Source organism: Microtus oregoni, unplaced genomic scaffold (genome assembly GCF_018167655.1).
Source record: "Microtus oregoni isolate MIOR12 unplaced genomic scaffold, Mior012 000043F_ref0000047, whole genome shotgun sequence".
NCBI classification, from domain to species: Eukaryota; Metazoa; Chordata; class Mammalia; order Rodentia; family Cricetidae; genus Microtus; species Microtus oregoni.
Genome location: NW_024543210.1, coordinates 7,301,926 through 7,445,517, shown reverse-complemented (window position 1 = coordinate 7,445,517; position 143,592 = coordinate 7,301,926). Strand labels below are relative to the sequence as shown.

The 143,592-nt window shown below is 44.6% G+C and overlaps 2 protein-coding genes across 5 annotated transcripts; one reads left to right on the top strand and one right to left on the bottom strand.

The window, feature by feature from the left end:
* Positions 1-14,358: 14,358 nt before the first annotated feature.
* Positions 14,359-14,655, bottom strand: LOC121434475 (60S ribosomal protein L37-like). The gene has a single exon (XM_041633477.1). It carries the CDS (start codon positions 14,653-14,655, stop codon positions 14,359-14,361), a length of 297 nt encoding a protein of 98 aa, XP_041489411.1.
* A 23,872-nt stretch (positions 14,656-38,527) lies between these two features.
* Positions 38,528-110,357, top strand: Vrk1 (VRK serine/threonine kinase 1). Of its 4 annotated transcripts, XM_041633262.1 has the most exons (14): positions 38,568-38,639; positions 52,636-52,761; positions 69,209-69,373; positions 76,220-76,275; positions 82,999-83,068; positions 83,871-83,958; positions 86,768-86,876; positions 86,992-87,084; positions 89,401-89,533; positions 90,228-90,348; positions 90,713-90,771; positions 94,289-94,467; positions 104,778-104,868; positions 109,549-110,357. In XM_041633262.1, exons 3-14 carry the CDS (start codon positions 69,214-69,216, stop codon positions 109,578-109,580), a joined length of 1,191 nt encoding a protein of 396 aa, XP_041489196.1. In that variant the 5' UTR covers positions 38,568-38,639; positions 52,636-52,761; positions 69,209-69,213; the 3' UTR covers positions 109,581-110,357. The 4 variants fall into 4 exon arrangements, with proteins under 4 accessions (XP_041489198.1, XP_041489193.1, XP_041489196.1 ...); XM_041633264.1 differs by lacking the exon at positions 52,636-52,761 and having other exon boundaries at positions 38,528-38,639; positions 104,781-104,868; XM_041633259.1 differs by lacking the exon at positions 52,636-52,761 and having other exon boundaries at positions 38,528-38,639.
* Positions 110,358-143,592: the final 33,235 nt, after the last annotated feature.

The window sequence follows — 143,592 nt, the reverse complement described above, 5'->3', positions numbered from 1 at the left end:
AGGATGAGCTCTTTGTCTCAGCAGCTTGGTCACATACTCTTTCTGGGACGTTTCCTGATCGGCAGTTGTCATCTACAAAGCTCATGCAAAATCAAGTTTCTCTCTCTCTCTCTCTTTCTCTCTCTTTCTCTCTCTCTCTCTCTCTCTCTCTCTCTCTCTCTCTGACACACACACACACACACACACTGTCTCTCTCTCTCTCTCTCTCTCTCTCTCACACACACACACACACAATAATCTTATAATGTTTTAAGGAAACAGACAATTTTGCAATGAACCATGTTCATAGCTATCATGGATTTGTATGCAGTCCATGAGGCATGGATTGGGCATGCCAGCCACAGTATGACCTAAAGTCAGTTGATACACTTGGACAAGAACCCGCACAAGTCATGTCTTCAGCTTTGAAGCAACCCCTTCAGAAATGATGTCTAAAGGGGCCGTGCATTACCAAAGTGCTGACATGAATCCCGAGTAGGCATAAACATATGTCCATTTCTGTGACCCTCGAGACAAAACGGTACTTTCCTCTATCTTTGTTTCCTCTTAATTTAGAAAAATTCAGGAAATAATTCTTGACAATCAACTTTGAGACAAGCTCATGATGACAGGGGTGACTTCGGCCCTTGGTGGCTCTCTCGAGATGGCTTCAAAGCAGAGCAGTGTAGGACGGGTGTGAATCTTCCAAGCCCAAGCCTTCTCCATTGTGTGGGGAGGAGCCACCTACGGTTCCCCAGGGGAAGGCAGAAGGGGGCAAGCTCCAAACAGGTGCATCTCCCCTGGGTTCTCAAACCACATGCTCCTGCACTAGTCAAGTTTGGGATCCTGACTAGAAAGAACTGGGAAGAGTCCCGGGGAGACAAAGGCCAGGTGGAGAAGTAGTCCCTCCCGAACCCACAGTGGATCGGAGACACTGCCCTGATGGCCTAGCCTGATTAGTACACCAAAATCAGTGTCTTGATTTTCTATATTGATTATCCTCAAAGGCCCTGAGCATATGTCAAGCCAAGGAAATTTTACTTTGATCAGGGACACATGGTAAAAGTTCAAAACAATATTAAAAATAAGAGAAACTCGGGCTGGGGACATAACTCAGGTGGTCGAGTACTTGCCTAGCATGCACAAAGCTGAGTTTTGTTTGATCCCCAGCACCACATAAAACCAGACACAGTGGCATGTGCCTATAATCTCAGCAGCTGGAATGTGAAGGCAGGAGGATCAGGAATTCAGGCTCATTCTTGGCTACATACATAGTTCTAGGTTGCACTACATGGGACACTGTCACAAAAACAAAGCAAAAATTAAAAATTTTCAAGAGAAACTGAGTACTGGAAGTAAGAAGACCAGATCTCTTTCCATGATAAAAGCTATTTGAATTCTTAAGCTGGATTCTTAATTCTTCAGAATTGGAGTACAGTAATTGGTATCTCATTCACATGAGGATGAATCTTTCCATTAACCAACCCATTCACCCATCCACCCATCTATCCATCCATATATATATATATATATATATGGATGGATATATATATATATATACATACATACATCTATCAACTATCCATCCACCCATCCATCCATCCATCCACCCATCTATTTATCCATCCATCCATCCATCTAACCATACATGCATACATACATACATACATACATATATACATACATACATCTATCCACCATCCATCCATCTTTAACCCACCCATCCATGTATCCATCATCCATCCATCCATCCACTATCAATCCACCCATCAATCCACCATCCATTCATCCACCCATCCACCTATTCATCCATCCTTCCACTGAGCCATCTACCCACTGCTCCATTCACTTAATGAACTACTCAGCAGGTCCTATCCATAACATCAGTGAGAGAAAAATCCCAATGCCTGGGAAAGGCCTAGAGGAAAATCCTCGGAGCAAGGAAAAGGTTAAAATAAATCAAAATAAAATTGGAGCTGGCTGTGGGGCTTATTCTTAATGACACATGGAAGCAATAAAGCAGCTATGCTATGTAATGGACCACTGAGAATTTTTCGCTCTCAGTCAGTCCGAGATGTACCGAATCCAATATTCTATCAGTGATTTGATTTGTTAATAATCAAATTGCAAATACCTTTTCATTTGGCTTCAAAAAGCAAACAGCCATTCGGAATAATTTTTATGGGTCTTGGAATGCAAAATAAACTTAAAATATTGTGTTTGCAAGTCCTACTGGCATGACCGTATTATAATTTATATTGGCCTATTTTGATGTACAGTGGCGTAATGAAACTTTAAAAAATATATTCTGCAAAGCTGCATCTAAGCCCAAGCCGGCAGCACAGATTAATGTAAGAACATCATGGGGATTCTTTGCATATTTTGTACAGAAATTTCTAGAGAATGACTGTTCACCAAAACTTCAACATTGTGGGATCTGCAGAGTCTTGTCAGCTTGCCTGGCCCTCGGTCTGAGTCCTTCTCTAGCTCTGATCTTCTACCCCCAGCCCTCCAACCCCTAAACTCCACCGTCCCATGCTCTGGACAGGCTGTGGTATATACATGTCTGTATTCAGTGCTTTATTTCCTCTGGCCTTGATAACCTTCCATTCCTCTCTGCTTGGGCGGAATCTTTCAGGCACTTTCCAGCTTCCAGCTCAAATGCCATCCCTTTTGGAACTGAACTCTGACCCTCCTGGATGTCATCACATCCTCTCTTCCACAGAAATTTGAAAGGAACTCTGTGGTAGCTCTTGGTAACAGTGTGCTAGCATTTGTTTAAGCTCACAAGACTGACTTCCTTGACAACCCAACCAAGACGTGCTCAGTTCCAAAGCCTCAGCACTGTGCTCCGGCACAGTTGTTCCCCTGTAGTTATTAGTGTCACAGTGCTGTGGGTAGGTGGGAAAGTGGGTGAGGGATGGACGGGTGGACTTAGGTAATGAAGAAACATACGGATGGAAAGAGGATGAGTATATGGGATACGCTGGATGGATAAATGAAAGGATGAGTGGGTTGCCAGTGGGTGGGTGGGCAGATGGATGGATGAGTGAATGGAGGGTGGGCTGGGGAAAGATCAAAAGAACAGATCCTTCTAGAACATGACAACGTCTCTGAAGCTGGAAGCATTCAAACACAAGCAATAGAGAGGCCTTGGAACATGGATGGTGGTTGGATAAGCTGATCTGATAGCTTTTCCCTCCTGCTCCATTCCTGTAGGGCATGCCTCAGCACACATGTTGTGTTACAGAGGCTGACTGCCTTCTGGGCTTTTCTACAAGGGCCAGAAAGAGCCTCGCCAATAAGAGAACATTGAACAGAATCTTACGGGAAGAACTTAATAGACATGGGGAAATGGCGGAAGGCGGAGTGGGGGAACTACAATATACCTGAGGTGAAGGCATGCTTAGACTGTCCAGAAACAGCTAAGGGACCTGTGTGGCTGAAGCCGAGGAGTGGCTGAAACTGTCCACCTCATGGCTTCCGAGTTTTATGTCTCTCTTGGAAGGGTTTGCAGACTCGGCACTTACTTAGAACTTTGCTCTTAGATCTTAGGTTTAATTAGAATCCATTGCACTTGCATGATGGTGGACCATGGTTTCCAGCCTGGTTGGCTTGAAAACCACCTAGCAGGTTAGGAAGTCCATGTCTGGGTGGATCTTGAGGATGTTTCTATTGGATCAACTGATCCTCTGGTGAGGTCACAATCTGAGGCAGTACTGTGAGAGGCAGAGTCTAGATGGAGGAATTGGTGGCTTTGGGTGTGTATTTAGGAACTATATCTTGCCCTACCCCTTTTTGTCACGGTCCATTCTACTTTTTCTACCATGTTCTCACTCCAGGGTCATTTCCTCCTCACCACGCACAGGTCCAGAATCTATGGAGCAAGGATTGTGGATCAAAATCTCTGAAACCATGAACGGAAATAAACAATTCTTCTCTTTAACTTGTGTATCTCAGGTATTTGCCTTAGGTATGAAAATAACAAACAAGATATGTCATAAGACTTGAAAATTATTTCTAATGGAAAAGTTGTCCCAAAGATATTTACAGAGTAGAGCGTGCCACCATCTCAACAAGTGTCACCAGGTCCACTGCAAACTCGCCATTTGTCCAGTTGTTACCTGTGTCTCCGTGTCTGTTGATCTACGTTACTTGAACCACTGAATAGAAGCACAGGACTTTCTGTAGCAGAGCACGGCTTCAACAAGCAGTTTAGTATTCTTCAGCACGACACACACATTTCTCATGGTATCTATTTCTACATGTTTGTCCATTTGTTTGTTACAGTTGTTTGGCTTTGAGTGAAAATAACATCTTTTCCATTGTGTTGCTTAATTGGTCATTGTATGTATAGGAAAGCTGTGTGTGTATTTGCATGTGTGTATGTGAGAGTGTATATATATATATATATGTTGTGTTTATGTGTGTATATATTTGTGGTGTATGTATATGTATGTGCTTGTGAATGTATGTGTGTGTGAATGTATGAATATTCCAACCACTTCATTGATACCTTTGTTTCAGTAGGAAATCAAAGGATCACATTGCTTATATATAATGGAATTTATTTAATTATTTGCATTGGTGTTTTGCCATGGTGTCAGGTCTCCTGGAACTGGAATTATAGACTGTGAGCTGTCCTGTGCTGCAAATTAAACCCATGTCCTCTGTAAGAGCAGTCACTGCTCTTAACTACCGAGTCATCCCTCTAGCCCCCATAATGGAATTTTAGTTAACTTCTTTCTTATACTGGTTATTTTTGTTCCTCTTCTGGCCTTATATCTTGGCTAGGACTTGCAGTGCTACAGTTTGAATCTGAGCTGTGCCCTACAGGCTCATATATCAGTGACTCTGATGCCAGCTAATCGGGCTGTTGGAAGGGATTAGATAGCGAGAGGTCAGATTCCTCAATGGGTCAGCTCATTGACAGAGTCATAATGGGAGGGTGTTATTGAGAGGTGCTGCAAGGCTGAGTTGAGGGAGCTGGGTCTCTAGGGGTGCCTTTGAAGGACATGGCTTGTTCCTGGCCCCTTTAGCCTGTGCGAGTCCTGGTCACCTTGAGGGGAGAGCTTTGCTTTTGTATGAGCTGTAGTGGCTACAATGTTCTTTCCCGTGGAGACAGCCAACCAATGAGCAGCAATCTATCTGTTTCCCCTTTTGTTTTTCTCTGGTGCTGGCCACGGGGATGGAACACTTCCATCATGGCCAGTCACATCTGACCAATGAAGAGGAAAGCAGGTGCTCCTGTAGCCCCTGCCTTCGCTGCTCCGTTCATGACTTGCTATAGGAACCGATGTCAAAGGCCACTTCTGGTGACAACTGTGTTAGCATAGAGTTAGGATATAGACAACACAGTATGATTAGAGACTCCAAATCATCCTGGCCTGGATGAACGCTAAGTTCTCTCTGTGTGTAAGAGTTCACACTGACAGCTTCCTATACAGCAGGGCTGGCTTTGCCACTGGACGGCTACAGCCAACAGCTTCCCCTGGAAACAATATCAAGACTACTTGTGGTAGGTGGTAGCAATGTAGGTGTTGCTTCTGCTCACAGCCCATTGGCTGGAACTTACTCACCTGATTGCTTCCACGGTCAAGGAAAGCTTGGAGAAATCGTTTCTAACCCAGTGGCCAGAGACCCAGCGAACACTGGCGGGGGAGGTGAGGGGTGGGAGTGGGCAGTGGATGAAAAGGGAGTGGGTGGGAGGAAAGGTTCAGTTATAAAAGGAACAAAGTAAAAAAAAAAAACTAGAGCAAGCTGTCACACATAATAACATCAACTTAATTTCCTTCCATTTTTGAGTAACAGGTAGTATCACTCCTGGGACCGTTAGGAACTAGACTCTAGCTGGAGGAAGTGGGTGCCTGGGGGTGGTCCTGAAGGCTTTAGTCCTCCCCACTTCTCCTCTGTGCTTCCTGATCCAACCAGATGCCAGCAAGCTCAGGTGGGTAAGCCCCCCATGCCTCCACCACATCTTCCCAGTCAGGATGGACTCGGACCGTGCACCCTTAAACCGCAAGTCAAAAGAAATCTTCCCTCCCTTCAATGGCTTCTTGACAGGGATTTGTCCAAAACAATAAGAGAAATAAACAACAGATGAAATTTGGTTTGTTTTGAGCCTGGGACTGGGGACTCCATCTTCCCAGATGTCTTTAGAGGTAACCACATGGTTCCTCTCCACTCTGTGGATGAAGTGGACACCTCAGTAGCTGAACAACATCCTGTAGAATCTGCTCCATGCTGCTGGGTTCCCTTAGCAGACCATGGGACATAGTTTATTTAGGGTGTGCATCTATGTGTATAAGTGCTGTCCACCTGCAGGTTTTTCTCTGTTAACCTTCTACATCAGGGTTGCGCTAACCTAAAAGAGTGAGCTGGGGACTCTGTGTCTCCCCCAAGTTCTTTCCCTGCTCTTGTATCTGCAACTCTTTTTTGAGAGTTTGGTTGGGAGGATTTGTTCTCGAAGCCATCTGGCATGGTGACTGTTTCTAAGGCTATAGCTTTGGCTAGTGTGGCAGAGACTGCTAATTGTACACAAACAGGTTGTCTTTCTGTGATCAGAGAGCCCTGGGCTTGTAGGTGGACTCACATGGTTGGAATGAGACATTTGTCCTCACTCGCTTCTCTGATGGCGACATGTGGCTGAGTTTTCAAATTCAGACTGTGAGAGATTCCAGGATGTGGATCACAGAGACCAGTGTTGTGTGGGCCTGGAAATGTGGGCACTTTTTTCTCCCCTCAGTCTGCTGCCTGGAAGGGGGCCTGGTGAAGAGGTAGCTGGCAGCAGGTCGGCCTGGCAGATCCAGACAGCAGAAGGAACCTGAGTCTGGGGTGCAGAGTGGGCATGTGCCGGCTCTGGACAGTGACCTGACTGGGAAGCTTTCTTTGGTTTGAGCCACTCCTGTGGTTCGTTATGACCTTTGAGTCTATGCATAACGATGGAAACTACCCTTTCTTAGAGCCCATAACTACCAGCTCCAGGTTAGGTGCCTCTTTTTAGATGATGTGTTTTTGTAGAAAATTCCCATTTCATCTAGATTTTAAATGTATCATGGTATAACTATAGTGTTTCTTTAGCCCAAAAATCAACTCTGTCTCTAGTTCCATCACATTCTCTCTCTCTCCCTTTCCTTCTTTCTCAATAGGATCTCTACCGCCAAGGCTGGTCTACACAGACAAGAATGACCTTGCACTTCAATCCTCCTGCCTCTCTCTCCTAAGTGTTAGGATTACAGGCAAACGCCCTATTCCAGTTTATGTGGTGACGGGGACAACCCAGGCTTCCCGGATGCTAAGCAGGCCCTCTACAATCTGAGCTACCTGCCCAGCCTTTTTTCTTCATTTCTGTCATGTCTTTTTCCTCACCATTTCCCCTCACCCCTCTCTCCCCCTGGTCCTCCCTGATCAGTACCTAGATTTCTCACCTCTTTTTAAAATAAATTTGTTTTTATTTTCTGTACATGTCTTGCCTACATGTAGGTCTGTGCAGAACCTAAAGAAGCCAGGAGAGGGCATCCGATGCCCTGGAACAGGAGCTACAGATGGTTGTAAACAGTTATGTGGGTGCCAGGGATTGAACCCAGATCTTCGGCAAGAGCAGCCGGTCCTCCTAACCACTGAGCCGTCTCTCTAGCCTTCTCTTATCGCTTCGGCAAATGAACATTCACACTTCCTGGTTCCTCTACTTGGGATGTTCTTCTCAGGTAGCCGCACGGTTCTGTCTTCCGTGGGAAAGGCCAGATATTTTTTCCTCAGGATGGCGAACTAACCTAGCCTGGGGCTCTGTGTGTACTTTGTATAACACACACACACACACACACACACACACACACACACACACACACCCCGCTCACTGTCATCAGAGATGTGTGTAGATTTTACTTGCCTTTTTTTGTTTGTTTGTTTGTTTTTTTAATGTCTCCTCTCCGCTTCCTCCTTGGATCCCTGTGAGGGCAGAACCACACCTGGGATAGCTAGAGGGTGTTCTGAATTTTTCCATGAATTGATGAAGCATGCACGCGCTCCAAAAGGGTGGCTGCTTTCTGAGGCCCAGGCTTCCCTTTTTACTAACTGCCACTCATTAGTTTCCTGTCTTATCAACTCTGCTTTTCTTTATTAATCTCCGCTGTCTTTAGGCTCACTCTTCCTCCCACCTCTCCACTCCCCAGAGTTAAATGCTCGGTTTTGTTTCAATCTTTCTTATTTCAACTAGAGGGTTTATGACTACCGGTTTTCCTCGGGGTCTTATTTTGCCTGTAAAACGCTGCTCATTATGCAATACTCTCTTTATTGTTCACGTCTAAATAGTTTTTAATTTCAGTTTGTTTTTCTCTGTGAGTATTTAGAAGGCATCTGACTATTTCAAGACAGGTAGACTTTATTTCACCGTCTTTAATGCTGTTATCATTTCCTACTTTTAATGAATTGTAGTCAGAAAAGCAGCTTGCATTGTTTTTCCCATTTTTTTAAAAAAATATTTCATAGTATATTCCGTGATCAGATCTTGCGAGCAATCTGTGACAAACATAAATAATCCTCGGAAAAGACAATCTCGAAATTCGAACTTCTGTGCACCTGTTTCCATCGCACATGTAAAGGCATGTCATGGAAGTCTCCCTCTGCTTTTCCCTGTCCTCTATCCATTCATTTGAAAAAAAAAAAGAAATATTAAAAAAGGCTACATTTCTAAAGATACATGAAATTTCCTGCTTACTCCCATTGGCATTAACGTTTTCAAATGATTTCTTTTGCATATACGACAATCTCCCGGTGGTCACATCTTAATAGACGTCTATCTGCTTGAGATGCTTCTCACTTCCTATCTGGGTTTAAAGCGGTCACGCAGCTCCTTCTGCTAATGAGTCCCCCATCTTTCTCATGCCTCAGTGTCCGGGCTCCTCACCCTGCCTTCCAGCTCCTCCACCACGAAAGAGCAGACATCTGGGTGTCTGAAGACACACTCTCAGGCCCTGAGTGGCAATAACGGAACTTAATGGGCTCACATATCGTTCTCCCCCAATCTTGTTAGGAGCTGCCCAGCTGCCCTACTTTGTGGGGCCCCCTCTGCCTTTTGTGACGGAAGTTCCAATTCTCTCTCAGAGGAATGAGCATTTTCCTCTCCTGGAGCATCATTTAAGCCTATCTTCCCATTGCTATCTAGGAAGAATAGTCCTGTTCTGCACCGACAAGAGCTGTTTCCAATTTGTGAGTCCCCAGAGCCTCCCTGATATAGATATCCTGCCATTTGCAGTTGATGAAGTTCCAAGACTGATCTGTAGACTTGATGGCCTGTCTCTTCTTAGTTATGAGCCTCATATGGTAGGAGGGAGACCATTAAGGGAGGAGAGCCAGTGTCCTATGAGGACCCACTTTCTGGTTCTTGGATGAATGTCCTGCTCTTACAGGGTAGAGGGACAAAGAGGTCCTCTGTTAATCTTTTTATAAGTGCATTAATCCCATTCACAAGGACTCTGTCCTCCTGGTCTAATCCCCTCCCAAGGCTCTACATCCAATTCTATTATATTGGGAGTTTCAGTATAGGAACTGGGATCACAGCACAGCACAGCCAGACCATAGCAAGGGCCTTTCTTTCTCTTTCTCATCCTTTGAGCCCACATTGGGCTCAAACTACCTACGTGACCAAGGATGACCTTGAACTCCTGGTCCTTCCCATTTCTCACAGGAGAAATTGTATGACAAGTGCAGAAAACAATGGGTTAAATTATAGTGCAGGGTTTTGCAGGCTTCCTCCTGTGATCTGACACCTTGGTTTTGTTAATACATTTTTACTGAGCCCAGCCATGGACAGTCTTCGGCCTCTTGGCTCTGGCCCTGTCTCAGTCTAAGAGCTGAGTGGAGTAAGGGCAACACTGTATCCTTGAGTGTCGCCTCTGTGGATGGGAATATACTTGAAAATGATACAATTGTGTCTTTATTGAGCAAGTATAGGCTTTTAAATTTTGGTTATGAGTCCAAACAACAACATAGTGTACTAATTACCACCACGGCTTTGACATTGGTGAAGTGTGTGAGTGAGCAGTGGGTGGAGAACGTGAGTGGGTGCCACGCCTCTTTAAATGAGGGCTACCAATACCCAGAGATTCTGGAAAATGGTCCCACAAGGTTGCTCAGGGGCAACTGGTTTGTACTGGATACTGTCTGGGCCCAAAAGCCCAAGAAGCTTACTCCTTGTCTGTCACTCACAAATCATAAAGAATGTAATTAAGAAAGAAAAACTGAGAGATGGCTTGGCAGTTATGAGCATGTAGTACTCTTACAAAAGACCTAAGTGCAGCTCCCAGCACCCACATCAGGTAGTTCACAACCACCTGTCACTCCAGCTCCAGGGATCAACACCCTCTTCTGGCCTCCATGGGGGTCTGTATGCATGTGGTGCATATATCCACACGTAGACACATACATGTGCACATAATTTTAAATACAAAATACACCTCCTTTTTTTTAAAGAAAAAAAAATAAAGATGCTGATCCTGACATGGTTGGGGGTTTAGCCAAAGAGAGGACAGAGCCATGGCTATGTAGATGAGAAGTTGAAAGGGACAGAGGAAGTGGAAAGCTAGGAACTTATGTTTTGGGGTCTAGGATTTACACGTGGCTCTAAAGAGGCCTTCTAGAAGGATTCCAAACAGGAAGGCAGCTGCAGACCTCTAAGAGTAAGTGAGACAGCGAGAGTGTGGTTGAATATGATCTGAGAGGAGAGCCCACGAGATGGCCTGGAGGTGAGACCTTCTCCTGTCTCCTCTTCCTCCCCTGCTCCTCATCCCTACTCTGTAGCCACAGTGCGGGAAGTACACAGGAGACCCAGGTGGTACGTCTCATGGTCACAGCTAGGAAAGGAGACCTGGAAGGCACCCTTGGATGCCTGTGTTGACTGCTCAGTAGCCTCTCTTTCAGTGTGTCTGTGTGTGTGTGCTGGGGGGAGTTTTAGCAGATGTGATAAATTCTCTTAAAATAGGAAGCTTATTTACTTTGGATTGCTCAGTGGGCCCTGACAGGCAGGGGATATTCTACATACATTAAAAGGGAAAGCAGCCCAGCGGTGGTGGCACACGCGTTTAATCCCAGCACTCGGGAGGCAGAGGCAGGCTGATCTCTGTGAGTTCGAGGCCAGCCTGGTCTACAAGGGCTAGTTCCAGGACAGGCTCCAAAGCTACAGAGAAACCCTGTCTCAAAAATAAAAAAAGAAAGAAAGAAAGAAAGAAAGAATAAAAAGACAGGGTCTCTCCCAGACCTGGAGCTCTCTGATAGGCTATGCTGATTTAGTGAGTTCCACCACCTGCCTGCCCCCTTCTCTCCTGCTGGGATTGCGAGTGTGCACCCCCACACCTAACTTCTTATGTAGGTCCTGGGGATCTGAACTCTGATCCTCATGTTTGTACAGCAAACTTTTACAACCAAACTCTCTCCCCAAGCCACTTGATACTCTCAAGTGTCAGACAATTCTCCCGACTGGCTGTTTTAGTAAAAAGACATCCGTTCACATTGTGTCTAAAATGACTTTCGGCAAACATTTCTGTGGGCTGGCTCTATGCTGCCCATGGGCCAGCAGAGTTTCCAGTGACCTTTGTGAGGAAGGGAGCAGCGCTCTGCACTGGGCGGCCTCCTTTCAGGTCCTGCTAATCCTCACAGCCCATCCCCTCTCTCCTCCATCCTACACCCTCCGCTTGGGGGTTTTGGTTTTGAGCCGAGCCCCTCCATAGCCAATCTCCACTAGATTCTCAAGGGAGGATGGGGGAAGACATCTCCCAGCTTCTTGCCTTTCCGTGTTAAACACCTACTAAGTAAGGGAGGGAAGGCTCACAAAAAGGACTCTACCCACAAAAAGGATAACCTGTTTGAGGATTTGTCTGAGGCTCCCAGCTCCTTCTACCTAGAAAGAAAGAGAGAAAAGGTGAGGTTTGGGGGTAGGAGTGGGGATGGGGTTAGCGGAAGAGGTTGGGGGTGGGGTCACGGATGCGCCACCTGGAGAAGTTGAAAGTCAAAAGTGTACAGTTTCTCGTTGGCGTGTTTCCTTGTGAGACTAGTGCGTGTGGGGATAAAATGGATCTACAGCAAGGCGCTAACAAGTAAAATGAGGTAAATTAGCATAAAAAGAGCCCTTCACAAAAGGCGCCCTTCCCACAGTACCACAGAACACAAAGGCCCTGGGTTATGGTTTTCTTTCTGGGTTTGTGGCACCCTAAGAATAACCTGAGACTTACATGATTGAAAATGCCTCATTATGGTTTCACATGGGGTTGGTCCCCTGCCTCCCATGAGCACCATTCCAGACAGTCTCTCTCCCCATCTCCAAGCGTGGGGGACACCCTGCCCCTCCCGTCTGTCTGCGTGAACAAAAGCTATGGTGGATCTGTCGGGTCCCATTTGGAAACACAGTATCAATCTTGCCTTATCCTAGTATTGATGGGTTATGGGTATTCTACTGTAATTATGTCAAAAATGAAATATTTCAATGTGATTGGCAGGCCGATTACAATAATGCATGTCATTAGACCCAGAGCTTGCTTGTGTAACTAGAGAGAATGCCAGTGGCAATTAGCTGTGTTTCCTTTAAAATTTGCCAAGATTTCACTTGGTTTCCATTGTGTCGATGTAAAGCACCCCACAGAGGCACCTGGTGGTAGGCATCTCCAGGATTCTCTGTGGAGGAGTGTGAATGTGTGGGGGTCCCACATATACAGGTGTGTGTGTGTGTGTGTGTGTGTGTGTGTACCTGCATGTGTATGTGAATGGGTGTGGGGACCCCACGTATACAGGTGTGTGTGTGTGTGTGTGTGCATCTGCATGTGTGTGTGAATGGGTGTGGGGATCCCATGTACACAGTTGTGTGTGTGTGTGTGTGTGTGTGAATGGGTGTGGGGATCCCACGTATACAGGTGTGTGTGTGTGTGTGTGTGTGTACCTGTATGTGTGTGTGAATGGGTTTGGGGATCCACGTACACAGCTCTGTGTGTCTCTGTGTGTGTGTCTAACAGGGGTGGGTCTCACTCCATCTCAGCTATCTTTTCCATGATCTCTTTTTTCTGTGTCTTCATTAAAAATATTTAAGTAAAGAGATTTATTGGGTCTACTTGGGTCAAACACCCAAGTGGCTGCCATTGCACAAGTTGGAACCCTTGGCATTGCTTGCAGATGTTCAGACTTGTTGAGTAAGTTATACCCAAATGCAAGGAGGCAGGTGTGTGTGTGTGTGTGTGTGTGTGTGTGTGTGTATGTGTGTGTGTGTAGGGGTCATAGATGTCTACAAAAAAATTGTGTATGTGCTGAAACCCACCTTTGGGACGCATGATACCAGGAATGAACTGGGCCCGGTCTGGTACTATTCACATTTCAGTTTCATGAGCAAAGTATTCTGTTGCAGAACAAGAAAGTTAACTGATATGTCAGTAAGCACAGCCACTTTCCGAAGCACTGGTGCTAAGGACTTCAGTATATGGGTGGGGAATGGGGGTGGGCGTTTCTCCCGCAGGAAGCCCCAGGCACAGGAGAAACTGTCTGGCTTGGCCCTGAGTAGGTGTCTTGGATACAAGAGGAGCATGACCTGATAGTTTCTGCCTAAGCTTCCTGGAATAGATTCTCTGGAGGGGCAAGCATACGTTGATGCCTGGGCCTGGGATGCTGCAGCAAGGGACATGTGCACTCTCATGGGTCTGGAGGCTCGAGGTCTGAGATCAAGGTGTATGTCAGGCCAAGCTCTCTCTGACGGTTAGGGAAGGATGTCTACCTGGCCTCTCTTCAGGCTTCTGGTAACATCCTGGCTTGTTGCAACAGAACTAATGTGAATGTGGCGGTCTTCCCGTCACATCCAGATGCCCGCTTTTGAGAAGAACATCAGTAACACTGGATCAAGGATCCACCCAACTCCTCCCCTAAACTAATACAATGACCCAAACTGCACATAAGCCATGGGGGTTAGGATTGCTGCATAAACCCTGGAGACACTGTACAATCCAGAAGAAAATTTAGATGAGGATCAAAGCTCCTTCTAGACTTGATGGACAGTTCGAAGGTTACCTCCCTCGGCCTTGTAGTGCCCCGTTACAGAGACTGAATGACTCAGAGCCAGGGTCTGGAAACAGGTGCGAACACAGAACAAAGCTCAGGAGGATACAGTGGCCCAATAAGGATGCTCACTCCTTCTCTCCCCTCCTGAGCTCCCATCTTCCAGCAGAAGAAAGACCCCTTTCCCAAGGCCTCTCTGGATTCTAAGTTATGTCTGGTGCAGAAGGTAAATCCCAGGCTGTGCTTTGCCTGAGAGGAATACTTCTCCAGAAAGGAGGCTTTGCTTGTTTTGTTTTTGTTTTTTTTTTTTAATTTTGGAAACCAGAACATTTATTTTATGACAGATTGAACTCCTCAAGATGAACTGGATGCTGCAACAGCTGCCCTCTTGGGTTTAGGTGTTGACCCTTCACGGAATCCATGTCTGAATCTTCGGTAGACAATTTTTAGGTGACTCATCTGCCCAGTCCTGGTAAGGCTAAGTAGTCTCTTAGCCTTGGCACTCCAGTTATACTTTCTCTTGCGCTTGGCAGGGTAGCTGCATTTGCCACAGGTAGACTTCTGAAGGTGGTAGGCCTTAGAGCCACAGCGGCGGCACAACGTGTGCATCTTGTTGCAACACTTTCCGAAGGATGACGTTCCTTTCGTCATCTTGCTTCTGTCACCGAGGCCAAAGAGCCTTTGCTTGGTTTTACAGCAGAGGTTTGAATCTAACCCTGGCCGATACAGGCCTGCGTTGGGAACGAAGCGTCTGGTTCACCATGACTGAGCCTCAAGGAGGACCATTTGAGTGACTAGAGCTGCCTGGCCATCTCTGCAGGGGTTGGACTGGCAGGGTCCTGGTGGTCAGCTGACTCCTTGATTTTTCCCATTCCGTGTTCATTAGGACAGAGTTAGCCAAGAAGGAACCTGCTCTGTGGCTGAGGATTGGACTGGAACAGCCGGGGCAGCAGGCTTGCTGGCCAGCTCTTCCCATACACACTTCTCCATGTGACTAGAGGGAGCTTCCTTACAGCCCTGTAGATTTCCTCTTTCTGGTTGCTTCTTAGAATCCTTTCACAGGAGGCTTCCCTGTATGCCACCCCACAAAGCCCACAGAGTGCTCTTTGCCTCACAGACATTGTTTTACTCTTGTATGTTCAGATGTCTGACTTCTTTTCAGGTAATCAAGTCTTTTCATCCAGGAGCTATGCATTTGTAGGGCTCTTCTTGTCTGGAACAGTGTGGGGAAGTGGGGTACCTTTGGTCAACAGGTGTTCCATGCTTGCATGTGTGATTGTCCTGAGAACAGTAGGTGGTGTGGCCTTAAAAATGGCTTCGCGTTAGAATACCCATACGTAAGTTTAAGAAGCACCTCTGCGCATAGCCAAGGTAAGAAATACTTCAGAATTTCTGTTTGAGCTTCTGGAATCTTCTAGTCCTATTCCCTCATGTGCTCTGCGTTTCCTTGGGGTTGCGAAATGGTAATGAATGCTGCCAGAGGGAAGGATGTTCTCTGGTGAAATATGCTAAGGAAGTCTGAGGTTTAGTCAAAAATTGTGTTTCCTCTTTTTGGAGGTGGACATTTAAAATCTTTGCCAAAAGCACCAATGCGATGTGTCCAGTGCTTGCTGGCAAGACCACTGGTGCCTAGAACATTCTCTAGGGAATGCTGGCTCATCACTCTTGATTTTGTTGCTATGTCAGACTCTTTTTTAAAAAGATTTATTTACTTGTTAGGTAGGTATACGATGTTCTGCCTGCATGGATGTCGTAGACCAGAAGAGGGCACCAGATCTCACTACAGATGGTTGTGAGCCACCATGTGGTTGCCGGGAATGGCACTCAGGACCTTTGGAAGAGCAGACATTGCTCTTAACTGCTGAGCCATCAATCCGGCCCCCTCATAGACTCTTACATAAGATATCCCTTCTGTGTGTCTTGCTGACCAGGCAGTACACCACACACCCCTCGGCCACTAGCAAAGGGGATCACGGCATCCTCTCTTCCATGGCAAGCAGCTGTGCTGAAATGGCATGTGGAATTGAAGCTGCAGCCAGGTATCTCAGCCCGTGTATAGCACAAGTGTGAGTGTCAGTTCCATGGTGAATTCCAATGTTCCTCTGGAAAGAGGAAGCAGAGGCCAGAGAATAGAATGACCTCCCCAGAGCAGCCTGGGGAACCATGGTCACCTGACTCAGTGTGGGTCTTTGTATTATGTCAGTGTTCTCAGTGGGGCCTGAACCCCTTTAGTCACGAAGGAGAACGTCAACCAGAAACAAGGAATTGCAGATATTCACTGAGCACTAAGGACCCACAAGTCTCAGGTCAGTTACCCACTATTAATTGACTTATGCCTCCCGGGGACACTAGAAGCTGGTGTGTTTTGAGCAAACTTATAGATGAGGTGATCAGTCCGAGGCTTTGCATTGAGAGTAGTGGGGGAAGTTCAGACCAAGCTCCGCGAGCTTTGCCGAGAGAGCCATGCTATAAGACACTGTTAAGGCGCTGCTCAGAATGTTTCGTATCTGCAAATGGGCCTCCAGAAAGCACAGCTCGCTGACATGTCTCTCACTCACCCCACTGGAGATCTAGTCCTGCCATGGGATTTGCTGCTGCGTGGCTGCCTTCCAGAGCAGCCTTCTGGGAAAGGGGGATCGATGGCAGAAGGGGTAGATCCAGCAAGGCTTTCTCAGTAAAAGCCTTTAATGCCTCTTGTTCAAAGCGTTTAAGTGCCTTTTAGATCACAGATTGAACCATCGACATTGTAAAGTGGAGCCTTTTAATACCAAAATACACTGTCAGAGTAAGATTCCATTATGGGAAAATGCATTTCCCCGCGCCAGCCTAGAGAATAATTCTCTCCGTGTAAATAGTGCGTGTGAAATGTTTGATGACAAACGCTTTCTCCGTATTATAATAAGGGACTCATAGGCCGTGTGTGTGTGTGTGTGTGTGTGTGTGTGTGCGCGCGCGTGTGTGCGTGTGTGAGGTGTCTGTTGATTACACATAACAAGTTGTTTCTCATCTATGGACACCAGTTTCTTCATGAGGGTTGGACTCAAAGGACTTCAGGTGTTTACATGATAAAGTTTTGTTTCTACTCTAGGTATCCATATTGTCATCCTAAAATGGGGGCTTTGGGATTAAGAAACTTTTGAGTTGAACCCTTAACTTCAAGCAGCTGAAGTGAAGAGGGAATAGAGTATAGGGGCTCTTGCTGTGTAAGGAAATGGCCTCCGGAAAGGCTGGTGTTCCAGAAACCCAGCATTAACAGAGTTTGGTTTCCTCTGCTCTGAGGTTCGCCATCCAGGTCATCTTCCCTGGTACCCTCTCCCACCTCTGTCCTCACTGCCCTGGGCACTGGCAAAAGAGAACCTATTTCTCCCAATAGTTTCAAAAGCTTCCGGGTCAAATCTTATTAGTTTAGATGGGGTCGTGTATGCCACTTGTCCCTGAACAAATCACCGTCTTTAGGGTGCCAACTCTATTGCTTGGCTGACCCTTGGTCACACGATCACTCCAGAGCGGAAGTGGTCAGTTCCTTTTATCTGCAAGGTCAAAGTGATTGTGCTGGCTAGTTCTAAGTCAGCTTGACACAAGCTATAATCATCTATGATGCTGGAAACTCAATTGAGAAAATATCTCTATAAGATCAGGCCTTTAGACAGGCAAGCCTGTGGGGCATTTTCTTAATTAGAAACAGATGAGGAGTGCCCAAGCCAACTGGGGGCTGGGACACCCTGAGGCTGGTGGTCTTGGGGTATATAAGAAATCAGACGGGGGCTGGATAGATGGCTCAGAGGGTAAGGGCACTAGCTGCTCTTCCAGAGGTCCCGAGTTCGATTCCCAGCAACCACATGGTGGCTCACAACCATCTGTAATGTAATGAGACCTGGTGCCTTCCTTGCCAGCAGTACATTGTATGCTAAATAAATAAATCTTTAAAAAAAAAAAAAAAGAGGCCGGGCGGTGGTGGCGCACGCCTTTAATCCCAGCACTCGGGAGGCAGAGGCAGGCGGATCTCTGTGAGTTCGAGACCAGCCTGGTCTACAAGAGCTAGTTCCAGGACAGGCTCCAAAACCACAGAGAAACCCTGTCTCGAAAAACCAAAAAAAAAAAAAAAAAAAAAAAAAAAAAAAAAAAAAAAAGAAATCAGACTGAGCAACCTGGGGGAGGGGGGCGGGGAGCCTGTAAGCAGCAGTGCTTCTCCACGGCCTCTGTGTCAGCGCCTGCCTCTAGGTCCCTGCTCAGTTTGAGTTCCTTCTCTGATTGCCTTTGAAAATGAATGGAACTGTGATATGAGAATATAAACAAAACAAACCCTTTCCTTCCCGTGTTGTTTTTGATGTTTCACCACAGAAATATAATTTGTAACTGAGATGACCACAGATGGTAGTGTGTTCCTGTCCCTGCCCTGTCCCCAATGCTAGATTAAAGAGAAAGGAAGGAAAGATGGGGGCAGTGGAATCAGGGCCTTCTACTTGGTCTTTGGGCTACTTCAGTCTTTCTGAGTGTTTTAGGGTTTCTGTTACTGTGAAGTGACAACATGACCATGGTAACTCTGATAAAGAAAACCATTTTCATTGAAGTGGAAGCTTACAGTTTCAGAGGTTTAGTCCATATGATCTGGGGGTGGGGGAAGCATGGCAGCTGGGAGCATGGCAGCGGCATGTAGGCAGACATGGTGCTAGAGAATTCTACATCTTGATCCACAGGCAACAGGAAGTGAATTATCTCACTGGGCATGACTTGAGTATATATGAGCCCTCAAAGTCCGCCTCCACAGTGACACACTTCCTCCAACAAGACCATGCCTACTCCAACAAGGCCACACCTCCTAATAGTGCCCCTCCCTTTAGGGGCCATTTGCTTTCAAACCACCATACTGAGCAAGTGAGGCTTGAGAAAGTCATAGTGTGTGTGTATGTGTGAGTTTGGGTGAGTGTGTGTGTATGCGTGTGTGTGTGTGTATGTGTGAGTTTGTGTGTGTGTGTGTGTGTGTGTGTGTGTGGTTAGTGCTGGTACCTTTGAGCTGTTTCAATCCCATATGTATGCTCTTTATTTCTTCTCTGGACTATTCATCTTGGAAGGCCTTTCTGGGAGGGTGGAGCCAGGGATTCTCCGGACAAATCCTGGCCAAGTCTTTGCTCTTTGAACCTGCTTTACTGATAGGGGTCCTGGCCGTGCAGCATCTCTTCGGTTGGCTGATGCTTTCCCAAGTATCCTTCTGCAGAGCCAGGTCTCCAGGCTGATTTCTGATCCCAGCATGGATTTTCTGTGTACACATGGCCAAGCCTTTTCACCCCTCTGAATGCTACCTTCCTGATTTGTAAATTTACCTTTGTATAAAAGCTCCCTGGGGGCTGGGAAGGTGACTCATTGGTGGTACTTGCCAGGCCTGGGAAGGTACTTGAAGAACCTCCCAAAATCCATGTGGGAGGAAAAAAGAGGAACCAGGTGGGAGTAGGACACATTTGCAATCCTAGCACTAGGGAGGCAAAGACAGGAGAATCCCTGGGGCTCACTGGACAGTCAGCATAGCCTATTTGATGAGCTCCAAAGTAGGTAGACGTGGTCTCGGAACAAAGATGGGCAGTTCTTGAGTTATGACACCCATGGTAGTCCTCTGGCCTCTACATAGACATGTACTAATACACATACACTAACATGCATGCACACGCACACACCGCACACACACACACACACACACACACACACACACACACACACACACTTACTTCCTTTTTGCCCCTCCCCGCACATTTTCCTTAGGCTCTCTCTGGGTCTGGAAGCTGCTCTAGTACTCTCCCACAGCCTGGGTTTCTGAAAAGGCTGAGACAGCCTGTGTTAGAGTAGTACCTGCATTTTTACAGATGCGTCTAGAGTACCCGTGGGCTCTACCACAGCAGGCTGAGTCAGGTGGTGAGGGACGGTCACATGCCTGGCTTTGCAGAGGACACGCCTGGATTCAAACCTGGATTGTTCTGTGGCCAGGACTTTGTACAGATGACTCAACCTTCTGGGCCTGTGCTGCCTGTTTAGAGACTGGGGGCTGTTGCAGAATGGTCTTGAGGACATTCACTGCTGAAATGAGGCCAGAGCAGATAGCTGCAGGAGGGGTGTGCAGCGACACCTCAGAACCTGGAAAGCAGACTGTTATGCTATTGCCTTCTTTCAATCCCGCTAGAGGGGATCACGGCGCTGACACCATCTGTCCCTGCCACGAGAAACCAAACAGTTCTCACTCCAGAGGGAATAGGAGATGGTTTATTCTAGAGCCACCTATGAGTGACCATGGCCTGGGAGCACATATCAGGTCACTCTGAATGCTATATTCCAATGGGAATGAAAAAATGAGGACACCATGCCTCTAGGCGTGGTTGAGGAGGCTTGTTGTAGTTATGAGGTAGAACTGCCAGAGGCATTGGGAGAGTCCAGATTGAATCTGACTAGCAGACTGAACTGGGCCGTGGGTGCCCTGTGTGTGTGTGTGTGTGTGTGTGTGTGTGTGTGTGTAGCGGGAGAGAGGAAGAAGAAGGTTGGGAGTAGGGACTGGTGGCCTGAGTCCTCTTTGATACATTAAACAGGCACCTCAGTTTAGCCAGGGTTTCCTTGAGACCTAACACAATGTGGTGAGAGATTCGTGAAGTTTTTACAGTAACAAAACAAGGGAACGTCAAGACACTTTTCAGATATACTGGTGGGAACATCAAGTAGGTAGCTCTCAGCGAAGTGAGTTCCAGCTATAGGCCTCAGCTGCTGTCTGATGTCTGTGCTGTTAGGATGATGGGTTCTAGGGGGTCTGTGTGTACATTCTAAAGAGTTCACCTCATGGTCACAAGGCTGCCTGTCAGGCCACACACAGAGCCGAGCAACAAATGCCCAAGATGGTTGGGATAGGAATCGGCATTATTCCAATGCTCTACAGTGATTGGTGTTTTAATCAGCCAATGAACCTCGAGAATATTAATGCGTAGGTAGTTCTTACCCTGGGAACTTCAGCTCCCGTGGCTTTAATGGAAAGGTAAGATTGTTGCTGGGTTCTTGCTGTGACGGCACCCAGGATTTACGGTGTACTCTTATAGATCTGAGATGAAAAACGAAAGGAGTTCTAAGACACACAAGGAACATTGATGTGTGAAGACAGGCAGAAACTGGAGTGACCCCTAACCAAGGGATGTCAGGAGATGCCAGCAGCGGGGGGGAGGCGGGAGGGAAGGCTCTTCCCCTTGAGCCATCCCAGGGAGCAGTGCTATGCTGCCACCTTGTTTCCAGAACTGCGGCAGGATTTCCAGGAGAGTTCATGGAGTCCAAGGTAACGGTCGAAACACCTCTTGGAAACGACCAGAAGGGCTGCCTAACTTCAGAGCAAAGGGATGGCTCCATGGGTCCTGCAGCAGGCCCAGGCTGGCTTTCCGTTTCCAGAGGGTTTCTTATCTCTCTTTCTCTTTTCTCTCTTTCTCCCCTCCTTCCGTTCACTCCCAGCATGCACCCCATCTTGATGTTCAGTCTGATTACCCATGGAAATTTCCCCTACTGAGCTGATTAATCAAAATACCAAGTCATTCATATCACACTTCCTCCTGATTGGGCTTAAAAATCGTCAGTAACAGATATGTACAAATAGACCGGGCGACACATGGAGTGATTATCGGCGATTCAATTCACTCTGGGATCATGAGGAGGGTGAAATCGTTCGGCAGGAATGGGTTTTTAATGATATGTTTCTAGCTAATAGGGAAGATAACACACATTATACACGCTTGGGCTTGAGTAAGTGAGCCATACCAAACGATGCCTTCCTTCATTCAACAGACACTTGGTATGGACGGCGTGCCAGACGTCATGCAAGAGCTCTGCCCTGGGGTCCTCAGGCTAGCACAGAGGACGGGCAACTGCGCATGCCACGTTCGTCTGGAGTTTGGAGACAGTGACAAGTTGTTGAAGAAGGGTGCAGATGGCTGAGAGCAGCCATGGCTTATGGATTTGGAGGGCGTGGGCTTTGGGGCTAGACCTGGAGGTTCCAAATCCTAATCCCACCTTAGAAGAGCTGCTGAACACCACTGAGTTCTGTCTCCTCCTCTTCTTTCTCCTGAATTTCAGCCTGAAATGTGTGTGTGTGTGTGTATATATATATATATATTTTCAGTCCCAGGCACGGAACCTAGGGCAGCTAGGTGTGGTTTTTGTCTGTTTTTCCAAATGCAATTATCTGGGAAGAGGAACCTTAATTACCTCTTTTTTACTTTTTAAAAACATTTATTTATGCATATGAGTGTTCTATTTGCATGTGTGACTGCATGACAGAAGAGGGAATTGGATAGTGGCTGGGAATTGAACTCAGGTCCTCTGGAAGAACAGCCTGTGCTCTTAACCACTGAGCCATCTCTCCAGCCCCTTAACTGTCTCTTGAACGAAGGATTGCCTTCTTGAGATTGGTCTACAGGCAGTTCTGTAGGGCATTTTCTTGGTTAATGATTGAGGTGTGAGGGCCTAGCCCATTTTGGGTGGTGCCATCCCTGGGCAGGTGGTCCTGGGTTGTATAAGAAAGCAGACTGAGTCACGAAGAACAAGCCAGTCAGCCTTGTTCCTCCACGGATTCTCCTTCGCTTCCTGCCTCGGGTTCCTTCCCTGCTCCGCCTCATGATAGATGGGACTGTGACACAGAAACCAAGCAAACCTTTTCTTCCACAATGCTCTTGGCCATAGCATTCTATCACGGTCATAGAAAGCAAAACAGGACACTGAGCTAGCTCTCCACCACCGAGCTATACCTCAAATGTTTCTTAATGGCTCTAACACAAACTGATATCAGTGTCCCCTGCAGGGGGCAGTTGTTGATACCCGGGTTGGTTCACTAGCCTTCCAACTGCTGTTTCCCTGTGCAGACTCTGAAGACCTTGTTCCAGCCTGTATGATTCATCAATCAGCCAGCATTTCAGGGCCGCTGTGTGGAGGATTTAGGGCCACTCCTCATGAGTCCCTCCATTCTGTCATATGCTCTTTCCCCCCTTTTCCAGCTGTGCTGGAGTCCCATCCTCCGACTCCTCAGAAGAGACAATGGTGACTTTCCTGTCTGGGTCCAGCACCCTGCGGCAGGCACACTGGGTGCTGTTGGCGTGAATGCCTTACATCAGGGGTCTCCTTAGGCAGTGCTCCCCTTCAAGCGCAGGCCTTTTGGTTTTTGTCTGCTTTGACACAGTAGCAGGAGATGTTATGACCTGAGCTACTCCACCAGCGCCAACAGAGCTCTTCCCTTCCTCACCCCTTCTCTCCCCTCCCTCCCCTCTTCTCCTCACTCCCAACATTTAAATTTGACCCTTCTGTCTTCCTTCCCTAACACCCTTGCTTCCTGTATGTTTGAATTTCTGACCCAAACTACTTTTCTTCATTCTGAAGGACTGACTATTGTTTGAAAGACAGTACAAAGAGCAACTTGTGTTTCCTTCTGCCCCAGAAAGGGCTCACTTCCCTTTTACTTTTGGAGGATGATTTCACAGGATACAAAATCTAGATTTCTGTTCTCTCTCTCTCTCTCTCTCTCTCTCTCTCTCTCTCTCGTTTTTTGTTTGTTTGTTTGTTTTTTGAGACAGGGTTTCTCTGTATAGCTTTGGAGCCTGTCCTGGAACTCACTCTATAGACCAAGCTGGCCTTGAACTCACAGAATATCTGCCTCTGCCTCCCGAATGCTGGGATTAAAGACATGTGCCACCACTGCCCAGTGTGTGTGTGTGTGTGTGTGTGTGTGTGTGTGTGTGTGTGTGCGTGTGTGTTTGATACGTATTTCACCCTATTCCCTTTCTTGCGAGGTCTCGAGCCATCAAACATCATTCTTGTGTTTGCATCTGTCCAGGTTCAGCTTGTCCTCGGCTGTGCTGTCTCTGAGGGTTATTGTCTACCATTGGTCTTCAGCTGGTCTATTTCATGCTTGGCAGGCCAACTGCTGCTTTCAACATCCTGTTTGTGTTCTCTACAATGTCTTCTCCCACCATTCTCATCAGCTCACCCAACCTCAGTGAACCATCCCCACCCAGCCCATCATAACGAAGATGGAGTCCCCTGTAGCTCCATCTCCAGTTCATAAATTTGAGTCACGCGTGTTTTGTGTACTGCAGCACAGTCTCTAGTTGTCCTGTTCCATCCCACTCAGGTCATGAAGCATCCTTTCATCAACATTTCCAGACTCTACATGCTACCTTCTTGATACTATTGACAACCCAGGATCACCTGAAGATGAGCTTCCTGTTTTGTCTGATTGACAAAATTATTGATTATTTGGGAATTTCACATTATACACCCCGGTTACACAAGTCCTCCAAGGTCTAACCCCCTACCTTGTAAACCTCCCCAAAAGAAAAGAAGAAAAAGACAAGTCAAATTTGTGCTGTCCATATACTCACTGGAGCAAGGTCAAACTCCCAGTGGCCAGTCCATTAAAGAAATCTAAGTCCGCCAGGCGGGGGTGGCGCACGCCTTTAATCCCAGCACTCAAGGGACAGAGGCAGGTGGATCTCTGTGAGTTCAAGGCCATCCTGGTCTACAAAGAGCTAGTTTCGTTGCCAGCCGCCATCTTTGTGGATAGCTACAGTTTAGCATCCTTGTCACAGTTTTTAAGGGTTCTCTGTTTTTCGCTTTCTGTGTAGGCTTTTTCTTTCTGTACGTTACTTTTCTTTGTCAGGGATAGGGGTTGTCACAGAAGCCTTCAGTGGTGACATAGGTCATGGACATCAACATGTCCCCCACCTGCTGCAGGACCACAGACACCCACAAGAATCTTAGGCTTCAACAGGCCTGGAGCAGTGGGTCATGGATACCAGCATGACTTCCAAGGGCACCGAGGACAACAGAAGTCTTTGGAGGAGGGCCAAGCTAGAAAAGGAACCATCTTTATCTCATCCCGTTGTTACCCACAACCAGGGCAGTTGATGCTACAGCTGGGCAGCATGTTCAGAACCTGAGTCTACGCAAGCTCCAGGCTGCTGCATACCGCCCTGTCAGCCCTACTCAGCAAGGACGCTTCCCTCTCCTCGGCAGCCTTCTCATACAGCTGTCATCGCAGTCATGTCTCTGGTTCTGCCTCTCTGCTTTGCTCACTCATTGTGCTCTGTCCCTCTGTCTTTCCCACCTCTCCATGACATATTTGCTAGTCATAGTAGCCTTGGAAGCTGCAGTGGTGCAGTGGTGTCACACAGTATATATATATATATATATATATATATATGTATATGTGTGTGTGTGTGTGTGTGTGTGTGTGTGTGTGTGTGTGTGCGCTTTGTGTGCGTGTGTGTGCGTGTGTGTGTGTGTATGTATGTATATAATACACACACAGAGACACATATATATTTCCCTTTCTTCCAAACATATATACATACAAATTTTCATTGCAATGAATCATTGATCTGGTTTAAGGTTTCTGGTTTCTTTCTTTCTTTCTTTCTTTCTTTCTTTCTTTCTTTCTTTTCCATTTTTCGAGACAGGGTTTCTCTGCAGCTTTGGAGCCTGCCCTGGAACTAGCTCTTGTAGACCAGGTTGGCCTCAAACTCATAGAGATCCGCCTGCCTCTGCCTCCCGAGTGCTGGGATTAAAGGTGTGGGTCACCACTGCCTGGTGGTTTCTGATTTCTGAAGCACCACAAATACTGGACCATTGCTGAGGCTTGTCTCAGAGGTCCTGCTGCTACCCAGGTCAGGCTGATATTTGGGACAGGCAGGATGTTAAGGGTGTTCTGTGAGATCTCCTGACTGTGGCACACCTCTTCACCCTCAGTGACTGCTGCCCAGAGGCTCCTGGGCTCTCCCTTTGTGCTTTTAGCCTTTAGGTGGTATGTTGCCCTGCACTCTCTGTCTCCCAGCAGGACAAACAGCACAGGCTGCAGCTGTGGTGGCTCCATGCTGGGGGCCATGTGGCCTGTGGACCCAGGACCAGCCCTATTCAGTAATGACGTGTTTCCTTGGGAGCTCCACGCTGTTGCTCACCACCCTGTCCTTGTTGCTGGCATGGGACATGGCTGTCGTGCTTGTCAGCTGTGGGCATTGCTGCTGCTCCACACTCTCCAGTTCCCAGGAGAGCAAGTAGCAAAAGCGGCAGAGCTGGCCTGTGGGTCTAGGGCTAACCCTATTTGATACTGACCCGTTTCTGCGGGAGCTCCAGGGAGCAGCCGCACATCTCCTTGTCCTTGGTGCCAGTAGCCCCACAGCCCATTGGGCGCCGCCTCTGTTCTTGCTGCCTGCTGGCTGAGGTACTGCAAAGGGTATAGATGAGTCATTCTCTGCTGCACATGGCTCTGTTCCACCACCTTGCTTCCAATTCCATGAGTCCACTTTTAAACAACATCTTCCCCTAAGTCTTGCCTTTTTCTTTCTTTTAGTTGCTCTGGAGCTACTCCAGGCCCTTCAGACTCCTCTTCTGCCATGTCACCTCTCCGAGCCTCCATGGGTCTCTCAGGCTTCTCAGAACCCCGAGGTGAGTTCTGGTGGCTACCATCATCTTTATTTTCACTCGAGATTTTTAAATTTTAATTAGTTAGTGAGTTTTTATGGGTGTTGTATGTGTGTGTAGAGACAAAGACAGTTTTCAGTTTTATCTTCAGAATGCTGTCCACTTCCTTTACCTCCTTTGATAAGGTTCTCTTACTGGCCTAAAGTGCCAATTAGGCACTGCCTGTTGGCCGGTCACCCCCAGAAGCTGACCTGTCTCAGCCTCTTCAGTGTGGTATTGCCAGCTCATCCTGCCATGCCCAGCATTTTCATGCGGGGTCTCAGGACTGAACCCAGGTCTCACGCTTCTGCAGCATCTGCTTCACCAACTAAGCTGTCTCCTCAGCTCTCTGTCTTTCTGGTGCATTGTCAGACAGTCCATAGAAGCCTGATGCTGTCTCGTAAGGCCTGGCCTCACCTCATCTCCCCTCCCCTCCCCTCCCCTCCCTTCCCTATCTCCCCTTATCTCTCATCTCCCCTCCTCCTCCCTCCCCTCCCCCATCTCCCCTTTTCTCTCATCTCCCCTCCCCTCCTATCACCTTCCCTCTCCTCCCCTCCCTTCACCCCCCTCCCCTCCCCTCTCTTCATCTCCCCTCATGTCTCCTCATCTCCCCTCATTTCCCCTCCCCTCATCTCTCCTCCCCTCCCCTCATTTCTTCTCATCTCACCTCACCTACTACATATGGAAGAGTATAATATGATGAGAGGGGGAGATGGGAGGAGAAAGGGAGAGAGAGAGAACCCATTGTTGGGTTCTTTCTCAGAGAGGTTTGTGGAAAAGGAGCTGGACTTTCTTTCCAATAGCTTCCCCTGTTGGCTCATGAAAACTGGAAGGTGGGAGCATCAATCCCTTCATGATGAGGCCATGCCCTACTCTATAACTGTCCGTCAAGCTATGTCCATCACCCCTCAGGCATCAGTCTTGTCTCGTTCATCCCTATCCTGAGAGCCTGACAGTAAGGCCACATTGATGCTCAGCCAGCGTTTGTTTAATGGTGAAAGGATGAACTTCAGGAACCAAAGGGTTCTGCAATAGGAACACGACCTTCCTAGGCAGCTTAATGCTTTTCAAGACCTTTGGGGCTTAGCTTAGTGGTAAGTTGGGGCCAACGGTGATTATGGGATACAATGATCAAGTTCACAAATTATCCTTGGGTTTGTATTTAAATTCCCGCTGAAAAAAAATGTTACCTTCCTTAAATCAGGCTTTATGCCTCTGATGCAGGTGTTAGAGTGTGAAAATACTGGCTGAGCTCAGCTCCCTGGCGTGAAATGCAAAGTCTCGGGGAATTCAAACCTACTTGTCAATGGCAGCCCAGGTTTCTTTTATTAATGGTCACTAATGGTCTGCAATCAAGCCACACCTGTGAGAGGCAAAATACCAATTGCCTTGTTTGTGGGAAGTGAGTATGCTTTATCAACTTGCTGATTATTCCTTCTCTCCCAAGGTATCGGGCGAGGGACGTTTGCACAGAGCGAGGGGGAAAACGGCCACTTAGCTGTCTAAGGAGGCGGTGTGGAGCTACCACCGCGTTAGAGGCACACAGCTGAGACTCGAAAAACCCTATTCTGTCACTAACTAGCTGTATCTGCCCCTTTTTCTGTTCTTTTAATGGACTGCCAACAGCTGGGTAACTTGAACAGGAATGAGGCATATTTAGCTCTCTATCCAGGAGGCAGACAGGGTGAGCTGTGTGATACTAGCAAGGACGCCAAGGCCATCTCAGCTCGTGACTGACAATGGCGTGATGGTAGGAACATGTGGGGAGAATGAAAGCTTCGCCAGTCACTTCTGAGGACAGGTGACCTAATGGTCCCAGGGCCTACCACTACACCTGCTTAAAGTGTCCTCTCCACTGTCTCACTGTTGCCCAGGCTGGTCTTAAACTCGAGATCCTACTGCGTCAGCTCCCCAGATGCTGGAATTCCGTGCCTGGCTTTCACCATCTTTCAACACTGCTACACTGAACCTCGGAGCAGTGACCCATACCAAGCCTTTACCAGAACCTCAGGCCAAGGCCACCTTTCTTCCCTGTGAGACTCTGTTAATCATACTGTCTTCTGAGTTGATCATGAGGATTAAGTAGGTCAATATCTTCCACCAGCCTCGTGCGCTTCCTAAGTTCAACACTTTCATTCCCGTCCTTTTGGATGGTTTCCTAGGAATTCTGTCAATGGGTTTAACTGTCTGAAGTCGAGGTATGCCCACATTCTGGTTTTCTGAATGCTCCTTCCATCACAAGTGAAGAAGAAAGGATTCCTGACCTGGGTCACAAATGAGTTGCTAGGAGACATTGATGAGAGGGAGAGACGGACTGCTGACCTGAGAACGGTTTGGGGCAACAGACACAGCCTCCTTGGCAGGCCCAAGCAGCTCTGTGACTCTGAATTTGGGTCCTATGTCCATTAGTTTGACAGGACGGTCATTTTAAAATATCCCAGACCTCGTGGTTTAAACGGTGGGGACCCATTTCCTCATGGGACTGGAAGCAGAAGTTCAAGACCAGGTTGCAGGTAGGAGGGCTGCTCTCTCTCTGACTTACCAGTGCTGTCTTCTCCATGGCTTTAGCACGGTCTTCCATGTGGGTCTCTGTTCGGCTCTCCCCTTCATATAAAGACACCAGCCCTCATTGTTAACTTAGTCACCTCTTCAAAAGCTCTGCCTCTAAACACAGATCCATTCTGAGGTTTTAGTGCCCAGGACCTCAGCACATGACTTGGGAGAGAAAGGACATAATTCGGTCTAAGAACCCACAGATTTGGTGCTAGAAGAGCAGGAGGTAGCCCACAGTCCAGGAGACAAGTTGACACCTCATTCTCTGAGCCACCTCGTTATGTTCCGTCTCTACTGCTGGGACTTGCTCTTGGTGTGGGAGAAGGGGGAGCACACACACCTGACCCTTTCTGGGGACTCCACAACCCTGTCGCACTGTATTTTCCCTCTTCCTCAGTCTGTCCTTGTTTTCAAGGAAATACAGTGTTGCAGCTGACAGTTGGAACTGAGAGTCCTGCTACACTCTAGCCTGTCTTCCAGGGCCTGGGCCTTTAGCCCTTGTCCTAGCTAGTTTTCTGTCTGCTTGACACAAACTAGTCATTCCTGGAAGAGAGAGAGCATCATCTGGGAAATGCCCCCACCAGATTGGCCTGTAGGCAAGTCTGTGGGACGTTTTCTGGATTGAAGAAAGATGTGGGAGGAACCGGCTCACAGTGGGTGATGCCATCTTTGGGCATCCCAGGTGGTCCTGGGGTTTGTAAGAAAGTAGGGTGAGCGAGGCGGTAGACAGCATTTCTCCACAGTCTCTGCTTCAGTTCCTGTCTCCTGGGTCCTGCAATGAAGAACATGGAAGTGTTAGCCAAATAAACCCTTTCCTCCCTGGACTGCTTTTGGTCACTGTCTTTATCACAATAGAAAGTTAACTAAAATAGACTTTTTTTTTCTAAAGACAGGATTTCTCTGTGTAGTTTTGGTGCCTGTCTTGGAACTAGGTCTGCCTCGAACCCACAGAGATCCGCCTGCCTCTACCTCCCGTTTGCTGGGATTAGAGGTATGCGCCATCGTCGACTGGCAAAATAATCTTTTAACACATAAGCTTAAAAAAGTCTCTGGATTCTATCACTTCTGCTGAGAGTTTCAAAAGTATGAAATCTTCAAAGAGTAATTAAAAAAAAAAAGATAGCCTGTCCCCAAATTTCAAAGCTGGGAAGTGCTATCTCTGTCTTTTTTGTTATCGGATTCTTTCCCTGGGGCTTCCAACTGGGATGCCTTTTTTACTGGACTTCGAGGAGGAAGCCACAGGGTCTGAGGGTCCTTAGGGAAATGAGGAGGGGCACTCAGTGGTTCATATGAGCCAGGTAGAGCCCTGAGTCTTGACTCTTGGTGAACCCTGGCCAGCCAAGATGTTCCCACCCGGAACCACTGAAAGAGCCACTTACTTGGCGCTTGCCTTGGGAACCAGGTGACTGCTACCTGAAGATCAGGGAGCATTCTCCCTGATTTTTGGTGCTACTCTTTGTTTCCTTTGCCACAAAGGAAGACAGCCGTTATTGATATTATATAGATGAATATTATAAATCCTGCTCTGTGGCTTTGGACAAGTGGCCAGAAACCTCCAAGACTTAGTTTCCATAATGGTAAGATGGGCTAGCCATGGTGCCTTACCCCAAAGAGCTGCAAAGACCGAATGAGGTACTTAAGACCACATCCTATGCCTATTGGCAACAAAATCCTATAGAAACATTCTGAACAGATTACTAATAGAGTCTAGGTGGTGGTAATAGTGGGTAAAAAAAAAAAAAAAGAAAAAAATTCTATGGAGTAACTATATTTAGCAACAAATCTCTCCAATTCTCTGGTAATAAAAGGACTTTGTTTTGCTCAGAGTCCCCTTGAGTCCCACAATCGTGCTTATATATAGTGTCTTTTGTCCCAGAATCTTGGAGAAGCTCTGAAATCAAAACATGACAAGAATTGGATGGTTGCAAAAAGAAAAGTGACAATTGGCTTTTGTTTTTGAACAAGCTCGCCTTCCCTTCCCAGTGTGCAACTTGGCAGCTGGGTATGAGCATGCGTCTGTATATGACCCCAGCCTAGCCATGAAGGACACAATGACAGCTGCTTATAGCTGGGTTCTGGAGATGGAGTGATGAGAGAAGGAACCCCACAATGCTCAGAAGGTGGAATTAAGAGGGCTGAGCAGAAGGGGTGTCTAGGGGTGTCTGCCTTTCCTATCCATCAGGTCAAGCATTTTACATATGTACTCTCATCAGCTGATGTGATGAATAAAGATGGTGTGTGTGTGTGTGTGTGTGTGTGTGTGTGTGTGAAAGTGGCAGGTGTGGTGAAGTTAGTCATTTATACAAGTGACAGAGGAGGGGCCCATCCTGGGCCTGTCCTTCCTTCCTTCCTTCCTCCCTCCCTCCCTCCCTCCCTCTCTCTCCCTTCCTTCCTTCTTTCTTTTTTCTTCTTTCTTCCTTCCCTTTTTTTTTTGTTTGTTTAGTTTTGTTTTTCGACACAGGGTTTCTCTGTAGCTTTGGAGCCTGTTCTAGAACCAGCTCTTGTAGATCAGCCTCTGCCTCCTGAGTGCTGGGATTAAAGGCATGCGCCACCACAGCCCGGCCCTGGGCCCTTTCTTATTCACAAACCCACACTGGCTCCCATCAGCATTTGGTTTCTCTCTCTCCAGAGAGGTTTGTCTTTGCTTTCACAAAAGCATGAAGCAGGAAGGAAGGTCTACCTGCGAAGACTCGGGGCATGTAAGATCTGTGGCATAGTATGGTGAAGAGAATGAAGAGTAGAAATGCCCTGGAGGGGATTTCCTGGGAGGATGACAAAGTCGCGGGCACCTGAGCATCTCATTAGATCTATGTCTTCATCCTGTGTAATATCCAACTTTATTATGTGCTCCTTAATAGAGAAATAAGACCATTGTTGACTCCGACAGGCACCGATATCAGAGGTTATGTGATGAGCATGCATCTCAGAACTGATGAGAGAGGGCAGGTAGTGTGGCTCAGTGAATAAGGGCTCTTGTTGCCAAGTCTGAGAATTTGAGTTTTAGCCCAGAGCCCCCATGATGGAAGGAGAGAACTGGCTCCTGCGAACTGTCCTCTGACCCCCACATGTGCCCCGTGGCATGCACTCAAACTCACACAATAAATAAACCAAAGTTATTAATTAAACTTTAGTTAATTAAATAACATAACTAAACTAAATTAAATAACATAACTAAAATTGAAAAAGTAATTGGCGAGAGATTGCATTTGTGGGGCCAGTTTCTCTCCTGTAACAAAGTTGACCGTGGGAGGTAGAAAACATGGTAGATATTTTAGGGACAAAGGAACTTAACATGAGAAGTTAAGTAACTTGGACATCATTGACAGGCTGAGCTAGCAGGTATTGGCTGGTGCTGCGGATGCCCGCTGGATCCATAGCAGCTCTGACTTCCTTACATTTTCCCATATCAGAAGGTGTAAACCACATCTGTAAGGACTTTGAACAGTCAACTCTGCAGGGTGGTGTTAATCTTACCGGGCAAGAATAAGAACATAACCACAACTTTTAATCCAAATTTGAAGCAAGCTTTATTAATATGATAGTTTGAATGTAATTGACCCCCATTGACTCATGGGGAGTGGCACTATTGGGAGGTGTGGCCTTGTTGGAGTGGGTGTGGCCTTGTTAAAGGTGTGTCACTATGTGGGCAAGCTTGAAGTCTCTTTTGATTAAGCGTCACTCAGTGTCACAGACACTTCCTGTTGCCTTTTGATCAAGATGTAGCCAGCACTACGTCTGCCTCCATGCTGCCATTCCCCCGCCATGATAATTATGGACCGAACCCCTGAAACTGTAAGCGAGTCACCCCAATTAAATGTTTTCCTTTATAAGACTTGCTGTGGTCATGGTGTTTCTTCACAGCAATAGAAACCCTAAGATGATTAAATACTAGTTGGGGGGCTGGAGAGATGGCTCAGAGGTTAAGAGCATTGTCTGCTCTTCCAAAGGTCCTGAGTTCAATTCCCAGCAACCACATGGTGGCTCACAACCATCTGTAATGGGGTCTGGTGCCCTCTTCTGGTCTGCAGGCATACACACAAACAGAATATTGTATACATAATAAATAAATAAATAAATATTTAAAAAAATACTAGTTGGGATGATGGACACTGGCCAGGTTCGTATCTGAGATTGCCAGGGTATGGCACCAAAGTACATTAGTTAGAGGCTTATAAGGCATAACCCACAAGGGTAGTACTTTCTGTCTTCATCCAATCAGGGACAAGTATACATCCTGATGTACTTCCTGCCTACGTACCTCTCTGATGTAGGATGTCCTCTGTATGCTGTGACTATGTGTTTCTCTTATTGGTTGATGAAGAAAGCTTATTCAGCCAATGGCCAGGCAGAATATACCTCGGCAGGAAATCAAAACAAAGATAGGGAGAGAGAGAAGATGGAGTCAGAGAGATGCCATGTAGCCTCTGGGGAAGCAAGATATGAGGTAACAAGCCATGAGCCTCATGGTAAAATATAACCTAATAGAAATGGGTTAATTTATAGTTAGAGCTAGCCAGTAAGAAGCCTGAGCCACTGGCCGAACAGTTGTAGCTGAAATAAAGCCTAAGACTGGTTGGTTATTTCATAAGTGGCTGCAGGGACCAGGTGGGCAGATAGATCCAGTCCAGCAGGATCATGGGATGGAGAAAAAGCACCATCTACATCTCCTGCGACTATGGTGAAGCACATCCTGTTAGCTGGGACCACCAAGCTTGTTTACAGAAGCGAAAGCATGTGGTTTGTTACTCTTTGGGAACAAGAGCCCCCAGCATTCCTGGAAGTCGTCAAAGGGCAAGTGGGGTTTACAGGTTAGAGGCATTTTTTAAAAATATTTATTTATTTATTATGTATACAATATTCTGTCTGTGTCTATGCCTGCAGGCCAGAAGAGGGCACCGGACCTCATTACAGATGGTTGTAAGCCACCATGTGGTTGCTGGGAATTGAACTCAGGACCTTCGGAAGAGCAGGCAATGCTCTTAACCTCTGAGCCATCTCTCCAGCCCCGGCATTTTTGTTTTATAGATCTCTTGTGTGTGGTGATTTAAACGTAAAACATAGTTTTAGCCCTCACAGTAGTAGCCTTTAATGGACCAAGGCCAGTTCATGATCATCTTAGTTACTTCTTCTGTTCCTGGGATAAAATACCCTGACTAAAGAAATTTGACATAGGAAAGGTGTTACTCTGGCTCATAGTTCACAGTGAGGTCCCTCGGGGTGGGGCAGGAGCCTTAATGCTTAAAGCAGCTCTTCACACCAAATTTGCAATCAGGAAGCAGAGAGCAATGCCTGCACCAGTCCTTTCGCCATTTACAGTTGGGGATCCCAGCCAGGGGCCAGTGCCTCCCACAGTGGACGGGTCTTCCCATCCCAGTTAAGATAATAGGGGAGATCCTTGCCATGAGCCCCCCCTCCCTGGAAATTCCAGATCTTATCAAGTAGACAATTGAGATTAATTATCTTGGTGACTTTGGAGCTTGGTTTATTTATCTAGACACTGAGGTCCTATATAATTTGCCTTGCAGAATTATAAGAGATCATTTTCTCAGAAAGTAATTGTTGGGGACTGTGGATCCTCAGACCCTGAATTTCTTGTAAACGACTTGTTATGTTTGCAGCTGCTCTGAGCAAAACAACTTGTCTTCCTGAGCCTGCAGCTGCTCTGAGCAGGAGACCCTTAAATGTTCCTGATGGCAGGGGAGTGGTTTCTGGTAGGTTTTGGCTGGGGCGTGGCTATCAGTTAAGGATCCCTATATAAGCTGCCCTGGAACACAGTAAAGGGGGCATTCTTGGGGAATTCAAGGATGACCCATGTCTCTGTATGTGTCTCTGGGTGTGTATGTTTCAATCTCCGGGCCCCTTGCCTGGCAAACCTGGTACTCTACAAGCATAGTACTGTAGTACACATAGTACAGGTACTACAGGACCGTAGTATACGTAGTAGCTCGGATGTTACAAGTAATAGATTTTCATAACATACTGTTTATTGGAATTTGTGCATGTACCTAGCTCTCCCACTAGATCTTAAATGTATTGGGACACTGTGCCTGACAAATAGGAGATGCTCAAAAGGCCTGGATGAGTACCAACGGAGGCTGGAGACTCCTACGTGTTTTGCTCCTCGCCCTCCTCATTTTCCTCCTTACCAGGGTCAGTATTTCCCTGCGTTACTGTAATTAGTAAGGACACTCAGTGGCTTTGTTCCAGAGGGATCAAAGCCTTTCTCAAGCTTAACCTCATTTTCTCCCATTGGTCTGGGAGAGGCAAATTGTTAGTTAGCCAAAGATGACTGTTCCCACTCCCCAGATGAAAACAAGGACCAGGACTAACTCTTAGGTGGAGCCAGCACCTGGTGGCAGCCTGCCAGGGCAGTATTTCTTCCTAATGGCTCTCTTGGTTGCTTGGTTTTCCACCAAGAGGGAAAACAGCACCGACCTCCACTCTTTTCCCCAAAGTGTCTCCTGCTGTTGACATCTACCTGTCTCTGAATAGGGTTATCAGGAACATAGGGGCTCTCAGAACTAAAAGAGGGTAGCCTGGGGCCTGGCTCTGTGGCAAGCCAATGCAGACTTTACACACCAAATTGTAGTTAGTCTTCCTCCCGGAAAACTTGTTTACACCTCCTAATCTCCATATGAGTCACCTACTTGATCCTCAATGGCCCTGATCTAGGAGTCCCACGATTTAGCTGTGACCCTGTTTTCTTCACATCTCTATTGCTAGAAGGATTTTTTTTTTTTTTTTGAGACCGGGTTTCTCTGTATTGCTTTGGAGCTTGTCCTGGAACTAGCTCTTGTAGACCAGGCTGGCCTCGAACTCACAGAGATCCACCTGCCTCTGCCTCTGAGTGCTGGAATTAGAGGTGTGCACCATCACCACCACCCGACTAGGAAGGATTTCTTTACAGGAACTGCCTGAGGCTGTGTATAAAATGGCCAAGAGAAGAATGTCCAAAAGCAGATTCAGGAAACATGAACCCTTAAATCAAAATGTACAGAAAAATATAATTCCTGTCTATCAGATAGTAGGGTGTCCTGAAGTATTAATTACATGAGCATCTTTTGTGGATACTCTAACCCCCGGTTCACAGAAAACGTTGGAAAATATTTGTTAGGATTATAGTTTTTAGTTTTGATTTGATTTTTTGAGACAAGGTTTCACTATGTGGCTCTGGCTGTCCAGGAATTCACTGTCTAGACCAGTCTGGCCTCGAACTCACAGAGATTTATCTCTTTCTGTCTCAGGAGTGCTGGGGTTAAAGGCGTGTGCTTTTATATGGCAGGGTTATGCTCTCAAACCTTTCCCCCGGAGCTCAACTCTTAATTTCGAAAGCTCAGTAGGTTGCCTGGCCTTCACACCAATCTATCAACTCATAGAATGTGCTGAAGGTCTCCTGTGTCCCAGGAGCCACATCCTGACTGGTGGTATTTCAGACATGCTGTCACCATGGCGGCAGCTTGGACTGGTCTCCTGCCATGCTCGGCACTGGTAGGACTTCTCAGCACGTGTGGGTGGTGTTGGAGGTGTTGGCAACGGCCTTGGAACATAGCCGCAGCAAAGCAGCGTTTAACCGAGAGCCATCGGACTGAGGGTGCCAGAGCCACGAGCTCTGGGATACGTTCTGTTCCCACAGACAATGCACTGTCGTTGACTTAACTGTGCTTTGAGGTCAGCCAATCGTCAAGTCAGTGTGGAAACAGGGACCTTTTTCTCTGCATGTCTGTGGTGAGGTCAGGGAAACACGGTCACACTGTAACAAGCGAATTGCATTCCGAGCTCAGATGTGTGTATGTGTTTGTACGTGCAGAATGTCTTTCACTCAAAGCATTCCGACCACAGAGCCTTGCTGTGGGACTTCACACTCGTGAGATGTGTGAATCTTGAGACCTCTTTACTGACGGATATTCATCAAGAGCTCACCTTGTGCCTGCATTTCCGACAGGGTGTATACAGCAAGCAGATGCCACGAGAGGATCGTGGAGGAGAGCTTCTATTCGATGAGGCTGTTGAGAAAGGTGTGGGGTTGGAGCCACACAGGACGGAGCAGTAACTTGTGGCTCAGAGGCAGCCATTGTGTTTTCAGCTTTAGCCCCGCCCCCCCCATCACAGGGGCCTCATTGCATACTTGTGGGAGGCCCAGAGAGCATGACCTTTTCAGCTAAGAGACTTCTTTGATTGTGTCCTTGTTGGGAAGAAATCAGAAGACACATCACTTTTTTTTTTTTTTTTTTTTTTTTTTTGGTTTTTCGAGACAGGGTTTCTCTGTAGCTTTTAGAGCCTGTCCTGGAACTAGCTCTTGGAGACCGGGCTGGCCTCGAACTCACAGAGATCCGCCTGCCTCTGCCTCCCAAGTGCTGGGATTAAAGGCATGAGCCACCACCGCCTGGCTTGAAACATCACTTTTTTTAGCTGACCTTTCTTTTCTCGGGGTCCCCCATGAGTTAAATTCAACAGGAGCCCAGGAGCAGTGGGACACACAGTGCAATTCTTTTATGGGTCAGCTGCACCGGCAGAACCTAAGACGCAGAAGAAGCTGGAGTAGGTGGAGCTACCGAGGGCAGTGGATTCAAGATATGAAGATCAAGCCGGGCGGTGGTGGCGCACGCCTTTAATCCCAGCACTCGGGAGGCAGAGGCAGGCTGATCTCTGTGAGTTCGAGACCAGCCTGGTTTACAAGAGCTAGTTCCAGGACAGGCTCCAAAACCACAGAGAAACCCTGTCTCGAAAAACCAAAAAAAAAAAAAAAAAAAAAAAAATGAAGATCAATGTTACACTGCACACTGGCAAGCGACTTAGATTTTGTGGGAGCTATTTTTTTTCTTATTTTTATTTTTTTAGAATCCGCTTTAAGAAAACAACACAGGCCAGGTGTGGTGGCACGCACTTTTAACTCAGCACCTGTGAGACTGAGGCAGATGGATCTCTCTGAGTTTCAGGTCAGATTATTCTACAAAGTAAATTCCAGGATAGCTAGAGTTAGTGAGACCCTGTCTCAAAGAAAAGGAACAAACAACCTCACCCCAAATCTTAAATTGGTAAAACAATAGTAGAAACAATAACGCCACCCAAACCCAAAGCCTTTCCCAGGGTTTCAGGAGACTCAGATCCAAATTGCGGCTTAGCCGGTTCTTTCCACTCCTAGGAAGATGGAGACAGGTGAAACAGAGCAAACTGACACCAAGACGGGCTTCAAAATCTGAAATAAGTCTCTTTGCCTATATGTTTAATAAATCAAGCTTCACTTAGCTCTGGTAATATTTATTTAGGTTCGTACGGCTTCGAGAGCCACACTATCTGTTTAAGACTGTCATTGGGCTGTAAACCACATTTCCCAGAAGTCCTCGGGTTCAGAGCCCCCCGCCCCCCGCCCCCGACTATCTTCGCTGCTCAAAGACTACAATTCCCAGCATGGAGCGAGAGTAAGGACCACAACTCCCGGCATGCTCTCAGAGGCGGCCGGGAAGCGCGGCTTTTCTCTCGCCCCGCCTTTCCCGCCGCTCGCAGCCAATGGGAAGGCTCAGTACTGCACGGTGTGGCGGGGACAGCTCCGTAGACAAGTTGCGCGTCGAGGGAAGCGGCGGGAAGTTCGTACTACGCTGAGGACGACTGATTGGCAACTCTGGGTAGGGAGCTGGGGGGTGGCGGCGGGACGATGGGTACAGCGTCAATTCAGAGCGGCGCCTGCTCGTTCAGGCCTCAGGCGGCACCGCGGCTGAGTCGGGCCTGCCCGGGAACCCTCGCTTCTTAGCCTGCTCACGGAGCTGCGGGAAGCCAGGTTCTTGAAGGATGCCCGAAACGGGGCGCGGGCCGGGGTGGCGGACAAGGGATGACAGGGGCCTGGACCCGGATTGAGCTCGTCCCTCCTCTAGTAGCGGTGCGGCGAGGCCCTGAGGCGCACCCCACGGGCGCCAGTTTCTCGCCTCCTTCCTGGTTTTGCTCCTCTGGTCTCTATCGCAAGTGCTCTGTTTCCCTGTCTTCAAAGGCAGAAGTTAGGTTTCCTCCAGCGTCAAAGTTTATATTAGACCGTTTCCAGCCCGAATAGCCTTAGGTGTAAAACTGCGTCAGTGTCTTTCGAGAGATGAGGAGAATGACACGCTCTAGTCCTGTTGAGGTTACCCGTTTTTTATTTTGTTGTCTTATCTTTAAAGTCAGCCATTCTTTCTGTATGAATTCATCCTTTCCCTCCCCTGCTGCTCTTGGAACAATTTGGTTTTTTTTTTTTTTTTTCGAGACAGGGTTTCTCTGTGGTTTTGGAGCCTATCCTGGAACTAGCTCTTGTAGACCAGGCTGGTCTCGACCTCACAGAGATCCGCCTGCCTAAGACTATTTTGCTGTTGGAAAGGTGGTGATTAAACTTAGGGGATCTTTGAAGAGCTTCATTAATTAATCTCTCTCTCTCAAACTGGAATTGCCCATCTGTTGAGTCTGGATTCAAAATAGTAAAAAAACCACAATGTGGAACAGCACTTATTTTTAAGAGTTCAGGAAGAAGGCATCTCACTTTTTTTTGTGATATGCTAATCATATTGTTGGAGGAGATTGAACTTACAATTATGACAGGCATTACATTGCTGACCAGTTAAGATAATGCTCATCTACCTGTAGAAAGGAATGCAAGTTGACATCACTTAATAATGGCTTTCCTTGTGGCGCCACAGATGGCAGCCACCGCGACTCAGCCTCGCTCATGGTGTCTGTGCTAACCCAGGAACTCGGGTTGAGTTGGATAACAAATATGTGTTAGGCATTAGTGATTCGGTGCAGCGCTAGTATCCAGTACAGATATCACTTTGATAGCTGTAATGGCTGCTGCTTATGCTTGGCATTGCAGGAATGATGAGAGTCTTATTTGTTAAACAAATGAGATGATGGAGTTGATGTGTTAAGCAGGGAGCCTGGCATCTAATAAGTTATCGAGTGCCCAGGGAATGGTTATATGGAAAGCTTATGCCGAGTCTCATTCAAGTGTGCCTGTGTATATTTTAAAAATAACAGCAGTGCGTTTAAAATGTTGACAGGCCCTAAAATTAAACTTCTTACAGGAAATAGGCCAGCTTCTCTTAACTCTGAGAACTAACGTGAAGTAATAATAAATGACTGTGCCAGATGTCTAGAGAAGACAAAGATTTAAATTTTGACTTTTTCCCCCCTTAAAGACCTCTCTAATAGATGTGCCATGAATAGGATTTGATCTGAAAAATAAAAACCTTAAAGGAATTTTTGATTTGAAAGATAAACAGATTTGGAAGTCGAATTTACCTTGCATCAAATGCAGAGGGGTGACTCCTGAGTTCATGCAAACGAGCAAAGGCTCTCAGGCTCTCTCTCGCTCTCTCTCTCGCTCTCTCTATCTCTCTCTCTGCATCAGGCTGTGAGCCAGCTGGGAATGTGAGGGTGAACCGGGGCTGTCGGGGAAGCTGGTCCTGATGGGTCCCCCGTGGACTGGTAACTGGGTGGACTGAGAGCCTGTATATTAGGCCAGTAGGGTATTTTTCATGCTTGTCAAGATTCTGTTTGAGAGGGAGAGGACACAGACTGATTCCCTCACCTGAGACCAGACCACATGGCTACTGCTAAGCACAGACCTGTTCTCTCCTACTGTTTTGTTAGAGCGGTGAGGAGGTGAGATGAGTTTAGAAGGGCGGTGTCTTCAGCAGCCAAGCCCTGAGCTCAGTGGGGAAACTTTTGGCCCACGTTTCCTTGACTGTGTTTGCAGTTGTCATTGTAAAGCCGTAAGGATGGCCAGTATCATTTATTCTCTCTGAGAATGGTGTCCAAGCCCCGTGTTGCCGAGGTTGCTGCCTTGAAGTGACTTGGTGCACTTTCCTGATAGTCTTACTGTATTTCTAAATGTTGCCTGGGATTTTTGTGCTCAAACTCAAGCGCATCATTCTTTTGGGTAGTGTATATGTAGTGCTTGATGGATTTTTATTAACTTAATTTCAGTATTTATTTATTTATTTATTTATTTTTTGGTTTTTCGAGACAGGGTTTCTCTGTAGCTTTGGTGCCTGTCCTGGAACTAGTTCTTGTAGACCAGGCAGGCCTTGAACTCCCAGAGATCCGCCTGCCTCTGCCTCCCGAGTGCTGGGATTAAAGGCATGCGCCACCACCGCCCGGCTAATTTCAGTTTTTTTGAGAAGGATCTTACTGTGTAGTCTAGGCTGCCCAAGAACTCACTGCGTATTTCAACTTGGCTGGAGCTCACAGCAATCTTCCTGGTTTACCGAAGTGTCTAGTTATGTGTAGTGGTGGTGCTGGTGGTGGTGGAGGGTAGTATGCATGCTTCACCTGGTTAGGCAATGCTTTAAAAGAAACTCTTCAGAGCCTAGGGTGGTATGAGGTGTGTCCTGACCCCAGAGTAGATATTAAATTTACCAACGAGTACTAACTAATGACAAGGACACTTTATTGCCATTCTTTAATAAACTTAAGAATTTTTTTTAGGTGTAATATGTATGTCAACTTGGGAAAACTGATGTTAGGCCTCAGGTGAGGTAGTTTTGTGTTATTAAATGACAGATGTTTGAACATACCATATTATCAGACGGACTGTGTGGCTATCTCAGTATGCTTATACAGAAGAACTTTGTGGAAGGAACTGTAACAGTGCATAGACGCCTTTAGTCCCAGCTCCTGGGGAGGCAGAGGCAGGAAGATCACTGTGAGTTCAAGGCCAGCACGGTCTACATAGTTCCAGACCAGCTTGAGCTACAATAGTGAGACCCTGCCTTGAAATCAACAACATCACAAAGGTGAGCTTGTACAGGCTGACTGTGGTCATCACAGAGTATGCTTATACTAATTAACTGCAGACATCACAGTATACTTGTACAATTGACTGCCTCCAGTGTCCCTGGGGGACACCATTTTATGGGACTCCTCTGCGCTCAGTCATTGTCTGACAGGCTATTAGGTGACTGGTGACTGCATTTTGATGAGTCTGCATCAACTCCTGACTTTGGGTGTCTGGTCCAAAGGATGGGAATCTGTGCTCTAGGATTCAAAAATTGAGATGGATATATTTTTAGAGTAGTACTATATGAAATCAATTATGTATCAGTAAGTCACGTGCATTAAGTAGGAAGAGAGACTGAATGGAAGTCAGTAATCAAATGGCAAAGTAATTAGTTGGAAATTTTCGAATGTTCTGCCATGTACTTTTAAAGCATCCATCGCACTGACACTGGAAGGAAGTGCACCTCAGATAGCTCAGTATCAGGAGTGGTTGCATGGACTAAAAACGAGGGCCTTCTAACTGCTGTCTGCGTCAGAGTTCTCTGAATCAGCGGCTGATGGCTGTGGATCGGTGAGCAGCTTCATCTCTAGACTTAGCTTCTTGTTTTAAGAACCTCAGAGAGACCGCATTATTTAATTGTCCATTTTTACATAAGATTAAAAAACAATTGAGTTTGGAGTCTTATAACCAGAATAATGACAGCTTTTCTTGAGGTTGCATTTCTCAAGTTACTTTCCCAAGCATGTGTTGAACAGGCCCCACCTTTTGGCCTTCCTCTGCCTTGCTGCACTGTGGCCTTGTCTCAGAATACTGAGTACTTAGAAAGTGTGACTGACCCTTCAGTCTTCATAGACTGAACTTACTGTTTTACTGTAGATATCAGTGCTCCCCAAACCCCCACGATTTAGTGTTCTGTATGACAGTGGCCATCAGTGTGCAGATTCTGTATAGTTACAAGTTCTCTGCTGGAGGTAATGAAAAAAATTTTCTTAGACATCAGAAAAGTTTTTAAATTGTGTTTTGTAAAAGCTGAATTCGGGTTATAATGCTTAAAAGATTTAGCCTTGTTTTTGTTTTGTTTTTTTCCCAGGCTTGTAGAATATATTCACAAGATTTAGCCCCCCCCCCTTTCTTAGGCTTGTAGAATATATTTCAGAAGTAATGACTTAGAAATTTATCTTCTTCGAACTTGCTAGTGGGTCTGTAAAATGTATAGATACAGACACTCTGAAATTAATTTGGCAGTTTCTCAAATATCTATCTATCTATCTATCTATCTATCTATCTATCTATCTATCTATTTTGGTTTTTCAAGACAGGGTTTCTCTGTAGCTTTGGAGCCTGTCCTGGACCTAGCTCTTGTAGACCAGGCTGGTCTCGAACCCACAGAGATCTGCCTGTCTCTGCCTCCCGAGTGCTGGGATTAAAGGCGTGCGCCACCACTCCCCAGCTTCTCAAAAATTTAAACATAAGGTTTAACATAAGATCCCACAGTTGCACTTGTGGACATTTATCCTAGATAAATAAAAGCTTGCATTTGTACAAAAACTTTTTCATTAATACTTGTAGACACTTTATAATAGCCCCAAACAGAAAGAGCTCCCCATCATCCAGTGGAACACCAGGTCCTGACAAAAGGAGTGGCTCTTGGTGCACATAGAGTTAGCAGGGAGCTCACAGGGGGCTCAGTGCCGAGCGCTAACTGAAGGCTGGGGACAGCCAGGAGATTCTAAAAGGCTAGACAGAGGCTTTCGTGCAAGGAGCAGAGCTCTGCAGGTAGTTTGCAGAGCCCTGTTCTCCACCAAACAAGCAAGGGGCTTCTCTGGGAGGGAAGCTTGCACATCATCATGGGGAAGATGCCATGTATGGAGGCGCTACATTCATGACCATGCTCAGTGTGAGATTGTGATTACATTTGAACATTCAGCCACGAACAGCTCTTAGCAGACATTAGGGTGATAATGAGGACAGCTATCCTGGTTCACCTGAAAGAGACAGAGGTTTTGGTTTCTTAGAAGTTTTTCTTAAGCACCTTAGATGAAACCTTGAGTTTTTTTTTATGTTGATTTATTTATTATGTGAGTATGGGTCTACATGTTGAGGTTAGGGTACAGCTTGTGGGAGCTGGTTCTTTCCCTGTACCATGTGGGTGTAGGAGCTCGGACTTAGAAAGTGGCCAGCCAAGCTGTTTTTTGTAGCATTCTCAATGACAACAGTGTAGAAATGGAAGGCAGGCTAGTTTGTTAGGTTGGGGCTGTTTCTTTGGGTGAAAGACAGTCTCATGTTCTGATTGTGGTGGTGGTTACGTGGATGTGTGAACTCGATGAAGTGTAGAAACACAATCTGAAAGCCGGAATTTGAATAAGGAGTTAGTTACTAGTGCTGAGTTGTCAGTTGGCTAGTTTTTAATGATTGCTTATCCATTGTATGACTGTCTCTCATCTTATGTAGCCATTGAAGGGTGTGAGTGTTCATTTTCAGGTTCTGTGTGAGCGTAAAGCTTCCGTTTTTCCTAGGATCAATGCCCACGAGTAACTGTTGGGTTGTGTGGTGTGTGCTCAGCTTAAGGAACTGCCAAACTTTGCTTGTGTAGCCACACTCATAGTCCCGCCATCGCTGAGAGATCCAGCTCTCACTTTGATTTGCACTTCCCTAGGGCTAATCTTCTCTGCTTATTTGCCTCTCACATCTTCTTTGATGACTTGAATCTTAAAGTCTTTTGCCCACTTTATAATTGGATTGTTTGTTTTCTTAGAGCTTTTAAAATATGTTCTAGATCCATCTTTGCCAAACGCAGGCCTCGTGAGTATATTCTTTCAGTCCCTGGCTTGTCTTTGCATTCTCCTGCAATGTCTTTTGCAGCACACACATCCTTTGTGGATTGTGCCCTTGGCATCAGAATTCTGTGCTTAGCCCTTGGTCAGGAGGATGTTTGTAGATTTTCTTATAGGTGTTCCACAATTTTATGTTCCTGTTTCTCATGTCTGCTATCTATTTTGGGCTAATGTTTTGTACATGATGTGAGTTTAGATCCTGGTTCATTTTGTTTCATCTATGAATGTCCACTTACTCCCATACCATCTGTTGAAGACTCCTCTTTCTCCATAGAATGATTTTTTAAAATCTTCGCAAAACAATCAGTTGGCCATAGATCATAAATTGAATATCAAAATGAAGATGGGAGGAAATGAATGAGCAGTTAAGTAAATATGACTACAGATATATGTAGGTAGACAATGACCTGAGTCTTGACAAAAATGGGATATGTGTAGAGCAAAGTCATGTCACAGGTAGGAGCTGGGTATTTTGGAGTGAGGAGTGAAGGAGGTGCAGTTTAAGACTGGATGGTTATTGATGAGTAGAAACAGCTGACCAGGTGGACGTTTGAGCAGGAAATGGTATTAAGAGAAGACTTTGAGGGCCATGTGAAGGAGGACCAGAGATAACCATGACTCTTGATTTACCACTATGTGTGACAGAGTTCTGTTGGAAAACTACGAGAGTGATATTTTGTAGTGTTATTTATCTCTAGTACTTCCTAGGAGCACATGTTAGCTTTCTGTCACCGGAACAAAATAACCCAGGGAGAGGTTACTTTGGCTCAAGGAGATGCTTGCTCATTGTTGGTTGGCCCTGTTACTGTGGGGTCATGGCAGGGAAGACGATTGTGGCAAGAGTGTGTGATGGGGGAAGCTGCTTTCCTGCTAGTGTCCAGGGACCAGAGGAAAACAGGAAGGGGGCAATGTCACTTTTAAGGGCACATCTTCAGTGACCTTTCTCCAACCTCCTAATGGTTTCACTGCCTCTCAGTTTTACCATGGATTGGTGCCCAAGCCGGTACCACAAGGACTTTTGAAAGGCAGTTATTCAGAATATAACAAAGGCTAATGGTACATTTTAGACTCTTGTTGTTGTGTTCAGTGATGGATATTGACAAGTCCGGACTTTAAGACTCCTTAGTGCTACCTGTAGCAAATTGCACTTGGAAAGAAGAATGGAGTCCATTGGCTTGTTGTTGTAGATGACTTTTGGACTAAATGTGAAAAGGGTCTGAGAGTTGAATCACTGAGGTGATAAAAGAGTTGATAAGTAAATCCGTTGAGAAAAGTTGGTGGGACCAGATTTATTTGCGATGACAGAGAAGGGCTGTCAGGTGTTCCGTAAGTATGTCCTGACCTGTTTGGTGGGTGGTGATGCTCAGCTGCTCTTCCAGATCGCAAATGAAGAACTAATGTTGTGATGTGGTTTAGTCTTAGGAAGATACTGTCATCCAAAAGTTCTTTACCGGTAGGATGGTAACTGGGTTAGAGTAGCTCCTGGTTGGGTGTGATGGGGAGTAGTCCTAAGCTTTTAATTCCTGACTTAAACTACTTGGCTTCTGTTTATTACCTACTAAAGTTCTTGATTTCTTTTCTCATACAAATTAAACCTTGTCCCTTTGTGCTCACCAGTGGGAATCTCATTTGTTTCTTGCATTTAAAAGATCATGTTGAAAAGGAAGATTGGATAGGGGAGCACGGAAGCGCAATTCTTAGTTAAGGGAGCCACCTTAGGGTTGGCAAGAGACTTGAACCTAGAGTGGCTCCCAGGAGCCCAAGGCGATGTCCCCAGTTAGTTCCTTGGGCAGCTGAGGATAGGGAACCTGAAATGACCCTATCCTATAGTAATACTGGCGAATATCTTGCATATCACCATAGAACCTTCATCTGGTGATGGATGGAGATAGAGACAGAGACCCACACTGGAGCACTGGACTGAGCTCCCAAGGTCCCAATGAGGAGCGGAAGGAGGGAGAAGATGAGCAAGGAAGTCAGGACCACGAGGGGTGCACTCACCCACTGAGACAGTGGGGCTGATCTATTTGGAGCTCACCAAGGCCAGTTGGACTGTGACTGAAAAAGCATGGGATAAAACCGGACTCTCTGAACATGGCGAACAATGAGGGCTGATGAGAAGCCAAGTACAATGGCACTGGGTTTTGATCCTACTTCATGTTCTGGCTTTGTGGGAGCCTAGCCAGTTTGGATGTTCACCTTCCTGGACATGGACGGAGGGGGGAGGACCTTGGACTTTCCACAGGGCAGGGAACCCTGACTGCTCTTTGGACTGGAGAGGGAAGGGGAGAAGGGTGGGAGGAGGGGGAAGGAAATGGGAGGCTGGGAGGAGGCGGAAACTTTTTTTTTCCTTTTCTCAATAAAAATAAAAGATCATGTTGAATAGAAACATCAGACTTTGTCACTTTAAAAGTGACCAGCTAGCAAACAGAACTCACATAGTGTTAGACTACTAGAAAATAGTGTAGTTTTTGCTTAGTTAGACTGGAAAACAGAGCGTTCCATTGCTTAAAAGTGATGACTTGTTGAGTAAAGGCTTTTGCTGCATAAGAGACAGGATGGTGTGTATGGATGCAAGGTGGGCACGGCAGAGCTCTGTGTCCACTCACCTGTGCTCACAGTACCTTTCTGCTGACTGACTTGGTCCGGTTCCCTTCTATAGTCCAGATCCTGACTGCTTGTATGTCGAGACTGATCAGAGTGTTACACTCCTGATTGCGACTCTTCCATAGTACTGTCACAGAATTTCCCCCCTCCAGAAGAGCAGGCTCTTACAGTGCTGTGCAAGCTGCCCATTTAAAACTATCATTGCTTGGCACCTATGCCCTAGTGACAGTTTGACCAACATGTGAGCAGGCACACTGCCATCCTGACAGATGGGTATGAGTACAGGCAGCCAAGAAACCATGTATCTGCATCTAGTGTATTTGTTAAGGGCAGGATTCCCAGTTGGGATGTTCAAACGTCTGTCCATCCTGAGCTTTCACGCCTGTGGATAAAGGGATGTCATCATTAATCCCAGCTCTGACTGAGATTGCATGGATTTGTAAGAGCTCCTTGGCTCTTACAGAAGTCAGGATAACTGTGTCTCCTTCATCACAGGAATATTTCAAATAATCCTTTCCCCTTTCTCCTGGCCAGAGAGGTTTGTAATGAGGGTAAACCTGCTTAGAAATTGTTCTGGTACCTCTGGAATGAACATGACTTGGTTTTCTGGAGCACGAAAGCTTCCAGGGTAGTTTGTTCATGCTCTGTGCAGCGATATATGTATGTACAAACCTATGTCTTTGAAATTGGAGTCAGATCCGAGATCAAGTATTGACTTCGATTATGACATTAGGGCAAGCTAATACAACATCATATCAAGATAAAATAGTTCTGAGTTTGCAGTTGGTTGTGAGAATTACCTATGAAATGTGCACATAAGTCTGATTCTATCATTATTTGAGTATAATGGAAGGGAGTTAGGGTTTTTGTTTTTTAGTTACAGAAACAGTATATATAAATATTTTTTCAACTCAGTTCTTTCTGTCTTTGGCCTTACCTAGACATTTCCTCGTGTACATGGTGGGGAACTCCAGTGACAGCAAACTCATTACATCCAGTGCAGCACTTCTCAGCCCTGGGTTGTTGACTGTTGAGATGGTTCATCCTTTGGTTGGGGGCTCCCTATGCTGTGGGATGTGTGGCAGCTGAAAGGGACAAATTCATTCTCAGTTGAGAGCCCTCACTCTAGAGATAGCCTACAATACTTTAAATTAGAACTGTAATTTCTTATCCTCTCTGGAAACCTACAGTGTTCTGTCTTGGAGTCATGTAGTACTAGCAGAATGCCCCTTCAAACAGGATCAGGTATTCTCAGTCATTCTGAATGGAAACACTTACAGTTTGTAAGCTCTTTGTTTGTTTTTCTTGCTTCTTCTTCTTCTTCTTCTTCTTCTTCTTCTTCTTCTTCCTCTTCCTCTTCCTCTTCCTCTTCCTCTTCCTCCTCCTCCTCTTCTTCTTTTTTTGGTTTTGGTTTTTTGAGACGGTTTTTCTGTAGCTTTGGAACCTGTCCTGGAACTAGCTCTTGTAGACCAGGGTGGTCTTGAATTCACAGAAATCCACCTGCCTCTGCCTCCTGAGTGCTGGGATAAAAGGTATGTGCCACCACTTCCCTGCTGTAAGCTCTTAGTTATATGACCTGGCTCCATGTCTGTTCACCAATGATTTTCCTTTTTCTAAATTCTATCTTTAAGTTGTAGTGTCTAAAATACAATCAACTCCCCATGCATGGTTTATGCAAAGACCTGGAGTTGCATGTCTTATAGATGTAGCTCCTTAATTGTGTTAGGAGTGGGTGTTGACTTTCCACACACACCACATTATGTTAATATTTGCTTCCTCTTCACCACAGTGTGCACACAGCCTAGTGCTGAGTAAGTCTTCTCTGTACCAAAAAGGCTCTTCATTGTGGTTCTGAATTAGTTTTGGACTGCAACTGTGGGAGATTATGTTTTATTCTGTTAAATTCACTTTTATTGAATTTAGCTAACTTTGACATTCTTTTTTTTTTTTTTTTTTTGGGTTTTCGAGACAGGATTTCTCCATAGCTTTTGGTTCCTGTCCTGGAACTAGCTCTTGTAGACCAGTCTGGCCTCGAACTCACAGAGATCCGCCTGTCTCTGCCTCCTGAGTGCTGGGATTAAAGGCGTGCGCCACCACCGCCCGGCTGACTTTGACATTCTTAGATATTTTAGAATCCCAACTTTTGGTCAGATTGGATGTTTCATTCTTAAGTATGTGATAATGCTGTCAGCTGAGACTGGAAATGTAGGAAAAAAGCATATACACATGTCTGCAGATTGAGAGGAAGACTGGTGTGAACAGGGAGCTGGACAGAGAGGCAGCCCAGGAGACCTGGAAGTACAGTGATGGAAGGAGGAGCAGATGTAAATATTTCGTAAGCTGCCAGACTGCTCAGTGCTGTAGTGGGTTCTTGAGTTTACAACAGAGGGCATGGTTGCTGTGTTCTGCTCCTGTTTCTTCTGGCTTTCTGCTTTAACTATAACATTGGCACATAGAATGCATGACTGTAGTAAAGTGGCTTTGTAATAGTTTCTATATAGAGACAAACAGGCCATTAAGGCCTAATAAACCTGGGAAGTATGGACTTCTCCAAGATTGTAAGTTGTTCTGGAAGTAGATGGAGGTATCTAGTTGTTAAAGGGGAAAGCCCTCGTAAGTCAGGGGTTTTTCTTGGCTGGGTGTAAGAGAGCTGGTTAAGAGAACTCAAAAGCTGCAGTTGTTAGAAGTGTGGTGTATGGTTTTCTCAGACTTCTTCCAGTGATTTGCCATCTGACCTATAACCATTCTTAAGCAGAAAGGGGTTCATTATGATTACATTTGTTGCAAAATGACAATCTGCTTAAGTATTGACTCCCTTTCCCCTTTGGTGCTGGGGATAGATTCTAACATGGGGCTTGTGCATGGGAGGCAAATCCTCTACTACAGAGCTACATTCCCTGCCCTACTGTGATAATCTAACAGTTCTTTGGACCAGAAGGCGCTCTTTAGAACCAAAGAAAAGAGTCTTTAAAGAAACCATGAGCTCTAAGTCAGATTTTCTTTTTTCTTTTTTTTTTTCAGGGAAGAAAGGGTTTATTTGTCTTATAGGTAACAGTCCATCATCATGGGAAGCCAAGACTAGAACTCAAGGCAAGCATCTGGGACAGGAAATGAAGCAAAGACCACAGAGGAATGATTGTTACTGGCTTGCTTCCTCTGGCTTAGTTACTTCTCTTATATAGCTAAGGCCTGCCTGCCAAGCGAGACCCAAAAAGAGGAACATGGGATGTACTCACTCATATTTGGTTTCTAGTCATAAATAAAGGACATTGAGCCTATTATTCGCCATCCTAGAGAAGCTAAATAAGAAGGTGAACCCAAAGAAAAACATATAGGCATCCTCCTGAATATTAACCTTCATCAGGCGATGAAAGGAGACAGAGACAGAGACCCACACTGGAGCATCAGATTTTCTTAAAAGATCCTAGAACAACAAGAATCCTTGGCAGTGTACAGTTTTCTTTTACAGTAGTTTTTGCATGAGTGATAATCTTGTCTCACAAAACAAATCTTAATCCCACATCCAAACTAGCTGAGCTTCCAACAGCAAAGGCAAAGCCAGTTCATTTGTACATCTTTCTTAGCTCGGTGATTGCCTTTTACACTATAACAGCCATTTATAACTGGGCTGGGGAGAAGGCTCAGAGATTAAGAGCATTGCCTGTTCTTCCAAAGGTCCTGAGTTCAATTCCCAGCGACCACGTGGTGGCTCACAACCATCTGTAATGGGGTCTGGTGCCCTCTTCTGGCCTGCAGGCATACACAGAGACAGAATATTATATACATAATAAGTAAATAAATATTAAAAAACCAACCATTTATAACAATAAATCCATTTGCTTTTATGTTTTGGCACATAATTTTTTTTAATTTGGGTATTTATCTAGAATAGCTGATTATAATGTGTGATATACCTTTAGAAGATCCTAGCATACTGTCAGTTTTCCAAAGTGGTTGACCAGCTGACATTCCTATTAGCATATGAGAGTTCCACTCACCAATCATTCCTGCCTCCAAATGCTGTAGTTTAGCTAAGTATTTTCTTGATTGTTTGAACAAGCTGGCCTGAAACTTGCAGCAACCCTCCTGCCTTTAGCTAAATGCTAAACAAATGAATAAAGAAATGCTCTTTCTCCTATTTTAATCAGTTGTCTCGTCTGTGTCTCACTGAAATGCTGGAATTTTATACATTCTGAGTGTGACTTGCCTCTTCAGTCTTGGAGCACTTTTGGGTGACTGAAACTCTATAGTCACACCCTGTCTTCCAGTCAGTGCTGTGTCCTCTTTTGTTGCTACCTTGTGGTCCCAAAGATACTCTGGAATCAACTCTCCTATGTCTAGATAGGAAGCCTCCCTGATTTCTTTCACACTTAGGCCCAGGTGCCTCAGAAGTATTTTTGTGTGTTATGTAATAGGAGTGGAGCCTGCCAATGTGGATGCAAAACCACCAGAGGTTCTCAGTCTCTGAAGGGTAGTAGCCTAGTGAGAGTGAAGTAAGTTGTGACCTTTGTTTTCATTCCCTGATGATCTGCTACATACTTTTTTGTGCTTGGTAGGCCACCTGCATGTCTGTGATCAATTGTTTATTCAATTCTTTGCCCACTTTTAATTTTTTTTTTGAGTTGATTAATGTGTCATTGATCATACTCTCATTTTTTTGAGACAGGTTTCTCTGTGTAACAGGGATTCACCTGCCTCTTCCTCCCAAGTGCTGGGATTAAAGGAGTGCACCACCACCACCACCTGGCATATTCGTTTTGCTTCCATTCTATTCAGGGAGTGTTCATTCTGTAGTAGCAGGTGGTCAAGAGAATTCTTAGGCTGTGTACATGCTTTTGGTGACCTCTCATGGCAGCACACAACCCTGGGTCCCTCAGCTTAGACCAACAGTCCACTGGGACCAACCCTGGGTATCTCAGATTAGAGATGCGCACCTCAGTGGTTCACACATGCTTCTAGAACAAACTGCCATTCTTTCTTCTTCAGACAGGAGGTAGAATGCCTGACTTAGAGTTTATTCCAAGTTTTTCATTTTATAGTAGAGAAAAAAGAGCTGGAGAAATGGACTGTTGACTGAACTCATGGGGTGGTGGTGGTGGAGGACCTGGGATGCATCAGCACGTTCTTAGGACAGTCTGCTGGTTTCTTGTCAATAGGTCCGTCCATTTACTAAATGAACTCAAGGGGTTCCTCAGTAAGATGGGGTTCACATGCTTGTGAGCTTTCTTGTTCTTTCTCTCTCTTTTCTTTTTTTGTTTCTTGTTTTTCGAGACAAGGTTACTTTTGTCTTAGAACCTGTCCTGGAACTAGCTCCTGTAGACCAGGCTGACCTTGAACTCACAGAGACCCACCTGCCTCTGCCTCCTGAGTGCTGGGATTAAAGACGTGCACCACCACGTCTTTCTTTTGTTCTCATTCTTTCTCTCTTTCTCGGTTCAGACAGGGTCTCACTGTATAGCTCTAGCTGGCCTAGAGCTTGCTACCTAGACCACAGTGACCTTGAACTCTGCCCCTGGAGTGCTGAGTTGAAAGACAGCACCGAGCCTGGTGACACTGCTTTCTTCAGTAAGTAAGCTAATGTGACTTTTGAGTAGTCAGTTTTGTTAGGGCTTTTTAGATGTTAAAACAAAAATGATGTTGTTTCCATGGTGGACTGCTGAGGAATCTGACTCTTGGAATACAGTCTTAGGACACTGTTGACTGATGAATTGTTTTCTTTATATCCTCTAGTAGTTTTATTTTGCCAGCAAAATTTCTGTCAGTATATTCACACACACAGGCAACAGACATGGACACATGGGCACACACACTAACACATAAAAATTTGTTGTTACTGAGGCTGACCTCACACTTCCTGGCCCATGTGAGTCCTCTGTTTTAGCTTTCCAAGTAGCTGGTGCCACAGGCACAAGCTCTGTCTGTGCCTGGTAAGCATGTGATTTTAAAGTAGGGTCTTTCTGAAGCCCCTGAGCAGCGATTTTGTCATCCCCCAGGTCATTACCATTCACTCTTGCAGCAGCGTGGTGTCTGCTCTTGTTTTCCCAAGTAGTTTTATGGGTATATTGTTAGTCATTAAAGGGAATATTTTACCAACTTTGGATGAATTTTTTTGCAAAGGACTTGTTCTGCAATATACTCTTTAAGGGGCAGGAAAGTAGCTTTTTGCAACAGTTAACACTTTGTATAGGTGGTTTGCTTTGCTACTTAGTTGTAAGGGCATGAGGAAATTATTTACTTTCACTTAAACAGTTTCCTTGTATGCACACTTACTGCAGTACTTACATTTTGTGGCTATTATAAAATCAGAGATAATGTGTGTAAGTCGGTCAACATACAGCCTGCTGTGTAGTCACTTAACAGTGATGGGTTTAGTTACATTCATTTGTATGTAAGAGCTGTGTGTTGTACTAATGGTTAATTGAATCTTCCCACTGTAGATTCAATTATTCATATTTTTACTCATTTAGGGTTAATTGAGCAAAAATAACTGATAATACTAATGTAGAAATGTTATGTCAATATTCAGTTTCAGTTACTAGTCTTCAAGATGTATTACTGTTTTCAAGGTAGAGTCAGTATTCTGTAAAAGAGTGGCTTAGACTTTATTATCAAAGCAGGAAGGTATGATTGTGTTTGGGAGGGAGGTGGTAAGAGTTGTATTCTACAGTTGATGCGTTGGTTGTGTGACCTGAGTCTGTGTGCAGGACTGATTCATCTGGTTCTGCTCTGCAGAAGCATCAGCAAGTTCTAGATTAGGAGCACTGAAAAGCTACGATTGATATTAATAAGCTTTACTTTTTATGAAGAATTCTTTAAAATTAGCTTACTTCAAAAATTAATGCAGGTACACAATAAAGTCAGTTATAAATGTTTAAAGAATGAAGACTAAACTTCCTCCCTCTAAGGCATTCTGTTATTAAATCATTATATGTGCTCACATTGACACAGTGATTCAAAGCTCCTGGAATTGCCAGTCACACACACCCCAGTATCTACAGTGCTCGCCGGTTGGCTGTCTGCATTATGTGAATAGGATGCTCAAAGACACATGTGTACTTTTCACTTACAGCTTCTCTTTAGGTCACTTTATATCTGTTTAAGTAGAGCGACCTCACTTCCAAAGTTGTTTTCTGGGCAGGAGTGGCGGTTGGTACACGCCTTTAATCCCAGCACTGGAAGTAGAGGCAGGCAGGCCTCTGTGAGTTTTGAGGCTACATAGTGAGATCTTATCTCAAAAAATTAAAAAAAAAATTGTGTTCCATTGCTAAGTTCCCTGTGATATAAGCTGATGGTGTTTCTGGTCATTTGTTATGCCACAGGATGCTGCAGTTGTACAGACAGGATGATTGCTAGCAGTGAACTGAGGTACCAAAGATGTTATCATTTACAGATTTGATAGATAGTGCCAAATTGGTGTACCTTTTTTCTTCATTCTCTTAGCAACCCAGTGTATTTTCTGACTTGGAATTTGAGTAATCTGTAGCTGAAACCATCAACTTGACAATAATTTTAATTTGTATTTGTATTGAGCCTGTTTGCTGCAAGCATTCAGGATGTATTGGTAATGAAAGAAGTCAGGTGAAGCACACATAGGTAATATACTCGGCCTGTTACCTAGCAGCAACGCTGAGAAATGTCTATTTTGTGAGGAAAGAAAACGAGAGTAATAATGTCCTCCTGAATCCACTTTACCTTGCTCAGCCTATGTCCTTGGCCTCATAAATGTTGTGTAGAATTTTGAAAATTCAAAGAGAAAAGCATACCCATTACAGTTAGGTAAAAATATTTAGGAAGCAAGATTATAATGGAAGAGAAAAGTAAGGCTCATGTGCTGTCTGAGGAGCCGGGAACACTGATTTAAATGTGAACAAGAAATGCCATTGTGAACGTGGGATACACTTTTCCTTTAAAATTAGCTTGTAGCTCCCTGTTCAAAAGACCTGGAAGTGATCATATCATATAGTGTTATGACAGTAGAGTAGCATTATTATGATGACATACTGTCTAGCATCAAGGGCAGTGACAGCCAGGAAGTTTGGACCTCCAAATAGTCATGTTCAGCTAAAAAGAAACAAGGTTTCCTGTAGAAGTGTGACTGAGGTTTGGAATAGGAATGGGGAAGGGGACCTGGAACATCTTGTCCAAGGCTTCTGGACCTTGTCTCAAAAGGGCATGTTGGCAACTTGAAGGACTTTTATAGTTTGGCAGATGTGATACACTTTGTATTGAGACACTGTTGTTATCTACAGAGTTTATGCTGGAGAACCACTCAGTTGAGTTACAAAGAAATCTTACGTTTTAAGGAAGTTTGTGGTTTTGTTTTGGGTCACATTTATAGCTACCTTAGGTGCATGTGTGTTGCATGCTCCAGATTGTCGTGTTCAAAAATGAAAGAGCATTCCTGAGCTTCTGGAGCTGGCCTTTGCTCACAGGAACACTAAGGGAATGGAGTTAAAGCAGAGACAAAACCAGGGTTGCTGCTGCTGGCTAAATCCCAGCCAAGGGCATGGCTGCTGCTTTACACATGGTAGATAGTGGTGGAGCTGATCCACTGGAGAGACTCTTCTGTCCCCAGTTACCGAACCAGTGCCAAGTCCTGAGACTCCAGTAACTTTTGTCGTACTTACTGTGCCCCTCCTGCAAGGGGTGGTAACTTACTTTAGCTGCTGTGTGTTCATGGCAGCCTTTGGCAGTGAATGGCAGCACCCGAGAAAGCACAATTTAAGTACAGCATCCAAAACAAAAAAACTACAGGAACATTATAGGGTCACCTTTAACAAATTCAAATATACAGGACAGACAGCAGAGGGTGAGGGAAGGCATAGGGAGGTGGCACTCAGATCAGGATTTGCTTTTGGGTCCTGAATAGCAGAGTCCTCATGTAAAATGAATCCTTTGGAGACTGGGGAGACTGGAATTCTTACTTGATGTTGTTGAGAAATGATTAATTTTGTTAGGTAATGATAGATGGTGGATGTTTCATATGAAGTTCTATGATATCTTCTGTAAGATGGTTTTAGGAGGGGCTGGTGGAGTAGACCCTGTGTTGACAGCTGTTGCAGGGGTGAGTATCATGTGGCTCCGAACTGTGTCACTGTGCCGTTCATCAGTTCTGAAATTCCTGTAGGAAGCTGCTGTTAAAGCCAGGTGTGCTGCTTCTGTGAATCCGCCCGTCCTTGTCACTTCTTTTCTCTTTGTTGGCTTTTGTCTACTTTTCCTTATAATTTAAAGGGTTCTTTCAGTAATGCGAAACAAACCTTTTGTCATGTTTTGCAGATAGTTTTCATTTGTCTTTTGAGTTCATGGTGATTTTCCTTTTGTTTTTTATAACCTGTGGTTGAATTTCCATTTTTATTTTGTCAATTTATTATTTTTCTTTATGGCTTAAGTGTTTTTGTGTGTTTCTTATGCAAAGCTTTTTTTCAAAGACTGAAAAGTTCTTTCATGTTTTCATGATGTTTTAAAAACGACTCCAGCACATTTTCATTGTATAGACGTTTTCATTTTCCTAGCATATTTGAGGATATCCTCTTTAGAGCTGGGCTTCCAGCCTGTATCAGGACGAATGCTCAGTAGCTCTTCTGGGAAGATATTGATAGATTTAACCAGAATTCCCCAGAGGAATAGCTGTGGACAGAGTTTATAGGAAGGTTCAGGAAAGGTGTAACACATCTGAGTTCTTTTTTAAAAGCTAAATACTTTGTAACGTATTAGTAATATTTTTTTTCTGCTGTAGACCCATATTAGTAATATCGAGTAGCTAACTAATTGTCAAGAAGGTTTAGCATTTACTTTCCCCAAACAAACATTTTAACATTTTCCCTTGTGTTAAGATAAGGAGTAAGGCTCCTCCCTGAAGGCAGCATCTCAAGCTTGCCCTTTCCCACCCTGCCCCTGTGAAGAATGGAGCATTGGACAGTTGTGCTTCTGCAGTGGCCTCCTCACTGGGGGGTTGTTCTGGGAAACCTGTAGGCATCTCTGGGTAGATTATCTACTGCATGCATCAACTTAGAAGGAGAAGTGCATGTACAGGCCTGGCAGAAGTCTTCCCTCTGAGGGGAAAGTGGTTGCAAGGAGGTGGCTTATATGGTGTGTGTTCCCAATTAAATATGAGTTCTGTTAATTTTTAGAAATAGGTTAAGTTGAAATATATATATACTACATTTTAAATATTTTTTTACAAAATTTTTATAGTCTAATGTTAATTTTCTAATACAAGTGAAAAATAGGACTAGAAAACCCTTTTTTCTTCTGCCGATACCCACTTCCCTTTCCCAGGATTTCAGTGTGAGTGTCACCTAGCTCTTCCCAGCTTAGGTGTGAAGCACAGTAGGTGTGACAGTCGTTGAAGACCCATCACAGTTTGCTCAGCTTAGTGCTTTCAGGAAGAAATCTATGACGTTCCGGGGTTGTCAGCTCCAGAGCTTCCTTCTGTAGTCGCAGTTTGATACTCACTTGGTTTATGTTACAAAAGATACCATCTAGCCATGGATATTTGCTGTCCTTTGATTGATATGAGTGAGTCTCCTCTAAAACTAAAACACTGTCTTGTGCCCCAATGGGATCCTAGTGCTTTCCTGTTCTGTGGGTTTTTATGTCAGATAGTATTGGTAATCAGTGCTTTTCTTTTCTTTTCTTTTCTTCTCTTCTCTTCTCTTTTCCTTTCCTTTCTTTCTCTCTTCCTTCCCCTCCCTCCCTCCCTTTCTTTTTTTAATCATTACTGAGAATTTCTTTTTTGTGGGGGTGATGGGGAGTTTTGAGACAGGGTTTTTCTGTGTAGTTCTGGCTGTTCTGGAACTTGCTCTCTAGACCAAGCTGGCCTTGAACTCTCAGCCTGTCCCAGCCTCCCAAGTGCTGGGATTAAAGGTGTAGCCACCTTGCCTGGCTTTACTGACGATTCTTACAGGTTTGTCTCAGTTGTACATTTGTGAGAACAAACCCTGTTGGTGGCTTGTGGCTCTGTGAACTCAGTCTCTGTGTGTGACTTTTACATGTCTCTGAGCACTGCTCAGAGGCATCTGCCGGCTTCTGATTAGCTTGCTTCCTTGTGAGAGAATTGTGTCTAGATATGTTGCTTTCAGATTGTTCCTGATAGAGTTTAGCAAAAGGAGTGAGGGAGTTCTTTGCTGACTTAACTATGCCATTTCTTCTGAAACAAGTAATTAAATTACTTAATCCCCAAGAAGTTTAAAGTACATATGAGCCAGTGGGGCTGTGGATATGATGAGGTGGGGAAAAACATGGTTTTGGTTTTACCTGAATCATTCACTCAGTAATTTATATGTATTTTAAACCCAATTTTTAAGATGCCACAGAGGGAGTCTTTATTACTCTTTAAAAAATATTTTATTTTTAAATTCTTTAAAAAATTATTTATTTTTCTCTTCTATGCATTGGTGTTTTGCCTACATGTGCATCTGTGTGAGGGTGTCAGATCCCTTGGAGCTGGAGTTACACACAATGGTGAGTTGGGAATTGAACCCAGGTACTCTTACCACTGAGCCATCTCTCCAGCCTCAAGGGGTCTTTTATTGAAGCCTTCTGGTGCAGTCATTTGTGGGTACCAGAGCAGTGCACTGAAAATGAACAAAGTGAGGCACAGCAGAAAGTCTCACAAATGCAGCCTCTGAGAACTTGCATCATGGGAAAGATGTACCACTCTTCTCCATGCCCTGGGCAAGATTTGATCTCATGGCTGTCTGCAGCTGCCCATTGTCTTTAAAAAACAGTTCTGTCAAAGGTTTAGAAATGTCTCTTACCTGGAAGATTGTTGGCTCTTCCCTGAAGCTGGTGGAATGGCGCTGAATTCTAACTGATGTCTGCATGAAGCCAGCCATAGCTTACTGAGGCCAGAGGTTGTGTTCTATTTGGTTTTGGTTTTCTGGCCCTTCAGTTTCCCATGCTTTGGAATCCTTGGGCTTATTTGGTGTTTCTTGGTCAGCTGATTTGCTTTCCTTATAGAATTTAGATACCCAGACTAAGAGGTGACGAGCATGCCTTAGGCTGCCTGTTACTGATATCAACTGCTCCTGCTTGGCACTGCAGACTTGTTTTTTAAGGGGAGGGTAGCTTATATAGAGTTAAAACAAAAACAAACAACAACAAAAAAACCAAGTTATTCAGTTAAAAAAGTAAAATTATTCTGCCTAAAAGTCAAGTTTAGTTGGGATCGGGGCTTATATCCACTCCCCCTTATCAGCACTGGGACCCGTTTGGCTTAGACCTGTGCAGGCCCAGTGCATGTTACCACAGCCTCTGCATTTGTATGTGTGTCAGTCCTGTTGTGTGGATGTTTTTGTTTCCTTAGTGTCCTCCATCCCTGCTCTTACAGACTTTCTCTTTCATCTTCCACAAAGTAACCTGACCCTGAGAGGAGGGATTTGATGAAAGTATTTAGAACTGACTGTTTTGAGGTCTTTCATTCTCTGACCATTTTCCAGTTGCAGGTCTCTGTATTTGTTCCCATCTGCTGCAGGAGGAAGCTTCTCTGATAATGGCTGAGCAAGGCACTGATCTGAGTATAGAAGAATGGTGTTAAAAGTAATGTTACTGTTACGTTCCTTTAGCATAGTAGTAGATTTGGTTTTCCCCTAGGTCCAAGGTTTATCTAGTTTCAGGTTCTTCTTGGTCACCTGAGCAGTGTCAAACATAGGTTTCTTTTTGTGGAGTGGGCCTTAAATCCAGTAAGATAGTGGTTGGTTACTCCCACAACGCTGTACCACCCTTACACCAGCGTATGATGCAGGTGGGTCTCCATTGTAGATCAGAGGGTTTGTAGCAGGGTTGGTGTTTTCCCTTTCTCCTCCACTGTCTTGCAGAGTACCTTCCATTAGGGGCAATGGCTCTAGGTAGGTATCACTTGATTTCTCCATGTTTGATGAGTTATACAGGTTTTGTCTTCAACAATAGGGTCTGACCATCAGTTTGTGGAGAGCAACCAATTGCTTTGGCAATAGCTTGAGTTGTTTGGTGGTTTCCATGAACCACTTTGGCCAGCAACTCAATTAGATGTAACGCATTCCTATCACTGGAGGTTTCACTTGGTGGCGAGAGACGTCTGACTGGGACTTTCTCTCCCTGGTTATGTGGTTATTCCATTTCTGTTTCTTTCATGTATGTATGTACTTTCAGAAGCTTCTACTGTAGTGAGTTTCCCTATGACTTCTCATACAGCCTTTAGTGTTAGCTGTCCCTCCTCATATTTCCACCCCCCCCTTCTCTCGTTTCTTTCCTTTTCTGCTTAATCTTCCTGTTCCAGTCCCTCCTTACCCATCCATTCATCCATAATCTGCTTCTTTTTCCTTGGGAGACCTCTGCCCCTCAGTCTCATATACTATAACTTCTGTGGTTATTTGGTTATGGGACCCTTAAAAGCTAACATTCACATATAAGCTAGTGCATACCGTGTTTGCCCTTGGGGTGTGGTTTACCTCACTCAAGATGATTTTTTTCTAGCTATGGAGCTATTTACCTGTGAATGTCATGATTTTTTTTTTTAACAGCTGAGTAAGATTCCATTGTGCAAGTGTACCTACCACCTTTTCTTTATCCATTTACCCACCGATACATCTAGAATGTTTCCACTTTTTGGCTTTCATGAACAGAACAGCACTGAATGTAGATTAGCAAGCCTAGCACTTAATATTCATTCTCTCTCTCTCTCTCTCTCTCTCTCTCTCTCTCTCTCTCTCTCTCTCGGTTTTTCAAGATAGTGTTTCTCTGTAGCTTTGGAGCCTGTCCTGGAACTAGCTCTTGTAGACCAGGCTGGCCTTGAACTCACAGAGATCTGCCTGCTTCTGCCTCCCGAGTGCTAGGATTAAAGGTGTGTGCCACAGCTGCCCGGCTCTAGCCCTTAATTCTTAAAAAAATTGTGGTTTGTTTTCTGGCACAGTGTGCTGTCAGTGCTGCAGCAAGGACAACGGTCACTTAAGACTGCACAGACAAAGAATAGAACAGCAGCAATAATCTTCATTTTAACTTCAGGTGGGCGTATGCTGTAAAGGTCATCATTGTGGTAATACTGTCCAGTTAAAACTGGTGACTTTGTTAAAGGAGATAGGGCCTAGTCCTGTCTTCTGCTTTTTATGAGTGGAAGTTGATCCCTTATAAACTCATTCCCACCTCAGTGTGACTTGTGACAGTGACACTATGAAACATTTATGACTTTGGGTTCAAGATTGTTTATATTTATTTTATAGATGGTGTAATGGTCTGCTCTGTCTCTTTAAGAGACAAGCCACTCTTCCCAACTTCCCCCCAGACAAACTGATCTTCAGCTTCCAGCCTGAGTCCCTGCCCCCCCAGGCAGCTTCTGTCTCTCCCTTCTCCCCACTTTTCCCCTTCCTCTCCTTTCTGTCTGTCTGTCTGTCTGTCTGTCTGTCTCTCTCTCTCTCTCTGCCTTTCTGATCTTGATCTTCTTCCCTTCTCCCTTCTCCCCTCTCCACTGCACAACCCACTAAATAAATATCCAACCTTACTCTGCATGGTATGCCTATCCATGTCTCTGTCTCTTGTCTACCGTGTGGCTCCTTGCCTGGGACTCGTGGTCCACTGCAGCCACTTGGGGAACTGCACCATCCCTGTCTGGGATTGGCTGTTCTTGGGACCTGCTGCCCTCCACTACTATGGAGATCTGTGGCATGGTCTCATGGTCCACTGCCTGCTGCAGCCAGTTCGGGGACCTGCAGCATTTTATTTAAACCATAACAGATGGACTATATGTTGAAAATGAATTCATACATATTACCAAAAAGGCAGCACAACATTGAAAAATGTGTTAAGAACTAGGCCAGTGGGAAGTTCTTTCTGACCTAGGTATTCAGAGAACTGTTCTACTCTTGCTAAGTTTGTCAGTAACCTTCACATCCAAGATCCACATACATCTATCTTTCCATCATCTCTCATGATGATGGAAAGCACACAGCACTGTTTCCAGGCACCCTTCGAACATAGCCAGCCTTCTACCCACTGCTCTCTCTGACTCTGGTCGTCTCACAACACAGGGTTCCAATAAAACCACATATGGAAGACTTACTTATTGAAGGTTCCAGGCTGAAGGTGAGCTGGAGGGAATGGAAGGACTTCATCTGTTGTGACAGGAGAGGCTAGATCTGGACAGCAAGTTGGACGTGGTCTAAGTGGTTTATGTACTTGTGTCTTAGAAAGAAAGGGGTTTTCTTTCTGAAACTTGTGTTCTCTTATACTAGGCTGTTGCATCATTTGCTGAGAATTACTGTTTAGAAAGGGCAATTGGGATTTCGGAGGAAAAACAAAGGATTTGACATTAGTCATTTTAGAGAGCAGTGGCTGAGCCTTTGAAAGGATTGCTGCCACCCACTGCAGTCTGCTGTGTGCAGTGAGCTGGGCTTAGGAACTTGCATAGGAAAAGCAACCAGAACATTTTACTGTTTGTAGAAATTTGTTTAGTTCTTGCAGAGTACAATAGAGAATACAATACAATAGGTATTGTAGAGAAGATTGTTTCTGCATCTGGGGAGCTTATATACACAGGGAGGATTTGCTGTACGCTGCAAGAGGCACAGAGTCTACTTCACTAGCCGCTTTGAGAAAGGGAACAATTTCAATAAGGATGTACAGGAAGCATGTGGGAGGAAGACTAGTGCAGAGGTGTTGGTACCGTGGTAATAGAAAGGCTTTAAGTTCTGGACGGAATGTGCTTCTGTACAGTATGAAATGGGTCAGAGAACTTTATGGCTTTAAAGAAAATTTCATGAAAATATATAACTCCCTAAAGGAGCTTATGTATACCTATTTTCGGGAAGATTTACGAGTTCATACAGTGTAGTGAACATCACACTGTGCTATGATTTCCCAGTGTGGCTGTGAATTGAATGACTTAGTGAGTGTAAGTGTCAATGTGTTCCATTCAAGCTTTTTTTTACCCACTTTTCAGCTTAAAACACACACACACACACCCCAAATTTGAATCCAGGGCTTGAAAAAAATGCCAGTTATCTAAATACAGTATCATATTGTGATAAATATAGCCATTGAGATTTTAGATCTATTCACAAAACTTTATTTTAATATTCATAGGGAACTTTTTTGGACTGTTATCTGAAAAACTGAGGACCCATTTTATCATCAGAACTGACTATTAATTAGGATATTGTTTCAGAAAGAAAAGTTGATCTGCCGCTGAAACTCTCTTTGAATATGTATGGTTCCAAGCTTGCTTTTGTGTATTTAATAACTTTAGTACTATAATCACTCTGTTTACAATTAAATTTGGTGAATATGCTAATATAGAATGTAACAGTGGGTGATTTCAGCAAAGGGCAGTGTGGATTTGCATCTTGATGTGCTTTTCAGTTACATCTGCATTTCATTTAGAATCAAAGGGAAAAGAAACGGTTAGATTATGTAACAGTCATGTGATGATGAAACAGCTTTCTTCCTTCTGTTGCATAGGCTGTTATTGCTGTAGGTTTGAGTGGAGTGTACTGAAATTACATAGATTCAAACTTTCTTACAAGTTGGCTATTCTGTGTATTCCTTAGTAGAAACCTTCATGCTGGGATTGGCTTCATTATTAGAAGAGGCCTCTAACGTACTTATGTAGTTGTTTAATTGAAATGAATGTCTGCAGTTCCTCAGAGCACTCACTAACACGTCAAGACAAGTATTTGTAGCTTTCTTATTTTTGTGAACATGGGTTCCTGGCTTAAGAAATGTCCTTTTCAGAAATTGTGTGCAAAGCAACAGTAGATTGACACACCCTGTTTCCCTGTTCTCAGATACCAGGAGACTTCCTGTTATTCTTAACTAGAAAATAAGAGGGGTTTCAAATGCTGTGATGGTCAAACAGGGCCAGGAAGTGTGGTAAAGGGTCTAGATCTCAGAAAGAGCTGGCACAATAGTGCTCACCAAAGGTGTGCCTCCTGAAGTACATGCCAGGAAAGGGACATTAATGATGACAGAAAGAGGCTCTGTGGGCTCGTGTGCGAGGTCAGAGGTCCGTGTCGGGTGTTAGTCCTCAGGAGCCATGCACCTTCTTCTTTGAAACAGGGTCTCTCACTAGAATTAGGCTAGGTTGGTTGCCTAGGGAGCTCCAGGGATCCACTTATGTCTGTCTCCTCTGTGCTGGGATGACCAGACATGCCACAGCAGCCAGCCTTTTCACCTGCATCCTAGGGGTTAAACGTAGGGCTTCATGCTTTCATGGCAAGTTTGTTACTGGCTGAGCTCTCAGCCTTAGGCTGGTTTCTTTTAATGGAAATAGTATTTCAAGAATATAATTCAGGGGAGGGGAGAGGATGGGAGGGGAGCGGAGAAAAATATGTAACTCAATAAAAACAATTTAAAAAAATATCAAACCATAAAAAAGAATATAGTTTATATGCTAGGGAATATGTGTATTAAGTTACAGGGTTGGTTGTTTCTACACTTTTTTTGTGAGTGGGGTTGCTAAATATGAAGGCTTGTGTATGTGTGTATGTTTTTCATAAAAGGTAATTTCAAGTACAGTTATGTTTCTTTTTTAAAAATATTTATTTATTTATTATGTATACAATATTCTTTCTACATATATGCCTGCAGGCCAGAAGAGGGCACCAGACCTCATTACAGATGGTTGTGAGCCACCATGTGGTTGCTGGGAATTGCACTCAGGACCTTTGGAAGAGCAGGCAATGCTCTTAACTGCTGAGCCATCTCTCCAGCCCCCAGTTATGTTTCTTTAGACAGCATCTGTCTTTGTAGCCTAGGCAGGCTCTTAACTCTTGATCCTTTTGCTTTTGACTTTAGCACTAGGCTTTAGTCATACACCTACATCTAGTTCAAGTACAGCATTTTAAACCATACCTCTCATTTCTGTCTCCTTTTCACATTTGTGAATTTAAGGAACAAAGGAATAATATGTTAAAGATGTCACCTAATTATAGCAGTCCTCTGTTAGCCCAGGGGAGTCATGCCAAGATCCTAGTGGATCCTGGAAACCATGCTGGTAGTGGAGCCTATACACACTGCTGACCAGTGCATATAATATGGATCCAACTTCAGCTTATAAGGTGAGTGGAGTCAGAGTAATGGTAGTAACCAAGATCAGAGCAGTCAGCAGAGTGTCCGATAAGAGAGGTGCTTGTGGTTTCCGTGTCTCTGACGTCTATCTCTTCTTGTGAGATGGGCATGTTGTGTCCTTAATGAGATTAATGCGGTGAATGACCAAGCGTTGTGAGGTAGTGGAGAGCCCTAGACTGTGTCACTTAAACACAAGCACTGTGGTATATCACAGTCACTTTGGTAACTGAGATGGCTCCCATAACTCTGGAAGGGCAGCAAACATAGTGGGCATGCACTAGACAAAGGGGTGTCTAGACAAAGGTCTGGGCAGAGTGAGAGCTCTGGATGCATCCAGTACTATGAATGGCACTCAGTATTAAACTTTATGAAGTATTTCTGGAATATTGCATTTAGAATTTTGGACCTTGTCTGCCCGTGGATAACATGATAATCTGTGGAAGGATTAGTGAGAGGTTACTGGTCTCCGTGTGCCAGCCCACATTTATACACAGTATTCTGGGTTAACAGAACTACCGCACCCAGCTGGCACTTCTAGTTTACATTGAAATAGCTATAGCTCAGTTTTTTGGGGGGGCGGGGTTGGGTAAGGAAATGTTTTTCTGAAAGGATATGTTGTGTTTATCCCATACCCTCCTCTCCCTTGCTCCTGGTGTCAGTTGAGTGGGCACGGCTTCCCAGTTGCAAATTGTTTTTGCTGTTCTCCCTTTTGTTCAGTCTTGGGTTCTCGAAAACCTAGTCTTCCTTGTGAAGCTCACTTGGTTGTAACTGCAGCATCTTCTTGAGCCGGGTGTGTGCGTAAGATACACTGCTCTGAAGTTTTGAGAGTTGTATGTACCAGTCTTGTCGGTATCCACTTACATTGTGTTGTGGAGACAGGAACCATTTCCCAGTTTTGCTTTGAATGGTATGCTAGGGTTTGGAGTTTGCTCTAGTGCTTTCTTGTATGGTTTGGGGGTGTGAAGGGGAGGGAATTCAGGGAGGCTCAGTGTTGCTGCAGAGTTTCCTAGAATTAGTTTTTGGGTGTTTTAAGAGTGACATTCCTGGTCTTAATTATTACAGTAAGCTCCAGATAGCTGGCCCTAAGAATAAAGTTAAAAATAAGAGCCAATAGTTTTATTTGGAGAAACACACACACACACACACACACACACACACACCTTTTTTTTAAAAACCACAAATCCGTATGAAATAATGCTGAGGCAGATTTAATTTATAGTATGGTATCTTTATTGCACATAGAAAGGAATTCTAGAAAGAACCATTTGTCCAGGCACTTGAGTTACAGAAAGGAGAGTTTTAAAGTCATTTAAAACTGTTTCGACAACTATAAGAAAATAATCAAATAGGAAATTGCTGTGATTTGATAAAGCTGGATGAAGTTGAGAAGAAATCAGGTTAATGCTGGAGACTGCTGTGTGTTCGAGTTCATTCTTTTAATGGAGTTGCCACCCAGACACAGAAGTTAATCTCTTCTCAGTGTTTTGAGTCCTGGTTGCCGTGGCTGTTAGCAAGATTCTGCTGGGCAAGATTTCGGCACAGAATTAAAGCACCTTGAGAGAACTGGTCTGAGGAAGGACCAGCACCAAGTTTCTTTGCTTTGAAGATGATTTTCACCTTAGAGAAGGTTGAAATTTGGGAAAATGCACAGTGATTTTTAGGGAAAAGTTAATCAGTTAATAAAGTATCTGCACTAGGGTTTTCTAAAGGAACAGGACTGGTACAATGATGTATATAGGGGGAGGCTGTGGTCCTAGTAGTTCAGCAGTGACTGTCTCCTGATGGAAAAGAAAAGACTGGATGAAGCTGGGCAGTGGTGGCACACGCCTTTAATCTCAGCACTCAGGAGGCAGAAGCAGGCGGATCTCTGTGAGTCGAGGCCAGCCTGGTCCATAAGAGCTAGTTCCAGGATAGGCTCCAAAGCTACAGAGAAACCCTGTCTTGAAAAAACAAAACAAATAAAAAGACTGGATGTCTGAACAGTCCCTTTCAGACTAGTGTTGAAGTTCCGGGAAAGTCCTAAGAGAGCTGCTGGTCTTTAGTCTGAGTTGGAATCCTAAAGAAGTAGGTTTTAATACCAGCGAAGGAATGCCTTAGCAACAGGGTAGATGAACTTGTCAGTGATACTAATGGCAGGCAGACAAAAACAAAAGCTTCCTTCTTCCATGTTCTTTTACATGGGCTGTCACCAGAAGGTGTGGCTCTGATTTAGAGCAGGTCCCCCCAACTCAAACGGTCCAGTCAAGAAAAGCCCTTCATAGTGTGCCCAGTTGAGCGGCTTCAGTTTTACTTGATTCCAGATGTAGTTGACAACCAGGATTAACTATCACATTCCTATTTGCATATATGGAATTCGTGCATGTGTAGTGATAGTTGGAGGGCATTTGCTGAAAATTTTCAGTCTAATACTCTGTGTTAGGGTTAGGGAGACAATCTAGCAGTTGAGAGCAAATACTGTTCGTGCAAAGGACCTGAGTTTGGTTTCTAGCACCCATGTCAGGTTACTCATAACAACCTGTAACTCCAGCTCCAAGGATCTCATTCTCCTGGCCTCCTCAGACACCCACACAGACATTCTATATACATGGTTTAAAAAATAAGAAAATAAAGCACCGTTTTTTTTTCTGCTTATTTTTATTTTTGTGTATCTGGGCATTTTGCTACACCATGTGCACGCCTAGTTCCTGAGAAAGCCAGAAGAGGGTGTGGAATTCCCTGGGACTAGAGTTATAGATGATGGTGAGCCACCATGTAGATGCTGGTAATTGAACCTGGAACATCTCAAGAGCAGCCAGTGCTCTTAACCACCGAGCCACCACTCCAAACTCAAGAAAACAAATCTTTTAATAAAGTGTGTTTAGGGCCGGGCGATGGTGGTGCACGCCTTTAATCCCAGCACTCGGGAGGCAGAGGCAGGCGGATCTCTGTGAGTTCGAGACCAGCCTGGTCTACAGAGCTAGTTCCAGGACAGGCTCCAAAACCACAGAGAAACCCTGTCTCGAAAAAAAACAAAACAAAACAAAAAGTGTTTAGTATATCTGGGTTCAGAATGTGGCATCTTAACAGACCCCATTTGAAATAGCATTCTAAGTGTTGCAGGCCAGGCTTTTCAGTCACTCCCATCTCTCTGCTTTGTCTTCTGGTGTTTTTAGGGAAACCTTTGAGTTAGTATTTATAGAAAGAAGAACTTGAAGTCATGCAACTTACCTTTATGTACAGAAAATTGTAGATTATGCAGTGAGTTATACCTGAGTGCATGTGAAGCTTAGGGAGATATGCTTTGATCAGGACTTCCCATCTAGCCAGTTACATCCTTGGGAGGCAGTCATGCTCTTCCCCAGTAAAACTGTTTCCCCAGAACATTCTGTTACACTTGTGCTGGTGACAAAAGTGAGCGAGCTGCTTTTCTAGGATGCCCAGGGAGAAGGGGCACATTGGATGGTGGAGACTTTGTAGAGCTAGCTGGTAGTGTGTACCACTTCTCTGCTGAGCCTCTGTCCTCGTGTAAATGGTGCTGGTGCAGTGTTCCTACTCAGCACCTACTCTAGTGCCACAAACGTCCTGTCCTTCCCCCTTGGGCATACCTAATTGGGATTGTAGTCTGTGCTTGGATTTAGCGCGTCCCTACTACTTAGGATCTCTTGGCTGCATTACGAGGTATTGTGCATTCTAATTGCATGTCTTCCCTCAGTTGCATAAAACAGTTCTTGTTTTGTTGTTACTAAGTAGTATTTTAGTTACAGATGGTATGCCACTGGAACTTAAGGTGCTTTCCATAATTGCATTATATTTATGGTTTCCTATTCAAAGCTTAGCGACAATCAAATAGGATCCTAGCTGTTACAGACCAGAATTAGTAGACATCCTTCTCTTTAGTCTTGGGCACTCCTTGCTGAGTAGAAGCCTTCTGTAGGGGAATGTTCTGAACACTTCTAAGGTTATGATTGTGAGCAAAATTGCTTTGTTATTACAGAGAAAATGCCACGTGCAAAAGCAGCTCAGGCTGGAAGACAGGGTCCTGCAAAGAGGCGCCTTGCAGAGCAGTTTGCTGCTGGGGAGATCATAACCGACATGTCTAAAAAAGAATGGAAACTAGGACTGCCCATTGGCCAGGGTGGCTTTGGCTGCCTATATCTTGGTAAGTGTATGGTGATTACTAGTCATCAGTATAAAGACTCAAATGTTTCTTATGAAATAGTTTCTCATTTAAGCTATTGCAAGATGCTGTTGATTATCTGCGTTGAGATTGTGTGGTTGATCATAAGATCACCTCTGGTATATAGATAGAAGATGGCTCATTTTATTATAGAAAAAATTAAAATGCTATGATAATTGTTACTGGTAAACACAATATCCTAAGAGTCTTAGGATTTCTACACAGTCTAAGTTATCTTGAGACTGGAAAGGTGTATCCGTCCTTTTTCCTCCATATTAGACTTGACCTATAGCTAGTTCTATTAGTTAGCGTGCTTATCTTGGGATAGTTGGAGACCAAGTTAGAATTCTGAACTTCTGTGAGTTTACTGAATTATCAACATTAAAAATGGTTTACCTGGGGCTGGAGAGATGGCTCATTGGTTCAGACCCAATTCCCAGCATCTACATGACAGCTCACAGCTGTCTGTAACTCCAGTTCTACAGAACTTTTAGACATTATTTATTTCTGGTACAGGCTAGAAGAAGGGATTAGAGTTACATATGGTTGTGAGCCACCATGGATGGTAGGAATCGAGCTCCAGTCCCCTGGAGTAGCAACCAGGACTTCTAACAATTGAGCCATCACTCTAGCCATAACAGTTTCAGTTTAGAACAGTTTACATAAAATGAAATGTATAGACATTTTTAAAAACCCACAACTGTAAAGATCTATAAAATGTAGCTACTTAAGTGGTTTTCTTTCAAGTAGTTACTATAAAATGAAAACTTAATTTTTGTCCCTTTCCAGCAACATCTGACTAGGAGTGTCAGTACTACAGTGAAGGTTGATATCGCCTGGAAACTTGTTAGCATTGCCATTCTCATATCGCACCTACCCATGGTTCAGAGACTGGGGAAGGCCTGCGGAGCTGTTTGAATAGCTCTTTAGGTGGCTGGGTGCATACTGAGGTTTGAGAACCACACTGGGCTGACCCTGCTTTACTTCCGTGACTGGGAACTCTGCTCTGCCCTTGGTCTTATGAAACAGCTTACAAACAGCACTTTGGTACCCTATCTTGTGTCCAAGCCTCCTGATGGAGATTGTACTTGCCTTTGGAAAAGCATACGCTGCTACTCTGGTTTGTTTAGAACCAGAGCTGTCCCAATGAAGTAGGCTATATTTATGTAAGGTGAAAGTTCTCATAAAACACGAAAACATAGCTGTTCATGAAATGATCACTTTGTTGTGATAAAATAACCCTTGGGGGTTGGGAGTGTGTGACAGCAAACACTGCCATTGTAGTTCCTGATTTTAGAGGGTTCAGTCCATGCTGTTTGGCCCCATGCCCCTGTGTTTCCATGTGTTTGGGCAGAGTGTCATGATGGTAGGCTCATGTGACAGGAGAGTCTCCTCTGATGCACTGGAAGTAGAAGGCTCCAGGGCAAGATTCCCCTGCTGGCTTCTATCACTGTGTCCTACCACTGTCTTCTCCAGCTGTGTCCTACTTCCTAAAATTTCTAGAACTTACCATCAGCTCTGTATGCTGCAGCCTTTTATGAGGTCACTTGCTCCTCATTCAATTACATTAATCATAGCAGCCGAATAATGTATTTCAAGCTTCCTCCTCTGAGGAGGTGCTGTGGTCACTGCAGGACTTTGGAGTTCATTAACAGAAACTTGTTGCTAAGTAGGTTGTTCATTTCATCTCCCTAAAGTCTCTGCTTGAGCCACCATGCTACCCTGTGCTCTTCATTACTGCATAGTATTGTTTCTATTTCAGTGTCCTTGCTCTTATGACTTATGTGAGTTTGGAACTTGCTTTGTGTGTATGCTTGATGTTTTATTTCTATCATTAGAATGTGCCATCAAGTTGTTAGTATTTTTAATACTTTTTTTATTGATACTATTGAGATCTCCCCTCCTCTCCCCTCCCCACTTCAGCCCTCCCCCAAGGTTCCCATGCTTTCAGTTTACTCAGGAGATATTGTCTTTTTCTACTTTCTACTTCCCATGTAGATTTGATCTATGTAAGTCTCTCTTAGTGTCCTTATTGTTGTGTAGTGGTTTGTAGGCTGGCTTTCTTTGCTTTATGTTTAAAAACCACCTATCAGTGAGTACATGTGATAATTGTCTTTCTGTGTCTGTTACCTCACTAAAAATAATGTTTTTTAGCCCCATCAATTTTCCTGCAAAATTCAAGATGTTGTTATTTTTTTCTGCTTTGTAGTACTCCATTGCGTAAATGTACCACATTTTCCTTATCCATTCTTCGGTCGAAGGGCATTAAGGTTGTTTCTAGGTTCTGGCTATGACAAACAAAGCTGAACAGCACATGTTCTTGTGGTATGATTGAGCATCCTTTGGATATATACCCAAAAGTGGTATTACTGGGTCTTGAGGAAGGTTGTTTCCCAATTTTCTGAGAAATCGCCACACTGACATCCAAAGGGGCTGTGCCAGCTTGCATTCCCACCAGCAATGCAGAAGTGTTCCCTTTACCCCACAACCTCTCCAGCATAAGCTGTCATCAGTGTTTTTGATCTTGGCCATTGTTACAGGTGTAAGATGGGATCTCAGAGTTGTTTTGATTTGCATTGCTCTGATGAGTAAGGATGTTGAACATTTCCTTAAGTGTCTTTCAGCCATTTTAGATTCCTCTGTTGAGAGTTCTCTGTTTAGGTCTGTATTCTATATTTTTTTATTGGATTATGTGTTCTTTTGGTGTCCAGTTTCTTGAGTTCTTTGTATATTTTGGAGATCAGACCTCTGTCTGATGTAGGGTTAGTGAAGATCTTTTCCCATTCTGTAGGCTGTCGTTTTGTCTTGTTGACCGTGTCCTTTGCTTTACAGAAGCTTTTCAGTTTCAGGAGGTCCCATTTATTAATTGTTTCTCTCAGTGTCTGTGTTGCTGGGGTTATATTTAGGCAGTGGTTCCCTGTGCCAATGAGTTCAAGTGCACTTCCCACTTTCTCTTCTATAAGGTTTAGTGTGGTTGGCTTTATGTTGAGGTCTTTGATCCGTTTGCAGTTAAATTTTGTGCATCGAGATAGATATGGGTCTATTTTCATTCTTCTACATGTTGATATTCAGTTATGCCAGCACCACTTGTTAAATATGCTTTTTTTCCCCATTTGATATTTTTTGCTTCTTGATCAAAAATCAGGTGTTTGAAGATGTGTGGCTTGATACCCAGGTCTTCTATTCAGTTCCACTGGTCCTCCTGTCTGTTCTTATACCAGTACCAGGCTGTTTTCAGTACTCTAGCTCTGTAGTAGAGTTTGAAGTCAGGGATTGTGATGCCTCCAGAAGTTCTTTTATTGTACAGGATTGTTTTGGCTATCCTGGGTTTTTTGCTTTTCCATATGAAGTTGAGTACTGTTCTTTCGAGGTCTTTGAAGAATTTTGCTGGGATTTTTATGGGCATTGTGTTGAATCTGTACATTGCTTTTGGTAAGATTGCCATTTTTACTATGTTAATTCTGCCTACCCAAGAGCATGGGAGATTTTTCCATTTCTTTCTTCAAAGATTTAAAGTTCTTGTCATACAAGTCTTCCACTTGTTTGGTTAGAGTTACCCCAAGATATCTTATGCTGTTTGTGGCTATTGTGAAAGTTTTTGATTCTCTGATTTCTTCCCCAGCCCTTTTATCATCTGTGTACAGGAGGGCTGCTGATTTTTTTGAGTTAATCTTGTATCCTGCTACATTGCTGAAAGTGTTTATGAGTTGTAGAAGTTCCTTGGTAGAATTTTTGGGATCACTTATGTAAACTATCATATCATCAGCAAACAGTGAGAGTTTGACTTCTTTTTTTCCAATTTGTATCCCCTTGATCTTCCTTTGGTGTCTTATTGCTCTAGCTTAGACTTCAAGAACTATATTGAATAGATATGGAGAGAGTGGACAACCTTGTCTTGTTCCTGATTTCAGTGGGATCGCTTGGAGTTTATCTCCATTTAGTTTGATGTTTGCTGTTGGCTTGCTGTATATTGCCTTTATTATCTTTAGGTATGTTCCTTGTATCCCTGCTCTCTCCAAGACCTTTATCAAGAAGGGATGTTGTATTTTGTCAAAAGCTTTTTTGGCATCTAATGAGATGATCATGTGGTTTTTATTTTTCAGCTTGTTTATGTGGTGGATTACGTTGACAGATTTTTATATGTTGAACCATCCCTGCATCTGTAGGATGAAGCCGACTTGGTCATGGTAGATGATGGTTCTGATGTGTTCTTGGATTTGAGTATTTTTAATACTTAACAAACAATCTGTGACTTAGGACTTTGCTCTCTGTGTAGAGAAGGAGGATTTGCTTCAAGATTGATGCCTTCATTGCTGTGTACACTGATACATTGAAGCTGCCCGATGTGGTAGCAATTGTGTATAACGTCTGAACTTGGAAGCATTGAATCTCTCTCCATTTTGGTTTTACACAGAGCTTGTTGCTTTCCTTTTATTTATTCCCTTTATCCTCTTTCATGATGCCTCCCCCACACACGTGAATTCTTTTCTCAGTTGCAGGGTAAACCTCCTTGTTGACACGGCATAGCTCTTGTCTTCTTTGTGTCTGGCATAGTGTGTGCGTGTGTTGTGGAGAAACATTGTGTCTCTTCTCACTGGAGTGTGCAGTAGTACTGGGATGCTATCTTCATTTTCATGTTTGTTAAAGATTCTGAACCTGCCTTATTCCTAATTCAGCATCTAAGTGCTGCTCCCTGGGGCTGTTCTTAGGGAGCTCAGAGCTCTTCTTCACTGAGTGAGTGTTTCTAGAAGCTGGTGCTTGTCCTGTGTTTGAAGTGCTTTGGCTGCAATTCTTCTTTGGTTTTATTTTCTGTTTTCTCAGTCTGCCTATCTTCTGTTCCGAGGTAGGGGTGCCTTTGCGATCTGTCCTAGCATTTCTTTTCTCTCTCTGTTTGTTCCTTAGGAGATTTCTAAATAAATAATGTGAGGCTCTAAATAAATAGTCTTTTCATTTAAACTGTGCTGGAGACTGAACCTAGACCTCACCTATGCAGGGATGGATGTGCTATTCTACTGAACTAGATCCTCAACCTGATAGGTAGCATTTCTCAGCTAATCACTAAGACTTTGAGACATATATGCAGGGGTGACTATAAGGGGTATCAGCCGCTTTGTGTTGTTATGGTCAGACACCCTAAAGGGGAGGATTTGCTTTGGCTCACAGACCTTGAGTCTAGAGTTGCAGCTCGTACATATGAGGGGAACCTGGTAGTGGCAGGAGTGGAGGACAGCCATCCACAGTGCAGCAGACCAGGATGCAGAGAGTGTTGGTCTGAACTGGGGGGGGGGGGCTGTAACTGTCAGAGGTCCTCAGCCAGTAACCTACTTCCTTTTCAAGGTTTGCTGCCTCTCAAGGGTACCATCAAATGAGCATAAGTGTTCAAAATACAAGTCTGGGGACATTTTAGTTTCAAACCATAGCAACATCTGAACTTAGATTAGTAAGTGTCCCAAACAAGATACCCCAAAGTACTCTCCTGCATTTCTCCATTTGCAGCTTTTGATGCAGTTTTGTGCCCAAACCCTAGAAGTGTCTCTTCCTCTGCATCCTGGTCCTGCATCGAGGTCCTGTTAGCTGCCTTTTGAGTCTATGATCACAGTCTGCTAGCACCACCTTGGTGGGCCCATGCAGTTGTCAGAGCACACTCTGCCCCACTATTATACTATCAGATCTCTTCATTGCTCTGCCTGCTTCTGTTCTTGGCTTGCCTGCACACAGTTCTCCCAAGCAGCCCCATCAAAGTTGGGTTATGCTAGTCCTTTTGGCAAAACCTTGGAGGCTTCCTGTCTCTGTTACAGCAGCAGTCCTAACCTTGATATTGTTAAGCCCTTCATGTTTGATCCCAGCTGCTTTTTAATGGGTATTCTGCCCTTTTTATATCATGGTCTTTCTCTGTCCATTGGTGTCCTGGCTTTACAAATGCTTGTAACACTCCCATATGGGGGCCTTTGGTGCTAGTCCATGTAGAATGCTCTTCCTGTGAATTCCTGTGGCTTAAACTGTTTCATGGTTTAGCGATGTCCCAGGCTCTTCTTAACACACTGCAACACTGCCTACCCCCTTCACTGTTTAAAATTCTATCTCTCCTATCACATCAAACATGCTTTATATTTTATGTGATGTTTGTATTTTACTGCTCAAATGGCAGCCAGAAGAACTGTTTTTTTTCCTCTGTCCACTTGCAAATTACCCCCCCCCCTTTTTGAGATAGGGTTCTGTGTAACAACTCTGGCTATCCTAGAACTCACTGTGTAGACCAGACTGTCCTCAAATTTACAGAGATCCACCTGCCTCTGCTACCAAGTCCTGGGATTAAAGGAATATGCCACCACTGCCCAGCTGGAAATTTCCATTTCTTAGAAAATGTCACAGTGTAGGTACTTGTTGATGAGTTTGGAAAGGCTTCCCATTCTGCATGGCGGTGCCCCAAGTATTGCTCTGCATAACTAGTGTCTGGGGTCAGCACTTCTGCTTCTGGCTGTTCTTTCCTAAAGGGCTATATAGCTTGTTAGACCCTGGGCTTTCACCAGTCTGCATCCTCCAGGGATTCACTGTACAACATACCAATGACCAGAGGACTTCTGTATAAAAGAAATAGCCTTAACTTTGTATCGGCTGACCAAATAGAAGAAACCAAAAACTGCTAGATACAGTCTACACATGAAGAAGTCTTTGACTAGGGGCAGTGTTGTAGTGATGCTGGGAAATGCCACTTGGGGACTGGGATTCACTCTTCACAGGGCTGCAGGGCTGTAGGCCTATGTGTCTGTCATTTGCTGTCTGTGCAACACTGCTTGTTCTAATGTGAATGTCTCACTCTTTAAACAGCGGACACAAATTCTTCCAAACCGGTTGGCAGTGACGCACCCTGTGTTGTGAAAGTGGTAAGAAAATACTGCTCATTTTTTTTCTTTTATCAGTGTAAGTTGGGATTTATTTTGTAAAACATCTTTTTTGATGACTAGAATTAAACCATAAGGTATTGCATTGTTAATTATGTTTCATAAATATTTAATGAAGTACATAAGTAGTTTTATAGTTTTAAGTAACTTGAGTTCAGAGTCTTCAGCTCCCCTGAACTAGAGGGGCACAATTTGAGGGTATGTGGAAAATGACAGAGGTCTGCAGGGGTGGAAGTATCTGTTTCACACCAGGCAGGCACGTTTTATATTTATATCCTGGAACATCATGCTAAGCTGATTTTTATTTTTGTATTTTGTCCTGGGCGTTTTTTATCCATCCATCCCTCTATCTGTCTGTCTTTCTGTCCATTCATTCATCCATCCGTATATTTATTTATTTTGCCTGCTGTCAGTTTTATTCCCTTCCATGTTCATTTTAAGTAGTTGTGATTCTCTCCCCTGGGGTGGCAGGGCCTTCTTTGCTGTTCTTATGCTGCAGTTAGTGGCATGTGCAGGGATTGGTAGCGCCACACTGGACACTGAGTAACGAGGCCAGTTACAGACTGGAGAACTGAGGCATCTTTATATTTAATCACCGTTTTTATTTTCTCTGCACTTAGACATTGTTCTGCTCAGCAGAGCTTGTAGTTCCCCTCACCCCGTATTTGATACACGTGTAGACCCTTGTTAAATAGAGCCAGCAGAGGAGTTGTGGAGAGCTCAGTGCGCATTCCCTGTCATCTTCTTTTTTTCACTAAAGTTATAGATCCTGGGACTTAGAAGTGCCTCAGAATTTGTCGTTCATTTTATTGTATTCAAATATAATATATTTGACTCCCTAGGAGCCAATTTAGACCAGAATTGAGAGGTTTTTTTCCTTTTTTTTTCTAATTTATTTATTTGATGTGTGCTTTCTTGCATCTATGTCTGTAAACCATGTGTGTGCCTGGTGCCCTGCAGGCCAAAGAGGGCATTGGATCCTCTGAAGCTGGAGGATGGTTGTGAGCTGCCATGTGAGTCCTGGGAATACAATCCAGGTCCTCTGGAAGAGCAGCCAGTGCTCTTAGCTGCAGAGCTATTGCTAGCCCTTGTTTTAGTGAGCATGTAAAAAACATTTACTAAGAAGTGTAATTTTTCAGTACACATTAAGCTAATAAATCAGTATGTGAAGACATGTGACAGGCATGTGCAAGTGTGTCACCCTTGCCCCTTGTAGAGCAAGCAGTATCTCCTCTCTGCTGCCTCTAGAGAACTCTGTGTCCTGAGTTTGAGCCCTGTCCCCTTCTCAGTTATTTCCCCTGTCTAGAGTTTATGCGAGATAAAATGCTGTGTGTTCAGCATGATATTTGTAAAGGATCACTGTATTTTTAGTTTATCAGTCATTTACTGTACTTTATTGACCCGCTGAAGGCATTTGGGCTGTTTATAGTTCGGGCTACTGTTAGAAACCTTCCATGTAGGTTGTTGGAGGATCTTTTGGTGGGGATAGGCTTTTGTTTCTCTTAGAAGCTGAATCGCTTCTCTGTAGGAAGGATAAACATTTACATTTTTAAAAAGTTCCGGACCTATTTCTGAAGTGACTTGCGGGTTTTCACATTGCCAGTGGTTGCTGACAGCCCACAGTGGGTGTGCCCAGCTTTGTGAGCTTGCTTACTTTCCTAGCCCTTATCGAAGGTTTGCGGTGGTTGTCTTGTGGTTTCAGTTTGCGTTTACTTCCAAGCACATAAGTGAGCCCCCTTTCCTTGTGATAAGTGCTTCTTCAGTCTCTTGCTTCTTCTTAAGAAAATTATTTGTAATAACTGGGTTGTGTTGCCTTTTATAGTTGAGTAGGGTGAGTTATTCTGGCTAAATCTTATTTTCTGATATGTGTGTTATAACTATTTCCTTCTAGTTTATAGTTGCCTTGTTCATTTTTAAATGCTTTTATATATCTTTTTAGCTGACTTGTTAGATTCTTTTCCTCTTTGGTTAATATGGCTTCTGATACTGAGCTAAAGCTGTAGCATATACCCCATTTAGGTAGACTGAAGTAGGCTTCTTATGTCGTTTGGAATTGCTTTGCTCAGGACTTTTGTGTCTTTATTCGTAAGGCATCATGATCTTTACTTTTTCCAGAAGTATTTCTATATTAGACTCTTTGAGTCTGACCGGCTTTGTTGTCAGCAGCATTGGCTGTTTGATTCCCAGTGGCTGCACTGGCTCCTTATCCCAAGGACCTCTGGGTGTGCACTCGTGTCTCATCTTCTAGAGTGCAGGCAGGTCTTGAGCGCCATTGTGGAGTGTGTGAGGTGAGTGCTTCCACAGCCTTTATTTATAGGCCTTAGTCAGCCTCTGCCCGTCCTGCGTGGCGTATTAATTAGTGCCTGTGCCTGTGTCTGTGTCTCCTGCCATTCGTTCCCTTGTCTCCTGTCCTTCCACGTTGGAGCTTTCTTTCTCCTTGTGGAATGGCGTTCCTTCTGAACTGCTGGGTTTGCTGGCAGGCAGAGGAAATAGAGTTCTTAGGGTGACACTAGTCATGTGCATCAGTTGCGGGGAGTTGTCTGTACCTGTCGTCTGTACAGACGGAAACATGACACCTGTGGGTAAGATTAGTTTCTAAGTGTCTTCAGAGGATTCCATTGAGAAGGAAGTAAGCCTCCTATGACTCAAGACTGTGTGGAGCAAACTGGTCCAGGCTTTCAGACCCCTCTGCAGCTGGCTAATTTGCATACTTGTCTCCAAGTCTTAGAAGGAGAGTGCTAAGTGATGGCGTTTGTTCTGTTCTGTGTGAGCTGAACCTCTGGCAGCCTCTGTTTTACCTTAGAACTTTGAGCTTCATTATAAGTGGAATGAACTTCACTTTTCTACCTTTTTTACTTATCTGGCTGAGGGGAAATGGGTAGGATCATTATTTCCAGTTATTTAATCAGAGCACATTGAAGTTCTAAGTTTTAAGGATGTTTATTTTCAGACCTAGTCTAATATTCTGTGTCTTCTGTTGTCCTTTGTTCTTCTCTTTGTAATAGAGATGGTGATGAGTGCTTGGTTTCTTGTGATTCATATTTTAGTAGTTCTTCCAGCGTTGTGGTCTGTGGTCCTGGAAGAACAGCTGCCCAGCCTTCAGAGGGGAGTCTAGGCATAGTTGGCTGCTGTTCTCTTGGTGACTGAAACCTTTGGGTCCTTTAAATTCCTGTGTCAATCACTGTATTGTCATTTATTATACAATTTCACTTTTAATATCCTTATGATGCCATTCAAAAAAATTGTGTGTATTTCTCTAAAATCTAAGTAGATTTTAAGTTACTCGATAATGACCTTTTTTCAAATGTCCTTTACTTATGCAGTTCTTACATTCCTGTTTTGTTTGTTTGTTTGTTTATTAAGGTATAATTTTCTATCCCCTTTTACCTGTTTTTCTGTTCATTTACTTTTATCATTTTGATTCACCTTTCTCTATTGGGAATAGATAGACTGGATCATCATTTCTCTTCTTACAGCTTTGTAGTCTTCAAAGTGGAGGTGGACATCAAATACAAGCATGTAGGGCGATTAATAAACCTTTTCTGCATTAAAACCAGAACAGTTGCCATTCAGACATAAACATGAGGGTTGTGACAGGTGCTTGTATGTGCGGTGCTGAAATGGGTGCAAAGCCTGCTGGCTGCTAGGCAGGTTTCTGTGGCTGCTGCAGTGCTAGCTAAGGCTTGTGTTTTCAGAGAACATGAATGACTGCCTGGGCACGATACCAGAACAGCAAGATGTGAAGTTTAGTATGTAAGGGTCTTTATAAGATGGTTCTATGAAGAGACATACCACGATACTTGTGCATTGGAAAAATGAGCATGCCTTTTATTTTTAGAACAAAAATGGGCAAGTTATTTAAGACATACAGCTAAGTTGATTTTTACTGCAAAGTTATATAATCACATAACTTTAACCAAGTCTTGATAAGTCAGGTGGAGATCCAGATTAGAACCTGCCGCATTGTGAACCATTATCATGTCGGATGGGATTATGTCTCCAGATCTGGACTTTGACTCTGAGATCCTTTCCCATGCTTCTGCTCTGAGTCTCCACCTTGAGAACTTGGTTACTTCTGACATGCCTGCTTTGTGAATGAGCTCTGTAGACCTTCATTTGGTATTGGTGTGAACGTAAGACACACATGCACGTTAGATGTCTCAGCATCTCCCACACACTGCCTCCTGTGTGTGCTTAGGGCCTTCTTCAACCTTTACTGATGCAAGGTGCTATAGGATAGTGCTTCTGTGTCATAAGTTAGCTTATCTCTACTTTCAGAGGCTGTGTGTGTGTGTGGGCACACACGTGTGTGCATATGAAATTAGGAGGTCAGGGAGAAGTAGTAAATAAGTAAACTGGATAATATGAGAAGACTTTTTTCTAATTCTTCCCTCCCACAGTTAACCGAAGACTTAGTAAGAATTAGTTCTTTGAGTCATTGTCACCTTTGTGGGAACAGAATTGGAAGCCTGAAGATAGCTTCCAGTTTGTGTCACCCAGAGCTGGTGCTTGGTGGTCCTTTCTTGGAGAACTGATGGTTTCTATTTCATAGCCTCCTGGGAAGGACTTTGCCTGATGTTATGATGTGTGTGGTGAATTTTCAATTTAGATATCTTAATTTTTTTGGTAAGAAGGAGAAACTTTGTACAGCTTCATTTTTAAATGGCAGCCAGTTGCTTTTGGATGGTGCCATTGAAATATATCACATTTTAATTTTTTTCCTGTTGTCATCGTCATTTTGACACTTAGAAGTCTTAAGGAAACGTTTAGTGATATTCTAGTTAAAATGTCAGTCCCAATTTCTTTTCTAAATCTTGGCTATTATAGAGTTGGCAAAGTATTTTAGATTTGAAATATGTTAATACAATTTTAGTTCTGAGATAAGGTATTTTCTCCACAGATAGCTCGCTTCAGCTAAAGCACAGTGCCAAGAAGTAGTTCCTTTACTTTGTCATAATGGAAGCCTATTGGATAGCTAATGTAAGAAAGTGCTCAGAAAGCCTGCATTATAACATTCTCATTTATATGGTTGAGTCACATTAGAAGTTTAATAAATTATTGCTTGAAGGAAACTTGAAAATTAAAGTTGATAGGATGTAGGCTGAAACTGAATAAATCAAAAGCTTTACGTTGTTGGTAGTAAGCCAGGAGTGGTCTTGGGAAAGTGTCCTTCAAGTCTGGGTTTTATTAATGAGTCATTCTAAAAGTTAACCAAAATTCTTTTTCTTTAATTTCACTTATTCTGTGACTTGCTCAATCCCATTTGCTCATGTTTCTGGCTCCTGGTGCAGCTGAGAAACAGGTAGGGAGAGTTTTTTGCTTTAGCACATCAATTAGGCCCTTGACATTTGCACTTGAGTACAGGGACTTGATCTGGGTCAGAGCTTGGTGACGTTTAAGGCCCTTGAACACTGATTTCCTGAGGCTGAGCTATAGCAAGTATGGCAAACCGTTTGGGTTCTTTCTGATCCGAGCGTTGCCCATTTGTGACTTACATGCTCTCTGGAGTTAGGTATGCTTGATTGCCGATGAGTCGAGTCAGGTAGACATGCTACCTGGAGACTTGTGAGCTGAGAGAACTGTCTATGGAATAAAGGTTTTAATTGACATCTCAAGGACCCAAATTAACTTCTGTAGTAATGGAGGGTTTCTTCAGTGGAGAAAATGTAGATGTACTTATTTTCAGGGTTTGGAGCAGATGTTGCTGAGATGGGGAAGAGCTGCAGCTCAGATCTTTGCCAGGTCTAATGAGCTCTGAACCTTAACTTCAGCCATGCAGGTTTTCTGTCCAAAATACTTTGCTCAGATTAGTTTAGAAATGTTTGCTTTCCTATTTGAAGTTGTCATTCCTTTAAAATCAGTATAAAATATCAAACATTAAGTAAATACTACTATCAATAAGCCAGACCAAACTCAGTATTTAAAAAGCCAACAAAATAATAGCTTATTCCTTATCCATATTTATTAAACAACGTGGGCTGTGTTTCTAGAGATTGGGGTGGGAAGCAGGCAAACTATGTCATTAAGCGGTGCTGTTGCTGTGCACTTCAGAACTGGTTTCACAGCTGGCCAGTTCAAGACAAAGATACAGCAGAGCACTGAAATAGGAAATAGATACTGTCTAGTAAAGTTGGGGGAAACAGTTATTTAGCTCTAATTCCTTTTGACTTTACAAAAGTTGGAGGTTTCTTTGTCTGAGAAACATAGGAGTCAGTGTCAGAAAGCAAAGAGCAGAGTGCTGTTTTGCTCTGGAGATCCAGATCCATTCCTGCTGGTTCTGATAACTAGGTAGAACCAAGGGAAGAATGAAGGAAAGGAATGGAAGTCCAGCCTTAGTTGGTTAAATCAGGGTTGAATCTTATTAAATCTCGGGAATGTCTTGTAGGCCCTTGGTGGTGATACATTTAGCATGGTTGCTGGCCTTTGCTTAATAAAGATGAAAATTAGTTTAAACATTTGTCTTAAACTTCTGCAGAGAGAACTAAATTTTTGATAATTCATCACTTATGAAAGTTGAGCTTCAGAGAAATAAAGATTATTGTGAGAACATGGAAAATATTTCTAAGGAGTTGAATTTAATCTTTTAATAGCTTAAAAATTTAAATACCAAAGTTACATTTTGTTGTAGGAAAAATTAGATTTACTCCATTTTTGAAGGCTCAGTGAAAATAATTCAGTAATTTTAATTGACTCTTGTATTCTAAGGAACCCAGTGACAATGGACCTCTTTTCACTGAACTGAAGTTTTACCAGCGGGCTGCTAAACCAGAGCAAAGTAAGAAACAATAAATATGTTTAAAATTGTCTTGTTAAAGGTTTAAATATGTAAAAGTAAGCAGTTTGCCTGACTTGATTTCACATAAGCTAGGTTAAAGTGTCACATCCTGTGGCTCTGTTTGTGTTTGCTTCATACACAAATTCCATTCAAATGGTATTTGCAGGAAGTCATTCTGATGTATTGCTGTTTGGTTTGTTGGTATATGAATAATCAATGGTATATGGCCTAAGAAATATACGAATTACCTTAATTGACAAGTGCGAGTACATGGTCTCTAACTCTTTTGAGCATTTTGCTAAAACCTGAAGCACATGAACAGGGGTGGGCACTGGGTTTGCTGAGACCAAGTGCAGTGAACGAGCCTCCTGGCTGCTCTCATCTCTTGTGTATCTGAGGCCCCAACTCCTACAGTAGGGGAGTGGGAGCAGCACCTCCGTGTCTCCTACATCTTGATTTGCAAGGTGAAGAAGAGATGTAATACTGAAGGAGACAGCCCTGTGTTTCTAGAGATTGGGGTGGGAAGCAGGCAAACTATGTCATTAAGCGGTGCTGTTGCTGTGCACTTCAGAACTGGTTTCACAGCTGGCCAGTTCAAGACAAAGATACAGCCGAGCACTGTTTTGCAGGTTGGTAGAAATTTTATGATACTTTGTGTTCCTCTGTGCTCTTCTCATCCTGTTACAAGTAGGAGTGGTTTTGTTTGTTGCTCATGTATGTATGCTCTCCTCGTAGTTATTTGTTTTGAAATGACCATTTACATACAGAAGTTGTCATCGCAGGCCTCTCTTTCAACTTCTAGTTCAGAAATGGATTCGTACACATAAATTGAAGTACCTTGGTGTTCCTAAGTATTGGGGATCTGGTCTACATGATAAAAATGGAAAGAGGTAAAAATCTACATTTTAAGCATTTCTTGTTGGGTTGGTTTAGTTGGGAATTTATTGCTGAGCACCCACAATAACTAGGTGTACATCTGGGCTGTAGGGCGGCAGAGGGGAGGGTTAAGATTGAACTCTGCTTCCCTCTATCCACCATAGTTTGGGGCCTAACTTGAGTCTGGGGTTGTAGGTACATCTTTGTTTGTCTTGCACAGTTACCCTCATTGTCTAGCTCTCTGTTAATATCCTTTTGTGTCACTGGGGAAGCTGTTCCATTTCTTGACCTCACATGCAGACACGGTGCCAGTGTCAGAAATTGGTGTCAATGTCTTGTGAGTTTTCCTATCAAGGAACTTCTCCTGGAGTCCTGTGAGACTTCTTTATACATTTTCTTGGTCACAGTTTTGTAATTCTTATGCTTAAACCTGCCACTGGAAAGGTTCAAGAAGCCACACAGGTCACACAAGTTTCTTGGTTTCACTGATACATGGAAGGGGAGGGAATGCCCAAGCCAAATTGGTACTGTGTTAGCAAAGACTTGAGAATGGGGCGACCAGTGTGTAAGCCTGCCAGTTTTATTTACTAGAGAGCCATGCATCTCCTCTTAGGGAGTCTGGGGCTCCCTGGAATCCAGAGAGAGGTAGTGGGTGGAAGGCTGGTTGTTCAAAGGGTACCTGACAGGAGCTTCAGAGGACTCAGAGTGGGTAACTATAGCTGAGCGAGTCTCCAACTGTGTCTCAGTTTATTGTTAGTAATGATTCCTTCTGAAACTGAGCTTACTGACCTTCCTCAGTGGAGCAAGAGACTCAGACTGGTCGTGGATGAAGTGTTGACTGTAGGTTGAAGCACTAAAAATAATCACATAAGTCTTTCAGAAGTGAAGAAATAGAACATAGGATTCTTCTTCCAACTGCCTCCCCTGCTAGCCATCCTTACTTTTCCTTTAACTTGTTTGGGAGTGATTAGGACAGTATGAGGACTGTAAAAAAATACTTCTGTTGCCATTTGGGAATTGTTTGTTCTAATTAATATTTTCTCATTACTTGAAGCATTTAGCCAAGTCCCTGAAAAAGAAAGCATCAGAGGCCTTACCTGACATGTTTGGAAGCAGCTTTCTCTTAATATTCAGTCTTAGAGTTCTCTCTCAGGAGAACATGCTAACAGTTTGTGTGTGTCATTTGTTTATAATTTAGGAATGTTGAGAAGATGTTAGGGCCGTTCGTTCAGAGTTAGTGAAAGGGTGATTTGCATGTAAAAGCAAAGGCCTGGTTAATCTGCTTTAGTGGTGGACCTTGTGTTGATCAGACAGTGTTCCCATCTTCCAGACTCTGCTGGCTAGGTCTGTGTCGACTGAACACAAGCTAGAGTTACCTGAGAGGAGGAAACTTGATTGAGAAAATACTTCCATAAGATTGATCTATGGGCCAGCCTTTAGAGCAGTTTGTTCATTAGTGATTGATGGGGAGGGTCTAGCCCATTGTGGTGGTGCCATCCCTGGTCTGGTGGTCCTGGGTTCTATAAGAAAGCAGGCTAAACAAGCCAGTAAGCAGCACCCCTCCTTGGCCTCTAAGCTCCTGCCTCCAGGTTCCTGCCCTGCTTGAGTTCCTGCCCTGGCTTCCTTTAATGATAAACAATGATGTGGAAGTGTAGGTTTAATAAACTCTTTTCTTCCCAGTTGCTTTGGTCTTGGTGCTTCATCACAGGAGTAGTGACCCTAGGGCACAGACTGTCGGCAAAGGTTAAAGGTTACACTGTTATTCAGTTTTGTAATGATCACACAGGCTAACTCTTTGGAAGAGGCTCCTCTCTCTCAACTGTGCAAAACCTGCCTACCTATATTGGGAAGTCACATGACTGTTCTCTATTATATTAGAGGCCAGAGTTGTGGGAATCTTGATACAAATGGATATTTTGTGGGGATCTTGATACAAATGGATATTTTGCCCCTACTTGATAGTATGACTTTGACATAAACTTTACCTCCTAAAGCATTACTATCTAATAAAAAAAAATGTACAGTCTCTAATTCTCTTCTAGTTCAAAAAATGGATAGGATCCTTTATTTTATGTTATGACACCATCTTTTAGTATTAGCTGACTGTTTCCTTGTAACTCACCATATTTTATTGTCATAAAAACCTACATTATGGAAGTGTGACTTTTGTGTTGTACACTGTTATTATTCCAGTGTGTGGAAGACAGTGGTTCAAACCATGGGCCCACTTGGTTTGAGGGGAGGGCACTAAAATGTTCTTCTGTAAAATAGGATGGAAGAGCGCCTGCCTGGCGAGTGCCCTGGGTGAGGTAAACTGTGGGGTGAGGTGCACCAGCTGACTTCTGTGGCTATGTGCTCATCCCATGGGGAGTTTTGTCTTGTGTGTCTGTCTTCATGATTTCAGTAGACACAGTAGACTTTGGGCAACTCTCTTTTTTTTTTTAATTGAGAAAAGGAGTAAAAAGAAAAAAAAAAACAAGTTTCCACCTCCTCCCAGCCTCCAATTTCCCTCCCCCTCCTCCCACCCTTCTCCCCCTCCTCCCACCCTTCTCCCCCTCCCCCCACTCCTTTCCCCCTCCCTCTCCAGTCCAAAGAGCAGTCAGGGTTTTCTGCCCTGTGGTAGACAGGACAGTACAGCAGTCTGAATTCTTGAGATTTCTATCTAGATGGGAGAAATCTTTATGGTATGTGTTCATGCCCCTTTCCTCCTCTTTTATAATACTGCCTTATTAAGCATAATTTGACATAATCTGAAGGGAGAATGTTCATTGCTATGCATGTTCCTAGTTATTTCCCTCACTGACTTTCCTTGTTTGTCTTCAGTTACAGGTTTATGATAATGGACCGCTTTGGGAGTGACCTTCAGAAAATATATGAAGCAAATGCCAAAAGGTTTTCTCGGAAAACTGTTTTGCAGCTAAGCTTAAGAATTGTATGTGAGCTCTGATCCTTGTTTGTGGATGCAGTAAGGGCTGTTTCTGTCACAGCTCAGTCCTCTGCTGGCCGTGTTTGGTACTGCATTAATTTACTGTGTGTGTTCTCCATAGCTGGATATCCTGGAATACATCCACGAGCATGAGTATGTGCACGGGGACATCAAAGCCTCCAACCTTCTTCTGAGCTACAAGAACCCTGACCAGGTCCTTATAACTTCAATATTTGCTGTTGTAAAACATGCTGCATGGGCAAGTAGGGTGCTCTGTACTGAACCCCCCACAAGTTCTGCTTCTTTTTTTTGTTGTAGCTACACCAACAGTGCTGTTCTTCAGACACTTTTATATTGTTGCCATCCTGCATTCTTGCTGCAGTTTGAACTGCTGGCACTTCATCAAGTTGGCTCATTTGTCCTAAATAATATTCAGAAGTACTGGGTACAAAATGAATTTCAAATAGCTATTTGGGGGTGGAAGCTTAAAATTATATAGTGCACCAATGAATTAGATCTGCCTGTCCGCTCTGTCACCTTTTTAAATTTCCTTTGTTCAAGAGCTCCATCAGATGTGTCTGCTACTCAGAAAGTTTGGTATTTGGTGTACAGACTGCCAGAGCAGTCTGAACTTGTCTGTCCTTAGGGCACAGTGCAGGTGTGCATCTTCAGTTTGCTTCGTTCCCTTTGCAGTTCTGTGTTTAAGAGGAGAAAGCTCTGTTGTATACCTGTGTTGGAGTCAACTCGGTTGTCAGTGACATACAGGATGCTTGTAGCCATTTCCATGTTTTATGCAGAGAAGATGCTGGAATGGCACTTCTTGGTGTTATATAAGAAGGAAGTTCTGAGTGCTTGGTTTGGTGCAGTGGTCTGTCCACATTCTATGAACTTGGCTCTTTCTCATAGAGCTACCTGTTTGCAACCACCTATGGCTTAGATTTCCCTTTTTCTTTTGATTGCCTCCATTTCTACCACACTGTGTTTGCTTCCCCTAGATAGGCTATGGAGATCATCAGGGGTGTGTGTAGTGCGCCAAAAGAAAGAGAGTTGCTGTGCTGGGGCGCTCTGTGAGGCATTGCAGGGTTCACCTCTCCGCAGCCATCTCATTTGAGCTGTTTCCTTGAATACAGCTAAGAACCTGAACAGTAGAGGTCCTATAGCTGGATTAGGGGGGACTGGCCTAGTCCTACTAAAAAATTGACTCCTGTTAGTTTGCACTTGACAGCCATGTGCATCTCTCCTACCTTTCAGGCATGCATGGATGGGGTTACTTTCCCAGTACTCAGTCCATCTTTGTGCTCACATGTATATGGGAGCCTGCATTTGTGACAGAGAATCAGGTATGTGTGGCTATCAGATGGGTGCCACATGTACTAATGTTGTGTGCTAGTCAGAGCAACAGACTTTGCTCATTGGATTCCTCTGTCTGCATTCCAAATTAGCTTTAATCTGGAAGTCTCGACTTTAAATGTAGTATTTTAAACTGTAGGTAAAGACCTCATATAAGAGTTTTGAATATTATTTTAGCCCTTGAATAATTATGATGTAAATAGGCCTGCAGGTAAAGACTCAAGAGAAGACGGCTGTTGTACTGTGTGCTGACATTGTTCATCTCTCTCCTTTGTGGAGTCTTGAAAGCTTACTTTGTCTTGAAAGCTTACTTTGTGTGGTAGTTATGTTCTAGACTCTAAGAAAAACTTGACACCAGTAAGCTTTGCTCAGGATTAGTTAGAAGTTTAGCACATACTTTTCTAAGAAAATATGCAAAGTGAAATAGTTTCTAAGAACTGTCACTTCATGGTCATTTCACATTAATTAAAAGTAAAAGTTGTTGGTGAGAGGGTTGGGTAGCTCAGTGGCAGAGGAAGGTCCTGAGTTAGACTCAATACTGCAAAGAAAATAAGATTTCTTAAAAGTAAGAATTAGGGCTGGGCAATGATGACTCACACCTGTAATCCCAGCACTTGGGAGGCAGATGCAGGTAGATCTCTGTGAGTTTGAGGGCAGTCTGGTCTACAGAGTGAGTTCCAAGGCAGCCAAAGTTACACAGAGAAACCCTGCTTTGAAAAATGAAAGAAAAAAAAAAAAGGTAAGAATTACTCAGAGATAATAGCTCAGTGGCAGAGCTCATGTTTAGCATTTATGAAACGTTTGGTGCAATTCCCAGCGTTCCAGAGGAGGTAGGGGTTGGTTCAGTACTTTTACAATGTTCATACTAGATTTGACTTGTTTGGAGAGCTGCTGTTTGCCCTCGTAGGTTAATTTACCCCCAAGTGGTTGTATTTTGTTTCTGTACTTTTTGTTTTGTTTTGTTTTTTCGAGACAGGGTTTCTTTGTAACTTTGGTGCCTGTCCTGGAACTAGTTCTTGTGGACCAGACTGGCCTCGAACTCACAGAGATCTGCCTGCCTCTGCCTCCCAAGAGCTGGGATTAAAGGTGTGCACCACCACCACCCGGCTATTTCTGAACTTTTTGAGTGATACATGTGGGTTGATTTTTTGTCTTTAATTTGGCACTTGGAAATTTATAGGTGTACTTGGTAGACTATGGACTTGCTTATCGGTACTGCCCAGATGGAGTTCATAAAGAGTACAAAGAAGATCCCAAAAGATGCCATGATGGCACACTGGAGTTCACCAGCATCGATGCGCACAATGGCGTGGGTATGTTCACAGTGGCCTGTTGTGTCCACAGTAGCTTGCCGTGTCTACAGTGACCTGGTGTGTCTGCCGTGGTCTGTACTGATGTTTCCTTCTGAATTTCTGTACTTAATTATGCTAAGTAAATAAGTAGACTGATAAGAATACTGGAAGAAGCAGAGTGGGATGAGAAAGAGGGCAAAGGTTTGGCTCCTACAGAAGGGTAAGGCCCTTGTGCATGCCCCTGCCCTTCAGGGATAACTGGATCTTTGGGTTCCCATAGCTCACCTCTGTGCGGCTTTGTTTTCTACATCCTGGTTTCTTATGTATTATGCCTTTATGGCGAGTAGCTTTTGTGTAAGCTAGCTTAGTCCGGTGTTTATGTCTTTTGCTGCGGTGGACCTCACAGTATTTAGAGTGTCAACATTTTAATAGCTTCCCGTCTCCCAAAGATAACAGTGCATGTTAGGTGCTTTCAGACTTGTATTTCCTAGACAGTAATAGCAGTGTGAAACCTTAAGTTTTCTCAGTGTGGGTTTTAAGTAAGTTTAAGTCAGTTTGGGTTATTAGTTGTAGATAAAGATTTGTTTTCTACAGACCAGTGTTCAATGTTTTCATTACATTCAGACAAATGTTTCTGCCGAAAGGTGGACTTGAGTGGACTGCTGTGTCTTTCTGGAAAGCTATTGTACTCTGCTTGATCTTGTTGTGTTTGTAGCCCCATCACGACGTGGCGATTTGGAAATACTTGGTTATTGCATGATCCAGTGGCTCAGTGGCTGTCTTCCTTGGGAGGATAACTTGAAAGATCCCAACTACGTTAGAGATTCTAAAATTAGGTAAGGGACATCTTACATTATTTTGGGTTGGGTGGTGATAGGACAGAGGATTTTAGTCAGAATTTCCTGACAAGACCTATTGGGTTTTTTTTCTAGATTATTTATTTTATTTTATTTTTTTAGACAGTGCTTTGCTGAGCAGCCCTCCTGCCTCAGCCTCTTGAATGTTGCTATTATAGGCATGTCACAGTCACCACACCTGGCTCAGTGATGTTTAAAGTAGAAGGTGCTGGTGAGGTGGCAGGGCTCTTTGAACTTTGCTGTTTTTCTTGGAATTACTGCCTGCTGTGCTGTCCTGGTAGGGGACTGAGCTCAGAATGACACTTGGTCACTTGTCACTAAGCATTCCTTCCTTCCTCAACAGATACAGGGACAATGTCACAGCTTTGATGGAGAAGTGCTTTCCTGAGAAGAACAAGCCAGGTAGGGAAGGTTTCCATAGACCTTCACAGAGCTTTTAGTTTCTGGAAGGAAAAATCCCTCTGCCTGTGAGCTGGGGCATTTTAGGACGTTACTGTTGTTGGAGGTGTGCTTTCTTCCCAAAAGCAACTCTGCACAGTGAGCTGGTCAGCAAGCTGCTCAGTGGGCTTTGGAGCCTCATATGATTACCCTTTGCTTTCATCAGGGGAAGCATGTTTTGTTCGCTTAGCCAGTGTTTATGGAGGTTGTAGTATGTGCCAGAGACTGCTGTTAATGCAGGCTGCATCTTACCTCTGCCCTCGGGATGCTGGCACTCTTGCTGCAGCTAAGAACACAACAGCGATTTTTGTTGGCACATTATGTTGTTAGTCCTCTGGAGAATAAGAAGACAGGCAATGGAATTGGGAATGTAGAGATGGCACAGAGAGTAGGAGAGAGATTTTAAATTTTGAGCAGCATGGCCAAGGACAGCCTTGTGGATGGGATACTGAACATTGTAGGGAGGAGGTGAAGAAGTAGCTGTGTGAAGGTTGGGAGACTGCTCTAGAGGATGTGAGGACTGTCCTTTTTGGTCATCTTGAGGTCACTGGTTTTTACTTTGATCAAGAGTCTACAGCTCGAAATAGACGGGATGCCAATGGCTTTACTTTTTAGAGCAGTGGGGTTCTCAACCTTCCTAATGCTATGATCCTTTAATACACCTCATGTCGTGGTGACCCCCAGCCATAAAATTATTTTCACTGCTACTTCATACCTGTATTTTTGCTACTGTTATGAATCATAATGTAAATATCTGCTATGCAGGATGGTCTTAGGCAACCCATGTGAAAGGGTCATTTGGACCTCCCCTCCAAGGGGTCGTGGCCCACAGGTTGAGAACCACTATTCTAGAGACAAAAACTACCTCTAGGTCCTGGTTGAGGGACTGGGGAGCACTCTGCAGTGTGTCCTTCTGTTACCATCCGTTTCTGTCCTCAGTCTTGGGCTGAGTGCACTAAGACTTCCGTTGTATGTCTGTGTGGTGCTCTGCTATATCTACATTCCATGGTTTATGTATGCTACTGCATATCTGGGTCTTGTCTGCTGTACAGGGCCCATTTCCCTGGGGTTCAGTTTGACTATGTGTGAGAAGAGTCATATTCAGTTGACTTTGTATCCTATTAAAGACTTCCTTTATCTTTTGTTGTTTTTTCAGAATTCTTGTGTGAACTCTGTTCTTTGAATGGTTCTTTTTGTCTCGTCCTCATTTATACTTATCAGATATTGCAATTTTCTCTTTGGTCTTGCTGCCTGGCAGTATCTGGTGGTTTAAGTAATTATGTGTTGTTGTTTTTTATTTTTTTATTTTTTTTTTTTTCGAGACAGGGTTTCTCTGTGGTTTTGGAGCCTGTCCTGGAACTAGCTCTTGTAGACCAGGCTGGTCTCGAACTCACAGAGATCCGCCTGCCTCTGCCTCCCAAGTGCTGGGATTAAAGGCATGTGCCACCACCGCCCGGCGTGTTGTTGTTTTTTAAACCTGACTTTCGGTTTTTTTTTTTTCCAATAAAGAATTACTGGTATACACTTTAATCCCAATACTTGTGAGGCAGAGGCAGGCAGATCTCTGAGTTCAAGGCCAGCCTGGTCTACAAAGTGAGTTCCTGGAGAACCAGGACTACACAGAGACACTGTCTCAAAAAAAAAGAAATTGTGTGTTTGGATTTTTTCTCTGTCTAAATACCGCAGGTATGCCTAGTGCCTGCAGAGACCAGTAGAGGGCATTGAATCTCCTAGAGTGGAGTTACAGATGGTTGTGAGTCACTATGTGGGTGTTGGGAACGGAACCCACATCCTTGGAGGAGCAGCCAGTGCTTTAACTGCTGAGCTGTCTCTCCAGCCCTTGACTTTGTCTTGACTGCATTTCTGTTGACGTTTGCACATCACTGTCAGTCCCCTCATGTTTGCTGGGCTTCAGAACGAGTCTGCTGTGATTTGAAGAGCCACCGCCTTTGTAATCCTGTCTTCCAGCCCACTGTGGCAGCTCTTCCATTAAATTCCTCCTTAAATTCTGGTTGTATTTTGGCCTCCACAGAAATCTTGCTGTCATCACAGTCACATTGGGTAACTGATATTTTTTTTGTTCTATGTTAAGTATTCTGGTTTGAACATTTCATTTCCAAGTTCTAACAGTATATAAAAATAGGGCAGATTTTTATGTATTTTTACCCTGTATTCTTTACTGTGCTGTAGGAATTTTGCTTTGTTGTTTCCTTTCCCTTTCCTTCCATCCCTTTGTGCCAGTACTTGGTTCCTCTGTGTAGCCCTGGCTGGCCTTGAATTTGTGCTCTTCCAGCCTCAGCTTCCTGAATGCTAGGATTATAAGTTTGCATACCAAATCCTTTTTTTCATAGACCTTGATGCAAGCCCAGCCATGCTGTTTGCTCCTGAAGGTGCTCTGATGCCCTTTGACCTACTTTCTTGCCTTTAGATGCCAGCTACAGCAAACTTGGCTCTTGTGTTCTGCATAGATGATGGTGAAGGTGGAGTTCTCTGCCTCTCATCTAAAACAGAAGCTTTTGGTTATTTTGCCAGACATACTAATGTTTGTTTCAGGAGTTTTAAAAATACATTTTTATTTATTTTTCATGTTTTCATACAGTGTGTTTTAACCATACTGTCTTGGGTGTTTCAGATTTCTTTTTTTTCTTGTTAAGATAGTAGAGATTTGAGACCACCCCTATGCCCCTGCTGTATCTCAGCTGTCCAGAATAGAGCCTGGCATACAGTGGCACTTGCATAGTTAAACTAGTAGTTATATGTGCATCTATGCATGGATACCGCTCTGGCAAAAGAGCATCATATATTCATGTTGAGTAGAGGGAAGACTGAAAAGATGTTGGTTTGAGCTGGGAGGATAAGATTTCCAGTGACACACACCAGAGAGATTGATGGGGTGCAGTTTGTGTGTGTGTATTTAACTCTGTCAGGAGTTGGGGTTTGTGGTAGTGGTTGTGTAATCAAGGCTCTGATGATGAGGCAGTGGATGCCTGTGTGTGTCAAGGGAAAGTCTTTGTAAGGGGCTGATCCTTCCAGGTAGGTTTCTTCTCACGCAGAAACCCAGGCCTCTCTGGCCATGTCTTGTGCTTTTGAATCTGCTCTCGGGCTCTGATTCTCACCTCATAGCATACAGCTTTTCATTGCAGGACTGATAGCTTCTGGGGTCACTGCATCTCAGGACAAACTACTTTCTGAATTCCTTTATATTTATATTTTATGTGTGTTTGAATATGTTCTCTTATTGTCTCTATGGTTGCAGAAATGTCTTTTACATTGTATCTCAAAATATGTTCTTTTATTTACCTGTTAATTTTTGGACTTAAAAGCATACTTTGCACTGAGCTTTGATTGAGAACAAGGTTTTTATTTTAACATGTTGCCCACTTGTATTGTAATTTTACATTGGCCATGGACTGTTTTTTTAGGAATGAGACAGACATGTTGGGTTTGTGACTAAAAGTGATAAAATGTGTCATTGTTTTAGGTGAAATTGCTAAGTACATGGAAACTGTGAAATTACTGGACTACACTGAAAAACCTCTTTATCAAAATTTACGTGACATTCTTTCACAAGGACTAAAAGCTATAGGAAGTAAAGATGACGGTAAACTGGATTTTAGTGCTGTGGAGAATGGAAGTATGAAGACAAAGCCAGCTTCAAAGGTGAGTCTGGGTATTCTTCGGATTCATTTTAATAGGCATTGAAGGCAGGGTTGCAGGCGAAGGGTTTGCTGCCGTGTGCGGGGCAGCTTGACAGCAGAGCAGGTGCAGAGCACTGGGGACTGGAGGACGTGGAGTTCTTACATCATTACAGGGGCAGGTTACTAAATGTCTGAGCCACCTCACGGGATCTGAGGACAGGTGTTGATGGGGCACTGAAGCTTGAATATAAGAGTTCTTTTCTGCTGGGTGACCTTTAGTCTTGCCTCAGTTTCTCTTTGTTTATGGATATGGTGAAAATGTCTCTGAAAGTTGGCATATGGCTTGGCTTGGCATGCCTTCAAACATGAATGGGATCTTTAAAGGAGTGTTGGGTTTATCTGCATTCAAGGGACTCAGCTGTTAGCAGAGAAATACTAAGAAGTAATGGCCAGTTCGGTGGAAGAGCTGCTAGTGCCTTTAGTGAGAGCTGGGATTGGCATGTAAAATGAGAAAGATAGTTTTGTTGTTCTTGGTTTTTTTTTTAAGAAATTATAAAATACTCAGATTTGCCTGTGGCAAAATTATGAAGCTGCTTGGTAGTCATATAACTGAAGTAAGTTCTTAGTTTGACTGGATTTTCATCTTTTTGTTTGTAAAACGAAGTGGAGCAGACGAGGGGTGTTTCGTTTGCTTTGTCACCCCACCCCTGCCACTGTTCCCTAGATGGTGAACCTGGGGTTCCATGCACACTATGTACATACTCCTGTGGGGCTGTATCACTGTTGATTTTCCCTAGAGGCTTTCACTAACTGCTTAGGCTGGCCTGAACTCACTGTGAAGTCCAGGTTGGCTTTAAACTTGGAGTCCCCCTGTTATAAGCCTTGCCAGTGTTATAATTGCAGATGAGGTCTCCCATGGTGAATTGCTGGTTGATCTGCACTTACTGGAAAGACTCTTGGGTCCCACAGTGTTGCAGTGACTCTCAGGTCATCATGTCTTGTCTGTTTTGGACACCTGCTATCCAGTGAGTGCCTATCTAGTGGTTCTCTAGAATTGACTTTGCTAATAGGGGTCCTTTCACTTGCACGTAAATGTTAGAGTCATAGTATTCTCACAAAAACAAGTGTGAGGTTTGATTGAGATTTCATGGATGTGATGGGTCAGTTCTGGAAGAATGGCTGTCTTTGCAGCAGTCTCTTCCATGAATGGGGCTTACCTCAGCTTTCCTTCTGTGTTTTCTCACCTGCCTCTCTTGTGTCTCAATAGTTATTTTAAAGAACACACATGAACAACACACACACACACTCTTTGTCTCAGAGTGAGAGAGTGGGTGCCTAAAGGGTAAGTGTGTGTACATATGTGCGCACCTTGTGTGGGCTAAGAGGGCAGCTTGTGGGGGAGTTTTGTTCATTCCTTCCACCATGTTTTGGGAATTGGACACAGATCATCAGGTTTGGTGGCAAGTGCCTGTATCCTCAAGCCAGCTGATTGGTTCCCTCCATGTGCCCTTTGTGGTTTTCTGCTGTAGAGACCATACACATCTTCCATGTATAATTTGTCTCAGCGGTTTAATTATTTCTTTGTGTCTGATAATTCCCAACCTTCCCTTCATGCCATTCAGTTGTCCTCTAGATTTGGCTGTTTTTAATACATAGATATTGTGATGGTTATTGTTCTATTTGTTTAGCTGGACATTTTCTTTTTTCTTTTTCTCTTCTCCTCTTGCCTCTTTTGATTCATTCTCCCTATGTAGCCCAGGTTGTATTCAAATTAGTTCTTCCTGCCTCAGTTCCCTACGTCCTGAGATTATAATCATGTAGTATCTAACCGAACTGCTTATGCTTTTAAAAACAATTTCAATGGGGTTAGAGAGATGACTCGGTGGTTAAGAGCACCTGCTTAAGCAGGGACCCAAGTTTGTTTCCCAGAACTTATGCTGGGCAGCACATAACTGTCTATAACTCTAACTCTAGGAGCATCTGCGCCTCCAGCCTCTGCGAGTACCTGCTTTTATATGTGTGTGTCTGTGTGCGTGCGCGTGCATGCATGTATGTGCACACACCTAATAAAAATAAATCTGTAAAAACTTTCCATTCGCTTTTAAAATCCCTTTTTAATTGTCGAATAGATTTATAAATTTTTGTTTTTTCACCACTGAGCCATCTCTCCAACCTCTTTTATTTTCTCCTTTTGCCTTTGGTATTTAACTTGCTGGTGTGACTTTTCTCTTGATTGTACTTAATTGAGTGGGGAAAGCTCTGCCTGGATTGCTGGATTATTGTGTCTGTGTCTGACTTTTATATCTTACAAAGCTGTTTTTTCCCCTCATAGTTTGGGATTTGAGCTCAGTATTGTTAATCACATTACCTGCCTGTTGGAGAACCTGTGCTGTCAGACCTATGATCTGTTTTTCCTTACTAGGTAGGTGCCTTAGTTCTCTTCCCTAGGGGTGAGCTCTTGAGTCATTGCTTGGGTCTTGGGAAATCTGCCATAAAAGCAAGATCTGGTTTCTGACTTTTGCTCTGTGTATCTCTTATTTTCTCTTTTGACACTTGTTCTGGTGACTCATACCTAATGAATGCTTTTGATTCTTCTGCTATCAGGCCTTGCTCTTGATGGGCCACTGTGGAGGATGTGTCTCCTTTGCAGAGAGGTTTTAAATGTACAGCCCCCCCACTTTACCCCTATTTTCCCTACCTGGCCAGCACTTTCTTTTATTTTTTCATTTTGGTTTTTCGAGACAGGGTTTCTCTGTGTAGCTCTGACTGTCCTAGAACTAATTCTGTAGACTAGGCTGGTCTTGAACTCACAGATCATCTTGCCTCTGCCTCAAGTGCCTCTGGTACTGAGTGCCACTACCACCCAGCTGCACTTTCTGATTGGGGATTACTGGTGCAGGTTTTTAGAAAGATGTCCCCAGTGTGGTTCAGTGGTGAATAGGACCACCCCTCACTTCCTGGATATGCCTCCGTTCTTCCTGGTCACTACTTTCAGCAGCTGTTTGTAAAGTGGTGCCTTGGAGCCATAGTGCTTGTGGCAGAAATGCCCTAAATGGTTGTTTTGGGTTCATTTCTTCATGTTTTAGACAGGAAGAAGCTGAGGATTCTTGTTTCCCAAATGTCCTCACCCTTATTTTCTAACACATTTTAACTCTTTTGTGTGTGAACATTTAGACTTAATTAGAATCTGTATCCATCCCCCATAAGAGGAATGTCTCCCTACAGCCCACGTCTCAGGTTGTTAATGCAAGTCTCCTGTTGTTTCTTTGTGTGCTCCTTGTCCTTGGTGCTGTGGAATTCCTGAGTTTTATATTTCTGTTGGTATTTTTTATTGTTACTGTGTCTTTTCTCTTGGACTCATTTTTTAGAATATGCGCTCAAATAAGTTTTTTTCTTGAAGAGAGCTATAAATGGTAAACTTTATGAATCCACAATTTCCAAAAATGGTGCTATTTGTTCCGCTGAAAGAGTAATTTGGCCAAAGACACTGCTGTATTATCCCTCAGCTTCCAGTTTGGTTAATTTTGTTTGTTACTAGATTTCTGCTCCCCTCCCCCAGATTTGAGGCCTCTTGCTTTTTATTCTACCCGTCATCATACTTTTCCCCACAGAATGTGAGTGTGTGTGTGTGTGTGTGTTTATGGGTGTGTTTGTTAGTTTAAACCTCATGTATACTTGGTACTTGGGAACCCTTGTGTAAAGATGTAACACTCAACTTGGAACTTGAGAATTCATCTTTGAGCCTGGCGGTGGTGGCGCACACCTTTAATCCCAGCAGAGGCAGAGGCAGGCGGATCTCTGTGAGTTCGAGACCAGCCTGGTCTACAAGAGCTAGTTCCAGGACAGGCTCCAAAACCACAGAGAAACCCTGTCTCGAAAAACCAAAAAAAAAAAAAAAAAGAGAGAGAGAGGGAGAATTCATCTTTGTAAGCATGCAACCCTCCCACCCCCGCCGCCTCCCAGTCCCCCGTCTTTGCTGGTATCTGGGAGAGCTGGAATCTACTTTCCTTTTTCACATTGAACTTTTGCACATTTTCTTCTCTCTGTGAAACAAACTGCTCTCTGGACTTGTAGGTCACTCATCTCATTTGCTCTACTTTTCAGTCATATTTTAGGGGAAATGGTGATTTTCTTTGTGTCACGTTCTTCTTTTTCATTAAATAAATTTATACTTTAACACCGTAACATGTATATATATGCATGCCCACCTATCACCCCACCCTGTCCAAACTCCTTCTACCCCGTCTCCTTCTTCCTTCAGAGAAATCTCTCTCACATCCCTGTCATTTGTTTGTGACCCACTGAATTTAACTAGGGCAGTCTGTGTGACCATAGGTTTTGAGGTCTTTGTTGGAGCCTGGTGGGGTCACCCGTTGGTGCACAGCTGAGGACGGTAACTCCCCTTCTCCCAGAATTTGTTGGTGGCCAATAGATCAGCAGGGATGGGTAAGGTCCAGTAGTCTCTCTCCTATCCATAACTGTGTTACCAGTGTGATAGCCTTTTATGTCTCTTTATGGATAGGGATTGCTATTTTTAATGATTCTGAACATAGAAATTCTATGTGCTGCTTGGGCTTGCTTAGTGTCTCTTTTTTGGTTTTGTAACTTTTCTTAGATTTTGTTCCTCACCCCAGTTGCCCATTTACCTGTTTAATGTTTTCCCTACAGTGTCTACTGCCACTGTGAGAGGATGAGAGAGATTGGTGACATGGGGGTGGGGGAGGTCAGCTCTTCTGCTCTCATGCCCTCAGGACTGGCTCACCCATGACTGTGACAACAGGGTCAGCCCTAGTATGCTGCCCAGGTGGGATTTGCTTTTTTACTGATCATCATGGAGACAGACAGCTATAATGTGACCTTGTATCACATCTGCAGTGGGTGCCCGAGGGTTTTCTTCTTACTTGAGAGTCTGCAGAGGACTTGTTGCTGGGAGTAAGTAATCCTTCAAGCTTCGGACTGTCAACTGGCTACTTCAGAACCACCTTCCACCTACTTTCATATGGACAATGTAGCCTTCACATGAGTGTCTGTGGTATAGCTTATAAGAGGGGGCTGGCAGCTCTACTGGCCTTCCAAGTCCAATGACCCGAGCTTGATCTCCAGACCCATGGAGCTGTGAAGGAGAGCATTAGCTCCATAGAGTTGTTCTCTGGCCTCCACGTGTTCTTTGGTTGCATATGCACATATCCATCCACCCAACCCCGCAATTACTAAATTGTCTGTGTTTGGTGTGTGTGGGGGGCCTCAGAAAAGGCACCCTGAGTGCCTAGGGCCATTCTGCTAACATCTGTAGGGTAGTTTGCCTCAAAGAAGCTCAAGGCACTTAGGAAATCTCCTAGTGATTTTAGTCATAAAATATAGATAATTAAGACATAACTAGCTTCGGGAGGCAGAGGCAGGCGGATCTCTATGAGTTCGAGACCCTGGTCTACAGAGCTAGTTCCAGGACAGGTTCCAAAGCCACAGAGAAACCCTGTCTCGAAAAACCAAAAAAAAAAAAAAAAAAAAGACATAACTAGCTGCCTATTTTTGCCTTTTCCCATGAATTGTCCTTAAAACATCTTAAGTTTTTGACATAATTGGTACAAGTGATGGGGCCCTCCGAGGAAAGCATGAGTGACAAAACTTCACATTAATTCCAACATGGTAGAGAATATACAGGCATCAGTCTCTAGAGCTCAGTTCATTGACTCTAGAACACTTTAGTTTAAGCGACTAGCAAGGTTGCTTGTGGCAGAGTTAGTCCAGGAGAGCCCTTGCTGCCAAAGGTTGCACATGTTGTCCTCAGATGTGCAGCTGAAGCCTTCCCGGCCTAAGTTGCTACTTTACTAGGAACCTCTGGAAGGAGTGTGTCTGTAGGCTCTGGCTAGGTTTTCTGCTCACCTTATTCATTAACTGTTTTTCTAATAAAATGAGTATCAGGAGGGCTCCTAAACAGCTTTTTCTCTGGGTCTCCAAGAGGCGAGCCAGAGGGGACACAAACATACTGCATAATAGGCAAGTGGGTGGTAAAGAGGATGCTATCCTGTGATGCCCGACACAGATGGCTGCACAGCTAAATGGTTGCTGGTGATTGCTGGTGTGCCCTTTCAGGTGTTCATGGTAAACCCTTCCATGTAGGAACGAACACTGTGAATTTAAACACTTTCCTTTTTAAAACTCTCCTCTCTAAACTTGTTAATAGTTAGCAAAATTACTTGAATTGTATTTCTTCTTCCTATCCCCAGAGCAGATTAAAATTGTTAGTAAGAGAATTAAATTTAGACAAATGTCTAAATTTAGATAAATAACTGGAAAATTGGGAGTTGGCCATGAAGGCATGTTATGTTATGCCTGCTTAAGAATGAATACTTCATAGAATGAAATTCCATGTATGTAGAGTTATATGGAGCATCCGTTTGTGAAACATGGAAAGGATTTTTATACACAGTGTATGAAAAGGCAACCAGGTATGGAGACTGAACATGTGTGTATTTAATGCTTTCATAAAAACGGCAGTACTTTTCTACTTTAATCCCCTCCTTTTTGGGGGTGAGACTGTGTCACTGTATAGCCCCGGCTGGACTGGAACTCATTATGTAGACCAGTCTGGCCCCCACTCACAAAAATCTGCTCTCCTTGATTTCTGGGATTAAAGGAATGTGGCATCAAGTCAGATGGTTTTAATCTTATTTTGTTTTTATAACGTTCAGAAGAAGCTAGTCACTGTGCTAGCCACACAGTAGATGCTGTCTTCACTTGGGTAGTGGCTGGTGCTCTGGAGAAAGATGTTACAGTGTCCCTTACTCTTGGAGCGGTCTTCGTCTTTGCCCCACCTCAGACAACAAGCATTTTACTGTGTTCTAACAGTATTGGATGAGTCTTCAAATCATCCGTCTTTCTCAAAAAAGTCATTTGTTCATAGCCTACTTCCCATTTTTAATTTCTTCTTCTAACTGTGAATGATACTTTCTAATGTTTTCTTCTAATGTATCTTAATTATTTCGTTGCCACTTAAATAGCACAGCATTTGGCAGACCTAGGTAAGAATGAACTAACTCTGCCGTAGTTGCAGTAGTTGAATAGCTGCTGTATGTGCAGACCCATGTACAGTGCTGTGCTAAAGTTCAGCTAGGGTGAGGAATGGGTAGGACTGAGTCCCTACCCTGGAAGAGCATACAGAAGGAAACAGATGTGAACGTAACTCTGACAAGAGCACAGTTTGTGCATTCTTCCTCCTTGGAAACATACACAGTGATTAACACTTGCTGTTCCATACTCAACCAGTCACATAAGGAGGAGACATCTGTCTGAGGACTGCAGTGGGTTCAAGTCTCCTTGTTGCCCTGAGCTGAAAAACAAGGAGCACATTCTCCTTGGCTTTCCTGTGTCCCTCTCTTCATGTTTTCCCATCTCGTATTTTTTAACTGAATCTGTAGGCTGCAGGTTCTGTGGCACGCCATGTTTGCTGTTGCTCATGTCATCCTCCCCCAGTTGCTCTTAGTGACTAATGTCCCATTGTAGTTGCTCTAGAGTAGAACAGTCTGAATGTGTGCATTTGCATGGTGGCTTTACTGGGCTCTGACAACTCAGATGAGCTGGTTTGTGCATATTTGTGCCTGGAGATCTTTGGCTGCGAGTTTTAGGCTGTATGTTCTTTGTTTTTAAAATGAAAAGGGTGCCTGTAGTAAGGGGAAGGGCACCCTGAGAGCATCACTTACTTGTTTGAAGATGGCCATGGATCTGGATGGTGTTTCCTAAAGGCTGTCACATGCTCTTGCATATGATTTTCTAGAGCTTGACTTGAGCAGAGAATCGGTCTATGGTTTTGCCTCTGAAGATTTTTGTTGTCCTTTTTGTTGAAACAGCTCTCTTGGTCTCCAGTCAGTGTTTAGACTATTAGTAAATTATCAGTCCAGTACAGTCAGCTGATTTGTCTTCCTGTTTCTAAATTGGAAGTGAGAAGCAACTAATTAACTGAATTTTAACCTAGCATATCTGAACACTTTAAAAATATAATGTGTAGGGTATATACTAATGTCCTTTGAAATAAACCTATTTTTTAAAGAGCTTTTTCTATGTTGAATTAAAAGCACACTCTATCCCATGTGTATTTTGTAAGTTGCCCCTGTGTGTCATACAGTATTTTGGTTTCATTTATAAATGCAAATAAAGGCACCTGCGAGACATTGTGGGGACTGTCAGAGAATCAAAGATTGGCACAGCCGCTTGGGAAGCTTTTCATTTCGGATGGAGCCCACACACACACACCCAAAGCGTAAGGATACTGGCAGAAATGCTCAGAAGACAGCCCAGTAGCCTGTTTGGGATTTTTGTGTGTTGCCCTATGAATCATGTGCCATCCTTACAGTGTTAAGCTAGACTGACTTCATTTATTTTGCTAACTGGTGATCTTTAGATCATGGGCCCTTTCTCCCCAGACAGCATGTGCTGTCAGAAAAGTTGGGTAGGAGCTTCCTGACTGGGGTGTGGGTGAATGTGACCACCACCTTCCTTGATGCACAGGTGTTCCTTTCCTCAGCTGAATGCTGTCTGATTTTCATTCCTTGTAGTTCACCTGTGTGGAGATTAAGAAAGCTCATTTTTTATTAAATAAGCTTCAAAACAGATTGAATGTGCTGGGCTCTTCAGTCAGAAATACTGGCTAGCTCCCTTCATAATGAGCACTTCAAAACTACCCTCTAAAATCTGGAAACTGCTTTCTAGCCTATATGGAGCACAGAACAGTGCTGAAATATTCCTCCTTAATTTGGGTCTGAACGAACAAAAGTGTCTGTGTTTATCCCTGCCTAATGCATCACAAGTCTGCTGACACACTAACCTTGGAGTCTTGGCTGCCGTTAATCAGGCCTGTGAACCGGCAGGAAAGACGTACCTAACGCACTCCATCAGTGCACTTGCATATGGAGGCTCTCACAGGGGAGCTGCCCGTGCCAGCTGAGGGTTACCTGCCCACTGCAGTTATTGTATGTAATTATCGAGCCAATCTGTTCAGCCCAGCAGGGTTTAGATGGTAATCATGAAGCAACACTTTGGAAAAGAAAGATGTAAGGCATTCTCCCCTTCCCTCATCAGCTGTGTGAAGTTAGAACTGTTCTCATGGCTATGTTTAAGAAGCAGTACCTTCTTATACAAATCTCCTAAGTGAATGACATTGAAAGTTCCTTAAGGTTTAATCAGGTTATTCATTGGGTACAGGCTAGGTTCCTCTGCGTTCCTCTACAGCCACCTTATACATGCCTTAAAACAGTGGGCTTGGTCGTGATGCACCTACAGCGGCACTAAGCACTGGATATGAATCATGGTAGCTTGCGTACGTTGGCTTTGTTATCTAGGGCAGAACCTGTGGTTACCATTAGGGAAAGAATGCTGTGCTGTCAGTGAATATTATCTTCTGCAGTGTACACAAAATGGCCTGCAGCAAGGAACACTCTGAGATGAAGTTGAACTTAATTGCTAGACAGTGTAAGTGAGGACGTCCTGTTGCATCGTGCTGTGGAGTCTGGGACATGTCAGATGCATATCTAAATTGATCCAGAATTACTTCAAGGAACTTAGAGAATCTTTGAATAGAATTCGGACTGCTGCACATTTTACTTTGGGCACACATAGGATAAGACTACCTGAAAAATGTGTTTTATATTTATTGCCAACATCCCTCTATAAATACACTTATAGAGAGGTTAACTGATTAAATGACTCAGCACAGAATTGGCCCAGCTCAGTCTTGTAGAGTGTTTGTGAAGAGTGGAAGGCAAAGGACTGCAGACAGGCCCGTTCTCCAGACGCCAGCCAAGAACATGGAAGACGGAAGGACCAGTGTGGAGAATCTGAACGACTTCCAGGCCACCAGGAGAACTCGGTGCTTAGAATGTCACTCAGCAATGTTTATGGCACCCAAGTATTTGCTAAGAAGCATTCTAAAGAAACACTGGTTCATGGACAGAATTTGCCAACAAATTTAGACTCTAGGTGTGAGGTGAGGTGTGTGTGTGTGTTCTCAGGCTCGCAGCCTCTGCATCTTCCTCCATCCATGTTGTGAAGAAGTATGAATGTCACTGGCCTGTGAAGACATTTCATGTTCTGAAAGAATTTCTTCTTGATCAAGTGTGACTTAGTGGTAGACTAAAGCATGGGAAGTTAGAGGTGGTGGAAGAAAAGATTCTCCACCCAGCTGACTGGTGGAGGGCTGTGTTCCAGATCCTTCTGTTAGGTTCTTCTGTTTGTTTTGAGACTCTTACACTGAGATATGCTAATTTATGTATATTTGCTTTTGTGGGCAGAAGACTACATCTCTCTCTCTTGTCTTTTAAACTTTCTTTCATGTGTAAGAAGCGGAAGAAAGAAGTAGAAGAAAGCACGGCGTGTAGTGTGGAAGACATGGAGTGCTCGAATACACAGGTGGAAGAGGCCATACAGACTCGTAAGTGAGGAGCATTGCTTAGTCCTTCCTTGTACAGCCCCAAGTTGTACTTCCTCCCACATGACAGGCTAACCACGTGAGTCGTAGAATTTCCATTTGATGATAAACTATCCTGTGGATAGGTTTTGTGTTGGCACAGTGTGTATTGGAGTGTCTTTTGTATACACATTATGTCACTTGCTCTTCACAGCAGTCGTGACTGGGACTTAGGAGGTAGAGACCAGAATTGCCTGTCAGGCCCACAGCTTTCCACTCCCTCACAGTGAGTCATATACCTCGTGGCATGCTTGTGCCACAGTCCACTTCTCTGCAGCACATCCCAGCCAGTTAGGAAGTTTGGAAACTTCACTGTTTAGGGTAGTTGATGCAAAAGCAAAGATTTGAAGTTACTTCTAGTTTTAGAGGCTGGCACTGAAGGCAATGCCTGTAAAACCACAGTTAGAAATGGTGTCAGCAAAGGCCGCATCTGCACGGGCCAGCTAAGACGACTTGTCTGTGTGTTGGTGTCCCCATGCAGTGCTTTTTTGGATTGAGTGCTTCTTAAAGATTTCTTTCCTCTTTCTCAACATTTTGTTTATTTGTTGGTCCTGGGGCATTTCTTAATTTCTGATGAATAGCCATGTTTTGGGCAAAAATGTCAGGATATCATAAATGCCCTGCTGACTTAGGCCAGCACTGTATTTTGACAGTGGCTTTGGTACATGCTGGAAAGCAGCTTTTGAAAATAAGCCACCTTTATCCTGATTTTTATTAGTATTTAGTCCTTATATATTATGGATCCAACATGGTCGGGTTCATCTGCATTTACCCAAAGAGTCCCTGGGCTGTCAGGAGGGCGTCAGTTCACTCTGGAGGCCAAAGCTCTGCAGTAGTTCCTTTCCTTCTAATGCTGCCATCTCCCATTTGCTACTGTTTGTTTTTTACTGCCTCCTTCCCTGTCTTGTTCATTTTGTTACTAGGAAGTGAGGAGTCCCAAGGTGCAATACATGGAAGCATGTCTCAGCCAGAGGCGAGCTGCAGCAGCTCTGACAGTGAGTGGGAACGAACTAAGTAGCATTGATGAAGACGTTCTGTTCTTACCTTTGAACACACCCTCAAGCTTTAAAGCAGCCTTGTCATTGCAGTTGATGCAAGCCTCATGTTGTAGTAGGCCAGACCAGGAGTCTGTCCAGGCGGGTCCCAGATGTGCCTGAGTCAGACATGCGCTCTTAGCCTGTGGGTCATTGGCGACCTGAATGCTGCTCGATAAACATAGAGGGTCTTCGCTTTGAGAGTGTGCGACTTAAAATTCTTCATTTAACTATGAACACTTCAGTGCTGGCAGTTTTGATATAAGAATATAGTAACTGTTCGCCAGGCAGTAATGGTCTTTAATCCCAACACTGGGATGGGGCGGGGGGCAGAGGCAGATGGATCTCTGTGAGTTTGAGGCCAGCCTGGTCTACAGGAGCTCGTTCCAGGACAGCTAGGGCTGTTACACAGAGAAACCCTGTCTCAAAAAACCAAAATAAATAAATAAATAAATAAATAAATAAGGAATGTAGTAACTGTAACTGGCAGTTCTTATGAGAAAGTATCACTGAGCTTAGATGGTACTCCTTACTTAGAACTGCTCGATTGCTCGAAAACTTTTTTGTTTTGCTTTTGAACACAGGATTTCTCTGTTGCAGCCCTAGACCAGGCTGGCCTAGAACTCAGAGATCCACCTGCTTCTGCCTGATTGAGGCTGCCACCATGCCCAGTTGCTTAACTTCTTAAGAATAATCAGATTCTTCTGTATTCATGCAAACTCAGAATTACTTTGCTTAGTTAGCACACACATGCACGCACACCCTGTTAAGATGGTCTTGCTATGTATGTCTGGCAGGCCTGTAGCTCTCTAAGTAGCCATGGCTGGCCTTGAATTCAGAGATCCACTTGTCTCTGTGCCCCCACCCCCACCCCAAATTGGGATTAAAGGGGTACACCACTATGCCCAACATTTTGCTTAAATGATTGTTTTGTTTTTTCATTGCAGGCCCCCCCCCCCCGTCAAAGTGCAAGGGTAGTTATTTTACTATTAGAATATTCATAGGGGAGAAATATTGCCTGAGGTAGTTGGTAAATGTTGATTTTAGGGAAGGAAAAAAAAAACAGGCCAAGGGTCATGTAAATGTATACATCTATAGTCATCAATTTAAGTCACTTCATGGAGAGGGCACATTGCTGTTTTTGTGTGTTTTAATATTTTGAGAAATACGATAAATTCCATGAATTTTGCGGTTTGGAGCTTTAGGATTTTGTGTCATAACTGTGTTTCAAGAATGGCTGTCTTTAGTGGCAGCTCTAGAAATGTCAGTTTCTTCATTAACAATTTTATTTTCAAACACAGTTTCTGGTTTACAATGTGGTGAGAGACTTTTCTCACCGTGTGATCTTTTAGAATGCTGTGCCTCACAAAATGGGAGCAGCTCTCCTTTAATATCTATTTAGACCATTTTAAAACCGTGTGTAATTTTCCTGATACACCTAAACTCATTTTGAATAGTTGGGGGTCTATTGTGTGGGCACGCACTCTGAAAGCTTTCTCCGTGTTATTGTGCAGGCTGTGAGAGAAAGAGAGGGTGACGGGTGGTGCCCAGAACAAACTGAGGCCTCTAATCCTTTTATTTTTATGCAAGGCATAATTTTTACCAATTGAGAAAATTTGGTTATTTGCTGCAAGTAATTTCCCCCTCTTATAAAATGATAAGTCTTAAAAACCATGTATATTCTGGTATTTTAAAACTGTGCCAATATTTCAGAATTGTACTAAAAATTAGTTGATGTGGCCATGATCCTTATGGCTTGTGTGCTTGTCCTTGTCGGACAGTGGGGAACCACTCTTCTGGGGGTTACTTGGTCATCAAGCACTAAGGGCTGGGAAAATACCAAACAGTCAGGGATCAGATGTTTATAAGAAAACCCTGCTGGATGCTCCTCACGTTCACGTATTTATAAAATGGTGAAAGAGTTTCCCCCAACTTGTATATTTTATTTTTCAACTATCATATTTTACATGTTGATTTTATGATTAGGTCTGTTGCCAGCAGTACTGTGTTGTGAATGTGGTTTTATTTTAAAGAGACATATGTATAGCAGAACTGATCATTAGGGAAAACACTGAACTGCCCTATACAGCAGAGACTCCTGGATCAAGGTCGGTTCTGAATCTTTAGATTCCAAGAGGAATCTAAATTGCATTCTAAATCTAAAGAGCATTCTGAATTGCAGCAAGCAGTGCTAAGTCTAGACCACAGGGACAAGCAGTAATATTTATCATAAGAGTGAATTGTCAAGTTAGGATGTTTGTAAGAGAGCATTGGTTAAGTACAGCATGGCAGTTACGTCGTGTCTGCCATGTGCCTTTGGACTCAAAGCTCACCGGAAGTGAGCTGCTTGGTGTTGATTTGGAGATGGCTGTCAGGACAGCCTCACAGTCATAACAGTTCTCGTTTTCTTTGTAGATTTGACTTTAATATTCTAGAAATGAAAACCTCAAAATATACCATGGAATTTATTTTGCAATATCGAAGCTTTTAATTTCTTCTTGGGTCGGTCTTTTTAGCTTATTTTTATTAGTGTAGGTTAATTATACATGATAATGGTTTTGTCGTTGTACTCGTGTTTCTGTAGAATGTAAAATGTGTTTGTTCTGGCCACTCTCCCATACATGCCTTTCCTCTTCCCACTTACTCCCTCTTTGTCTGTTTACTTGCCTGGTTACTTAGTTTCATTAGGGTTGGTAGAGAGTCCTGGTTGAGGCATTACTTATACAACCACCCCAGCAACCATTTCTGCCTGTATGCACTCATAGAGGGGCGGGGCTTTATGAGCCCCTCTAGCTACCAGTATATTACAGTTAAGAAAAGCCCCAGATTGTTAGTCAGCCATGGTGTACCGGCTGTGTGAGTGGCGCATGGTGCTCACGAAAGTTTGTGTGACTGAAGTGAACAGTTGAACAGAAACTGACTGAAAAAAAAATTTAATTTTAAAACTGATTTTCCAGCTAAGTAACTAAAACCGCCCATGATCAGAATACCTTTAGAAACTATAATTACTTGTGTGGGATTAGAAATTTTATCTCAGATTCAAAGAAAATTCTTTTTCAAAAAGAAGTTGGTTAACTAACAACTACCAGGATGCCCTCATTCCAATACTGTGGGTCATTCTGATCCAGAGAGCTTGAGGCTGGGGAAGAACCTGAGGTCAGTGCCGGGCTGTGTGGTCAGGCCAGGGAGAAGAATCCCTTTGTGAGGTGGATAGGAGCTGTTCCTAGGGTCTTAGGTCAGGATTGGCTGTGAGGGGCAGCAGGGAGGACTGTCCTGTTAGCTCAGCTTTGGGGAGTAGGCTGTAAAGGACAGCCCTCTTGTCGTTGTGCCGTGTGTAACCCCAGTGTATCCCCAGGAAGTTGCACTGGAACTTAATGTATCAAATTTTATAGTACAAATCTTGGGTAGAAATGCTGGGATGTGCTTTTCCTGGTGGGCTGCGACTGAACAGGAAACTGACAGTTCCTAGACTCTCCAGCCACAGCTAGGCCCTGTGTGGAGTTCATTTCCACAGACATCAGTCAGGCAGATATGAAGAGATTTGGGCTTCTGACCCTCCCTTTTGTGAAGTAATGATTACTGATGTGACTTTTTCTGATTCCTCTTCAAGGTTCAAGAACCAGAAAGAAAGCCCAGAAGTAAGCCAGCTGCCAGGAATCAACTTTTCAGCATACTCATTTGGCTTTTCTCCTTTTCTACTTTATGTGTTATTTTCATGTGAGTCTTGTGGGGTCGTAGTAATAATTAAATGGCTATTTTTTTAAAAACAAACTTTATTAAAATGAATATTTTGTGTACTTTATTGAAGGATAGTTTATAAAATCCCTGAATCTTTAGTCATTACAACCTGTGTGGTTTGGGGGCCTGAGAGTGTTTGCCGACCCTGGCTGCTGTGCACTCTCCAGAGTAGGTAGGCTCCTTGCTTTTAGGGAGGTACAGAACTTAAAGGTCTCTTTTGCTCGGTGTAACTATACAATTTGTTACGACAATAAAGTTTGGTCTACGTGGATTCTGTTCTTTTACACAAGCATGAATTGAATGCCTGCTGTATGCACAAAGGAGGAGTTCTGTGTAAATCCAGTGTATCTGTGAGAAACATGCACGTTTGAAAGTCAGATTATGTAAGACTAGCATGGAAGGTAAACGATAGGAGGACAGTAGACAGTGATCACCCAGTGGTACAAGACCAAAGATGTTAAGTACCTGGTGCCTTCCAAGGAAGTCCTGTGTGCAGGGTGTTCAGAACATTCCTGTGGTGGTCTCAGTAGGAATGGCTCCTATAGACCCCTGTGTTTGAATGCACTATTAGGAGGTGTGACCTTGTTAGATGAAGTATGTCACTGTGGAAGTGGGCTTTGAGGTCTCTGATGCTCAAGCTATGCCCAGTGTGGGCTGCTGTCTGCGGCTCAAGATGTAGAACTCTCAGCTCCTTTTCCAGCACATTGTCTGCCTGAACGCTGCCATGAAGATAATGGACTAAACCTCTGAAACTGTAAGCCAACCCCAATTAAATGTTTTCCTTGACAAGAATTGCTGTGGTCATGGTGTCTTTTCACAGCAATAGAAACCCTAACTAAGACATCCCCCATTTAGATGTTGTTTTTTTATTTTTGCAAGTTTCAGTTTTGTAAAAATGATAATTTGTAAAACAAATTTAAGTTCTGTAAAGTTTTTTGTTTTTTAAGTTGTTTTTCTGGTGTTTTGAGTCTGATTTACATAGCTCATTTGTCCTCAAAATCCTGACCTGCCTGCCTCTACTTCCCAAAGGCTAGGATTACTGGTGTGCGTCTGCCCTACAATAGTTGCAGAGAATACAGTCATGCACCACACACTAGCTGCAGGGATTATAGGTGTGTAACCTCTACTAGCTTCAGGGATTCCGGCTGTGCACCTCGCACTAGCTGGAGTGGTTACAGCTGTGTACCCCATACTGGCTTCAGGGGTTATAGGTGTGTACCCCCCTATTAGCTGCAGGGATTACAGCTGTGCATCTCACACTAGCTAGAGTGGTTACAGCTGTATACCCCACATTAACTGCAGGGATTATAGATGTGTACACTCATGCTAGATGGAAAATTTTCATGATTAGAAAACTTAAGATAGTTTTCCAAGTTGTTTGAGGAATAAAGCTCAGAAAATGTAGCATGTTTCTGAACAATTTCAAGAGACATTCCTCAAAAATTAGTTAGAGTAATCAGGATTAGACATAATGTTGTAATGGGTGCATAATTTGCCTGCCTATACTATGTGTAGTGTGTTTGGTACTATGGGCAGCCATCGTGTATGCTCAATATAACTGGCACAACCTAGGACAATCCTAAAGACATCTCGGTGCATAAAGACTGAATTGCTTTGTAGACAGGACTGAGTAAACTATTGTGTGGATGGACAGCAGGACAGAGCCGTGACTCTGGCTCTATGAACTGTTGAGTTGTCACACGACATGGTCATTACTGGGACAAGGTGCTATCAGAAGTGCAAACCTGAGCTGCAGCTCCCACAGGCTGGTAAGTCAGTACTCTAGAGTTACATACAGCTGCAGGACTAGGGGAAAGGAACTCATTTGGGACAGAGGCTGCTGCTTTCCTTAGAATGTAGGATTATAATACTGAGCAGTGTGTTGGTCCTAAGTCTATTTGTAATACCTAAATCGACTCCCAAGTTCTGTCTTAAACACATTGATGCCTAAAATAGGATAAAATGTGTGTGATGTGTTTTTGTCTGTGTGCAGTAGCCTTTTTTATTTTTTAAAATACAAAACAGCACAACCTGTTGGTTAAATATTAAGAAAACAAATATTTCCTCACATATTGTTTTAAACAAGTGCTGACATTTCCTCAAATGTTACTATATTGGCAGGGCTACATAAATTAGCAAAGAACTACTAGCCAGAAGTAGCCCGATTGATTACCACCAGCTAACTGGGTCCCTTGTTCTTCTGCCTGCACTCCCTATGGAGTACGGTGTTTCGCAGGTCTAGCCAAGTCAGCACCTACAATTGCTGTCCTTGAGTTTTTATCTTGCCAGTTCCTGAGAGGGTAGGTTTGCAGTCTCGGCTCTTCTCTCGTAGTGCGGTGTTCGCACTCTGACCTGTGCACTTAGTTCTGTGCTGCTTGGTTTCACTTTATTCTGTTCTCGGTGATGTGGTGTTTCCTGGCCCTGAGGATCATCCCCTGTGACAGGCTCTTCTGTCGAGCACAGAAGGATTCAGTGGTGGTAACTTGTTGAGCCCTAAGAGAAACAACTTCCTGTGTTCTTCAATGGTGATTTCTTAAGACAGAACACTGTTATTAGAACTGTAAACACAAGCTCATTTCCTTGAATTGCTGAATTAGCTGTGCCCATCCAGACCTGGGTTGCCCAGCACTGCTTCAGTGTGGGGTGCAAGGTTTGTCTTTGTGTATCTGGATATGTGCTGTAGAGTACTGTATTTTTTTTAATGTTGTGTATTACAGTGATTGTAGGGTTTTAATAATGCAGACCCATTGTAGAAGATTTAAAATATACAGAAAAATGTCTTCACCACGTTCAGGTACTCACTGTTCACAGTCACACTTAATTTTGACTTTTTATACTTTATTTTAAATACCTTATACCACTCCATGGTCTCCTTTTTAAGTCCTACAATGTTTTTAATGTTGTAGTTATTTCATGGACATAACTATAGTGTGTCTTTCTTCTGGATTTTTGATCTCATCTTTTTATAACTTTAATATTGAACTTTAAATTCTTATCAGTGTTTCACATTATAAACAATATTCTTGAACAAAATTGGGCAGAATTCATTGTCAACATCTGTGACCGGTTCCCTAGCTTTAAAGAAGTGAACACTAGGTTAAGGACTAGGAAAGCTGCTGAACTGGTGTGTGCTCTCATTTTTTATCAAAGTCTGTTAGCACTTTACCCTCCTTTGCCTGGTCTCCATCTTGATGGCATCTAATTCTGTGGGTGAATCTTGGTGTCCCATCTGCCTTCTATCTGAGCCACACCTGTCCCCTACCATAAGCTGAAGTCTAATCTCAGGTGTGAGTAGTAGAAGGGGGTTTTGGGAAATAATGGGGTACCCAGGATGGGACCTGCTGAGTGACATCAGTACTGTTCCCTGTAAGAGGAAGCAGAAGATGTGGTCTCTTTCCTGTGTATGGTTCCACCAGGAATAGTGTCTGCACCTTGGCCTTGGACCTGGTGCCCGTTGTAGAAGCCACCAACTTCTGGGTTTGCTCTAGCCTCAGCCAAGCTGTGATTTTTTTCCTTGCTCAGATGAATTTGTTGTTGTTGCTAGCTAAACAGTTCTTTATTTGTAAATTAGCTTTCTGTCTTCTCTCCCGTGAGTTGTGTCTGTTGCTTATAGAATAACGACCAGAGCCATTTGCTATGTCTTTTTGTTTGTTCTCCAGTTTTCATAAGGATCTGATTTTATGGCTTTGGTTTGTTGTTTTCTATTGTAATTTCTGCCAGTGTTTTAAAATGTCCTCTAACCAGAAGTCAGAAATATAATGACTTCTGTTGTAAAGTTTCTGAGTTTGCAGTTGATGTAGGATTGTTGTGGTGCATGTGTGCCATTAGGTGAGACTGACTGATACTTTGGGGACGTCCGTTCAGTAGCCCCTCCCTCTGCTTCATTTCTCTCCAGTTCTCATCCCAGGTCTGTTCCCTGGTAGGTTCTTGTGTCACCAGTGCTGATTCTTAGTCATTGTCCAGGTTATATTAACAGAAATGAAAGTGGGAAACATTTAGCTTATTCTGTCACCACTACAGAAGTCAAACTCTTGGGCCAGTGAGACGGCTCAGAAGGTAAAGGCCTGGTGACCTGAGCTCGATCGCCAGGAACCATGGATATAACTGACTCCATCCACAAAGTTAATTTTGACCTTCACACACACATATCTGGCACACCCCTGTCCCCCAAATAATAAAGTTTTAAACTTCCAATTCCTACCTTTAACAATTCCTACCTTTGACTATTCCTACCTTTGACAATGCCATTCCTAGTCTATTTCATGCTTATGTACTTACTTGTAGCAGTAGGACAGATAATGGTTTTTAGTTTTTAAAAGTTGATGCATCATTGTGCAACACACACATGCATGCACAGAGGGAGAAATTTTCTGTGGTTATTTTCTGCAATTGCTAACAGCTGAATTTGCTGAATGCAGAAATGCTACTGCCTCCCAAGCTGCACTACAAATTTAGGAATGCTCAAAAGCTACAAACTGCTGCGGCCTCAGTAAGGACGCCCTAGAGCTGTGCCTGTGTCCATGTGAGTGCAGCCTTAGAAAGTGGGGGTGGCAGCACTTCTTCTTTCAACCTCACAGACAGTCAAGGGTGTACCTGTGTGCAGCCACTGATAAGCACTGCCAGATGCGTACATGAAAACCTTTTACAGCATTTGCTTCTTTTTGGGTCTTGTTCTTTAACTCCAGTTCCAGGGGATCCAATGCCCTCTTCTTCTCTCCTTGGGTACCTGACACATGTATAGTGCACAGACATACATATAGGCAAAGCATTTATACATATAATAATAAGATCTTACAAAATTGAGAAAATTACTCACTTTAACCTTCTGAACTTGGTGGAAATTGGTACAAAATTTGGGGTGACATAATTCTCAGCTCTGAGAGTGGTGCTGCGTGTGTCCTCATACCTTCCCCATCCGGGGCCAGTGTGCTGTAGCCCTTACAACATCAGAGCACACAAGCACAGCTAATGAGGACTGAAAGGTCCTGGGATGGTCTGTTGGCTGGGCAGGTTCCGGCTGGGTAGTGTACAGAGGTTCTGTCAGAGTGCCTGGAAAGAGAGGAGGAGTGACATTCTAGCACCGGTGCACAGCAGCCCCAGAGAGCTGTCTGTGGTCTCCTCTACATGCCCGAGGACTGTTTGCAAGGTAGCAAGCTGCCTGAGAGGAGTTTACATGCAGGAGATATATCTTTGGTGTCCCCAAGGCTGGGCAAGCAAGATGACTAGGCAGGTTAAAGGCACTTGGCCGTGGATGCCTGAAAACCTGAGTTTGTACCAGAACTCGTGGTAGAAAGAGAGAGCTTAACTTTAAAGTTGCCCTTTGACTTGCACACACATGTGCACAGAAGCCACTCACACACAAATGTGCTCTCACACACATGCATACCAACAATCAAGCTTTATATATACACATACATACATCCTTGATGGGTTGTTTTACACCCAACCAAGAGTGTAAAAGCACCCTGACATTCTGTCTTCATTCAGTGACTAACAGGATGGATTCCATTCAGCTGGAGAGGTGCATATCCTAGGCTGGTTGATATTGTAGTTCCAGGGTGTATCGTCTAGCTCCCGTGTGCCTCTCAACACATGCACATTGTGAATGCAGAAATCCTTAGCAGATAGTTAAAAGCTTATGAAAATATAATTTCCATACTCCATAATTTGAAGAGTCATTCAAGTAATTTTTTAAGATGTGCATAGTTTTGGTTCAGAACCCCTGCTCCCCACTCCTAAGTTCCCAAACCACGGATTTGAAAGCTCATGTATCCAGGTGCACACACCTACAATGTGTGCTTTCAATATGCCATGCAAAGTGTTAAAAAAAAAAATCAGGTGGCTGAAATTACATCAAAATTGTGTCTGGGGCCCTGTTCCTGTAGAGGTCAGAGAAACTACAGTCTGCAGAAACACAGTTTGAGATCAAGAATCCTAACACCCGCTCTTCCCAGGGAACTGGTGATGCCCAGAGTGTTGGAGGGGCCAGGCTAAGTGAGCAGCTGAAGTAATGCCCAGTTGTCTGTTAGTGTAGCAGAATCGAGGGGAAATAGGAAACTTTAAGACGGGTGTCTTTTTTGGTGTTATTGTTGATAGCCCTATTTGAATGTAAAGTTCTGAGCACAAAAGAAGCGAGCCATCTTTGGGCTGCATTTACTGCTCTTGATGACTCCAGTTGTGTGTAAATATTAGAAAACAGCAGGGTCCTGCATCCCAAGAATCACTTGAGCTGTGCCACAAGACAAGTGTCCTTCCTGGCACTGTAGTCATACTACCCGGCTCTCCCGCTGTTTCTAATCTGTGCGCACAGCCGTGAAAAAACTGGACTGACATTTACAGGCACAGCAGGGAGACACTTGACTAGGGAATGTTAAAGACTCCAGTACCTCCATTCAAAGTGGCCACTGCACACGCGATAAATCTTCACAGGAGAGCTGGGCGGCACTCGGCTGATGCCATAACGAGGGGATCCGTAATGAAGCAAACGAGCATGGCATCCCCTCGGCTCAGCTTCTGAGCAGTCCCGTATTTATTGTTGCCTTTATTTAGACCTAGATATTAGGGGGAGAAGGAGCTCTTTCCTTTACACTGTGCTTTTTGGAGGCTCTCTTATTCTGGCCTTACTCCTTCATCCACTGGAGTTGTGCAGGATTGTTCCTCAGTCACAGCATTTGCTCCACAAGAGGAAGTGTTCCTGAAACAGGCTGGAACCCGTGTGGAAAGAGGTCAGCTGCCTTCAGACTGAGTTCCACAGGCCTTCCTCCCTGTCTGGTAGCAGCAAGCTGCCAGATTTGTATGCCGTAATACCAGGAATGCAATTAGGTTTGCTGCGCAGTGTCTGGTTGACTTCTCAGTTAAGAGTCTCTTTCCCTATGGGAATAAGACTAGACAGACTGTCATTTGCTGTTCCTAATTCTGCTTAGCATCATCACTGGGGCTTTTTTTTTTTTATTTTGTAATTAGCTATCTTAGTTGGCTCTTAAATTTTAATAGCCAATTGAAGCTGTGTTTTAGCCAAGTTCCATATCTAAATTGCATTCAGTCCATTAACAAAGTTGGTTAAAAGGCTATTAAAACTGAAGCCAGTGTATGGTGGCTCATGCTTGTATCTTCACAGTAGCAGCTGCAGCCTAAAGGAATGTGCTCCCTTCCAACAAAGTTCTGTGTGTGCTGGACTCCGCCTCCCCAGGGGAGAAGGTGGTCAGCAAGATGTTTAGCGCGTGGGCATACCCTGCCTGGTCCCTTTTCTTCTGCCTGGGGCTGCTTTTCAGGTTTGGATTGTTTGGTTGGTAGTGATGGAGGGAGAAGGAAAGACACACTGAACCCTCCAAATTGAAATTGACAGTTTCTGAAAAGTGAATAATTGAAATGTTTTTTTTTTTCTCCTTTCAGCTGATCAAAATTATTAACAAAACCATCTGAGGCACCTTCTGGTAGGAGTGTAGTCTTGCTGGGTTCGCTTTGTGAAACATTCTGGCAGACACTGAACAAAAAAAAAAGGAAAACTGTAGTGGAGCCAGCCCATAGGCACAGAGCACTCATTGCCTAATTGACAGCCATTGTTGCCCCGTTAGAATCAGAAGGCGGGCCGAGCAGCCCCACCCTGGCACCTCGCTTTATCAGATTTTAGTTTCTGTGTTGAGTCCTTCCTTCAGTGTGTAACCTCACTTTAGTTCTCCCGCCTCAGAGACACTCCGTTTCACAGATTTTCACAATTTGTGCTACAAACTGTCAAGAGAAATTAACCGTACTGGGGTGTGTTGGGTTTACATTTCTTAATCACTGCGACCCTGGAAATGAAGATTCAGGGAGAAGCCAGGATGCTTCCTGCTCCTTGACTCAGCTCAGTGTCTACAGTCCTTCCTTAAGCTGCCCCCATTTCTCCACTGTCATGTTTTCTGCCTCAAAAATAGGCAAATTAAAAACCCAGCTCGAAGTGATAGCATTTTCCTCCACACAGAAGGTTCTGGGGTTGTGCCACACTGCCTTTGAAGCAGACAGGTTTGCTCTGAGTTCTTACGTCTCTGCACTCCTAAAGTTAGCGCTATTGTCCTGCTACTGAGTCCACTTCTGACAGCCGCAATGGAGGTGGTTCTAGAGAAGTCCCTGTGTGCATTTCATACCCCCCCCCCCCCCCCCCGCTCCATGTGTGCTGGGGTCCTCGTATTTCCATCCCATTCCCTTTCACAGCCTTTGCCTGGGGGCTGAGGCTCCTGTCTGCAGGACTGCCAGTGCTGCAGGGCTCTGCTGACTTCTGCACTGTACCAGACGCTGGGAGAAAAGACAGAAGGGCCTACTTCATTCACCCAGATCAATGTAGTGAAAACCAGCACAGTGAGAATGTGTGTGAAACATGAATCGGCCTTGAATAAAGTAGAACTAGCTTCGAAAGTCAGGCCAGTGAAGATTGCAGAGTATAGAAGTTATCCCATACGGCTGCTTTACATGCAGAAGATCTGGGTTTAAGCCCCCATGGAGCCATGGTTACAACCAAACTCTTTTTATTTTGAAAGTACCCTGGATGAAAACAAGAATGTGAGGTTTTTGGTGTGTGGTTTTTTTTTCCAGGCATGGTGATATGGTGATGCATGCATTTAGTCCAAGCATTTAGGAGGCATAGGCAGGCAGATCTGAGTTCAATGCTAACCTGGTCTGCATTAGTAGTTCCAGGATAGCCACAGCTACATAATAAAGACCACACCCCTCTGAGAGGTCAGGTGGGATGGCTCCTGTGTGAAACAAGACAGGGTCCTAGCTGTTGACTGGCCCCATGGGCTCTGCTACACAGCCCTCCTCTGACATTGGGAGCTTTTTCTCTCAGTGACACGTGTGCACGTGGTGCATAGCAGAAAGATCGGGATCGAGGTGAGCAGTGGGAATTCCAAACCTCTAAGAACCTGGATAGAGAAAAATGCTGCTTATTGCACTAAGAAAGGAAGAGAATTCCTGACCCAAATAAAATGTAACCGTGTCTATGCTATGGAAACATGAGCCTGACAGAGCACCTCAGTGGTCCGCCTGCTAAGTCGCCCACCTTCACCAGAGAAAGCTTGGGGCAGTGGCTTCCTAGAGTGGACTCAGGCTTGAGCGCAGATCCACAAGCCTCCAGTGACCTGCTCCAGTTGCCACCGTGTCCCAGGCTGCTGGTCTCAGCCGGAGCCTGCCCATGCCTGCAGTGTTGGGTCACATTCCTGAGTCAGCGTGCTCTTCCTCAGTTTACCTGTCATCCCATGTGACTCGTCACCAGTTGCCTGAGGAATGGATATGTGGGAGGTGAACCCTTTTGAAGTCTTGCTGATGTCAAATGCCTTTGTTCTGCCTTTCCTCTTGACTGATAGTTTGACTCATAGCGGATTATAGATAGGAATTAATTTTTCTTAAGAACTTTGCTGGCTCCATTACTGCTGTTTAGCAAACTCAGAGTTGCTCTGGCTTCTGTTCTGTGGGTGCCATTTCCCTCCCTGCTGTATGGCGGGCTGTCTTTCCGTGATTGTCTTTATTCTCATAGAGTGAGTTGTTGTGGGGCTGTTTCCTGGGTGTGTCCTGAAACTTTTGTTGAAATATCTTTTGACAGTTTCCCCTTTCCATTTCCTCTGTTCTCTCATGAAGTTCCAGAACATTCATTGTCTCCTCTCAGTTGCTGTACTGCCAAGGAGATTTTCTTAATGTTCTCTTCCAAATCTTTGGAATGAAAAAAAAAAATCTATTATGTTTGTAATTTCCAGGAGTTCTTCTCTGTTTTCTAACTTAATTTTAAAAATATGATTCTGGTCTTAGTTTGTAGCTGCAGGCTTTTACATCCCCAAAGATTTTAATTGTAGTACATAAGTGCTTCCTGTCTCCATGTAGTTTATTTCATTTCATTTTATTTTTTCTGCATTAGTGTTGGCCATGGGTGTCGACCCTGGAACTGGAGTTACAGACAGTTGTGAGCTGACATGTGGGTGCTGGGAATTGAACCTGGGTCCTCTGGAAGAGCAGTTAGTGCTCTTAACCGCTCAGCGCTCTCCCCTGCCCTTCCACATAGTTCTTTTATTATTATTTTCTTTTATTATATTTTTAGTGGTTGTGTGTGTGTGTGCGCGTGTGCATACTTGAAGCTGTCAGTTCTTTCCTTCTAATATGTAGACTCTAGGGATGGAACTCGAGTCCTCAGGCCTTGGTGGCAAGTGCCTTTACCCACAAAGCCATCTCTCCAGTTCCAAATATGTTTCTTCAAGGGATGTCATTTGTCTTGGTTGTCTTTCACTGGGATGGCTTTCTCAGGTGCTCTGTGGCTGTGCTGGAATGAGCTGTCAGCCAGGTCAGGTGACTGGAATTTGGAGTCTCTATGAGGGGCGGTGTTTGGAGCTGTCACTTCCTTCAGCCTGGCTGGTGGTTTTTAGAAGAATTTAATCCAACCCGCGATCTTCAGGATGCTGAGTCTGACACGAAGGTTTCCATGCAGTGCAGATGGCTTCTGCATGTGGTCTCAGTGAGAAGAGAGGGGTACTCTGAGGATGGGGCAAAGGCCAGTCGTTCAGCAGACCACAGCTGAGAGCACCTGGCACTCCAAAGTGCATCTCACAAGCTGACCTTGGGGACCAGCATCACTCCACTTCTGAGCTGCACCAAGGGAGGCGCACAGTTCCTGGCAGGTGTGCCAGCTACCCCTAGAGAAGGAGGGAAAGAGCTGGCAGTCAGACTTAGGACGTCAGGGAAATTATGTCCTTGTGCCTGGGCAGGGATGGGAAGATTTGAAGTGCTGCCTCCCCTCCCTTTCTCGTCTCCTCTGGGACAGTGAGCCCAGTCATTTCCCTGGAGAAGACTTCCCTGGCTTTCTAGCAGAGGTTCAGCTCTCTGCTTGTGGGTGGGGGGTGCTGCAGGGCAGTGTTTGCAAGAAACTTCTGCCGCTGACTCAAAATCATTTAGGCGTGAATGAGTCTATTCTGGGACTTCTCTTTGTTGCTGCTAAATTCTGTGTCCTTGCCTCTGCCCATGTCACTTAAAAGTCACTCTTATCTGGGGGCTGAGGTGGTAGCCGGTCAGTAAAATATTTGCTGTTCAAGCCTTAGGACCTGCATTTGATTCCAGCAACTGTAAAAGACCAGGCATGGTGGCATACATGTATGATTCCGTCCCGGGTAGATCTATGGAGCTTCTGGCTAACGAGTGGAGCCTGGTGGGTAAGCCCCATGTCCGGTGAGAGATCCTGTCTCAGGAAAACAGCAGCACGGTGGGCGGCTTCTGAGGAACAACACTTGCAGTTGACCTGATCTTCACATGTGCACCTGCACCACACACATGTGCAGCTGACGTTTCCTAAGCAGTATGCCTATTCCTCTGTTCTACCCTTAAAGCTGGTGAGAGCTGCTTGAGAGCCTTTGCTTTTCAGGTTTTAGAGTAAAACCTATGGATTGTGATAGGAACAGCATAAAAATTAACTGGCCCATTAAGGAGGAGTTGGGATTTTTCATATATGACTGACCTCATAGTATATCTGTCCATTTGTTTCCAGTATCTTTGATTTTTTTCACTCGTGTTTAAGTTTAGGTAACAAGTCTTGTACTCACTTAAATAAGTATACACCTATTTCATTTTCTTAATTACTGTATTTAAAAAAATCCAACTTCCATAGATCATTGTTGCATAAAATATAAATAATATATGTCTATTATATGGTTCAGAATGAAGCCTCATGCCTGCAGTCCTAGCATTCTGGAGACTGAGGCAGGAAGATCATGAGGCTGGCCTGGTAAGATTGTACCTCAGTATGAAACAGTGAAAACTGAGATATGTGTCTGTGTGTCTGTGTCTGTGTATGTGTTTGTCTCTGTGTGTTAAGGTGTGTATATGTATGTGTCCCTGTGCTGATCTTGTGTCTTATGACACTGATGATGTGTGTTGTTCTGTAAGCTTAGATGTTGAGTCCTTTCTTGTGGCCAGTGAGCTCTTTGCTCCCCTATGTCCACTTCTCAGTGCAGCTGTATCTTTAGATGAATGGCTGCTCTGTGGCTACCTTGTTCCTACCGGGTACCACCACTACGTTGGTGAAATGTAATACTGTTTCCTATTTTTAAAATAAAATTCCCCCTTTTCCCTCCTGAAACTAAAAGTTGCCTTACTAATTTTATTCTAAGTTCTCCACATGTCATTGCCTATAGTTTCTGCACTGTGTCTATTATAACACCAGGCTCTTTCAGCATCCCCTCTCCCCCTTAGCTGGAGCCCTCCCTCCTAGGGCTGTTCTTTATGTTAGTTCAGTCTAATGTCAGGAGTCCTAGGGCTCCTTCCCCTGCTCTCCAGCTGATGCTCCTCCCTTGGACGACTCTCTCTCTCTCTCTCTCTCTCTCTCTCTCTCTCTCCTGCTTTTCACTAGCATGTACTCAAAAGTTTCTTTTAAAAGGTTCGTAGCAAGATATTTATATATTGTTTGAAAATATTTTTATCTGTCTTTGCATATAGAAGCTTAGCTGGGTATAGAATCTGGATGCAAATAATTCTTCAGTTTTTGAAATGGCCACCTCTATCTTCTGTGTAGCATTTCAAGTATAGCAAGATCTCATTCAATCTTAACACCCCGAACAAGAGTGCTGTGATTTCCCAGTACTCTTGAGTGCCTTGCCCAATGCCACACAGTTAATGAACTAATAGTGTCTGGGCCTCCATTAACTACTACATGGAAAGGACTGGGTTTGACACAGTGAGCTGGTTTAGAAGGATGTACATCTCTCAGATGTGAAGGAAGACTGGCCAATGCTGTCACCTTCACAAAGTTCTCTTACACTTTGATCAGTGTTGTTGAATAAAATACTGGATGTTGCCTTAGTCCCTTTCTGTTTCTGTAACAAAACACCGCAGACTTTGTAATTTATAAATAATAGTAATTCATTTCTCACAGTTGTAGGAGCTGGAAGCTGGGAGAGTCTGTGTTGCATAACCATGTCCACTGCTTCTTCAAGTGACAGAAGAGATCATGGTGTCCTCATGTGGTACAAAAGCAAAGTGCTGACGGGGCTCTGGTCTCAGATAAGGACATTTCGTCCCGCCCCAAGAGTGGAGCCTTGGGGACTTAATCATCTCCCCAAAGGCCCAGTGTCTGAGTTCTCCTCAAAATCCTGAAGGGCATGAACATTAGAAGCAAAGTGAGCTCTGCATTTCAGATAAACAACAGATAGTTTTTTTATTTTTAAATCACAAATATGACCTGACTTTTGAGGGACATGTTTCTATTGAAGCCATGAGGCTCCATATGAAAGTGAGATTCAGCTGTGTTTAGAGTTATTCATCCACATCCCATACTGGACTGCAAGGTTTGTGCTTGAGCCCGAGCTCCCCATGTTTGGGGCCCCAGAGATACAGCTCTACTGTGACACAATGAAGATGCTGCTTGAACTGGATACCAGCACAGTCTTCTCTTGTGGTGACCTCTGACCTCTAGAGGGAATCTTCCCCTTTATCCAAGAGCCTCCCCACTCCCCCAGGAATTTTAAGTTTAGAAACTTGTCGCCTTGGCTGCATCCCCCCCTCCACACAAACACACAGTTGCCTGTTTTCTAGAGCAGTTGGGGACACTCAGTGACCTCATTCACAGTTGTACCCTGAAGGTTCTGGAAAAGGATGGTGGAAGGAGCTCCTCCCTCTAATGCACAAACACCCAGTGAGAAGCACAGGGTTTGCCACTCCCAGGCACCCCAAACAAGCTGCCCTTCCCTAGAGTTGCCTCCCTGTTGTTGCACGGGCCTCTCCATGACCCCAAAGCCTTTCTGTGATTCCCACCCAGTTTCTATTATTCTCTTTAGAGTCCAACATTGTTTCCTCTGGGAAGCCTTACCTGATCCCACCAATCTGGTGTCTCCTTATGCAAGCAGCTCCTTTTGGTATCTGCATTTTCAGCAAGTCCATAGAAACACTTGAAAGCTTTGTTTTCCAGCTTCATCCTTGATGCCCAATGCCTAGAACACAATAGAACTGGATAAAGGAATTCCGAAGCGATTTTGAAAAGAATTATATTGCTTCAAAATGGGTTTAATCTTTTAACTATGGATGGAGGACACAGTACTATTCCATCATGTTTCAAAATTTGGCTAAATAGTGTGAAGTCAACAAAATGTAATTTATCCAAATATTATGTGAAACATGCCTCTGAACCGAATGGGTAGAATTTATACTTCTTGAGCCTCCATCATGAAAATTCAAGGGCAAGGGGAAAACCCATGATTAGTCACATCAGTTAAGTATGAAATGAACACAAAGATTTAGATACTTAGGGCATGTTCCTGCTGATTTTTAAGACTGATTTATATGTAAGCATGGGCAGAGCTGGGGTCAACCTGGGCTCTGATGAGTTTAGCCTGCTCTGAGATTGCTTTGCTGTCGCCAGCCTTGAGGGTGAGCCACTTAGAGGAATATTCTGCGCTTTTCAGTGTCTTCTCAGTAATTAGGCAATTCTTATGTACGAGGTGGCCGACACCACGCACACCTACACCACTCTGACCTTTTTTCCATTTCCCTGCAGCATGTGGTATTTGGGAAGTGACTTTTCCTGGTGAGTGACAGTGTCACACTGTTCGCCAGCTCCTGCTGTCCCAGGTGCCCTTGGGAGCAAGGGCCCAGGACCTCACCAAGGCAGCTCAATCTGCGATTCCCAGCCCAGAAATGCCAGGGCTCCTCTCGGATGCCCTGGGTGACTGTGGTTTTCCTCTCAATAGTTCACAGCATGTAATTCTGAGAACTAGTTTCCTCCTTGGGTGACGCCTCTGGGCAGGTGGGGGTGGCGGGGCGCCGGGTTCCCTTATGCATGAAGACAGGTACACAGAGCATGGAAGGAGAAGCCTGTGACTAGCTGGCTTAGAAACGGGCTCTTAGTCCCTGTCACCTGTCTAGTTTGCAAATTGTGCTTCTCTGTTGAAACCGATTCTGGGAGTATTTTTAATAGAGAATGCTTTGCCATTCTCTCCAGAGTTGGCTGTACTGAGTAACTGAAGATCAGACTTTCCTTTTGTTTGTTGATTTTGCTCATTTATTATGTGTTTGTGTGTGCATGTGTGTGTGTTTGTGCACATGTGCGCCAGTTTCTTCCTTTGTCTCTGCCTTATTCCCTTGACCTTCTGTCGCCACTTCCCTTATGCTGACTGACCAGAGACCCTGATGTTTCTGTCCCTCAGGGCTGGAGTTGCAGACATACACAGCCTTGCCCAGCTTTCATGGAGTGCCTGGGACTTGAACTCAGGATCTTATGTTTGAGGAGCCAGTTTCCTCACCTACTGAGCCCCTCTCCCCAGCTCCCGATGAGGCTTCAAATTTTTATTTTTAGTTACTTATTAAATTAATAATTTTTAATGAATTACTTTGTGGATATGTGCTTGCTTCCCATCTCACTCTTTCAGAGCCTCAGTTTCCCCAATGTTGGGAAGGAGTCAGGAGGATTGCATTAGGTGAAAAAATGACCTCTCATGGGTTTTAAAAACCGTCCAGTGTGGTTATCTTGGTTAAGTGCTGGCTTAATTTGTTACTCCTCTCTTTACCCTCCCTCCCCACAGGAAGCTTCTGTTTCCTGGGCCAAATTGCTTTAGTTTGCCAATGTGTGGTTAGCATCTCCTGCCTGGTACTCTGTGACATGTTTCTGTGTCAACTTCTTCCTTGTGTCTAGATGCCCACCAGTTCCACCTATGTATACCATGCCTTGGAGAGCCCACGGTGTAACACCTGAATCTGCTCAACCCCTTATGCTTGCTGTGTGGGCTGTGATACGCTACTTCTCTGACCCTTCAAAAGCATTGCCTCATCTCTCCAGGGCTAGAGCTGCACAAATGGTGACTGTAGCTTAGGAGAGTATTGGGGATGGTGGTGGCGCATGCTAGGAGATGCCCAATGATTCGAGTGTGTGTGTGTGTGTGTGTGTGTGTGTGTGTGTGTGTGGTTCTGTCCATTTATGGAGCTGGGATTACAAGGTTTTTCTACCACACTCTTCATGATTCATGATTATAATACTGCTGCTGTGTGGAACAAGCTGGCATTGATAACTTGTAGGTGAGCACTTAGAACACAAAATTGAAAACAAAAGCAAAGATGGAGGCATTTCTGCTCAATGTCCTTACATTAGATTGTGCTGACATCAGAAGTGAGCACCTGGTTGTAACCAGGAAAGCCCTGGGAGTCTGCCTGCATCCATGAGGAGCAAGGACCAAAAAGTCTTTGAGGCTGAGATAAACCTTTGAAGGGCTCTGAAGGTTCACACAATCCCAGGCTCCAGGAGTCTTAGCAGACACTGGTCTCCAACATCCCTCAACACATAAAGCCCCTATGCTATCAACAAGGAACCCTCCCAGTAACTGTATCCTCAGTCAGGATCTCCTGTCTCTGACCTGGCTAAGTACAACTGAGGCCAAGCCCAGGTAGCTGTCATCATCCCTCCCAAGGAGCAGCTGCTGCAGAGACAGCATCCTTTCTCCCCCCTACACCCATCATTGGAGGTGGCCATGGTGGCTTCCTGTGCACTGGGCAGTCAGGCCTGCTGTGCCAGCCCTACCCACAGTCCATGAGTGAGGTCCTGCCTCCAGATATCAGTGGCAGCACGTAGAGCTGGATTAAGTTGTTAAACTCGTTTGCTTTGTTTCCCTCTCCCTGGAGTGTGATGTGTGAACAATAAATCATGCATTGAAAAGGGACACCAGACTCTGCTTCTCTGTGACTCTAAGTGTCCAGGACACAACTCTGAGTCAGAAGGTAGCTCAGAAAGCTCTGAGGTGGCGGTGACAGAGGAGAGTCTAGTACTAGTGTCTGCCTTTATATCTTCTCAAGAGTAGATCTAAAGATTAAACCCAGGATGAGAGAGTCCTTTAATGAAGATAAAAACTCAAAGTGATGTGAAGCTTTTGGCCCTTAATTGGAAGTATCTTTTCCTTTTTTTTAGTAAATTATAAAATACAGGTAGGGCTTGGAGAGCAGTGAGCTGCGGTGTCTATAGAATATAATGCTGCTACATTGATATTGCACACACATTCCCTCTCTGGGCCAATGTGAGAATTCTTTTGGCTATGAACCCACTTGTAAGCTTGCTCATAGCAGGTGTCTACAGTGACCAAGTGGTCAGCATTGTTCTATGTTTTAGTTTCTATAACACTCCCATGCACGATCAGATACCCTGACCAAAAGCATCTTAGAAAGGAAAGGATGTATTTCAGGTTACATTCTGTCATTGTGGGGAAGTTGAGGCAGCACTGTCAAAAGCTGATCATGCACAGTCAAGAAGAGAGAGAAATGAATGCATGCAGGTTTAACTTGCTTGTTCTCAGCTTGGCTTCTCCACGGTTACAGTTCAGGACCTCTGCTTAGGGAATGGTGCCACCCACAGGGGGCTGGGCCTTTACACATCCATTAAGACAACCAGTACGAACATATGCCTGTAGTCTAACCCAGTGTAGAGAGCCCCTCACTGAGATTTTCTCAGGTGGCTCTGGGTTGTGTCAGGTTGACAGAGGCAACCAGGGCACTCTGCTTATTTTTGCACGTCATTACTTTATGATGCTTTTTTCTGATTAATAACACATGAGCACTTTTATGTGGCTCTTAGTTCTTCTGTTTTCATTCTTTGAAGGTACCTGTACTTTCCCCCCATTTTCCTATTTGATCTGGTCTCTTTTTCTTTTCCACTTGTGGGAATTTCTTGAACACTCTATATGGTAATCTGTTGCTGGCTTAGACAGACAGACAGACAGAGTGAGTGTCGGCTAAAGGATGAACTTGCATTCAATTATCAGACACCATTTACTTTCTTTTCTTGAGGCAGGGCCTCTTCCTCTCCGGAAACTCACCAATTAGGCTAAGCTGGCCAGCCCACAAGCTCCAGGGATCTCCTTGTTTCTGCCTCCATGTGCTGGGGCTAAAACATGCTTGGTCACCCCTGGCTTTCCTCAGGATTTCATGGCAAGCACTTATTGACTAAACCATTACCGGGCCTTATACATTTCAACTCTGTGTCTCCTGTCCTTTGGAGCCTGGTTTCCCTAGAGCTGTTTGTTTGCCGTGTGCCTCTTAGCTTGTTCCTTTAATTTCTCAGGGTGAGGGAGGCATGGCAGAGTTTAGCACTGCCCGGCGGTCTCTGCCACAGCCGGCCGTCCTGGCCCTCAGCATTCCTCGCCTTCCTCTAAAGCAGCAGAGATGCTTATAGAGAATGCTCACACTGGGTGGGGCCTGGTTTCAACTCACAGTTCCTGACCTGCAGGCCGGAGCTGTTTAACTTAGAGTTGTGGTTTGTCTGACCCCTACCGTCCTGGCATCTCCATCATGCCGGCTAGTAATCTCTAAGCTTGGAAGAGACATTAAGCTCTGAGTAAGCATGGCAGAAGCACACAGACCCAAACACTGTGACCAGCACATGCTCGTTGTGGGGAAGCAGCAGAGAGCCATGCCAGGCACAGGGCACGAAGGATGAGGAGTGTCCTGAAGAAGACGGCAGGAGTGGGACTTGCTGGTAGAAGAGAGGTCATGAAGCTCACTGGGAATCCCCAAGGCAGGAAATGATCCTCCCAATCCCTGGCTTTGCGCCTAGATTGCCTTCCGCTTTACCCCTGGCAGCTGCCTTCTTGGCATAGTGGGCTAAGAGGTGAGTGTATATCCATTTTCTATTACTACAATGAAGTACATGAGGCTGAATAACTTACTTACAAAGAAAAGAGATTTATTTAGTTTCATGGTTTTGGAAATTCAGTGGGCAGTCCCATTGAGAGACTTCTATAAGGAACTACTGTGATGGTGTCACCGCGGTGGCCCCGCCCCAGAAGTTAGAGATCATGTGGTGAGACAGGAAGGTGGGCAGGGCTGGGGTAGGGAAACCAATGGAGGAAGAAGCAGCCTGTGACGATGGCAGCTGGAAGGCAGCACACTGTGTGTGGGTTAGTGTGGAAGTCAGAAGTCAGCCTGGAGTCAGTTCTCAGGATCCCTCCACCTAGCTTTGTGACTCACGTTCTCTCACTGGGACCTGGTACTCTGGCTGGCTAGCCAACCCAGGGATCTGCCTAATTCTGCCTCCCCAGCATGAGGACTGCAAGCATGTCCTAGCATGCTTGATGTTTTTATGTGGGTTCTCATGCTTGCAGGGCAGGCACTTCACCAACTAAGCTATCTCCCCAGACCTCAAGCCATTGTGCTTCAGGGTTATTTGCTTTGCAGCAATAGTAACTGATACAGTGTGTTTACCAATGAGAAACTCAGAACGAAAGCTACAATGATAAAAGTGGTGGGTTCTGCCCTCCCACCACTTTTATCATTGCCTCCCTGACTGGTTTTAGCCTGTTCTTCCCTTTCATTTTTTAGGTCTCTCAACCTCTGTGTGGAGCCGCCTGGATGCATTCTAGGAAGCTGGTTAATAAAGAAAAATATGTAGCCAGGATCTAACCACACACAGCCTGGGTCCTTCCACTGCAACCCCCAATCTCCATGCTGCTGCAGGTGATCGCTAAGGGCAAAGACAATTAGGTGTCAGTTGTCCCATCCCAAGGGACAACTGCCTATTCTGCCTATGAATGCCTACTAGCTTCATCTCAACTGTCAGGGTGTCACCCTGCCCCTGCCTTCCTTAGGCAGAGTGGCAGTAAGGGCCAGGTGACCATCCAGCAGAACACAGGGAGATTGCTTCTCGGGTAAGAACAAGCTAAGGCATGTGCTAAGACCAAGCGAGGGAGAGCACATCCCTGGGGCCCTCGGAGGGCTTGGCCCAGGGCAGGTGGCTGTCTGCTGTGACTTGATATGGAATCAGGCCAAAGGCAAGTTCAGACCAGGAGACTGTTGATGGCCTTTCCATGCAGATGTCAGGAAAATGAGCTCCCCAACAGTAGCCCTGCCACTCCATCCTCCTTACAAACTCTGCTTGTGTCAGATGGCCTTTGGTGACAGCTTGGTTGTGTGACTAAGATGACAAAAACAGGATGCAGGGACAGAATCACGCTTTGAGGATGCTTCAGGTTGGATGCAGAAGACTTGCAGGGTGAGACACTTACTGCTGTGGTTTTGAACATCTGTGGTCTTGGGCAAACCACAGAACATTTCTGAGCCTCAGTTTCCTCACCTGTGCATTAGGGATGAAACTGCACACCCTGGGAGTGTATGCCAGGATGGCACAAAATTGTGTGGCTTGCATAGGTCAGCAAGCACTCACATGATGCTAATTCTTTGTCCTCCACCTCCCCTCAGGGAATGACTTGAAGATTTATACACTTGATTATTTTTAAAGCTTATTATTTGCATATGTGTGTGCATGCCCACCAGCACGTGTGTAACACAGTATATGTATGGCATAGCAGGCATTGTAAAGTCAGAGGGTAATTTTCCAAGTGTTTTCTCTGCTTTGTTTTTGAGGCAGGGTCTCTCTTGTAGTTTCTTATGCTGTGCTGTGGACATGAACTTCTGCTGATTGTCTCGTGTTCTCCTCTGGTCTCCCAGTAGGAGCAAGTGTGAGCCACCATATCTGGCTTTTTAAGCGTGGGTTTGGGGAATTGCACTCGGCTCATCAAGCTTGCACAGCAAATGCTTCCTCCCGCTGTGCCATCTCGCCGGCCCACACTTGCTTATTGACTAGGCATTCATCGCATGCTCCCAGTGTCCCCGGCACTTCCTGCATGCTGTGGTGTGAGGCCAGTGGATGAAATGAGCTAGTAGGCCTCTCCTTTGAGGCAGGGAGGCAGGATAATAAAAACGTCAGGAGCGTCGGCACGGGGATGGGGAAGGGGTGGCAGTGCAAGAAAGAGAACTTACTAACCAGGTAAAGCTACTTGTCACCAGGGCTGGAGACCTGAGTTCCATGCCTGGAACTCCCATGGTGGAAGGAGGAAATCTGTTCCCACAAGTGCGCGCACACACACACACACACACACACACACACACACACACGCATGCACGCACGCATGCACGCACGCACGCACGCGCACACACGCACACGCACTTATAAAAATGGGGAGGAATGGCACCACAGGGATGGGGCTGTGGTCTCTGGCAGTTCCTGGTGTGTCAGTGTACTGTCGTTGTCCATGAAAACTCTTCTTTCCACCTTTAAAAGGAACACTCACTGCGGTTTCCTTAACCCCAGTCAGGAAGGCGGCTTCCCCTTTTCACACCTGCTCCAAATTTCAATTACACAAAATATCTTTAACCCTGAGTTCAGCCAGATTCCTTAGGAGGAGGGGAAAATGGCACTGTAAGGATTGGTAATGTGTTTGCATTATGGAATAATTACACATAATTGCGCCGCCTTGTAAATAAGTATAAAACGTTTGCCATCGGCGGTGGGAGCAGCCGCGAACCCACCTTCTCCCAGGGAGGATGTGCTGATGGGAACCAACTGCAGCATTGGGGATCTTTCCAAATCACCAGGGGCATGGGTTTCTCCGTGAGCAAGTGCAATGAGGGTGTTGTAGCCACTCGCTCATGGCTCTGACCAGACCCCATAAGAAGGCAGTCATGGGAGAAGGCTTTCTTCTGACTCACAGTTCGAGGGGAGGGCCCGGCAGTAGGTGGTCGCATTGTTTCTGCAGTCAGGAAGCTGAGAGGACTGCGTGTGGGTGGGGCAAGTCAATAAACCTTAAGTGTCTGTCCCTTCTTTGACCCATTTCTTTCAGCAAATCGCTACCTCCTAAAACTTCTATGGCTTTCTAGAACAGCACCACCAACCAGAAACCAAGTGTTCAAACGAACGAGCCCGTGGGGATATTCTAGAATTGGCCTTTCAGAGCCTGTAAATGGCATGCTCTGATACGGGCCTGTGTGTCTGCCTTCATCATCCTCTCGCTTTCTTACGTGGGAGCTAAGCACGGGTGTGGCAGACACTGGTGGTGGGGAGCCTTTCGGTCCCATGCCTGCTCACATGGAACTCTCACGGTACTCTGGGACAGTACACTTTACCCTCCATCTACAGAAAAGAGAACTGAGGCTTGTTTGGTTTAAAAGCAAAACTAAACAACTCACTTCAGTATGAAGCTGTGATTTGAAGCACACAGCACGGCCCTGGGCCTGGCCCTTCACTGTACCCTTTCGTCTCTTCACTTCCCCAGGAAATTGGAGGTGGACTGAGTTCTAGAAATGTCCAGGAACTCCACTGGGTAAAGAGTTTCGGCTTTATTTGCTACATTACAGCCCCCCCCCCCCCGCAAAGATATGGTCAAACCCCCCAGTTCCTGGGAACGTGGCTTTTGTTTAGAGATGGGTCTTCACAGAGGTCCAGTGATGAGAGGAGGACATGGAGGGGCTCATCTGAAAAGACTGGGACCTTAGAGGAAGTGGGTGTTCAGAGGGGGGTGTGATGTGGAGTCATGGAGAAATGGGGGCCCACAGGTCCTGCCTCCCACTTCCAGAAGAAGCTAGCCCACCTGAAGTCTTGGTTTCGTGTTGCCAGCTCCAGAGCGGGGAGAGTATTTGGGTGTTTTCTCGGTGCTATTTGTTACAGCACCCAATCTTCTCGTTGCATCCTGGAAGCCACTTGTCCCAGGCCTCCACAAGGAGGAAGGGACACTGCGGTGACTGACTCTGAGCCTTCTCAACCCAGCACACATTGAAGGACTCTGTACTGATGGCTCCTGGGGTCCAGCTGCCAACACATTTCCCAATGAGACCCCTGGCACATGGGAGAAACATCAGACCCCAATCTGCATAGCTCAAAGCAAGGGTGCTGGAGCCAGACCCCACTGCAAGTATGGCTTCTGTCCCTCTTTGTCCGTCCCAACTAAAGATCATGCATGCGCCTGTTACTTCCCTCTAGATAAAACTCTGCGCCTAGAGAGGATGCCGATCCCTCACCAGGACGCTGTTATCTCAAGGCCTAACTAAGCTGGCGTTTGGCTTTCAGCGCGGTGGAACAGCTACATACTGACTTCTGACAGTATAGGTGCAGCTCTCTTTTTCTGTCTTCACGCCATAGCCTTCTCTTTGGTTCTCCGTCTCAAATCCTCCACTGCCCACCCTTCCACAAGGCTCACAGTCATGGGTCAGGGCCTATTCTCAACCCAGCAGGACCTTAGGTGACAGTGTTCTCTAGAACAGCTTCTACAAATTCCTCATTTTCCAGAAATTTCTATGGCAAGCTGTAGGGGGTCCAGCTCGGACACTCATCTTCCTAGACCCAGTTCAACTTATTGCACAGTGTGGGGCCATCTCTGACCGTCAGCCATGTTGAACCTTTCCTGACGTAGAAGCCAGTGAGGGTAACATTCCTGACAGTCCCGGGGGCAATCCATTCTGTCACCATCCCCAGCAGAGTGCATTCCTGGTTTACCTGGTTCTGCCCTTTCCCAGGCTCTGTGGTTACAGTCAGTAGCCTCATGACTTCACCCCACCCCAGGATAGTTCTATCTTTTGTAAGCCTCAGGTCCCTAAATGTCCTCAGGTCTGGCTCCTTAATGTGTCCAAGCTTTCTCAAGCTCTTCCAACACAAGTAGCCAACAGCTGTGTTTAGTGAATATCAGAACCCCAAATGTAGTCTATTACATCTTGCTGACTTAGTGGCCATTTGAAATCCTGCCCCTGTATATTGGAATATATTTTCACTTTATTCCCCAGTAGCCACTGTTTCTGAGTGGAATGATTGCCCCTGTTGAGCCTCTACACATTTGTATCTCCCAGGTGTGTGTGTGTGTGTGTGTGTGTGTGTGTGTGTGTGTGTTAAGAATTAAACCCAAGGCCTCGCACATGCTAAGCGCGTGCTTTACCACTGAGCTATACCCCCAGCCTCCCATTGCTTTCACGTGATGTCTTTAGCACGGGTGGCCTTATTGGTGTTTCTTCTGTGAGAAGCCTGGTGGACATCTTTCCTATCCATCCTGTTGACTTCCTCTTGTCTCCTCCTTGTTTCTTTGTGATATTTCCATGTGTACTGGTTTCCTTCCAACAGCCATGTAAGAGGCTAATTTGGGGCTGGAGAGATGGCTTTGTGGTTAGGAGCGCACACTGCTCCTACAGAGGACCTGAGTTGGTTTCCAGCACCTGTATTATAAGACTCACAGCTGCCTTAAGCTTTTTCTCTGGAGGAATCTGATGCACCCGTCCTCCATGGACACCTGCACTCACATGCACATCCCACATAGCACACATGCACATAAATAAATAAAACAAATAGTCTTTTTAAATTTATTGATTTTTATTGGGCTCTATATTTTTCTCTGCTTCCCTCCCTATGTCTCCCCTCCCCTTCAACCCTCCCCCAAGGTCCCCATGCTCCCAATTTACTCAGGAGATCTTGTCTTTTTCTACTTCCCATGTAGATTAGATCTATCTATGTATGTCTCTCTTAGTATCTAAGTTCTCTGGGATTGTGGTTTGTAAGCTGGTTTTCTTTGCTTTATGTTTAAAAACCACCTATGAGTGAATACATGTGATAATTGTCTTTCAGTGTCTGGGTTACCTCACTCAAAATGTTTTCTAGCTCCATTCATTTTCCTGCAAAATTCAAGATGTAATTTTTTTTCTGCTGTGTAGTACCCCATTGTGTAAATGTACCACATTTTCCTTATCCTTCGATTGAGGGGCATTTAGGTTGTTTCCAGGTTCTGGCTATGACAAACAATGCTACTATGAACATAGTTGAGCACATGTCCAAATGGATCAAAGAACGCAACATAAAGCCAGCCTCACTGAACCTTATAAAAGAGAAAGTGGGAAGTACACTTGAACGTATTGGCCCAGGAGATCACTTCCTAAATATAACCCCAGTAGCACAGACACTGAGAGAAACAATTAATAAATGGGACTTCCTGAAACTGAAAAGATTCTGTAAAGCAAAGGGCACGGTCAACAAGACAAAATGACAGTCTACAGAATGGGAAAAGATCTTCACCAACCCCACATCGAACAGAGGACTGATCTCCAAAATATACAAAGAACTCAAGAAATTGGTCATCAAAAGAACAAATAATCCAATAAAACAAATGTTCTTAAGAAAAGCTCTGGGTTAGAGTAATTGCTTGTAGGTAAGAGCACTTACTACTCTTCAGAGAACACAGGTTTAGTTCCCAGCACCCTCATGGTGACTCTACAACTCCAGTTCCAGGGAGTACAGCACCCTCTTCTGGCCTTCATCGGAACTGCATGCATGTTATATATACACGCCCAGGTAAAACACCCTTACAAATTAAGCAACTGATAAAAAAAAAAAAACGCAGCCACTGCACACTGCCCAGTGAAAACTGAGTCCACGGATGTTGAGTCTCTGTGTAAAGGGCATTTGGTGTTTGCATGTCACCTATTCACATCTGTCTGCATCCTAAGTCTCCTAGAGCTACGAAGTAAATGCCGACTAAATACCTGTTTTATTGACTAAAGGCTAATGATAAAGAAAGGCAAGTTTTGTGCAGTAATGTCCATGCTCAGCAAGGTGAGCCCATCCATGTAGAGCTTGTGATGCAGGGGCCTGTTGAGTCCGCACTTTCTCCTTTCTGCTTGAGGCTGAGCAGCAGCAGATCTAACTGCCTGGGCGCCCCTGCTCTCCACACTTGGAGACCCCTGCCGTACCTTCCTGACATAGAAGTAAAGTGTACCCTGGCTACCCCTGGGCTGTTGGTTAGCCCCCTCCTCTGCGGAGTGCCCTCTTATGCTGGCAGTCTGCCCATTTCCAGTTTCCGGAACACAGCTAGCTCACTTTCCTGTGTGGCCCAAGTGAACCACGCTGCTGTGGTAGCCCATATGCCCCCTCCCCCAGTATTTCTCCTCCTCTCCTGCCCTCTGCCCTCAACCCTCCATCTTTGCCTCTGGGGAGCGTTCCCACTGCCCTCGCCCAACTCCGACAGCCTCCCTCCGGTGTTTTGTGTGAGTTTGGCTGCTTCATGAGGTATGTCTCTTCCTTTAGTTCCAGGACACAGAGAGCATCCAGATCAACAGTGAGGGTGCAGTGAGTGTTTGCCTGTGTCCCTGGAGTGTGAATCCCCAAGTGGGGGACCCCTACAGCTAGTTACCAGTCACAGACCCAACTCTGTAAGCTTGAAGGTCTCACTTGTTGCCTGGGTGAGAGCTGGCAGCCTAGGCTGGCAGGATTATCAAGTTTGGGAATCATAAAGGGCAGCCCCCACCCCTAGAAGTCTGGTGGTAGGGAGGGGCCATGACAGGAGGAGAGGGGTTGGCTGGGGACGCATTTGCATGAGAACTACACTTAAGGGAAAAACTAGCAAGGGGAGCCATGGGCCAGTTGGAGGCCTGGGATTTGTCTTCAGCAAATTTTCTCTGATTTCCCCAAACACTTGAAATTAATTAGGTGGACCAAAGCCTTCCTGCGCCTCCCTCTCTGCTGGTGGCTCGTCCCTGCCAGCACTGAGCTTGGCACCAATCTCCCTCCCATCCTGGCCATTTTAGGAAGTTTGCTGGCACACTATGTAGACATCTTTATATCCTTGCACACCCACCATGGTTCAACACTGGAGCTTCTGACTTTCTGGAACCAGAGGGCAAAGTTACAGGGACTGGGGTAGGTGGTGCCTCTGCGGAGCTGTCCTGCAGGGAGGCAGGAGGTGCCATTAGGAAAGCTGCTTCTTCCCATTAACGTTACTGCTCTTTGGGCTCCCCAGCTTGGACCTGGATGTACTTTTCCAGCTGAGGCTGTATGGCTCTGGGGCTGAGAAGTACAGGTAGCATTCTGTAGGATCCATTGCTTCCAGGATTCCAGAGTCTGGCAGCAGTTGGTTAAGCACTGTTATACTGGAAGCTTCCCTGAGGAGTTTCACATCATCCTAAATCCACTTTTTGTTCTTCCCACTGGAATCCAGAACAGTGGCAAGCAGTGTAAACAGAAAGGCTCCTTGTAGGACTGCCACCTTTTTAGGCTTCTGGTGGCACAGGGGTGATGGTGTTTTAGCATGGTACCTGGTAGATGTGCTGGGGTATGTTCCCAGTGTGTGTGTGTGTGTGTGTGTGCCCCACAGCATGCATGAGATCGGAAGACAAATTTTGGGAGGCATTTTTCTTCATACAGGATCAGGCTTGACGCCAGGTACCGTTACCCGTTGAGTCATCTCATAAGCCCAAAGGTTTCAGCTAGGTAAGCATGTCAGGGGGCAAGAGGATAGGAACCTGAGACCTCTTAATAAGTAGTATCATTTCTTGATTAAAAGTGTGTCCTATTGGTGGGCATGGTGTTACTAGGTTCCCATCAGTGGAAATTGAGAGTCTCCAATCTTTATAATAGCCATTAAAATGATACCATGGAAAAAACGACAAAAGAAAATACCCATGGTATTTTTGATTAAGAGGAAAATGCAGTTATATAAAGTGGTATTTAAAATGTGAACCCACTCGTTACACCAGAGATGGACAGGCAGGAAGTGTACGCTGTGCGATGGACAGGCACAGCCCCTTGTGTCCTCTCCTTTGCGCTGATCAGAGTCTACTTCCACCCTTTTGGTTTCCCTTCTACCCAAGTGCTCCCAAATCCAGAGTCCTCCGAGGGCTTCAACACAGTCACGTGGTCAGTGTATTGTTCCCTTTTACTCACTTCTGTCTGTGTTGCTACCTTGACCTATTGGCCTGAGAATGAAGCAGAACACTTTTGCCTTGATAACTCAGCCAGCTAGCAACTGCCACTGGCTATTCTGTTATCCCATACATCCACACATCTCTCTCCACCTCCCTCGGGGCTTTATCTCGTGCCTGGTTATTTTACGTGTAGACACAGGTTGCAGGCTTCTCTCTGGCCACCCAGCTTCTGCCTCATCGGTTCACACACAACCACACTGAAGCTAGGCCATCTTTCTGCTCACAGGTCTAACTATGGCACTTCCAACTTCAAACCCCTAACCTTGACATAGTTTAAGCTCTCAGTGTGAAAGCTGGTTCCCTAAGGATCTGTCCCAGCCATACCTGTGAGTCATTTCCTGACATATCCCTGCGTTGGTCCATCCATCCAAACACACATCTGTCTACCATCTATCATCCCACCACCATCCGTATACTAATCAATTCCCCATCATCCACTTATCCATATCCTTTCCATCCATCCCCTATTTCCCCTCATCTACCTGTCCATCCCATGTCCATGCCTTTACCTTTCTCCCATCCATACACCTATCCACTCCTACCCATTTTCCATCTACTTATCCATCCTCATCCCTCTACTTATCCATCCTTCATCCATCCATCCACTTATCTATCCCTTATCTGCCCATCTATTTATCCCTCGTCCGTTCACCTATCTATCTCCTGTCCATTCACCTATCTATCACCCCCCCATCCAGCTATCTATTCTGTGTTCATCTTTTTCCTTCTCTCATCCAACTACCTATCTCCCCCATCTACTTATCATCCATCTATCCATCCATCAATCTATCGATCCATCCATCCATCGATTCATCCATCCATCCATCCATCCATCCATCGATTCATCCATCCATCAATCCATCCATCCATCCATCCAGCAGAATTTTATATGTCTGCATGGCTAGGGCATGAAAATGCTTTTTATGGGAAGAGCCCACAGCCTCAGAGAGCTCCTGTGGGAAATTAAAGACAACAGAATGAAGCGAAACGGAGCAACAGGGACCCAGCAACCATTCTTTATTTTTCGTATTCCTGGGGTCTTTTTTAGTTATTTTTTTTATGATGACATCTCATACCTGCTGCCCCTTCCACCCCGTTTGCATTTTGCTTGGGCTGGAAAAGTTATCTATATCCAGGACAGTTAGAAATCCCCTTCCTTGCCTCTGGGAGGCAGATCCTTGTGGTAAACTGGATGTTGCTCCAAGTGCTCACAGGGATATTGTGAATGCATGAGGGTGCACTTCTTCCTGCCATTCCCGTTTCCCTGATCCTGGTGATGTGGAAGCAGGAGAGGGATGAAGAAACCCATCCTGAGGCTGGAGGGAGAGGTTCCAGGAAGGGCTTCATTTGATTCACAAGCTTTTCCCTCCAAAACAGAAGTCACTAACAATGCGGAATCGGGCTTTGTCTGTGTGTTGTTCATTTAGGCGCACATTTATTATTTATTTATTTTAATGATGGGAGCCCCCCATCCAGGGAGGCACAGAAGCCCTAATGAGAACCCGCAGCACCCGGAGTGCTTCCAGCATTCCGCCCTCAGCCTCGCGCGTCCCGAGGCTGGCTGGCATGCACATGCCTCATTACGGACACATGCCCTGTCATGTGTTATTCCTCACTTAGTGACAATTTGTCACTGTCACCCTTGACATGTCACTCCTCGGCAGACGGATTTGACTCCTGTGCCAAGTCTGACACTCGGATGAGAGGCAACGGTAATCGGAATTGAAATAACGGGTCGAGAGTGGCTAATTTCACTCTGACATAATTCTAATACCATGTAAAGAGAGAGAAGTACTGTATTTAAAGGGGAGGTATTTTTTTTTCTCTTAAAAAAAAAAAAGCCCTTTCCCCCTCTTCCCTCTTGGTCTGAGCCTGGGTATTCAATTATTCTTTAGGATAATGCTTTTTATTTTTGACGGATTAAGTCTTGCATTTTAATAGCATCTATTTTCAATTAAGTGCACTGAGATCCACGGATATAACTATTACTTAAGCTGTAAGTAATGGTTGTGTGTAAAAATTAGGGAATGTCATGCTTCAGATAAATTACATTCAAATTAGTTCTTATTATAAATGGGATGGAAAATGGATTTTTTTTTAAAGCTCTGGCTGGCCGAAGAGCCAACATTTGTATCTATTCATTTGTTTAAATATATTTCCAGCCAGATTGAAACCCATAAGGCCTGACATTAATTGAACGCTACCACACCAGCGTGCTCAAGTTCTGAGTTTTTACTGGCTCCATTGAGGAGTTATTTCCAGCCCTCCCACACTGAAATGATATTGTTTATGTAGCCATTCTTTGAGCCACCATTAAGTGGTATAAATCTTAATAAAATGCATTTAAACAGGCCATATGCAGGCGATGGTTGTGTTTTTAAGGAACTGCATTTTTTTCCCCACTAAAGAGATGATTACATTTTTTTCCGCCTGTGGGAAGAGAGCCTTTTGTGAAATATTTCCCAGCAAACACGGCTTCTTTTGTAAAGATGAGCCTGAGATGCAAGCATAAGGTCCCATGGATCCACTCATCCCTCCTCCCTGCCTCTCTTGGGGATGGGAAGAGATGGGGGGAGGGGATAGTTGATCCTGCCTTTGCCCTGGGGGAAAGGATGATTTGGGGCAAACCATGTAGACCAGCTCTGCCAGGGAGCACCCCGCTGGTGATGGGTGTGACTGGGGCTGGAATCTATTTGTTGGCTTGGCAGAGAGGATTGCAGCAGAGTGAGTTGCTCACAGTCCTGGGGATGTTCTCTCTCTGGGGGAACTTGGGGAGAGATACAGAGCTGTCCTCAGAGTCTGCTGGATGACTAGAGAAGGAACTTAGAGAAACTCAGTTCTCAGACTTGGTCCTGGGACATGCCAACACAAGCCCCACCGCACAGGGTGTCCCTTCCCTTCTCTTCCTTCCACACTTACTGAGCACCTAGCACACATCCATCCATATGTTCATCTGTCCATCCATCCATCCATCCATCCATCCATTCCACCTCCCATCACAGAACAAATGTCAGTGCTAAGCTAGGCACCGGAGAAAGAGGTGACCTTTCTGTTGCTCTCAGCCCTCCTCGAGTTTCTAGCTCACTAGAGTTGTGGGATGGAGCCATAACAGCAAACACAGGTGCCAAGAAACTAGCAGGAGTAGGAAATGGAGGATGGGTAGCAGTGGGGAGGACATCTGTCAGTTTCTGGAAAGAAACACCAGCTGACCTAGAGGCAGAGGGTGGCTCCAATGGTTCACTAACAAGGTAAAGACTCAGATCTTGGGTGAGCGTCAAGGTGGGAACACAGTATCTGGTTGGCTGGCAAACTCGACATGGTCAGGTGACTCTGAGCCTAGCACTAATCTTCCTATGCTCGAACCCAAGGCGGAGGTGAGAAGGAGAGGAACACATGTCCCCTGCCTGCATCAGCTGTGTCCCCACCCAGGGGGAGGGAACACTTCCTGCCGTGCTCCCACTCTCTGTGTCCCTAAAGCTTCTAGTCTGTTCCAGTGGTCAATGGGAGCTGTTCTCACCCCACAGGATGCCTGGTGATACCTGGAGACCCCTTCTTTGTCTGCAGGCACAGTAGTTCACAGACCCTAGATGTTATGGGAGCTGAGTTGGGGGCACTACAGCCCCTGGTTTGGGGAGTCAGCAGTGAATGGAAGAGGCTGATGTGGGAACAGCAAGTGAGAGGCCTGAGGGGTGGTGAGTGGCTGAGGGCGGCCTTGACTGGCATTTTTCTCAAGGGAATGAACTTGAGGTGAGACTTGGAAGAAAGTCAGGACTGATCAAGACACTGGGGAGTGGATTCAGTGGGAGCCAAGGCCCAGGGTATGAAAAGTCAAGAGTGTCGGGACATTATATGTGATGGGATTCCCAGGGATGTCATTTAAGAAGACGTGGGCAGAGGGACCCAGATGTACACTGAGACCTTGTATTCCACTCCAGGAGCTTGTATTGTCCTCCAGGGCAACAGGGAGCCCTTGAAGGATTGTGAGCAGGGATGGACTGTGATTTTATCCGCCTTTAATTAGACTATCACATGTTCTGAATCTTGGTGGCTGTAATCCAGCTGGGAACAATCCTTTCTTTTCTTTCCCTTTAGGGGTCTGACCTTTTCTGTGGACTAGACTTTTATGATGGACCCCATTTTTCACAGTCAAGGGGAAGAGTGGGTCCCAAGGGCCTAACCCACTGGGTTCAGGGTCAGACTCCTAATGACTTCAAATGGAGCTGCAGCACCATGAGGGTGGAAATTGATTCTTGGCCACCAAGGAGTCTGGTGTCCAATGCTCTGATGGTAGCCACGCTGGCCTTTTTCTGGGATGGAAGGGAATGACATCAGCCCTCTCCCCAGGGCTGGTCTGGGGCTGCTGCACTGCCCTGGTTTTAAGCCCTGGGTTAATTGGGAATGTTGCATATCCAATAGGGACAAAAGCCATGAGGTTCTCTGTTGTTCATTAGTCCATTAGGCAGGGACTTAGAGGCAAATGGTCATAGGGATCTCTGGAGAGAATGCTCATTAATGGGACTGTAAGTTCCAATTAGTGGCATGACCCAAAAGGACCAAGGTGCAGAAAAACAAGGCCCTGGCTTCTCTCCCTCAGGGTCCCCATTATCCAGCTGCCTACTTCCTGCTGTAAAGTCCCGCATATAAGTGCACAAACACGTCCCTGCAAATCCAACTTTGTCCTCTACATTGTCAACCAAAGGGCTAAAAAGCCCTTTTAGTCACTGAAGAGAAAAAGAAGGCAGGTTTTTGTTGTTGTTGTTGTTTTTCAGGAGACAAGGAAGGAAGAAGAAGTTAGGTGCAGTCAGTAGACATCAGAGTTGGGGTGGAGTATGGAACTAGTTTTGGGATGGAGGACTTCACCACGCCCTTTGCTTTTCGTTCTCCCAGAACTCTTCATGCTGTAGCTCTCCATTCCCCCCAGAACCTCAGGAATGCCCCCCTCTCTGGCACCCACTGAGCCTCTAGCTCCTATCCTCTGGGAGTGGCTAGGGCAGACCTGGCAGAGGGGTTGGGGTGAGTCTGGTGAGGGCAGAGGTGCCTCTTTCTGAGCTGCAAAGTGTATCCACAACCTCAGGCTGGCTTCTGACTGGTTCTCACGTGCATGGATAGCTAAGTCAGCTGTTCTGAGGAGCCCCGTGCCCATCCTCAGAAAAGGACACGGACACTGGTAAGCACTTGCCTTGCACAGACGCTCCTTGCGTACACATGTATGTGTGCTCACATCCACGTGCCAGGAGCGCACTGTTTCTTTCTACCCTACAATGGCCACCTCCGTCTCTCATCCCATTCCCAGCAGGACACACTCATCCTGGCTGGATTTGCCTCAGAAAGTTGCAGGTTCGGATCTGGCCTCCACTGTGTGGCATCCTCCTTCAGCCTCTTTCTGGTTTGCAGACAAGGAGGTAGAGCTCTCTGATCCCTACGGTCTTGCTGCTGGCCAGACCATCTGTTCTATTAGAGAGAACCTGGGCGTAGGTTAAAACTGGGAGATGTGCTAAAATCTATTTCCTCACGTTCAAAGGACAAAGGTCTCTCGGCTGCGAATGTGACAAATTCAGAGACAAGATTCTGGAGGCTGTGTGCCCACCGGAACAAATGCCTGTCAAGCAGAGTGTTTACTGGGAGAAGATAGTTGTTCCTCTTTGTATCCCAACTTATTCTCTCTCTCTCTCTCGTGGCCATGATAATGGCCAGTGAATATTACTACGGCTCCCTGAAATGTTGTTTAGTGATGCGGTAGAAAAAGAAAATTAATTTCATTCATTGACAAGCTTGCCAATTTACTTATATTGACTTTTCGATGCCTGCACCACTGAAGGCCAAGTTGAGATGTTGTAAAGAACATACATCATTATTAATGTCGTCTTTAGCCATTGTGAGTCTTTGGGTACTGAGAGATAGGAAGCTGTTTTTTCAAATCAGATAAGTCCTCAGGAATAGAATCATGTGTGTTTATATTTATCTTTTATATTAAAAACAGCCAAAGGCATCTTGAATAAGATATCTCTGGCTGCCCTCATTCCTCCCCTCGATCCAATCATTGTTCAGTTCTGCCGATTCTATTCCTTCAAGTCTGTCCCTTGCTTCCACTCCCTTTTTGCCCCTGCTGCCTTTGCTATGGTTTGGGCTGCTATTGCTACTTTATGCCCAGACTTCTGCAGTAGCTACTGGCTTCTGATCTCCAGCTTCCCTCTCCCCAGATTCACATCTCCCACAAACACACAGCACTGCCTCTTGAATGCCCCAGGACTCCCTCTGAGAAAATCTTTGTCTTACAAAGGCTATTGTGAGCTTTCCTTGTCCAGTCACCTCCCACACCCTTTAATGGACTTGTGGTTCCATTAGAGGTCTGCTTCTGCATCCAAACTGAGATCCTGAGCTCCTTCATGGACAGACGCTGGTCCTAGGAGAGCCCGAGAGACTGCTGCAGAGC

Bases quoted from the DNA above. Each gene is read 5' to 3' on its own strand.
- LOC121434475 (XM_041633477.1), bottom strand. From the start codon at position 14,655: ATGACGAAAGGAACGTCATCCTTCGGAAAGTGTTGCAACAAGATGCAC.
- Vrk1 (XM_041633259.1), top strand. From the start codon at position 69,214: ATGCCACGTGCAAAAGCAGCTCAGGCTGGAAGACAGGGTCCTGCAAAG. The intron at 69,374-76,219 runs GTAAGTGTATGG...CTCTTTAAACAG, and splicing joins CTTTGGCTGCCTATATCTTG to CGGACACAAATTCTTCCAAA. The intron at 86,877-86,991 runs GTATGTGAGCTC...TGTTCTCCATAG, and splicing joins TGCAGCTAAGCTTAAGAATT to CTGGATATCCTGGAATACAT.